The sequence below is a fragment of the Myotis nattereri genome, assembly GCF_964212035.1.
Source record: "Myotis nattereri genome assembly, chromosome: 4".
In the NCBI taxonomy this organism is placed as follows: Eukaryota; Metazoa; Chordata; class Mammalia; order Chiroptera; family Vespertilionidae; genus Myotis; species Myotis nattereri.
This window is the reverse complement of record NC_138079.1, coordinates 17,135,255-17,279,433: the sequence shown is the minus strand read 5'-3', so window position 1 is coordinate 17,279,433 and position 144,179 is coordinate 17,135,255. Positions and strand designations below refer to the sequence as shown.

At 41.5% G+C, this 144,179-nt stretch overlaps 1 protein-coding gene and 1 long non-coding RNA gene across 4 annotated transcripts; one reads left to right on the top strand and one right to left on the bottom strand.

The window, feature by feature from the left end:
• Window positions 1–38,106: 38,106 nt before the first annotated feature.
• Window positions 38,107–83,268, bottom strand: BASP1 (brain abundant membrane attached signal protein 1). The gene is made up of 2 exons (XM_081089815.1): window positions 82,984–83,268; window positions 38,107–39,693 (listed from the first exon to the last, which is right to left on the bottom strand). The coding sequence occupies exon 2, from the start codon at window positions 39,682–39,684 to the stop codon at window positions 38,986–38,988; it is 699 nt and encodes a 232-aa protein (XP_080945941.1). The 5' UTR covers window positions 39,685–39,693; window positions 82,984–83,268; the 3' UTR covers window positions 38,107–38,985.
• Window positions 83,269–83,916: 648 nt separating this feature from the next.
• LOC308518207 lies at window positions 83,917–130,922 on the top strand. 3 transcript variants are annotated; one of them, XR_013995930.1, is made up of 4 exons: window positions 83,917–84,618; window positions 121,015–121,153; window positions 129,711–129,842; window positions 130,749–130,922. It is a non-coding gene; the product is annotated as an uncharacterized lncRNA (long non-coding RNA). The 3 variants fall into 3 exon arrangements; XR_013995932.1 differs by lacking the exon at window positions 130,749–130,922 and adding an exon at window positions 119,299–119,442 and having other exon boundaries at window positions 84,061–84,618; window positions 121,021–121,153; XR_013995931.1 differs by having other exon boundaries at window positions 84,289–84,618; window positions 121,021–121,153; window positions 129,711–129,777; window positions 130,749–130,918.
• Window positions 130,923–144,179: the final 13,257 nt, after the last annotated feature.

Below are 144,179 nucleotides of genomic sequence, written 5' to 3'. Positions count from 1 at the left end.
CAAGGAGTATAGTGAGACCATGGAGGACATGAAAAAGGACCAACTAGAAATTAAGCATACACTGACTGAAATAAAGAATATTTTACAGAGATCCAACAGCAGACAAGAGGATCCCAAGAATCAAGTCAAAGATTTGAAATACAAAGAAACAAAAAATAGCCAACCGAAAAAGAAAAAAGAAAAGAGATTCAAAAAGTATGAAGATAGTGTAAGGAACCTCTGGGACAACTTCAAGCGTACCAACATCAGAATTATAGGGGTACCAGAAGGAGAGAGAGGGCAAGATATTGAAAACCTTTTTGAAGAAATAATGACAGAAAACTTCCCCCACCTGGTGAAAGAAATGGACCTACAAGTCCAAGAAGCGCAGAGAACCCCAAACAAAAGGAATCCAAAGAGGACCACACCAAGACACATCATAATTAAAATGCCAAGAGCAAAAGATAAGGAGAGAATCTTAAAAGCAGCAAGAGAAAGACAGTCAGTTACCTACAAGGGAGTACCCATCCGACTGTCAGCTGATTTCTCAACAGAAACCATGCAGGCCAGAAGAGAGTGGCAAGAAATATTCAAAGTGATGAATACCAAGAACCTACAACCAAGATTACTTTATCCAGCAAAGTTATCATTCAGAATTGAAGGTCAGATAAAGAGCTTCACAGATAAGGAAAAGCTAAAGGAGTTCATCACCACCAAACCAGCATTATATGAAATGCTGAAAGGTATTCTTTAAGAAGAGGAAGAAGAAAAAGGAACTCTTACCATTTGCCACAGCATGGATGGAACTGGAGAGCGGATAAATACCACAAGATCTCACTTATTTGTGGAATATAATGAACAACATAAACTGATGAACAAGGACTGATCCAGAGATGGAGAGGCTTTGATTGGACTGGCGGGCCTTGGAGGGAAGGTAGGGGAGGGTGGGGGCAAGGGGGAAGGATCAACCAAAGGACTTATATGCAAGCATATAGGACTAACCAATGGACACGGACAACGGGGGGGGGTGAGGGGATGAGCGGGGGGGTGGGGGGGGTAGAGGGTACACATATGTAATATCTTAATCAATAAAAAAAAAAAAAAATGGTTCTGCCCTGCTCTAATATAAGTCTCCTATTGGAATAATAACAATAAAACCTACTCTAACTGCTTGCCTTGTGCTTTGTTTTCCATGAAAAACTAAAGTATTGTAACATTATACAAGATAATTTCCCTGTTTCTTAGAAAACAATATGTGTTCTTCACCCCGGGATAAAGAAGAATCCACTGTGCTTTCAGCAATTAACTGAAGGTCATGTTGTGCCTGTAAGAGATAACTACGCTATCTAAGGATACCAGACTCTGCTCCAAAATTTGTTTGCGGGTCAGTCACTTGGAATTCATTTTGTCATGGCAACAGTATGATTGTTAACATGTAACAACCATTGTCGTCTCATTATAACAACACAGAGCAAGTTTTGTCTTTGTAGAAGTTGGTACATGAGATGAGTTCCCTCTCACTGAGGGCTGCCCTTTGTTCAGAAGGTCATTTGAAGAGCGCATGCCATGATGTGCTCTAAAGAAATAAACAGAATTGTATGACCAAGTGGGCTGAGCGAGGTGAATCCAGGATCAGGGCTATGGGAGGAAGTTTCTCTTAATGTCTAATGAGAGAGGATAGGAAAGGACAAATATCTTCTGGGGACAAATTTTCTATAAGTTTAATATCGTTTACCAATGCTTTTGGCATGGGTGAGTTACTGGGGCGGGAAGGGGGACCAGGATAGCAGGTATTATGTGCCCTTTGAAGCCTGGCCAAGGGCAGCAGCAGATCACGTGGCCATCACCACACTGCAGGGTGGCATTCTTTCATAGCCACGTTCAGTCAGGACAGAGGAGAGCCTCAGTTCTGGGCTCCGCATCCCACCTGAAATCTGCTTCTCATAGTTGAGACCTGAGCCCCAACCTCTTCCTTTGTTTTTATCATCTCAAGTAAAGGCGCTCATTGGGGGCTGGGGTAGTGGGTGGGGAGGAATAAACCTCAAACCTAGTGGTTTTACGAGAAAGACTGGTGAAGGTACACACACAGCACCTCCTCCCGACGTAACTCTGCACTGTCAGTGCTGGAGCACAGCTTCATAGAACACTACTCCAGGGGACAGAATGCTAATGGTGGCCCAGAGTTGTGCAAAGAAGAATGAAAAGAAATGAACATTGGAGGTGGATGGGAGGATGGGAAGAGATCAACCAAAGAATTTATATGCATATATGCATAACCCATGCATACAATAGGGTGGTGAAGGCCTGGGGCAGGTTATAAGGGATCAATGGGAGAAAAAAAGGGGACATATGTAATACTTTCAACAATAAAGATTTTTTTTAAAAATAAAAATTCTGAAAGTAAAAAAAAGAAATGAACATTTTATTTTCTCTTGAGGAAATGTGAGCATACTGTGTGTGAAAAGGACAAGTAAACAAAAACTTGAAAATTGTCCCATCCTCAGTCCCCAGTCAAGAAAATACTACAGGGCTGCAAGGCTCCCTGGGAGCTGGGCCGTCCCAGTCTCAGCCACCTGTGTTCTCATGGCCCCACACTGAGTCTAGAACAGCCCAACATGTCAGCAGTTCTTGTTAATACTACCTTTGAACCTTATCCTAAATGCATCCCCTGCTCTCCATCTCCACTATTACCACCAAATCCAAGTCACCATCCCCTGACACCTAGACCAGTGACTTCCAAACTTTTGGGTCACACATTCAATAAAATAGTTTGAGCGCACATCCTCCTATTACACATGTTGGCTTATTTATGAATAATATGTGGATTATGTTGTCCATATATTATGCGCGTTATAATATAGAAATAACGTTTTAAAGAAGATTTTAAATATATGTGAACATGAGCACATACACATGTGTACATATATGTGTATACAGTATATACATATATACATGCACACACACATCCCTAATGTCTTTTTCTCCATGCTAAGAGGTTACCCTGCATATTCTCTGGGCTGTGTGTACTCGTATTGGGGCCATTGGCCTCGCCTACCATAATTCCCTCCTGACTGATCTCCCTATTTCCACTCTTGTTTCCTATAATCCATTTTCCACAGAAAAATTAAATTAGGTCATGCCATTCTTCTGCTGAAATCTCTCTAATGCCTTTTCATTGTACTTAAAATTTCGATTTCTTCCCCTGCCCTGCACAGTTGTCCTTGACCCACTTAAACCCGTCCCACTCCTCTGAATCTCTCCCTCTTGAGCTTTGTGACAAGAAATTTCTTGTTATTCCTCTAACACGCCAGGTCCATTCCTAGCTTGGGGCCTTTGAGTCAACTCCTCAATGCTCTTTCCTAGGTCTTCACAAGCCTCACTCCTTCTGCTCACACAAACCTTGGGGAAGTGGCTCCTCCCTAAAGGGGCGCGCTCTAGGCCCCTCCAGTAAGGTGTTGACCTAGTCACTACATAACCCATCACCATGGGGGGATCCTCAGCCTGGCACTTGCCTGCCATGTGGTGTTCATGAGGGCGGGCATGTCCATATGTGTTTGCCCACTTGAGTATTGTCAAATTAGAGCAGAGAACATGTCTATTGCGTTGACCGTGGCTTTTGACTCAGAGCAAGCCTCCCCTGAATATTTGCTAAAACATGGGAATTAATGAAGTAATTCATTGATAGAAATTTGATGCAATCTTGATTTGAAGTCAGTTGAATCGAGCAGAGTAGAGTTTTATGAAGCTCATTTTTACTTAATTCCTTCTTGAAAACAATCTACGAGAGGAATAATGTAGGTGGCTTTGTAAAAATAGCCTGACAGAGGCTCAGATTTCTTTGAAATACCTACAAGCAAAGGAGTGTGAGGCTAACAAGAGAATCACAGATTTCCAAAAATAAAGATCCCTTTAAAAATAGGCAACCCGCCATGCTTTGTAAGGGAGCTCTAAAACCCCATTACTGAGCCTTTCTAGGAAACCTCAGTGATGTGTGTGTGTGTGTGTGCTATTCAACAATCTCTAATTGGCGGTGCTCTTAAGGGGCCTTAAACAAATAACAGGCCTTATCTGATTTGAACTCGATCCAAAAGTTGTCATTTGAAGGGGATAATGCTCTAGTGACAGATATCACATGGGGAAAGGAATGTTGAACTTGTCTCTGCTATTTCAACAAGATATTTAAGGGGGGGGGGTGGCTGGGGGTTAACTGATGTGCTTATTGGAAAAAATTAAGTTTTGAGAGAACTAGCCTCATAGAATCCAGATAAATTGTTAAAATCAATTGTCAAAGACATAAATATTCTGAGAGAGTCTAATGTCTGACTCTATGTCATTATTTTGCAGACAGAATTCCCATTCAAAAACATAAATTGTGCTTGGCATGGAGTAGAATTAGAATTGAATGTCATAATCAGCTGTAAGCAAAATTGTGTATTAGGAAGAGTTTGAGGTTCATGTTCCTAACCTAATTATTTCTCTCTCTCTCTCTCTCTCTCTCTCTCTCTCTCTCTCTCTCTCTCTCTCTCCTCATTCAATATTTTTTTAAAAATTAGCCCTGGCCAGTGTTGTTCAGTTGGTTGAGCATCGTAACCATGTACCAAGGGGTGACCAGTTTGATTCCATTCAAGGCAATGCCAAGGTTGCCGGCTCGATCCCTGGTGGGAAGTGTGTGGGAGGCAGCAGGTCAGTATTTTGCTCATGGATGTTTCTCATTCTCCAAAAAAAAAAAAAAAAATCAATTAGAAATATTTTTTGAAAAACCAGGAAAGTGTGTGAAATGATTTATTAACATTTTAATATGAACTTACATCAGTGCCCTAACACTTGCAAAATATTTTGTCTTTCTGGCAAAGGCATTTTGATATCGAACATGGAGTTAAAGATGTTATTTTGGAGTTAGAACCCTGACTCTTTCCTGAATTCACACCATTTGAGTAACCGTGTACTGGTCCTAAGGGTGGCATTTTGGAAGAACAGCTCTCCACATCCTCAAGAGAGTTTTGCCCTTGCCATCCAGTTGGATAGAACTATTAACAGAAACACAGACTCAAGAACTTCCACCCGTTGTCTGGAAACACAAACACACCCACACCCTCATCCACCTTCTTTTGACTAACAGTTCAGATAATGGTGCTGAATTCAGTATCAATTTCTTAATTATTCCTTCTGACTGTGCTTCAGTGAAAACAAAGACATTTTTATCCCCTTTGCTTTCCACATTTCCCTTCAAAAAAAGATTCTGTCAGAAACTATTATGACTTGTTATAAGGAAACCTAGTGTTTTGCAGCAAGCTAGGTGCTACTCAGAACACAGCCTCAGAAGAGCTTCTTGTTCAAGGAACTGGCATCTTAAAGAAGCAGCTGAGACAGAACTAGGTAGACCCAACTGAACAAAAAGATAGAGGAAAAGAACAGAATTTTGAAATAGATCCACAGCCTGCCTCTCACAATCTACAAACTCACCCCCCTGTCATTGTCCTCTGCTACTGTGCAGAACTGCTTGCAGGCAGAGGGTCTTCAGATTTGGGTTGTTTCAGGCCTAAAAATGAGCTCCCTAACTCTCCTGTCCCCTGCTATACCTTTAGCCAAGACTCTGCTTTTTATTTTTGTTTTTGTAACTCCGGCACTCACCCCCAACATCTGTCACAGTGTCAATGCCTGGTGAGGGTTGGACAAAGGAATGGAAGCTGATTGGTCCAGGCTGAACCAATTAGAGCCCTTCCCTTAAATTTTAGAATTTGAAACTACACACAATTGTTACTTGTTACACAGTACAGCTACAAGATGGACACCAATAGCTGCCAGAAGGTTTAGTGGTCTCCAGGTGAAAGAAGACAGTCTCAGTGAAATAGGCCAACACAGAGAGAGTAACAGAAATGAGAAAAGAAAGGAACAATCCTGGTGAGATTTGTGCCTCCTATCCAGTTGTGTCCACACCCTTGCTCTTCCTTTAGCCTCACAGGTCTTTTAGGATATCCCCTTTTTTGCCTAAGCTGTGACTGAGTTCCATTTCTATAATTTGCCATGAACAGGATTATAAATACTCTAGTGCAGGGGTCCTCAAACTTTTTAAACAGGGGGCCAGTTCACTGTCCCTCAGACCGTTGGAGGGCCGGACTATAGTTTAAAAAAAATATGAACAAATTCCTATGCACACTGCACATATCTTATTTTGAAGTAAAAAGACAAAATGGGAACAAATACAATATTTGTATTTGCATTTAGCCCGCGGGCCGTAGTTTGAGGACCCCTGCAGTCTAGTGTGTATTCTGTCTTCTCCACCGTATCATAAAGGTCTGGAGGATAAGAGGGTTGTTTCCAAATCCTCCATGATACATACTATGGCATTTGGTACACTAAAGGCATTCAGGCAACATATTGATGCTTTCCAAAATATGTGCTCAGGGTCTCTCAGTGTTATGTTGGAGCAAGACAGATGTAAGAAGCAATTAGATAGGCTTGGAGCTGGCAGTGTTGAACAACCAAACTGGGGTAAAGATTCCTGTAGTGGCCAGTTCATGGTAGCCACTTCCTCCAATGATCTCCACTTCCAGATTTTCATATCTTTTATAGTCCCTTCCTACATTGTACCAGGGTTGGTCTATGTGACAAGTAATGTACAGCAGAAGTGATGGGTTGGCTATCACTTCTAATATTCTTTAACAAAAGACTGCAACTTCCATTTAAGTACTCTCTGGCTCACTGGTCCACTTTCTGGGATATCACTGGCTCTGTGGAAAGCCAGTGTGGGGCCTGCTGGCATCACATAGGTGAGCTTGGACATGGATCCTTTCACCCCGTCACATCCTGAGATGACTACAGCCCTGGCCAATATCATAGCTACAACCTCCTGAGCATCCCTGAGCCAGAACCCCTAAGCTAAGCCACTCCCAGGTTTTTTACCCTCAGAAACTGTGAAATCATAAATGATTTTTATTGTAAACAGCTAGGTTTAGGGGTAATTAATACCTAATACAGCTTCCATGGTTTCAACAGTCCAGAGGGGTCCAAGATGATAATTCAGTATCTAAGGATTCCAGTTGTCAGGATTGACACAGGAAGCCAGAAAGTAAAAACAAAACAAAACACAACCAAATAGAGAGTTGAGTTGATGGGAGCCAGAGGTCTTGGAGATGAGTGCAAATGGAAAGAAATCCCACTGTCATTTTTGCTATGAGCCAAACAAGTTTTTTGAAACCAATAAATCGATAATACCAAAGTGATAAAGAGAACTCATCTCTCAGTGGCTCAAAATGGCCCTAGAAGGGCATGAGCAATCAGAATATAGAAAATGCTTCCCCTCACAATGAGAATGGTTTTCTCATTAAACTTTGTATTAAAGATGTGTGACTTAGTGCCTCCCAGAAACCATAGCAGAAAGTTACAACTTATGATCAGTGTGTCATTTACTGATAGGGCAGAAGATGTGGACCCTCAAGGCTACTCTTTGACATTTTTTCAGGAATTTACATTTTCTACCTCTCTAGCATTTGTCACCCTCCAAACCTCACCAATCCCATATATCCTTAGCACAGACACTTCACTCTCATTAATATATCAACACATTCCCTCTCGTGTTTTCCAGGCCTAGACACCCATTTCCTCTTTCTTGACTTCTTCAAACTTTACTCCTGTCTTAGACTCAGTTTAAGCCTCTTTCACCCGTGAGATTTTGGCCAAGTCCACGCTGGTCTTTAAGTCTCTGGCATTTAGAATGTGAACAACAGAATTTGATGCTTGGTTACATGTTGTATTGTTGACTTTTCCCCAAATGTTTTGCCTTCTCCCAAGACTGAAAGATACAGTTCTTTGGTAGTGTCAAGGTCCATATCCAATCACATGTCAAAATCACCATTGATGCCTTTTAAAAGGCTTCTTTAAAAATGCAGATTTCAAGTCCCCATGTCAGATTTATTAACTACAAATTTGGAAGAGTGAAATCCAGGAGAATATCAAGTTAACAAGCTCCCCAGATCAGTATGTTAAGCTAAACCTGCACAGTTCCATAGAATTATTCTGGGAACATCATTAAATGGTCAAGAATAATTTTGGATAAACTGAAATGACTCTTCTAATCTTTCCCATTGGTCTTACTTAGAAGTGATAGTAGATTCTACAGAAACAGGAACATAGATCTAATCAACTGGAGCTCATTGTGAAAAAAACAATTTGGTCATTCCTTGCATAGTTAGAATTAAATTCTTTACACATTCAGGGTAGAGGGATGGGTAGGTATGTGATAAAGCAAGTATAGTGAAATGTTAATTGTACAGTCTAGCTGATAGGTATATAGATGCTTACTTGAAAGTTTTTAAAATTTTCTGTTTAAAATTTCTCATAATAAAATGTTGAAAAAGTAAAAAATAAATTCCTACACATTCAGAACATCTGGCCTACCCAAATTTAGTCACACTGGATTAGATTTTTCCTTCCTTCTTTCCTTTATTATTCTCACACTTGATTATGATCACTAAAAAATATCTTAAAAGAAGGAGCATTGGTCATCAAGAGTATATCTCCTTGATATGAACTTAGTTAAATATTTAATGAAGAAAACATTTTAATCTTGCAAACCATCAACTTTGACATGAGCTATACCTGCTGCTTTTGATGCTTTATTATAACAGCCAATCTACATAAAATAATTCCATACTAAAGGAAAAAATTGTTTTAAGTATTTTGAGTTCAATGAAAGATGTGACACAGTAAAGAATATATGAATTATTCACGTTGTCCAATGCTATTTTAGCATCAGCATCCCCCAAAATAATAAGCTAAAACAACAGTAGATATATTTTAATAGACATTATATTTAATGTAAGTTTTATATTTAGATCTAAGACTGAATATTTTCTATTTCCAGAACAATAAGTATGTCAATGGGCTTAAAATAGACAGTCCAAGAATTCAAAAACTATCAAAATATAACTACTGTATGACATCTGATTAGCTTGGAGGCCCATTCAAAAAATGAGTAAAGCCCAGCTGGTGTTGCTCAGTGGCTGAGCATTGACCTATGAACCAGGAGGTCACGGTTTGATTCCCAGTCGGGGCATATGTTGGAGTTGTGGGCTCAGTCCCCAGTAGGGGAGTGTGCAGGAGGCAGCTGATCAATGATCATTGATATTTCTATCATTCCCTCTGTCTTCCTCTCTGAAATCAATAAAAAATATATTTTTAAAAAAACTAGTGAAGATGTGAAGGGATTCTCTGGAGACTTTAGCAAATTCTGTAGCCGTATCCTCTCTTGATTATATTAATGATTCGCTCATATTAACGACCATATTACGACAATAGTAAAGAATCAAATATGTACTCCCAACTAAAATATTAGTGGTTATATTTTAACTTCACAATATGGTTTTAACAGAACGTATATATGCTAACAAGTTTCTACTCTAAAATGAGTCTAACGCTAAATATTCACCAGTTGAGTGCTTTCCTTCCAACAAGTAAATTATACACGATTCCTCTCACAGACCTCTTACTTTCTTGCCTCCATATTTCTAGCCTTATTGTTTCCCCTCCCTAATACCTAGAAACCCTTGTTCTTCATCTCCACCAACACCTTTTGTACCCAGCCCAATGATTGCTCCCTGTGAAGCCTTCCAGACCATTCACAGCAAAGCCACTTCCACTCCTGCAGTTCATTGATACACATGCTCTACAATGCTTATTTGGCAATGAATGAGAATTTCTTTCTCTTGTATATTTTCTAATTCATCACTTAGTTAGTATTTGTCTTGTCGATTGTTTGGGAATCCTTTGAGAGAAGACTATCTTACATTTCTTTGTGAGCCCAACAAGGTCTTACAACTGGGAGAAAAATAATTTGCTGCTTGATCATTTGTTTATTTATGGGAAAAAGGATAGAAGAGAAAGAGACATAAAAATACAAGGTAATATGTATGGCTTACTGTCTGCCAGGTACTTAACTCTTCATGCTATGGTTTGTATATCATTTCATCTTCTCAGTATCCTATGAAATAGATTCCCTTATCATTCTCTTCCTTTTACAAAAGGAAACATGTTCTCTAAGGAAAATGTGCTTCCCAAGCATCACTAAACTCTCCCCCCTCCCACTCATCCCCAGGGTTGAGTTCAGCATTGCCCTGGGCTTCTGATGAATTCCCTGAGGTGCTGTCCTACCTGAAAATCTGGTTGAACTGAAAATGGTCTTATCAGCCTTGTTTCTGAGCCATGGGGCAAACACAAGCAGCTGGGGCCTACTTGTTCCCATTTAAAGATTTATGGTCAGAGGCAATAAAAATATCAGTGTTAACAATAGGTAGGCAAACAAAGTCAACTTGTAAGAGAATGAAATATAATATATATAATATTTCTGTATGAGACAAAACACGTCAAATTACTGAATCCAATTTCCAGAATAACCTCAGCTTTTTTAAAAAAGCAAACATTTATTTGATTGACAAATAATGTGTATTTTCTGTAGTAACTGATTTACAAATGAGAAACTCCAAAGCAATCACATCTTTTGTTCATCTGGTTTTGGGCCACAGCCTAAAAATTCACCCAAGGAGCTTAGACTATTCTAAAAAGCATAATAATGACCATTAACCATTTCCATCTTAAAAGCAGAGCTATTCAAGGCTTTAGAAGGCTGCATAAGAAAGTGAAGCTCAATTGTCGCCACAAACAAATGGTTACAAGAAGGGCCTCTAAAAAATAAACTGCTTTAAATGGACTGATCTCTCCAGTCCTCCTTTAGGGAATAACTAGGACATTCATAACTTATACAGAAATTAATTGTGAAACAATGCATCCAGGAATTTTCCTAGATTCACATAAAAAACTAACGTTAATAACAATAGCGTTCCCTTGTACAGCACCTGCCTCTGATCAGCCCAGTTAATTAAAGCTTACACAGTGGCTTTAGCCGGAGGCAACCCTTTGAATCATACTCCCTACCCTTGCCCTCTGTGCTCAAAGATGTTATGCTCCAGTTTTGTTTCCCTGATGAACTGAAGTGGTTGAACTGAAGAATACAAAGCACGCTCCTCACCCTGGCTTTTTCCCTTACAGCCGTCCTCCGATGATGAAAATGTAAGCACTCTCTCAGACTGGCTTAAAAGAAATTAAGAACCAATAAAAGCGCAGATTAACAGGAATATTTGTTGAAGTGACAATTTAGAGAGGGATCTTGGGAAATACTTTTAGAGCCAAAATTTTAGCTTATGCTTAAATAATACATTATGTTGTTGCAGTTTCATAATGGTTAAGTGGAGGGAGGGAGGGAGGGAGGGAAGGAGGGAGGGAGGAACAGTAAGGATTTCTGTTGACCTGAATTCTCAAACTTTGTTCTCATATGATTGTAGTCAACACTTCAGGGCAGCAGGCAACTGAAGCCAATTCTGTCTCTAATATTTAAGGAGAAAGTAAAAAAGATCATGTCTACAACAGAACCTAAGAACTTTAAAAAGAGGGTAGAAAGGGAGAGATAGATCAACCATATACCAAAGAGGAACCAAGTTAGAGATACTTGTATGGCAACAATGAGATTGGTATAATTTCCAGTCTTCCAGTTGAGAAGGCTAAACAATAACCATGGTAAATTGACCCCTGAAGGCATCACTATATCATCCCCCAGTACTGTGAACTGACTTAAATCAATTCAATTGCTCAGCTGCTACCAGGTTCTTTCAGCTAAAGTTAGGCAGTACTGAGGTAATCATTAGTGTTATTTTACAAACACTCAGATACCCTCGTCTGGGACACAAGGTAGTATTATGCTTCCTGGAACACACGTGGTGGGGTGAGTCATGTGATCAGTTCTAGCTGATGAATTGTGAGTTGATTAATCAGCAGGGTGCTACCTGCCAGGGCTCTTTCACGTATATGCCCGAAGCAGTGATGCTTCATCAACCTGGGTCATGACCATTCTCACAGCTTGAAAAAAATAACAAGTAGGGACTGACTCTAGATTTATATTCTTTATTCTGAGCATTCAGATAAAACAAAATAACACACAACACTTCTATAAAGTTTACCTAGCAAATATTTTCAATTACCTATAACAGAAATAAAGCCCAGAACGTTAAAAACTAGCCAAATCAGATGTAACACATTTCATTTGCTAAATGTCCTCTATTTAACCTCTAGGAGATGATCTCTGTGACTAACCACTCTGTACTATTTAACAAGCTTAGTGATCTATTTGTCTAGCCCACATAAGATCTGAAACTGCAGATTTGAAAGCGGGTATGGAGGGGGGATGGCTAAAAGAGGTCTAATTTTAGCAGAAAGAAGTGAGAGATCACACTGTGCTAGCATGAATGAGACAGAAAAACTCTCCTTAAAAACAGACCCCAGAATTTAGGAACAAAAAACCAGTAGCAGCCCGGGGCCATTTAGTGAAGGATCCACTGGACCTAGAAAGAGCGTCAGCAGAGGCTCTTGGCACAGAAATGCATTAGATCTCTTGGGTTTCTCAGAACAAGCCTGAGTTATCAGCATGGCATTCCATCTTACAAAATGCTCAATAAGCGGGAGAAGTGCGTTCCGGAGTTGTAAAGATAATTAAATGTGTGTTTTAACGCTTACCAGGGTAAGGTCCCTCAAGACTTCACTTAATGGGAAGCCCCTCATTCCCCAACTATGCCAAATAAATGATTAGAATATTATTAAATTAATTTTATGCTAATCAGTATACTAAGAAATCAGAACTCCTTTTACTCTTTTTTGTTTTTTTCCCTCAAGGGTTACAAAGATTGAGAAAACCTTAACACCAAAGGCAAGAACCTGCTCAATTCACCACGCCCTTGGTGGTACTGCCAACAGCCCACAGGAGATGATTTGAAAGAGTAGCATCACAGGCAGGATTTTCCTCATCCTAGAATTTGGAAAATTTACCTGGCAAGCTCTGTAAAAGAGGTCTGATCCTGCCTAAGGAATAGGAGAGAAACGTGTAATGATAAAGCATTTCACTCATCAGTTCGCATTATGAGGTCATTCAGAGAGTATTCAGGCCCTGGCTGGTATTCCTCAATGGTTAGAGCATCAGCCCAAGGACCAAAGGGTCGTGAGTTCAATTCCTGGGCAAGGGCGTGTACCTCAGCTGTAGTTCAATCCCTGGCCACGATCCCTGGCCCCAGTTGGGGCACGAGCAGGAGGCAATTAGTCCATCTTTCTCTCTCTCTCTCTCTCTCTCTCTCTCTCTCTCTCTCTCTCTCTCTCTTTTTCTCCCTCCCTTTCACTCTCTCTAAAAAAAATAATCAATGGAAAAAAATATCTTCTGGTGAGACTTTTTAAAAAAAAGATAGTATTCAGATATCAGAGTCAAGTTTTAAAAAGTCATTTTAAAAACTTCAGCCCTAGGAACAGCTTCCTTTTCTAAGTGAAAGTTAAGCCAATTTATGTGACCCTACAAGTTTGCAGATGACCTACGCCCTTTCAAAGGAGAATATGAAGTCATTTTTTTGGCACATACACATCTCCACCACCCCCAGCCCTGAGTGTCCTCAGCCAAGAATTAGATCCAGGAACTGATTTGATAACCATCTCTTTGCGTATCATAGACACTGGTGTCTTAGGTAAGTACTTAATATTCCCCCGGGGACTCTATTGGAATGAAGAAACTGGGTAACTACAGGGCACAGCAATAAAACAGAATGTTTCTCATCTCCAGGCTCCTGATATTTCTCCAGTAAACCCAGATGCTAGAAAAACACTGCTCCATGTTTCCAAACTTCAAACTCAGAGGAGAATAGGAGTGAAAATCAGATACGAACCTTGTGTGCAGAGGGGGATTTTCCTACAGTGCTTCTACTCGAGCTTGGACTCTTCACCATACTGTCATTCCCCGACATGCTGCTGTCAAGTCCCTTCTACAGCAATGGGTTTGACATGGCATGCAATATTGGGGATTCTTCTATGCAACCAAAAGCTCTGGTCACCAGGAATATGCCAGTGGATAAGCTCCACATCATCTTTGCCCTCAGAGAGCAGAGAAATTGAGCAAGGAAAGAGCAAATCACAATAAAATGTGAAATGTGCTCTGACAAGAGTAGTATGGGGTCCTGTGGGAGTTTATAGGAGGAGCTGTCCAGAAGGGTAAGTGGGAGATGGCCGCTGAAGGAGGCAGCTGGGCAGGACTTACAGGAAGGTGAAACTGCAGAGAACTAGTGATGAAAAAGTGGCTGGGTGTTGGCAGCAATGAAAGAGGTGAGTTCCCTTCAAGTTGATCCAAAGAGAAGGAGGAACTTTGAAGGGTTATCGGTGTGCAGTGTCATCAGCAGGGCTGCGTTGGGGAAGCTACCTCTGTCTGCAGCTTTTAATGGGTCTGGAAAGCCTTAAAAGAGGAGACTTATTAGAAGGTAGTGGACTCTCTCATAGAAGATCCTCATAGCATCAGAGTGATGGGGAAACACACCCTGGGTAATATGCTGACTTCTCCTGAATTCGGCTCCATGGTGAAGGGTCTGGTGTATATCTATTAGCCAGGAGTGTCAACCTGACATTCCTGCAGGTCAAACCTAGTGGTAACTGAATTTCCTTGGCCTGAGCAGTGATTATTTTAATAAACTTTGATGTATTTTTTAAAGTAAGACTTGTCTTCTCTACCACTCTCTATGGTAACTGTGGACATTTGAGTTTGTGAACCTCTGCGATAAAACAGGAAACTCTTTTTATATTTCATCCTTGAAATCATCATCCATTTGGGCATTTGATCCGTCATTTTATGAATGACCTTAGTGAGAGCCAGGCAGATATTTGGGGTTCAAAAAGTATTAGATATTATTGCTATCCCCATAGAGGGTTTACCTTTTGTGGAAAAAGAATAAAAAGATAACCAGCAACAGATTTGGATATACATTTTGCCAATAAAGTTATACATTGAAAAGAGGCTCAACATCTTATTCATTAGGGAAAAGCAAATGACAACCACAATGAAACACCACTTCACTCTGGCTAGAATGGCTGTCCGCAGAAAGGGGATAACAAGCATTGAGGAGGAAAATGTGCAAATGCTGGCACCCTCACACATTGCTGTGGGATGCAGCAAAGTGCAGCCCCTTTGCAAAACAATTTGGCTGCTGCTTGCAAAGTTGCACTTGAGATTACCATATGACTCAACGATTCCCTCTTAGGAAATTATCCAAGAGAAATAAAAACCTATGTCCATGTGATTGTTCATAGCAGTTTATCCGTAATAGCCAAAAGAGTGGAGCCAATCCAAATAGCCACTCACTGGTAAATGGACAAGCAATCCGTGAAATATGCATGCAGTGGAATACTGTTCTGCAAGTGACATATCAGTACATACCACAACATGGACAACCTTCAAAATACATGGTAAGGGAAAGGAGCAGTCAGGAAAGACCACATATGATATGATTCCATTTATATGCAAAGTCTAGAAAACGCACACCTGTAGCATAGAAAGATCATTGATTAGTTGCCTGGGGCCGGGGATAGGAACAGGGAGGGACTACAAATGGACACAGAACATGTTATGGAGATAACAGAAATGTTCTAAAATTGGATTGTGTTGATGGTCACAAAATTCTGCAAACTCACTAAAAATGATTTAATTATATACTTAAAATGAGTGAATTTCATAGAATATAAGTTATACCTCAATAAAGCTATATAAAATGATAATCACATATTATCAAACATGGTAAATGTCAAATCAATGGTTTAAAAATGGCCTTTAAACTCTTTTTTTGTTGTTGTTAATCCCCACCCAAGAATATTTTTCCATTGATTTTTAGAAAGTGGAAGGGAGGGGGAGAGACAGAGAGAGAAAGAAACATCCATGTGAGAGACACATCCATTGGTTGCCTCCCGTGCATGCCTGGAACGGGACCAGGGACCAAGCCTGCAACTGAGGTATGTGTCCTTGCCCAGAATCGAACCTGGGACCCATCAGTCCACAGGCTGACACTCTGTCCACTGAATTAAACCAGGGCTGGTCTTCAGACTTTTAATATCATATTATCATGCACCCCTCTCATTAAAAATACAAATGTTCATTTTTAATATACAAAGGATTTAGTTCTTTACAAATAATAAAATAAACTAATGTGTTAGTATGTTATATAAAGCATAAGATATACCCGAAAACAAAAAATATGCATAAATAGATATTTTAATATAAAACTATTGATTTGGTCACACAGTTTTTAAAATAAAGGAATCTAGGGGTTAGAATTAGTGAACAAAATGAATCCCAGAGTAATAAACATGTAATGTGGGGAGCTGCCAAAATAGACTGAGGGTTCTGTTATGGACAAGACCACCCATGCATAATAAACCCTTGGAATATTCATCAATTTGAAAATCATGTCCAAAGAGATGCTGTGTTTGCCTCTTGAACAATGGAACATCCATCAAAATAAGCCCAGCTGTTCGGAGGATGGCAAATACTCAGAACCATAGGGCTGCACACGTCATTAATAATGAATATCTAAGAGGAGAGTTTAAAAGAAGGGGACAGACGGAGAAACTGGAAGAAGGATTAATATGAAGAGGAAGCTTTCTACACAGTGTGAACTTTTTAAAAAATATATTTTTATTGATTTCAAAGAGGAAGGGAGAGGAAGAGAGAGAGATAGAAACATCAGTGATGAGAGAGAATCATTGATTGGCTGCTTCCTGCATGCCCCACATGGGGGATCAAGCCTGAAACCCCCAGCATGTGCCCTGACAGGGAATCGAACCGTGACCTCCTGGTTCATAGGTGGACGCTCAACCACTGAGCCATGCCAGCTGGGCTACACAATGTGAACTTTTGCTTCCAGGTGGGATGGATTTAGTCACATCACTCTGTCTAACAATCTCTTATGACCTAAGAGTTAATTCTAGGAAAGACTGTGCCAGGTTTATGGAGAGTTATGACAGCTATTCAATCTTTAAGTAAGTTCGCTACATCCATTGTGTTTATCCTTAAACTTTTTCCTTAGTGTTTAACATTGCAAAAATAATGATTTCTGTTGGCTTTGATGTTTACAATGTGATACTTGCTGCAAGTTACAAATAATAAATGAATATAACCAAGGCAGAGCTCTTACTAGTGAGTTGTGAGGAACCGATAAAGTTGGATAAGGAATTAAGGAGCCGATCCCAAAGAGCATTCATACAAAATTACGGAGTTTGGGCTTTTCCTAAGTAGCCATCATGGAGGCCACTAGATGTTTTTGAGCACAGAACAGTCTGAAGTGTGTGGCTTTTGGAGAAATTAAACAAGTGCCACACAGGATGGACAGCTGTGTGGAGAGATGAGAGGCAGTATTCTAAGTGATTAGAATTCTAACAATACACAGCCCAGCATAGGCTGGAGCTGAGAGCATAGACTAAGATGATGGCAATGAGAACAGCAGGAAGAGAACACCACAAGTGAGAATTTCTAGGTAGTGATGGTGATGTAGAGTTTATAAATCTTGGTGCCTAAAACTCTCCAACACCAGGCCAGAGGGCAAGTTCAACTGAAGTACACAAAGGTCATCTACAAGCTAATGCTCCCCCGGGTTTCTCTGGGCTAGATGTGTGGCTGGGACACTTTGGAGCAGGCCCGAGACCAGGACCTGCTCTATCTTTTTAAGTTTAAAATGTATCTACATTTCCTGTTCTGCTTCATTGCTTCTCAACAGCACTCTTAAAGAGGCAGAAGAAAGTATGGAAAGACCTGTCATCAATAATTTTTAAGTAGTAAATAAGAAAGGAGGACTTCCTCTCCATCCTCAAATATGAGTAATTTGATAATGAGGATTCAAGAAAAAATTAAAAGATCCATAGACCCTTTATCCAGTGACTTGGACATAAGTGTGTTGTGATTTACAATGATCTTCAGCCACTCTGGGAAAAACAAGATTATGTTATTTTGGGGATCCTGTTATCAACATATCTGTATGTGCATGGAGGCTATAGCCAAGGGACCAAAAGAGATACAATAATCCCTACATCTTGTAGAAAATTTTAAAAAGCTAATTGTCTTCCCATGTATTCCTATTTTCACTATAGAATCATTCTTGGGGAAATTTACTTGGAAGTCTGTCCTAATATTCCTTTTTTTTTTTTTTTTGCATACATAAAAACTCAAAGATTTGGATTTTGTTAGGTAACATAAAGTTAATGTTTCTATATTATCTGGTAATATAATTCAAATGTTTAAGATAAAATTATCTACCAGATTGATTCTTCCACCTTCCAACATCATTGTATTTTCAGGTTGGTTAATGATGGTCACTCAGTCAAATTTTAGAGCTTGGCCTCCTTGATCTGAGTAGGCATCGTTACCAAACTTTTAGCTTCCTATAGAGTCTATCCTAAAGATAACAATCATAAAAGTCACCTTCATCATTCACTTCTCTTAATGAAGTGTCTCTTTGTTGGTCTAAGAAACATTTTCCCACTTGGAAGGTCAACAGAAAAAACCACATCTTCTGGTTATTAATCAGATCATTATTTGGTCTCCCTAGTTTGGAATGGGTAAAGCAACCCTTTTTGATCAATGTAGAACCTTTATTGCTGCAAAAAGTTTTGAGCATTTGATACATGGCCAGATGAAGTCAATGCTTGTTTAACATTTTTTTATCTTAAAAAAATTCTTGGCATGCAAGCTTGTATATCATCATTATATAGAGGACTGTCCTGTTTTTTAAAAGATGCACCCTAAAGTACTTATGAGTCAAGGTTTATGATGTCTGCAATTTATTTTCAAAAGGCTTAAGAAGAGAGACAAATGGAAAGATCAATGGATGGATGCATGCATGAACAGATGGATGGATAGAATGAAATGGGTAAAGAGATGGAGAGATAGAGGGACAAGAGATGTTTAGAAAGATGGATAAATGGATGGAAAGATAGATGAAATTAGGGAAATGTTAACTATTTGTTGAATTTATCTGGATGATAGATAGGTGTTCATTGAACTATTCTTCCAACTCTTCTGTATCTTGCAACTTTTCATTACAAAAGTTGCAAGAAAAGTAATCTATTTAATCAAACAAAGACCTGCTTCTCAGTCCTGGAGTCTTTTCTTCCAAAAATCCCTATGCTTTCCCTCCTTTTCACCTACTGCTGCCCTATTCTTCTCTTCCCAGACAGCAGGGAAGAAAAAGCAGTTTCCAACCTTCTCAGTGGGAACTTTTGGAAAGCTTCTCTTTAAGGGGAAACAGAACTGGGCTATCTAAGATGAAACTTCTACTAATAATTAACCATGATTTTTATTAAAATGTAGACCCCCCTTTTGTATGTTACCATTTGGAATGTCCGTGATGCTCCTCCCTTACTCTTTAGTGCTGAGTCTAGGACTCAGCCAGCCTCTTTATAAGAAGGCACATGGGCACGTACACACACACACACACACACACACACACACACACACACACACATTCCCTTTCTCCCTCAACACTGAATCAAAGCCCAGCTGGCCCTATTAAAATTGGTGGGTGATGAAGCAAACCATGCAGGTACAATAACAGTGGACCTTTGGAAGGAATTGAGAATTCATTGATATCTCCCCAGGAAAAAGATAAAGTAAAATTGTGTCATTTTCACACACTCACATAATTAAATTCATATAAAATTAAAACCAAAATGAAATATTCCTCTTCCTGTTCAAAGTAGTTCCCTTAAGTAGTCCATGTACAACTGGCTGCTTCTTCAGCACATTAAGTGATTTAAAAGATTCATTTTAACACAAATCACAGTTTTGGTGATTATTATGTCAGCATTAAACATCTAACACACTGCCTCAGAAGGAAGCTGATGGTTGCTGGGCAGAGGGAAAGAACAGAATCATCTTGTTTGCAAAAGGCAGTACAATGGGACCATTCCTTGAGTCAGCTTGCAGCATGCATGTGTGTCTTTAACTCATGAAATATTGAGAGCACCCTTTTCAGGAAGTGAGAGTCTGAATTTGAGAGACATATAATCTCATTGAGAATGACAACTGCCACGTTCCTAAACCACAGGTATGCATTTTCATAATTTGCAATAATCAGCCACATGCATGCCAAAGCAGTCTCCACCAAACTAACAGCAGCAGACCCGTCTTCTGTCCCACAGCCTTTCCTACTAAACCCAGATCCATAATCAAATGCTAAGAAAATAGATGCCCTAAACCCTGTAACAACAATATGAATGCAAAGGATAAGGAAGTAAAGTTCACCCCCAGCAGATATGTGTAAATCAAGTTTGCATATGGAAATTGAGGTGGCTTTGCTTCCTTGCACAACAATATGGTCAAACAAAAGTTAACAGCCCAGGCCCTGTGGCTCACTCAGTTGGTTGGGCATCATCCCTGCAGGGAAGTGTTGCTGCTTTGATGGCCAATGTTTCTCTCTCTCCCCCTCTCACCTTCTTCTCTCTCTAAAAATCAGTAATATATACTAGTATATAAATTTTTTTTAAGTTAACAAGCTCTTTGACCCTGAGTTCCACTAGCAGATAGGAGACCATCAATGGCATGCTAGTCTCAGACCTGGCCCAAAGAGGAGGTGGAGATGAAGTAAGAGGATAAAGGAACCAAGGGTTTAGAGCAGGAGTGAGCAAAGTCTTGCTGGAAAGGGTCAGATAGTATATTTTTAGGCTTGATGGGCCATTTGGTTGCAGTTGCAACTACCCAGCTCTGCCTTTGCAATATAAAAGCAGCCACAGGCGATCTGTAAGTAAAGGGGCATGACCATGTCAGGATAAAACTGTATTTATAGACAGGCAATGAAACTTAAATGCTAGGTAATTTTTTACATGTCACAAAATAGTATTCACTTTTAACCATTTATAAATATGTAAACCATTGTCTGCTCATCAGCTGTGCAATATCAGGCAACAGGCCAGACCTGGCCCCAGGAACATAGTTTGCAGACTTCTGATGCACACAGCATTAAATTTCAAACTCAAGCAGCATCAAAATCACCTGGAGGATTAAAAAAAAACACTGATCCTGAGCCCCACCCCAGAGTTCCTGATTCCTAAAACAAAAACTACTCAAAGTTCTAATATGCATTTAAAACCAATTTATTTTAAAGGGATTTGTGGCTATTGTCTGCCTTTCATATGGTGGTGGCCCTGTATTGGAGTGCTTGGATATTGAGAAAAAAGTAAATATGCTTTCCAGTACCTCATATTGTTTGGTCCAGGTTAGAGCTGTTTCCTTAGTCCAAGGAAAGATTTCATTAAAAACAGATTGCACTGTGTAAACATAAATGCACAGCGTTTCCTTCAGAATGTATTCACTCTGACACAGAAGCATGAAATAGCATATTCATAGTGCTCTGCACAAACACACATGAGCGTTCAGTCAAACACACCAGCGGATGAGGCACCCGTTATCAATCGTAAGAGTGGTAAAATTCCAGGTTGAGGATATTAACTCTTTCCCTCCATCTGAGTAGCACTTTCTTAGCTGGGAGTAAATCATAAAGGAGTGAATTAGAAAGAGGTTAACCTGAAAGAGTTCATTTCCCTCCAGGCCCTGTCAGTCCTTAAAACTGCAGAACTCTTTGGAATTAAAAATACTTCATCTAATAGGAGACCAGACACCACAATGGACTACACAAGCAGCCAGGCTTTCCGCATGAGCTAATGTAATGTTCTCGGGGACTTGATTTCACGAGGAGGGTGTGTAACATTTCTAAGGAACCACCCCAGTTCTGATTGTGTCACACCAGTATGTGTACTGTTCTCCTGTGGCAATGGCAAGCTCAAGTGTTGCTTGTCACCACTCAGCTCCTAATCCTTCACTTCTATTCCAGAGCTGTTTAGTAGAAACTCTCTTATCTTTCCACTTACAAGCTTCTCAAAGAAACATGATCAGAGCAAACATGACTTCAATGAAGGTGGTTATGTTTTGGGGTTTTGAGGGTTGTCGGAGGTTTTCTGGCAGTTTCTTATGTCTAAACTGTCTTGCTCTCTGTTGGGTGTCACTCAAGATCTTCCAGGGATGTGGTCGTTTTGTTTCAGAAGTCACATAGATGATGGGTGTAGCTTGGTCTCTAATTCAATCTCCAGTGGAAATTATCCCCTCTGTGGATCTCCAAAGAGATGGGCTGAAGTCTCTGCATTAGTCCAATTCATCAGTTTATTCTTAGGAAATATTCAACCTAGCAAGCAGGCGTCTTTAACGCCTTTATTACTGAATAATATGCAAAACACTGCCCTGTTAAACATTTTATCTTAGGCTACCTCAGACCTGTAATTAATCTATGACCTCTATTACAATCCTTTAGATACATTTTGCACGTTCATGCAACTGAATAAACATTCAGTGTATGCTAATATAGGGTCAACTTAATAGACTGCCGCCCATCAGCCATCTGTGCCGTATTGCCATCATTCTTCCTGACATGTAGGAATTACAACTCAACCAGGGGTTCCAGAAATGAATCTAAGAGGTTAATTTTTCATATGTTACTGCCTATAAATTTTATAGAAAAGGAAATTGTGGCCTAGAAAATTTAACTAACTTTCACAATTGAACAATAGTTGCAAGAATTATAACCCAGTTCACACTCTCACTCTGCTTATTTGATCAAATTGAAGAACCATATTGAATATTCAGCCAGATTTCATGTAGGTAGGGGATGTGAGAGAGTGGGGAGTAAATTCTAGTCCTGGGGAGAGAGGGAATATAGATAGATATAGATAGATAGAGATAGAGATAGAGATAGAGATAGAGATAGAGATAGGGATAGAGATAGAGATAGAGATAGAGGTAGAGGTAGAGGTAGAGATAGAGATAGAGATAGGTAGATATAGATAGATATAGATAGATATTATTATAAATAGTATAAAAAAAATTATAAAAGTTAAAGGATGGTAAAAATTATGCCTATCTCAAAGAATGCAGAAAGATGAAACAAAATTACATTCTATATGAAAATAAGGCCAAAGTGTTTTCCAAAGGGAGAAAAAAGAACTAAGAACAAGAAATTAGTCATATGCTGGTTATATTTATACAACGATATTTAGACTTTTAAAAAAATCCAACCCCATTTTTGTTTTTATTGCAAAACAATATGTGTCCCAGAGTATGTACTCAATAAATTTTTGTTGAATTGAATTTAAGTTACTTTAGTTTGGCAAGATTATTTTTCACAGTGCTCTGAGGAGAAAAAATCATTAAATGGATTTTTAGCCAGCCTTTCATAAATGTCTTCACAGTGCGGCCCCAGTTGATGTTTTTCTTTTGCAAGATTATGTTTTGCTTTTTATCTGTTGTAACTCCCTTCTCTGCTCTTGTACTAAAACTGAAAGTAAGAGAGATCTGCTTGGTTCCTATTGTCAAATTTCAAAGATTTCAGCAAACACGTTAACTGTCTTGAAGCCAAACAGTGTCTTCAAGGAGCCAGCAGAACCCTGACTTTTATTTGCATAATATTTCTGTTGCTGTTCCATTTAAGCACTTGACACAGAGAAGAACAGAACTTTTGCTTGGACTTCAATTCCATGTTTGCATTTATTTGGAGTTTACAAATGCTTTGTACATTGTTATAAACAAGAGAAATCTTTGGAGAACTTTAGTACTTTAATTGAACAAATCATTGCAATAACATCTTTCACTGCTGAGTAGATATAAAGATCCATTTAAGATCCTAACAACCTTGAAATTTTTTTAAATGCGGTGTTAAATGCCCTTGAAAAGTTTACGTCAGTAAGTCAAACTTCATGAACTCACCACTTTTCCAAATAAAGGACTGTTGTCTCCAAAGGCTTAGACTATGTCTCTGAACTCCTTCTCACCCACCTTTCACAAAATTATAACTAACCTACACTATTTCACCTTTGGAAGAGCTTTTCTTCAGCTTTCTTCTTTAGACCTGTCATGTGATCAGTGTGGGGGGAGAGTAGCTGAAGTGATAACTGTCCCTTTTAGGGCAATTTTCCATTTAGTTAAATGCATAGCACTTGTTACCTCTGCCACACACACAATGTGCATAATAATTAAAGTTTAAAATGGGTAGGAGAGGCCATCTGATCCCACCTTCTAAATTTACTGACAAGAAAATTGTGGCCCAGAGAGATTAAAATTCTCTCCTGAGAGGAAGGAAAGAGCCAGAATTAGAAATGAAATTTAATGACTCCCAGATGATTCTTTCCTCCACTATAGCATCATATTGTGCTTCTGCATTGTCATTTAACTTTTTGTTCACCTATGTCTCATTTTGCCTACAAGGTTGTCTTTAGTTCCAAAACTATCCAATGAGCATCATCTCTGTTCTAGGTGTCATCCTAGATGTTGCAAGTAAAAGATAAGTGACACCTACCCTTCCCCCATGAATCTGATGCTTTTGTGGAGACCCAAAATGTTGAAGAAAATCAAGAATCAATACTGATGTTAGTTCATGTGTTTATTTGCCAAATACGTATAATCTCCTTTTCAAATATGTGTTATTTTTACTTCTTTTTCCTGTCGCAGGCATTGTTCTAGGTACAACAGTGAATAAAAATAATAAAATTCTTGCTCTGTAGAGATAACATTCAATTGAGAGGAGAAGCAAAAAAATTAACAAGCATATGCCAGTTGATGAAAAGTGCTATATAGACAAACAAAGGGTAAGGGGGACAAAAATGATGAGGGCACTGTTACAGCTGGGCCAGAAAAGCCTTTCTGATAAGGTGACCTTGACCTTTGAACCAAGACTCGAAGTAAATGAAACCAACCCAACTATTCAGCTCATTTCCAGTGGGCCTGTCAGAAGTGCTGAGAATTGGGAATGAAAAGATGTGAGAATAAGTGCTCTAGGAAATTAGATTCCTTTGGCTTTATTCTAGGTTTAGTCTTTTGAAATTATTACTGAGATGAAATTCACATAACATAGAATTAACTATGTTAATGTGTACAATTGAGTGGTATTTGTACATTCACAATGTTGTGCAACCACCACTTATACCTAGTTCTAAAAAATCATCACCATCCCAAAAGAAACCCCACACCCAGTAGCAGTCACCCCATTCCCACCTCCCACAACATCACCACTGGTAACCACTGACTTGCCTTTTGTTTCAATGGATTTATCTACTCTGAATATTTCATATAAATGAAATCAAACAATATGTGAAATCTTTTGTGTTGGATTTCTTTCACTTTCAAAGTTCATTAACATTGTGGCAAATAGCAGTACTTCATTCTTTTCATGGTTGAATAATATTCTATTGTTTGTAAAAACCTCAGTTTATTGATTCATTCATTGATCAACATTGACCCATTTCCACCTTTTGTGAATAAATGTTCCTATGGATATTTATACAATTGCTTGAGGACCTGTTTCAAACTTAATTTTTCTTAATCCCCTTCTAAATCTGTTCACAAGTCATATTTGAAACTTTGAAAAATGTTTCAAATGACCCCACAGTGATAAAGAGTCAAACTTATTTAAGCCCTTAAATGATGCCTGGCACATCAAAAGCCCTCAACAAATGGTAGTTGTTATTATCAATAATAATTAAAAGAACACTATAATAGCACACAGCTAAATGCAAACTTCATCGAGCATTGGTCCAATCCGGAGGGCAGGACTGAGCAGAGGACCAGATCCTTACGAGGAACCAAGCATTTCACAGCCTGCCCTAAACTCTTCATCTCAGAACACTTCCCAGTGGCTGGAGAAAATGGCTGGAATTGTTCCCAGCATTCATGTCTTTTATCTGCCATGCTATAAAATATTCACTAGTCCTCAGATTTGACAGTGGACTTGCTCTGGGTTTTGCCCTGAAGTTACACAAACCTTGTTGTGAAAAGCAAATGGAAAGAGATTGTTGGTTTCTGATTATGCACTTGGCATTAAACGAATCTCTAATTTATTTATTTAACATACAACTGCTGACATCACTGCCTGAAGCAATGTCAAGCAGGTCTGATCCCAGCTTGTTTGCCACCCAAAGTCAACACTATTTCAATGAATTGTGACAATAAAAATTTCATTTTTATCTGGAGCCAAATATTTGATCCTTGGTGATCATTCACAGTGTTAGGGTTTTAGAGATACACTGACCTAGAGCTTAGGAGAAATTGAGATATTCCTCTTCTTTCTGTGACTTGTTCTGTGACTTCTGAGAGCACACTCCCTGCATCATTCTACTTCCCCATTACATTAAGGTTATTTTATCTGACCCTATGTACCTCACCAAAGGTTGTAAGACTTATCCTATATTTATGTTTACTTAATCTGATCAATTCCATCCAAGTGGCTATGAGTTGTACAAGAAACTGCTTAATGAAGGCCATATGTAGATTTCTAATGTCAATATGTCTTTTTTTTATTTCAGCTAAAGCTTTCCTCGTGTATTATAATATTAATCATGTAGGCGAGAGAGAATTGTGACAACTGGACTAACTCTGCAATTTGCCGAGCCAATGCCAGTTCAATATTAAGGGCCAGTTGTAAGAAATACATGTCTTCCTCAAGTAAATAAAACCATTCTTTTCACAATCACCCAGAACTTTGTTCATATACTTTCACTTAGGGCTCCTCAACTTACAGAAACAAATTCTAGCCATTTGTAGTCGCTGTATGGCTGTCCACCTTCTCAATACCTCAGTCTGCAGACAAAGGAAGGTTTCATAGAACTCACCCCAAACATTAAAACAGAAAGATAGCCACAAGGGTCCTTCACTATCTCAGAGCTCAGTGACCCAACTGAGGGATCATCACAGTTTAGGCCAAAGTCCAAACCAAACAAATACCATTATAAGCAAAATTTCTCTATAAGAAAAATATTTCCAAACCTTGACACCTCGTTGCCATTGACTCAGTAAACTATGCCATGCAGACAACCAGGAGGCCTCTGAGACACTGAGTCTGTGAAGCCCCAACCTCCCCCTTCCAACCAGAGGTCTTTCAGAGCAAAGATGTGTACCTCTGGTGCCTGTTAATTAATGTTATAATGCTGAATGCATATGGAAATGAGTAGGTGACATGTTAGTTGCTGAGAAAATATGTGCAATAACACCCGCCCCCCTTCCTAGAACTTGAAAATTCAAGGAACAGGCAGCCGTCAGCATTGCCAAGAGACTATCAGAAATATTTCAACCCTTTATTTGAAAATATTGAATAGATTGTTCTAAGGGAAAAGACCAATCATTTTGTAAGAAGTAGCCATTTTCGTTTATTTCAAACCTATCCCACTGTCCGTGTGATTGTCCAAACTATAAATTGTTTCAGGGAAAATACTGTCTTAGTCATTTATATAACTGCACCAGCTAGCACAGCATCTTGTTCTATATTCATTTCTAAAACTGTTCTGTTATTGTTAAACTAAATCTTTAAGGGGCTAATCTTGAAATAAGTAAGTTAAAGTAATTACCTCCTGCCCTAGCCAGTTTGGCTCAGTGGATAGAGAGTTGACCTGTGGACTGAGGGGTCCTGGTTTCGATTCTGGTCAAGGGCATGTACCTTGGTTGTGGGCACATCCCCAGTGAAGGGTGTGCAGGAGGCAGCTGATCGATGTTTCTCTCTCACTGATGTTTCTAACTCTCTATCCCTCTCCCTTCCTCTCTGTAAAAGAAAATCAATAAAAATTTTTTAAAAAGTAATTACCTCCTGACTAAGAATTTTGCACAGAAGCAACCACAGTCCCACTGAATCTTGTTGAAGGCACTCTTTCCCATCTGGAGTAAGTGGAATGGAGAGGGCCTGGGAGATTTGGGCCACTTTCATTTAGAAAGGCCAAAAGTTGTTTTTCAAGTTCAGTTTCCATGTTGTGCAAATTCAGAGACATGATGTCCTGTATTTGGCTTCTCAATGGAATTGAGGTTTCTCAATGTAATTGCAGTGCTCTCCCTTGAAATAAATATAATCACATTTCCCTAACTGCAAGAGATCTGCTTGGAATCTTTCTAGGCTAGGATTTGTGAAGCAGAGGATGTTGCCTACAGACATACTTTCAGATACCAACTCACCGTTTCAGCCACTCTCAGGTTAGTATATCTGACTGACCTAAGGTAGCCCAGTCCCTCTGGACCTACTGAGAATGGGTAAGGCCTACAGAGAAAAAGCATAGGCTGGACCCACACCAGCAATCCCAAGAAGGGAAGGAGAAATGGGGGAGTGCCTTTGAAAGTGTGCTGCTGAAGGAAGGAAGGAAGGAAGGAAGGAAGGAAGGAAGGAAGGAAGGAAGGAAGGGAGGGAGGAAGAGAGGGAGGGAGGGAGGGAGGGAGGAAGGAAGGGAGGAAGAGAGGGAGGGAGGGAGGGAGGGAGGGAGGAAGAGGACTGTTAATAGATCTGGTGCTCATTGAACTGTCATAAATAAGGCAAGGTGGGCTATACTTACTTAAAATTTCTGAGAAGGGTTTATTGACACATGGATGACATGGCATGGGTATAGGGACATTTGCTTTAACAATGTTTGACCTGCTCGGCTGGTGGGGCTCAGTGGTTGAGCATCAACCTATGAACCAGGTCATGATTCTATTCCCAGTCTGGGCACATGCCCAGGTTGTGGGCTCAATCCCCAGTGGCAGGCGTGCAGGAGGCAGTCAATCAATGATTCTCTCTCATCATTGATGTTTCTATCTCTCTCTCTCTCTCTCCTTCCCTTCCTCTCTGAAATCAATAAAAAATATATTTTTCTTTAAAAAACAACATCTGACCAAAATTGACAGTTCCCAAAGAGGTCAATGATTAAATAAATTATACCAGGTGTTCCTTAAAAGCATGAGACAACTCAACCTGCCTTCGGTATGGTGTGATCCCTAAGTTATTTTGTTAAGTGAAGAAAACTGTGATGCATTTCAACCTGCACAGTATCAACCCAAGGTTCCGAGGGTGCGCGCATCTCAGTCAAGAAAGAAAAGATTATATTGTCTCTTCTATGACTCCCTACAATCCCATGGCTCTTCTGCCCCACTCTCCAGTCCAGCAAGGACAGAGGGCTGTGACAATCATTCTGTAGTGCTCTCAGACCAGCTCTCTGCATGAGTCTGGGCTACTTCTCCAGTGTGGGAAGCCCTCTACATAGAATTTCTACATGGGAGGAGCCCACAAAGAGTATGTTTCTCCAGGGAACAGTTTACTCCAGGTAAATACCCTAGAGCAGTAATAAGAAAAGAGGACTCCTCAGCAAGAAGAGCTGGCTGCAACAATCCAGTGTTGTAAGACTCAACAGAGAAAAAGTAGGTTTCATAATAGGAATTTTCTTGGGTTTCTGCTCATGAGTTTTCATTAGCCTGACCTTCACCCCCAGATAAGAGGGGTGTACTAATGCATTCACAGATTGTACTGTTTGATCTTCACAAAATATACTTACGATATTTTACTGGTTTAAAAAAAAGAAAGCATTTCTTTAGAAGAAAAAGCTAATTTTTACTGTTGGAAATGTGCATGGGTATGGCTACCAGAGTGCTTCAGTTCTTAAGTGTTTATGATTTTAACTTGGAATGTCTACTTATGAAGGATTTTTCCTCCAGTTATGAGTGATCCAAGATAACAAATATATTTTTCTCAATAGCTAGAAAATGTATACTAAAAACAACTTTGGAAGGTCTAATCTTGCTTCCATTCTTAGTGCTCTTCTAGTTTTATGGAAAATATGCAAACTCTTTCTTTCAGAAATTACCATGAGTATAGCAATAATTCTTATTCTCCGCCCTTTCAGGAAATGTCACTCTTGGGCTGCACTGAATGTCATTCAACCCTTCACAGGACCACTGACACTTGGTGGTTATTGTCCATTCCTTCAACCTGTTTGTTTTCCACTCCCTATATGCACCTACATTCACATGCAAATGTACTTACAGAGACATGCTCTCCACCAGCTGCCACCTGTTTTTCCACTTATATACTTAAAATAACCTAAAGGTTGAGTCTAAATCTGCAATACCTCAGTGCAATTTTTCTTTGCTCTTCCTATCTTTAATAAATATGGTGCATTAACCATGCCCTTATCTGAATCCATTATCTATAAATAATAGCCCCTCCCAAACCATATTAGTACGTCTCCAGTAATGTTACCCTTTTAGAGGTCTGATTAACTAGACAAACAACACCTGGAACTCCAGCCATATGTCCAGCACACACATACAAATAACCTTTTGTTTTAAGTTATGATTTTTTTTTCAGTTAAAACAGTGAATATATCAACCTTTCATGACCAAAGCATAATTCCTCAAGGCAATAATTGAGTAGCATCTCTCTTGTTCTGTAAGTCAGACTTTTGAAAAACCTAGCCTCTTAAACACAGATATGAAAGTAGAAATAAATTAGGCAATAGTGTGGAAAAATCCAGACTAGCAAATCAGAAAGTATGCCGAACATTGTATTCACTTACCAGCTGCTTGCTGAGCGAGCACCAAACATGTTCATGCCCAGTACTCATTGCTTTCCCCTTGCACTAAGTCAGACAAGAGGAAAAATTACTTTTAAATAAAATGGCAGTGTAACCAAAAACAAGTACGATTTTAGGGCAGATTTAAAACTAAAATGCTATCCATAAATCCATGGATAATTAGGATATTAGAAAATAGCATTATAAAAACATATGGATGCTGTAAAGCATCCATTTAAATTGAGATTTCTATAAAGTAAAAAAAAAAAAGAAAGAAAGAAAAAGAAAAAACGTGAACAACTCTTAGCAAAGGCCTGGCACTATAAACCCACTCATCCCCACAAGAACCCCCATTTTACAGATGAGGCTGAGGGTAAGTCAGGATTATCAACAATTAGAGTCAGAATTCAAACCCAGCGAGTGAAACCCCAGGATCTATTATTAATCACAACATACAACATCTGCTTTCAGAGCAGGGGAAATGTCTTTTCTTTTCACCTGACAGTGTGTTTTTTTGTAAGGACTTTGAAATGTTAAAATAAGGCATGTGGTGCCTTCCTAAAAACACATCTGGCCTCCTGTCCAAGACTTTATATTTTACATGCAGGCCAGCTTCCCTCCTCTGGTGCATAAGCACACGAGCTGACTAATTATCATCAGGCAAAGACGTCAGCCATCCCTGCAATGGGACTGTAGCATCTCCACTTCCCAAAGTATCTCTCCCATTCACCAATGACACTGCCTAACATGGCACTCCCAGAACACTTGTGGAAATAGCCACATGTTCACAGTGTAAGGTAAATGTGTCTTCAAACTGATTTCTCCCATCCCAATTATTCCACAGCAAAGGGCACCAGAATGATGGGATGTTGTGGTGGTGGTGGTGAATCCTAGGTGGTCGTTTGATCACCCCCTCTTTATCCCACTGCTAAGGGAGGGATTCCCACCCCAGTGTTATGGGAATGGCACCCAGCACTGGACAGATGAGATCAACAACAGTATCTTAGTCACACATACCCACAGCCGAAGGGAGGACACTGCTCCTTGCAGGGCCACACGGGAGTTGAACTTGAAAGCAGAGGGCACAGCAGAGGCTGTGGGAGGTAAGCTTTGTAGCAGCAGGAGGAGGAGGTGGTCCCCATGGGAGGATGTGATGGGCTTGTTTGAACAGATCCGTGGGCTGGCAGGGAACTGAAGCTGCTACTCAGAGATGAGCAGGACCAATGCCTGGTCCTCATGAGAAGATGGTAGAGCAGAGAGGGAGGGAAGCATGCTGTTAGGCCATTCAAGACTCCCCTCCCATTTTCCCCTAGATGTTGAGGCAGCACAGAGTATTGGGCCCAGTTTACTTCATTGTCCCAGATTCAGCTGAGCTCCCCTCCCCCCTCCCAGATGTTGCCATCTGTGCTCTGGAACCAGTGTCACCTTCTACCTGTGCTTTGCATCCTATCTGCCTGTCCAAATGCCCAAATAATCAATTCTCTTTTATCTCCTTGGTATTCACCTAATCCTTCCCAATTGATTCCTTTACATTAATGTACAGGCTTGGTCAAATCTTTCCCATCTAAACAAACAAACAAACAAACCAAAAATTTCCTTTTCTATCTTGACTCTCAGTCCTATTGCTCTTCTCCACTCAAACCCAGACTTTCAGAAGAGTTTCTAGAAAACGAGGCTCAATCTCCTCACATCCAACTCCTTCCTTGGGTTCCTATAATCTGGTTCCAGCCTCTATCCCTCTAATCTGACAACCCCTATTAAAGTTCCCAGTGCCCCAAGGTTGCATTTTTTGTTATTTTATTTGACATCTTAGCAACTTTTGTTATACTTTCCATTCTCTTTTCCTGAAAATCTGTTCCTAGTACTCTGTTGTCCAATGTTCTCCCAGCTTCCCTCCTTCACTTGTGTACAACTTCCCAATCTTTGCAGGCTCAGGATCCTTCCTCTAATCATCAAATAAAAGGCTCAGTGCAGGGTGCACTTCTCATTTCATTATCTCCTTGGTCCCCGCATAGGTGATATCAATCAGCTCATGGTGTCAATTACCTTCTAAAGGATTTAGACTTACATTTCTGGTCCAGCTCTATCCTCTGAGATCCATGTGGCTACTCAGTCTATTAACTTCTATGTCTATAGAACACCTCAGATGGAATATATCAACATATAAAGTCTTGACCTTCCCTCTCAATCCTGATTATTTTTCTCACTCCCAGGGAGAGGGGTAGTGACAAGAAAGGTTGGGAAACATTAGGGTATGATGTTTGATGGAGGGTTGAGAGAGAGAAAGTTTCTCTCAGTTTCTGACTCATAAAAATGAATGGGTAACCTTACCATTCACTTGCTATTCTTACAGACAATGGGGCACGGTGGTGGGGAGGGAGATAAGCAAAGTATGGGTACGTTTCAGGTAGATTATATTTGTTCTTCCTGAACAAATATATAATAAGAGTTCTGCAAAGTCAGAAAGAACAGTACACTTAAAGGGTATTTATGAACTGCACATTAAAGTTGCTTGTAGTTTTCATAGTTCTGGTTCAGTATAAGCAGTTTTGCCTCAGTGTGAAGGTGATGGAAGGGAGAAAAGAAGGCAAAAGGAAGGAAGGGAGATTATCACTTTAAAATGTAATTAACTGACAAAAAAAAAAAATAGAAGACTTGATGGGAAAGACAAAATGTCCAGGAAACAGAATAAGGAAGGAAGGAAATAAAAGACAAAAACATTGCAATAAAGCTCCACTAACATCAGAAATGTATGCAGCTATTTTCTGAGGGACTCCAGTTAGTTTGTCTCCTAGTTATATTATTTGGGGTTTTGTACTTTCACTATTTTGTGTGTGTGTGTGTTTTATTCTGAAAAGGTAGAATCTGCTCTGAATATCAGAGCAAGTTCAGCTCCTGCACACACACACACACACACACACACACACACACACACACCACCCCCTGGGGAATTTGCATACTAGTCAGACTTGGTGTGCTGCCGGGGGTGGTTCCGGCCCAGAGGCAGCTCTATTCTTAGCCCTGCGCCAGGCAGAGTAGCTGAAAGCTGTTCACTGCTGCTCCAGGACCTTCTCCTCGGCAATTTTAATGGGGTTCACCTGTCAGATCATATCACCCAACCCTGCGTAACAGGCTCTTCTGATCAGACATGCCATCCCCTTCTCTTCACGGCAAATCTCAAAACAGAGCTTCCTGTCAGGAACGTGCCGACACGTAGTCTTTCCCTTCCATGAAGAGGATTGCTGTCCTTTTAAGGGTGGAGGGTTTGGGTTTCCATTTTCCTTCCCCATTCTTTTGATTATCAAAAGTGTATTAGAAGTCGATATATTTCCCCCAAGCTTACTCTCTTAAATCCTGGCCGATACAAGCAAAGGCATATGTGAAGAAAGCAAATATGTTTATCTCTAATTCTAAATTTGTGCAGGTAGCTCCATCATTTTGTCCTTTGACCATTTACCTCAGTTAAAACAAAGGAAATGATACATTATATCAGGCCAATTAATTTATAAGTGAATGCTATTAAAGGTGAAATTCCCTGGTCTCAGGAGGAAACTCGGGGGAAACAAACACACAAACAAAAAAAACACCTTTAACGAAAAATGAGGAACAAAGGTGACATTTGGATCTTGGGAAAATCTGAAGATCAAGTGCAGAGGAGATGGAGGTATATGATATTGTTATTTAATTTTTTTCTATTTCAATGTGTACAGTTAAACGCAGTATTCTTTTTCAAGATCATAGGTCTTTTTCAAAAAGATATTCGCTCTAGGAGTTGGCTGAAATATGTATGTGAATGGAAGTGTACAGCTTCAGAATGCAAATGGCTCTTAAAATGAAGACTGAGAAAACCTGGAGAAATGTATGGGACCAATGGTTCCTGGACTTGGAGATTTCATACACTAATAAAATTTCTATCATTAAAAAGACATGAAGCATATAAGCTCATGATAAGGAATAGCTTTTTAAAAAATCAAATGTATACCTTAATCAAAAGCTTCCTATATTGCCCTTTTTACATTCCCATTAGCAGAAGGTAAAAAAAAAAAAAAAAAAGACATCCTGTCCAAACAGCAATCTCTGGCCTAAATATTTAAAATATTAAGTACTTAAGTACTTGTCAGACCAAAATTCAAGCAAATTTTGCCTCCTTTTACAAGGATGCATATAAAAGTTCATCTGACTAATCCCACAACTATTATTTGATATATATTCTTTTATATTTTTTTTTTATTGATTTCAGAGAGGAAGGGAGAGGGAGAGAGAAATAGAAACATCAATGAAGAGAGCGAATCATTGCCCTGACCAGTTTGGCTCAGTGGATAGAGCGTCGGCCTGTGGACTGAAGGGTCCCAGGTTCAATTCCGGTCAAGGGCATGTACCTTGGTTGTGTGCACATCCCCAGTAGGGAGTGTGCAGGAGGCAGCTGATCAATGTTTCTCTCTCATCAATATTTCTAACTCTCTATCCCTCTCCTTCTCCCTTCCTCTCTGTAAAAAATCAATAAATTTTAAAAGAGAGAATCATTGATTTACTGCCTCCTGCACGCCCCCCTCGAGCCCACATCCCAGGCATGTCCCTTGACTGGAATCACACCCGGACTCTTTAGTCTGCAGGCCAACACTCTATCCATTAAGCCAAACTGGCTAGGGCTGATATATTCTTAAAATGACCTTCCAAGCATCTAGTTTTCAATATTGTGCCAATTAGTTTAAAATAAAGCTCAAAATAACTGCACTGTTACACTCAAAAAGCAAAATTGAAATCAAAAGAATGAAGATTAACCCCATCAATACTGAGACAGGATATTGGATAACACCAAAATAGTAAATTGTACAAATAGATTTTCCCCCTCATAAATGAAATGAAATTGCTGTGCCCTGTAGGTATAAGGAACAACAAAAAATAGGTGTACCAGAACCATATCTGACAGTGGACCTGTTTTGATGAAGACGTTGTTTCAATATTCCTCGATATTTCATTTAATGAAAATTAAGGCTCAGGATGCTTTGTGAAAACAAACTTTGTGTAGTTGCTGGCACCTAATAATTTACCCAACTTAGGCAGCTGACGAATGTCTAGCCCCTGTTGTCCACTAGACCTGGGTCTGGAGACTCTCCAAGAATGGTGAATGGCACGCCTGCATCGTGACCATGTATGACCTCTACCTTACTGGCTAGGGACAACCGAAGATGTCTTCTCTTAGGGCTGACCCCAGGTAGGGCTATCCTGGGATTCATGGTGCGTCCCAATCCTTAGAGATCTGGGTCCATCCCCATCATGCAGAGCCAGTGTCAGCTACTGGACAGCACCTTCAAGGTGGAAAGACAAAGCTAGCAATGAACAAGCTCATTCCGATTCCTGTTAATTCCCCCTCGTGGTATGCTCACAAGCACTTCACAGGTGTTAGACCCTGAGACCCCTTTATTCTTCATAGAGATGTATACCTGTGAGTTAGTAGGTCAAATGTGGTGGGTTCCCAAATGATGCTGACTTGCCTGTTAAACACAGCCTATGTATTGCCTTCCCTTCATTTTAAATCATTCATGAGGAGGGCACAATCTAGGTTAAACCAAAATTAACTTGAATGCCCAACACTGTTTGAACCTATCACCCACGCATATGACATTCTCTGTTGAATATACAATTTCAAATTACATCCGTTTTTCTCAGGTGTGGTAAAATTAAATGTCATGAGCCATGGTTAGGTTAAAATTCTGATTTAAGTATTTTGGTGACCACATTTATGTACTCTTGTTTGAACACAATTCTAATAGTTATAAAAGAAAAAGTATATATAGCTCAGATTTTAATTCTCCTATACCCAACTCAATAATTCTAAGTGTAAGTAAACTGAGAAAAATGTCTTAGTTTCATTCATCCTTAAACAGTAATTTACAGTAATAAATGTTAATCCAGGAGGCTGATTTGATTGTTGTAATCACCAAAATGTCTAGTGAATTTTTTTAATTAAAAGAAGTGAATGAAAAGACAGTAGATATATCACACTTTACTTACACCAAGCACATTTACTTGCAAAAAGTGCATGCTATTCAATGTTAGTAACTGTATAAATGTCCTCCATGGTTCACTGAATCTGTTGTCTTCCCACCACCAACCCACCAACACACCCCCAAGCTATTTTATATATGCTGGGACACACTGGTAATAATCTGGACAGTCCTCTGCTGTTTTTCATATCTAAAACAGTTGCTTGGTGGTTTTGTGTTTACATATTTTTTATATGCTGTGCTTTCAAGCATTAAGAGGTCAAATTTATTTCACTATAGAAACAAGAACCAAAAGTTTCAAAAGGTGATCATTGTCATGAATTGAACCCCACAGGTATATCTGCCTAATAATGTTTCACTTCTTCTTTCCCCAGTATTACCCCCTGGCAACATCTTAGGTATGGTAAGACTGCAGGTCACTCCAAAATTGGAATTTTTGTTCCCCTTTATTTAACCATGTGTAACGTAATGCATAAGAACAATTTCAGATTCATCCTCATCTACTGTATTGCTGAGGTCCCTTTGGGAATAAGTTTCTGTATAGTGGCCCTTCTCAAATTCTATAGAAAATTCCCTATGTTCAAGTATGAAAACTTCCCATGTTAGACTATAAATTGTTTGAATTTATCACTGGGCAATTATTGCCTAGTCCTACTCTCCCCCCAAAACCTGACATTTAACTGATTCAAGCATGAGCAACCTTTACAGTGGCTAGGTGTAAGTTCATTTTTAAATGCTTTATATTCAAGATTTGGTTTCTAAATTCCAATTAGAAAAAAAAAATTACTACCAAGATCTAAGTGACAATTCCTTCTTTTCTTACATTAAAGAATCGATGTGGCTGAGACCGGTTTGGCTCAGTGGATAGAGCGTCGGCCTGCGGACTGAAGGGTCCCAGGTTCGGTTCCGGTCGGGGTCATGTGCCTGGGTTGCGGCATGTCCCCAGTGGGAGATGTGCGGGAGGCGGCTGATCGATGTTTCTCTCTCATCGATGTTTCTGACTCTGTCTCTCTCCCTTCCTCTCTGTAAAAAATCAATAAAATATATTTAAAAAAAAAAAAAAAGAATCGATGTGCCAGCCTGGCCCCTCCATCAGCCACTGCTTATGCCGATTCTCCTACCCTTTCCCCATCTACAGAACCTATGAAACCTGAGCAAACTGAGCAGTTTGGGGGATAAATCAGGGTTCAGAGGTGATTATCTGTTAGAACATACGTATCCGTCATAATATAAAATTGCTACCAGATATACACACAAACAACTCAATATTTCAAAAGTTGAAAGGAGTCTTTCCTAAGAGGTCATAGAGCCTTTGCCCTCTTGTAGATAAAGCAGGGAAGTCTGGAGGTTAGAAGTGGCTTAAACACCATACAGGAGTGGCAAAGCCTGGACAGGAACCTGGTCACCATAAAGGCCAGCTCTGTGCTTGCTCCCACACTGCTGCTTCTCACTGCCTGCTCACCACTCGGGGCCCCTTTCCAGGCTCTATCATGAATGAATATGATGAATAAAGGGATACAACACCACTTACATACATACGATGTTTCTGTAAGGTCTTAGGACTCTTTTCTTCCCAACCTTCAAGATCAAATCTATTGTCACTTGCTTATTTTATTCAAAATATTGCTTTTGAAGTAAATTAATCACATCCATACTTCTATAGGGTGCCTACCACTAGACATAGAATCTTTTCAGTTTATCCTCTTCCAAGATAACATACTGATACTGATGCAACTAATTTTTTAAACAAGTAATGTTCACAAAAATCTGAGGAGACCATCTTATACTTCTATGCAAATATATTCCAGAAAATGCCGGATACATTGCTCTGTGCTCCCCTGAGGTTACCGAGGAGGAAGGGGTGGCAAAGAAAACAAATTGTCATCATTACTTCTTTTTAATTGTTTAACTTTATTACTGTTGCACCATTTATACAATTACATATAATTTCAATGCATCCATTGTACATTTTTTTGTTATTTTTTTTTAAATTTTTTCCCATTTTTCCAATGAGTGGTGTATTGGTGTCTGTGACACAGGATGGAGGAGAAACTGGAACTGCAATGAACGCAGACGTTTTTATTTTATTTTATTTTTTTCATTTCCACTGACCAATAAACAGAACTACAGGTGCACCCAACCACGGACATGCATTAACTCGTCATGAGAAATCTAGGGAGGCTAAGTTGGATGAGAGAATGTGTGTTACTCCCAAAAATACCTGGGGAGGAGGCATGGAGTCTTGGCATGGAGATACATGTGGACAGGCTCAGTGGGCTGTCTGAAAGGTGGCATTCATCCACAGACATTTAAAAAATATCAAAAGAAGAAAGGCAGCAAATTAAAAAAAAAAAAAAAAGGAAACACAGAAAATACTGCTTTCATAAAGATCTGATTGCCTTTGGAAGGGCCCTGCGGGCAGAATCAAACGCACGCTCCCTACTCCCCTTGAGAATTCGGTACCCATCTGAGTTAGCGGCGGACTGCTTTCAGACACTGACCTCGAAACGCCAGGACTGGTTGGTAGAGTTGACTGAAGGTATATTAGATATTTCCCCACAAAAATACTATTTGGATTCTCCCCATCCCCCCTCCCTCCTTTGATGGGACATCTTTTTCTTTTCATTTCTTTTTTTTTTTTTTCCTTGGGCAATACATATCATGACTTCCAATTTGAAACAAGTTAGTATAGGAGAGAGACAGAGAGACAGACAGAGAGAGAGAAACAGGTTGTCTAAGCTGTGATCTCTTTTCCCATAGGCTGTCCTTGTTACTCCTTCGCCGCCACGGTTTGATCGGAATTCATGGCCGGGGCCTCGGCAGGTTTGACCTCGTCTGCGGGGGCTGCTGCGGGGGCTGCGGGGGCCTGGGCCTTGGGCGTGGAGCTGGGTGCTTCCGTGGCTGCTGGGGTCTCCTTGGACGATGGGGCAGCCTCAGTGCTGCTGGGTTTTGAGTCTGAAGCTGGGGCCCCGTCACTTTTCGTTTCCTGCGAGGCAGGAGCCGCGGGAGCCTCAGTCTTTGCGGGGTCCCCTCCCTCCTTGCTCTTGTCATCCACCTTGGTGGCGGTCGCGGGCTCCGCAGGGGCCTCGGCCTCGGGGGCCTTGGGGGCATCGCCTGCGGCGGGGCCCGAGGTGGCCGCCTGCTCCGCCTCCTTCGGGGGCTCCGGCTTCCCCTCGGCTGCTCCCTCCGTCTGCTCAGGCTCTGCCTTCGGAGCATCCGCCTTGGCCGCGTCTGTGTCTTTCTCGGCTTCCTTGTCTTCGGGCTTGTTGGCAGCCTCCTGGGCATCCTTCTCCGCCTTCTCCTCCTTGCCCTCCTTCACCCCGGCGGTCTCCGCCGCCGCCTGGGTCTCATTCTCCTTCGGGGTCCCCTCCTCTTCCGTCCCCGCTCCTTCGGCCTTCTTGTCTTTGTCCTTGGCCTTCTCATCATTCACGTTGTACCCCTTCTTCTTCTTGCTCAGCTTGCCTCCCATCTTGGAGTTCTGGAACACAACACAAAACAGAACAGAAGGGTGTTACTTGTGGCTCTAGTCTGTGTATCAGGCTGAGTATCTGTGCCCCGACCTGCCCCCCTCCCCCTTCAGAGGTCGAAACCCTAACCCTCAATGTGACGGCATTCGGAGCTGGGGCCTTTGGTAGGTGACTAGGCCAGGGAGGTGGGGCCCTCATGAAGGGGAGGAGTGTTGGCACAGAAGACACCCCCAGGGCTCCATGCCCATCCCCACGTGAGGACGCGGAGGAGCCAGCCATCTACAATCAGGAAGCAGAGTCTGCCCACACCTTGATCTTGGGACTTCCCAGCCTCCAGAACTGTGAGAAATAAATTCCTATTGTTCAAAAGCCACTCGGTATATGGTGATTTGTTACAGCAGCCAGAACGGACAAAGAAGCTTTTCAAGTATGAAAACTAAAGGCTTCACTTTACAAAGAGTCCAGAACACTACAGAACAGTACACTTTCAAATGATTGGCATGGTGGAGTTTTTACATGTATTTTGCTAAAATTATAAATAAAACAGTGAATGGTAAAAAATAAATAAATAATAAAAAATAATAATAATAAAGAGCTCAGTTACAGAGTGTCTAGTCACAGCAAGTTGAGGAAATAAGCTGGTGTCAAAGATTCAGTGATTAAAGACGAAGCCTGTCAGTGATAAAGACGTGGAGCAGTATTTGTTTCTTATCTGTCCCCCATGGCCAACTCAAATACCCAATACTGGACATATGTACAAAATAGCATTAGCAGCCACTTCAGACCATAGCATAGCCAGTAAAAGACTTAGTAGTTTTAAAATGCTTTCCAGAGAAAGGGTACATTTCAACAAAGCAAAGTTCAAAAATTTCAAGAAAATAATCTCAAACTACAAACTTCTTTCGAACGCCATTATTCACGTATATCTATCTATATATATAAAAGCCTAAGCAACCGAATGATCAGTCAACATGACCACCAGGGAGCAGGTGCTCAAAGCAGGAGCTGCCCACTGGTGGTCAGTGCACTCCCTTAGCTAACCTCCCGTGGTCCCTCCCCCTGGCCAGCCACCACCACCTACCCCCGCATTGGCCCAGATCGCTGGCCAGGCCGAGAAGGACCCCACCCATGCACAAATTCATGCACTGGGCCTCTAGTGTTCATATAAGCACACACATCTTCAAAGAACAAAGTCAAGCAGGATTTGGTCTAGCTCATTAACTAGGACCAGCTAAAGGAAAACTATCCCTCAAGAAACAAAAAGTATAGTGTTCCCAGTTACATTTAGGTTGTTAGTTGTGTCCGATTTGTATTCATTGTTTTTCAAAGTGTTTTTTGGATTAAAAGAAATAGTCCCATAGCAATATAAAAGCGTCCTTCATTACCAATGTTCTGATTAGGGTTCAAACTAGATACAGAAGTTGAATGCTCATTAACAGCCTTGTTCACTCAAAGGTAAGTCTCCAACTTCTTAGATATATAGTGCAATATCCTCTTTCATCCCCACAAATAAGTGAGAGAGAGAGAGAGAGAGAGAGAGAGAGAGAGAGAGAGCGCTTTGACCTGGGCCCTGTCTGATTTGGTTCCAGGTCAGGGTCTCCTCCTGACAAAATTATAAAGTACTCTTTGACCAGTCGTTTTTAAAAAACCATCATTCATTTAAAAGAGGAAATTTGCTGTTTATTCATTATACTCCTTGAAATGATAATTCATGACAGTTAAATGACCTACATTTATTCTAAGGGTCAGGTGTTGGGTAGGAGAGTGCTAACTGAAGAATTCTGACTTCAGTCAAGATTTGTCTCCCCAGTCTATATGCTAATTTCCTGTCTGGAGAGACTTCAATAGTTGGGGGAGGGGGAAAAAACAATAAACCAAAAGATGTCTAAAATACTAGTTTCTATTCCCAAGAAAGACCTTTATTATGGTATCAAAGAATTTCTCTTACATATCTTTTTTTAAAAAAAGGAGTGATTTTTGGTTATAACTGAGATATGCAGTGTGCTCTATTTGACTTAATCTTTAGCTATTTCTCCCTCAGAAGTGGGAAAATCAGATGTAAAAACAATACAATTAAATCTACCTTTATCGTATATGCAATCACAAAAGCAATAAATCAAAATATAAAGAGATAAAATAAACTAGATCAGTATTTTAAATTAGTTAGAACTCTTTTATTGAATTCTTAGTTAGCCCATATGCACAAATGGTGTTACGTCAAAATAATTTCAGCTCTTATATGTCACAATACCTAAGAAATAGAAACCCTGGAAGGCCTGCCTTTAGGATGGCCTACCAATTCCATAATAGAAACCCATGCACCAACTTGGAGATCAGAGAATAGCAGACAAAGTGTACATTGTGAATGTAACAGGATCACGGCGTTATGACACACACAGCATGAAATTCTATATAGCTATCCCAGAGGCTGAAAGTCATGCTGGTTTACAAACCTAAAATCTGTGTTACTAAAATTGGTTTTCTGAAACACGGTTAGGGCCATTTTCTATTCTTTGTTTTAAGCCCATCTGTGATTCCTTTCTGGGTAGGAAATGATTGTATATAATCCAGTTGTAAGTAAGAAAGTGTGTTTCCATTCCTGTTTGCTTTTCAAACACAAAGTTAACCAACACTTCTACCTTTTGCTAGTTTGTGTGTGTGTGTGTGTGTGTGTGTGTGTGTGTGTGTGTGTGTGTGTGTGTATGTTAGTTATAGTGAGGTATTGGGAGGTGGGGTGGGGTGGGGCTTATAGAATTTCACCAGAACCCTGGAAAGGCAAGATAGCTGGTTATTTCTCAAGACATTATGGGTGAAAACCTTGCCTACACCCAAAGGTAAATTAAAATTGTAATTTCAAATTTATTAACTGCGTCATGGATTTAGGCACAATCCTAATCCTAAACACAATCATTTTATTTAATCTTCTCAACAGTACCATAAGATAGTAAATATCCCATCAGCATCCTCCTTTTACCCAAATGGAAATTCTAGCTAATTTCATGGAGCAGTTCAAGCAAAAGGCTGAGTCCAACAAAATTAGGTGAGGCAGAAAGGCACCGTCTTGGAGGTCAAAGGGAACTCCACTAAGAAGCTTGCAAATGGGCAGAGTTCTCATCTCAGGAATGTTACCCACTCTGGGTCACAGGATTGGTACCGACCTGGGGTGACTCAGAACTCAAGATATTGACAAGATAATGATAAAATTCAGAACTTCAGGTACTCTCTATCCCTAAACATTTCATCACCCATTTGCCAGTGCAGCTTTGTATCATGATCCTTGAACAATTACAGAGCATGATGGGCACATTTTAATTATTGTTCTCTTTTTATGACTTCTCATTTTGAAAGAAATCAGTTGGTGTAGAAAGTTGGAACTTCTACATTAAAAAAAAAAGTAGCTGGGGGGAAAAAAAAGACACAGCAACTAGTAATCCACCCTGGAAATCTTTTAAACCTAAATCTGAGCGACAGGGAAACAACAATCTTTCGTTTCTCCACATTTTGGTCATTCTCTAGCCACTGAGTGGTCCAGCACAAACACCCAGACCCATGTTGATGCACTGAGTTCTGTGTTGATACAATAACTAAAGTAGGACATATCCTCATTTCTACAGAGCTATTGGGATGTGACATTTTAGAAGATTTTTCGAGGAGTTTATAAGTTGGAAGAGAGCTTCAGGCCAGTGATAGGTTTTAAATGCCAACAGCTTAGCTTTGGGAATATCAACACAAGGTCATGGTGACTTTCAAGCACAGTAAGAACAAAGATTCATTACCCTCATATAAAGGGGAGAGAGAGAGCTTCTCATTTTGAATAAAGTCTCCCCGCCTATTGCTTCTTCTGAAAATCTACTTCTCCTCTAGATACAATCTTTTATTTTATTTTATTTGCTTATAGAAACTGAAGCCATAGTCTATCCCACAAGCTTATTTTACACTCACAGAGGCACACAAGAGTGACATTATCCAGCAGTGTAGGACTGACACTTTGACCCCATCCTGCACCAAAGCTCAAGCAACTGTATTATGAATGAGGAAGCCCACCCGAATAATCTCCCTTTCTCCGGTGCTAAGAAGGAGCCCAATTTGGCAGACGCCAGTTGCTCTGGTGAGTGGAGCCACTGAGCTGAATTGGTCCTAAGCAGTCTCTTTAAAGGACAGACAGTTCTGCCCCTCCCAGGGACGGAGGTTCTCAAATCCTATGACTGCTACCAAGTGAAAACACATGGCTCACTCAGCCCCGCTGCCTTTGGTTTCAGTCAAGAAAACTGCCAGTATTTTAAGTTATAGGAAGGCACAGCCCTACATACCCAGATAGTGTCTAATCAATATAGAAGTTCTTTTTATGGCTTTTGAATGAAGTGTGAGGTTTCTGGAAGCTATCATTTACTGTTTCCTTTCTTTAGCCCCTGACATATAACTTACTAAATAGTCTAGTTGAGTGTAGGTGAGAGAGAAGAGCGGGACACATTGGATCAAAAGGAGTTTGAGTAGGAGAAACAATGAAAGCACTGTCATCACCAATTTTAAGATTTCAGTCCTTTGAGGCAGGGCTAAGTAGTAGCATGCCATCAGGCATCCCAGAGATCTGGGTCATCAGGATGGCTTTAAAGAGCCACTCTGCCTCTTGGTAGCAAGCAAAACTATTGGTAACTAACAGCTCACATACAGAATTTTAAATGTTTTGATATGTAAGCAATCACCACTTGTAATGTTAAATCTTCATTTTGATAGCACTTTGTTGGTTATATCCGTTAGTGTTACCCAAGTCTTTGGATGGAAAACGCAAACCCCAGCTATAGCATTTTCCCCCTTCAGAAAAATGCAGCATTACATAATGACAGTTTGCAGGCATTAACTATTCCAAAACCACGAGGGCTTATACTCACTGTATTCTGCCTACAATTATTATGTACTCCACGACACCTCTCCATTCTACTACAGTCAGTAAGCAACAACAAGATTTTGTGACAACGAAAATTATTGGTGTGCATTAACTGGTGTATAAAACAAAACAAGAAAATGACTGATACAGAATTTCTCCTATGATCCCATAATTACCATGTGTATGGCTTCACGTGCTATTTTTATGTGTTCTGCCTCTCACTAATAATTTCTAGGTACTTACTATGCAGGACAGTTTGAATTACACCAAGATCCCATCCATTGCCAAATTTCCACTTAGGAAATACAAACCCGGATTTATTAACTATTTCAACTAGAAACAAGAGAATAGAGTTCTTAAGGATGATATCAAACAGATGATAATAAAGATCACTGCAAGTTTATAGAAAAACCCAACATGAATATGCAACAGTGTGCGTGTCAGAGACTAGAGTGTTATTTCTGGGTTGACTGTTGCTTCATGATGCGATCAAGACAAGAAATAGTGTCCTTTTGCTTCTGTTTCCATATTACAATCAGAAGAAAACATACCTCCTCACAAGGATGCTGAGAATGAATCAATGTTTCTTGAAAGTTAAATATGTGGTTGCACCATATTAACTGTACCTTGAAAAAGCAATTGTTACTGCCAATTCAGGGCTGCAAAGCTTCATGGATTTATATACAAGGCCATCTATATTGACCTTTTAAGGATAACATACAGAGTTAAAACTGACTCCTGAGTTACATCTACAGGCAAACTCAACACAAACAAAGTGGGTTTATTAATTACTCAGGCCAAAAGAACCCAAGTTATTGATCAAACCTAGTAAAAGCACATGTTGCGATAAGACAAAGAGAAAGGATCTTTTTCTTTTTCTTTTTTTACCTTAAGGAAAGAATTTACGCAGACTCTTTTCACAAAGAAAAAATAAACAAATTCAAGAAATATTTTCAATAAGAATGGAGGAAAAATTAAAACATTTGGTTATGTCCAACAGTTTCTATTTTCAACAAATGGCTGGCTTTTCTTCTTTTAAATGGTCAAGACTTTTATTCTAAAGGAGGAAAATGAAATAAAGATAATGTAGCCTGTCTGTATTTTTGGTATTCCTACAGGGATGTGTTCAGTCACAATGATTTGCTGTCAAGTTTCATCAATGCCTGGTGATCATTTTCATTGTTCTCAGCATCTGATTCCATCAAAGCTTCTATTCAGCAATTGTAACATCACCAACATTTAGATGAGAATGTCCTTTGGGGAGAGAATTGTCAATCCTGAGTTTCTGAGGCACACCTATTAAATACCATGAGTAAAATTGTAGAGAAAACATTCTCAAGCTAATTTATTCCCTTGTCACAATAAAAATGTTCACTCAGCACTGAAAAAAAAAGTACTTTAAAAATGTGTAAGCTATATTTTAAAAAGAGGGCACATACTCTCACACTTCTATAACCCAATTTTCCCAAAAAAGTTTCAGTAAGTTGACTTGGATATTCAAGGTCAGAAAGCCCTCTAATTCAATAGAAGATTAATCACAAGTGACCCCTCCATTTCTCTCCTTCAGGAAAGCCCAGGATAGCACTATAGAAACACTGTCAGAGTGTCTTTGGGGATCTCTCATCAAAATCTAACATGCAGAGTAGCCCCAAGAACTTCAGATGTTCACAAATTATTCTAGAAAAATAGACTTGATCTTAGTGGGAAAAGAACCTTTTTGAAGTGGGTACTAAATGTAAGCAATGACAGAGGATATAAGTAAGCAAAAAAACTTACTCCCGTTTAGCAGGAGGGATAAGACGTACAGAGACCATTAAAATGAGTTAGTTAAGTGTCATAATAGAGTGAAAAACAAAAGTTTTCCCAGAAGAGATGGTCTTTTGTTGGATTCCTGGGATGTGGAAAAAGTTTTATAGAGAAGGTGGACTTTGAGATGGTCAGAATATCAACAGTGCTTATACCCGCAGTACTTATTCGGCCTAGGACTGTCTTACTATTTAGTCTTTATATTTTTGACCCATTAACAGTCTCATCAATCCTACAAGGAAGGGATTATCACTATCTCCACTTTAACATGAGGAAACTAAGGCATGTTGGAGATACATAATTTACCCAAGACCATGCAACTAGTTGCCTGGAGATGTGGGGTGAACCAGGGCACTCTGGCTCTTGAGTGAGGTCTGTTAACCATCATGGCAAAGTGCCTTAACAATGGCTAAGCTATCTACAGATGAAGATGGGGAAGTGGAAAGTGTTTATGTCAGAGTGAACCAACAGGAAGGGTCTAATCAGGATTATAAGAACATCCTGTTTACATTTAGGAGACAGGTGAGGGCACACTGACCTGGAGGAAGAAATGATGGAGGATCCATCTATAAAGTTTGCCTCGTAGAATGCATTAAGGTGGTAGAAAGCAGAAAAACAGCTCTTAAAGGAGTTAAAGGGAAAAAAGATGTCTCAGAAATCAAGAGAGAATTTTAGAAGCATCTTGAAGAAGTTATATGCTGCTGCCATAAGGTTAAGAAAGATGAAAACAGAAATTGTGCAATTTGATCTTGTGATGAGTTGTCCACTACGGACCCTCTAGTGACGCAGGTGGAGGGGTGAAGACATATGCCTCCCTTTGAGAAGGCTCAAAGAGCATACAAAGAGCCAGAAAAGAGATCCACATAAAAGATTGACATAAATGATTGTAGGCAAAGTGAAGGCAAGAGTCGAGGTTCTGGAAGGCTCAGAAAGTACACCAAAATTAAGCTTGGTAAAGAAGGACATACATTTACTATACAGATGGTGGGAGGAGGAGAAAGGAGCAATGTAAATTCCAAATCTACCCGTTATCCCCAGACTCCATGTCGGCATCACTCTCTTTCAAGTGAATGTGCTCATATCTGAATTATTCCAAACCAAAGCCTCGCTATAGTAAATGTTAGATCATGTGTCTTTGAAATAGTCCTTTATCTTTTAGTACTTTATGTCTTTATTTGTCCAGTTGTTTATCGTCTCAGTTTCTTTCATATTACACTTAGGATCTCTCAAAGTACTGGGAGGAAAAATACAGACATTTCATAAACTGAAATGTTTGAGGATTACCATAGTGACCCAGAGTGAACCTGGAGAGGTCTTCTTGTGAAACAATTTGATGTGCAAAAGTAAAGCAAATAGGCTCATCACATTACAAAGGATTTAAGAGACAAGGGAATGCACAGGTACTAGCCATGGCAGCTAAGTCTAAATAGAAAAGGAGCCATACTTCTTAAGAACTCCTTTACTCTCCTTGTTCCTTTCCTTATTATGCAATCTCGGGTAGTCTTAGACAAGCCATCCAGCTCGGGTTGTTTATCTATATCTTCATTGCTTAACCCTCGTATATTCTGTTGTATTGTACTGGGAGTTTTAGCAGTAAAATAAACCTAGCCTCACTTGAACATTGACCAAAAGCCTTTCTTCAGATTTATTCAACAAACATCTGATGACCTCAGAACAAGGATTTTGTTTTATGGTTATTAATGAACAATGGGCTCTTGATAAACACTGCAGACTCTGGAACATGCAATTTCCAAATTATAAACTTGTAAGAGTCAATACAACCAGGACTGTAAACTAAGTTATGTAAACTCAGCTTTCAGTTAGCAGTAGAAATAAGCAGGCTAAATTATAACTGAAATTTCCATTCCATTGCATGAGACATGGCCGAGTTCCAGGGATCATCATGACGGCCAAGTCTATGGCATGGGACCCATCACATAAAGATGAGACGGCAGACATTGCTATAGTCATATTGACAAGATATTTTCCCTTAAAGTTATTATGTGCATATTGTAGACATCAATTTTTCAAAGTCTGTCTCCTGATTGGTTCTTCAGGCTTTAACCATAAAACTCTGAACTGATGCTGCTGCTTTAAATCCGGCATGTAACAGTTAAGCTTGTCTTTGAATATAAAAGGAGACTGAATGCAGACCTGATGTAGAGGGGAGGTTTACCCCATTTAAAACATCCTGCCACATGAATCAAACACTATCAGAAACATGTACTAACATGTATTATTCATTCTCATCAATACTCTAATATGCTTTTAGAGTCTTCCGTGCATTCACATCATTATTTATTTGTACTTAACGGGTAGTCCTTTCAAAAGCCCTAGCTGCAGCATTCTAACATATGACTTTGTGTGAATCATCTGCTCTTTTAGTCAATAAAGTGAGCAGGTGAACCACAACCAGCCCAGGAAATGCAAGTTGCCAAGATCACCTCCTAACCTTCCTCTCTTCCACAGACCCAGGAAACTAATGTCTTATCACCACAACTAATTTAGAACTCTTAAGACAGAATTAAAATAAAGTACAGGGGAAAAACTTCTAGCAATTGAGATACTTTTGCTGCTTATACTAATGGACTAGACAGACCATCATGGGACTGGAGCCATAACAGACCTGCACAGTGTAGCCCATCCAACAAAAAACTGGCCAAGGAGAAGGGAGGGGCCACCTAAACCCAGAATAACTGCCCCTTACTCATGATGTGACCTGGAGGGGTCAGTCATATTCTCTCATTTGTCAATATTTTGATGCTTCTGAGGAGCTGGTTAATAGTGCAGATCAGGGGTCTCCTTCTAGAGATGAGTGAGTCTAGAGCAGGTCCCCAAGAATCTATTTCTTAACAAGTTGACCAGGTAAAGCTGAGGGCTGTGGCCCAGGAGCCACTCTGAGAAATGCAGACACATGGAGTTTTCAGTGACACTGAGTCAGTTGATGCTTTCGTATTATCTGTAACAACTGCAGCATGAAAAACACTTCAAAACCAATTTGTTACTGGTGGTGCCAACCCTGAAAACAAGCATGGGAGCCGCTGGCTGTGTGGGGCCTGGAGGAAACAGTGAGCAGAACCCCAATGGAACCTTACCAACTAATGCACCATTTAGTCTGAGTTCTCGGCTACCAGAATCACAAACACGTTAGAATTACCTGGACTTATTCTTCCTCCCAGACTCCCCAAAAGCAACTGCCCCCACTACCTCTCTCCCACCCTCCTCACCTCTCCCCCCACCCAGCCCTCTCACTAGTGCCATTATTTAGCCAAGGAATGGGAATCATACAAGCAGCCTGCATAGAAGAGCAAGTCTCCTGACCAAAGAGCAATTCCACCAGCTGCCGAGAAGCCCCCATGCCTGCATCAGCTCTCAGGCGACCTCCTTACTCCAGCAACTTCGGCCACTGGTGGGGAAACACAGTATAGTGGCTATTCACCTCTATAAACTCCCTTTTTACATAATGAGGGGCTTCAATTGTTCAAGATTTACAGCCGGCCCTGTGAGACAATACTGTTTTCAAAAGCATCCATTTTATGTAATTAGAGTTCACATTTCAGAAAACAGGTTTTTCTCTTTCAATTCAAATGGAACTTTGATGGCTTGCCAATGAGTTTTGAGCCCTGATCTCATATACTCTGTGGGAGAAGGCATATGGGCAGTGGGGCCAGCAGGCCAAGTTCAGCTATGTGAACTTGGTCAGGGAAGTGAGCCTCGGCAATTCACCTTCACTTATAAAAGAAAAAGGAGTGGAAAGAGTTTAATAGCATTAAGTGGAGTATTTTCAGGAAAGGAGTTCAGCTCATGACATAGTATTCGGTAAATTTTCATTGACCTTTCTTTACCTAAAATCATTTTTTCTCAGTCCTATTAATATGTAATAGAGAGTAAATCTGAATTTTAAGATTAAGTAAACATATGGGTGGAACAAATTACTGTATTCAAACGGGCAAACAAATGGAAATTGATTCAATTATATTCAAAATAATACTTACCCTATATATCAAAATCCTAGATTAGGTTAAAAATTATAATACCCAGCTCTAGGCAGTTTTGCTCAGTGGATAGAGCATCAGCCTTGCGAACTGAAGGGTCCTGGGTTCAATTCTAGTCAAGGGCACATGCTCAGGTTATGGGCTCAATCCCCAGTAGCGGGCATAGAGGAGGCAGCCGATAAATGATTCTCTCTCATCATTTATGATTCTTTCTCTCTCTCCCTCTCCCTTCCTCTCTGAAATCAATAAAAATATATTTTAAAAAAAATTAAAAAATAAAAAAGTATAATATCCATTATATAATCTGTAGATTTTAAAGGGAAGTAAATGTTACTAAATGAGCAAGCTCTTATAATAGTATGAACAGAGGGCGAAGATGAATGATAATCAGAAACACCAAATGCTGAGTGACGTCAGCATACATGAAAAAACATTACATAAAAAAATCAAAAGGGAGAACATGCCTTTAAAGCAACCTTTTGGGAAAGAGACTCTTTTCCAAACTCTATTTCCATCTTATTTGCTTAGGTAAATTGCGAGGTTGTGGTGAAAGACCGTGCACAATAATACTCTGTTTTGCCCACTCCATCTGTTTGAAGCTCAATCATAGTTTTAAAATTAAAAGACCAATAGACCTTTTCCCTAAGAATATTTTATTTTTTATCTATAGCTATTTAAACAGTGTGTTCAGACATGAAGTAAAGAATTACCAGCCAGCCTTCCTCAGTTTTAGCATAAAATTCAGGTGAGAAGTCAGTCACATCTCTATTTTTCCCATAGGCTTAGAAAAAGCAAGTCAAGAAAACCACAATCCATGAGCACTTTTCTTGGAATCAGGGAACCAGCCACTAGGGAGTGTGGCATTGCATTCCAAGCCACACCAATATCACCTTGGTACTACAGTCTGGTGACAAAGTGCTAAATGCCATCCCTACATGTGGAACTTAAAACAGGGTACCCATTTAAGGCCCCAACAGCATCCCTCTCAGGGTACTCAGCCACTCAATGCCTCACCTGAATTACTCTCCTTAGAAAAAGAACTAATACCATTCATTGGCCATGCTTTTGTGAATTTGAATCTTTAAATAATATCTGTTAAACTTGGACTTGAATCCCACCATAGCCATTACTAGGTGCTTATGTTAATCAAACCACTTTGAACTCCCCGGTGGTTCCTTATTTCATTTGTATATAAATGGCTATAATTGTATTGCTTTGGTCTATAATTTTTAGTCTTCATACAAATCTGCAGTAATAATGTATATATTTAACTAGATTGTATTGAGCACTCAAATTCACTCATGCATTTATTTCAGAAAGGCCACAAATGTCCAGGCACTGTGTTAGACCCAGGGCGCCCAATGTAAAACAAGGTTGACTCTGACTTACCCACAGACCGTTCAGGTTTAAAGTGCAGGAAAACAATACCTCTTAATCATGTCAAAAATAACAGCAAATACTGGCCAGTAGGCTAAATTCTGATAAAGTGGCTTAAACTATTTTAACAAGTACACTACAACAGAAACTCAATTTATTTTGTAAGAGTTAGAGCAGAAAACACATAGGTAGGGGCCCAAATCTTTCCTAATGAGGCCTTTTGGGTTCTCCTTGTTGTCCTCAAATGCTTTATACACCTTCTGAGATGAGGACCAAGAGTGGAGCTGCTAAGAGCGGGGTGCTGAATGGCAAGGGTAGAAAGTCATGCTAATACCAGATAAATAAGGAAGAAATGGAACCTCACATGTCAATAATAGACACCTCAAGATTCGCTCAATCAGGTACAAGTTCCCTCTGCTTAGTAGATCAAGGATCCTATCCTATGCACTCAAACATGTGGGTGCCTGCAGCTCACTGTATATAAATGTACTCTGATATGTAGGACATTGCCAAATGGAATGTACCAGTGACAGCGTGAGTTTTGCATAATCCTGGAGTTGTGACAGACACATGAGAAGAGGTGCATTGTCTTAATAAGAAAGGCGAAGGCAAATACATCGCCCATGTAAAACATAAGGTGGAAGTGAAAGATGTGTTTAATATGACAAACTTCACCTGACTTATCCAACCTCAGGAGAGCTTCTGAGGGTTCCACTCATTCCCGCCACCAACCTTGCCCTCCCACAACTTCCTGTTACAAATTACACTTCCTGGTTGACACTAGGCATCAGTGTGGGGCAAGAGATTTCAAAACACACAGCAGCCTCAGACTGGCCAAGATACCACAGGTTCCATATGACTCTTAGATGTAAGGCGAGAATAGAATACAAGCGTGGAAGGCTATGACTCATGAGTCTCTTTTACTGGTAATGGGAAAAAAACCCTAGTGAACTTATTTTAGTATTGAGTGAGTAAATTGATTTACTATGTCGTTCCCACCAGTCCTAATACAGATTAAGTGGACGCAAAGGGAAAAAGCATCTTTGTTAGAACAGCATCCCCTAGCTTTTATGACTGTACACCTGTCCCTCACATCTCTGGACCTACAAGGATTTTCTACAAAACAAAGGAATTGAGCTATTTCATCTCGAAAATCCCATGAGTCTAAAACACTAATACACACCAACATAGAAAATTGCATGTCCCAAACTATTTACATATGTGCAACAATAGGTTCAAATAAATAGATGTCACTAGTCAGAACAAACCAAAGCTGTCCCTTAAGTCAGTTGGAAGGTTAAAAAGCAGCAGTGGGTAGCTTAAAATTACAGAAAACCACCCATGAAAGAGGGCGCATTTATTAAGATAAAGATTAGTGTCAGAACATGTTACTTCCTTTGATGTCAAGGTGTTATCTAATGAAATGAGGGAATCCAACATAGTGCCTTAAGTTGTATTCTTTCCATTTTTATGTTGGGTCTCTTACTAATTTAAGCCTAAAATGTCTTAGGGAGCACTGCCAAGCACAGTGGATAGTAAATATTCTTTATTCTAAATCACATGATTCAGTTTGTGGTAACTTGAACATGGGATCTGCAATTCATATTGAATTAAAATCTGAGAAATAAATATAGTTACCTAAAACTCTCATTGAGTTTATTACATCCTGAAGATCCATGGCAAATGGAACGTTTTATCAACTGATCTCGCTTTCCTTATGCACACAATTTATTCCGTTTATAACGTAGCTTTGAAAGGAGACCATCTTAAAATCCGAACCATCCCCTCAGTCAGGCAAAAGTGACTCTTTTTACTTGGGAATTGGTGAAACTTGACTGTCGTAGATGGCTATCATAGATTCACAGGGTTCCCCAAACCCAGCCAGATCTTCTCAGCTCCCCCAGTCAATCTAACTTCAAAAGACCTTTTGCAGAAGCAGAAGTATTTTATTTCCTGTAAGTCATGAGGAGAGCTAAAGGTCAAACAGATAAACGCCACTCAGCAGCAGGGAGAGGTCCATTCGCTAAAGGTGCATCCTGTGCTATGGCAGCCTCCCCGGGAGGGAAAGGGCGCTTCTAAATGAACACAAAGGGGGAATTACAATTAGTTTAGCAAAAAGTTTGCTTTTTCCATGCAAATGAGAGCTGCCAAAATGAAGACAGAACCTGCTTATGATTCTTCCACAAATTAATTATGCTCATTTATCATCGCCTGCACTTATTTGCACACAAGGTGCTGAAGTCCTCCTAGTTTGTTCTTTTATGAGAAAAAAGCTTTTGCCCCCAAAACTCCAATCTAGTCCCTATTCCCCAAAACTCAACTACAGTACAAATGCAGATTTGCAATTTGAACATATTAGGAAACCTGAAACATGCAAATTCTACTTAGCATGCTTCTCTAAGTTTGCTATATGTATCTACATACCACAAATAATAAACACCAGATAGTCACTAATGTTGAAGGGTTTTTCTGTTCCATAAAGCCTCCTGAATGTGCTATGTCTTATCACTGGTGAGTAAGATGCATGAAAATTCTCTGATAATTCGAGCAGCCAAGCTTTCTCTGAGCCACAGGCTCCAGTCTGTAAACCCGACAGATGTGGGTATTCATAGTGATCAAAGCAAACCTCACAGCTCAGCTTGGAAATCAAGGCTCGCTGTGATTTCGGGCTGGTGTGAAAGATATGGATTATGTTGAGACATTTGGGAGAATCTTGGTAACTCAGAATTCCATCCAGACTACACAGGAGAAAATAAAATAGAAATGGGGAATCAACGTTCATACTTTGCCACTGTTCTCCAGGAAGTGTCCTTACACTCATAAAAAAATTATTATACAAATAAGTCAATGTTAAAAACAATATTAGCCTGAAAAAGAAAAATGGACTGTTTTCACCATTTTGTCAGATGATTTTCTTGCAGGATTAAAAGCAGAAATTCGAGAATTTAGCTTTCTTTTGGGCCAGGGGGTCAGCAAACTGGGCCACCAGTTTTTGAAAACAAAGCCTAATTGGGACCCAGCCAGGCCCATCATTTACATAATGCAGCTGCTTTCATGCCAGAGTTGAGCAGTTGTGACAGAAATTGTCTGGCTGGCAAAGCCTACCGTCGTTTCCACCTGGCCCTTCAAGGAAGGTTGCTGACCCCGTCTAGAACCTTAGATGAACATACTTAGCCAGCGACTCATTTCCTACTGTCGGATGACTGTCTGATTCAAATATAAACGATGCTGAAAAGATTAGTCAGGCTCTTTTTGGTTTGCAGCAATATCATCAGTAAAAAAGAACGTCACATGGGGATGTTTTAAGATTAGGAACAAGATAGTTTTTTTTTTAAATTCTTATCACCTACTCTGTGTATTCTGACTGCCTGAGAGCAAAGAGACTTGGGCTGTTGTAGCATCAACACAGCACTTACCACGACAAAAACTCTAATCTCTCAGGAGACATGATGCCGTAGCACAAAGTCCAGACCAGACCCAAAAAATGTTGCTCGGGTTCCAAGCCAGCGTTCCATCCCTTTCTGCTGCATGGCAAAGAGTGAGTTACCTACCCGTGGAGTGTGGTGTTTTTTTTTCATAAGCATAAAATGGGGATGATAATAACTTTACATGAGACAGAATTTATAGCAACTGAATAAGATAATGAAGACTACTTCAATGCTCCTCTTGAGCCAAGGGTGTGCTCTTGTGGCGCCCTTCAGATTAGATGGCGTCTGACCTTCTCTGAAGTTAAAATGCTCATCTTTGTGACACTTTCATAATATCAACAACAGGCCAATGGTGAAAGGGAAGCGAAAGAAAACACAGCTGCTCCTTCCCTGTAACTATCCCCAGACCTGTCTTTCTCATTTTCAAGCCCAATCTCAGCTCACTCTTCTGCCCATGGCTTCCTCCAAAGGTTCCTGGGGCATCACCCTCAGGTCCACAACAATTCAGTCACCTTGTTTTTCCTAAGAGATACACCCACTTGCACAGTTTTAAGAGCCTTGTAAGATGCTGAACATCCCTTTGTCTGATGTCAGCAGCTTACTTATAGTCATGTCCTAAGCTTCAGACTTCTACAGCGTGAAATACCACTGCCCCAACATGGACATCCCTTGGGTACTTCAAATTCATGATTTTCCCACGTGGGCTCACTGCTGCCTTTCCCACCTACCTAAATCTATTTTTTTCCTGTATTACCATCCAAGAGACAAGAATCACCAACCCCCCACCCGCACCCCGATTGCCTAGGCAGGAATATGAGGGTCTTTTGCGGACCAACCTGCACAACAACCACCACCACCACCACCACCACCACCACCACCACCACCATTTTCTCATCCAATTGCTTATGTCCTTTTCCCACTTAAAATCTGTTCAAAACTCCACTGCTAGGTGCTGGCAAATATGATCTAATGTGTTGTATGTGCTTCTAAAGCAGCTATTCTCAACCTGTGGGTTGCGACCCCTTTGGCGGTCGAACGACCCTTCACAGGGGTCGCCTAAGACCACCCTGCATATCAGATATTTACATTACGATTCATAACAGTAGCAACATTACAGTTATGAAGTAGCAACGAAAATAATTTTATGGTTGGGTCACAACATGAGGAACTGTATTTAAAGGGCCAGAAGGTTGAGAACCACTGTTCTAAAGGAAGACAGCTTGGAGCTCCAGCAGCCATTTGAACCAGAAGGACAGACATCAATACTGAGAATGGAAAGATAGGAGCCTGGTTCCTTGACAACACCACAGAACTGCCACATCAGCCCTGGAGCCCATTCCTGGGATGCTATGTAAAAGAGAATTACACTTCTCTCTCATGTAAGCCTTTACATTTTGGATGTTTTGTTCTATCTACACAGCAACAATACTATCAGAGAGTAAATTTCTCAAAACCACTCCTCAAGCACCAAAAATTTCAAATATCTCAACACATCTGTCAATAAGCCATTCTTATGAATTCCCCCAGCTCCATGACCATCTCTCAAACACATACATTTCTCAATTATTAGTGTTCAGACTATGAGAGTACTTAAAAATACCAAGTCTGTTCAGTGATTTTTCCACATAAGATATTATTGATGCTGTAAAAAATAAATAGTAACAAAGATTTAAGTTGATTTTTAATACTGACTGTAAAGTCAATGCAGCTAATCTCACAAAACAATAAACAAGTTAATCAAAGAACGCACTTTCTATAAAGCCCAACAGTTTTATAAAGAACAAAGTGACTTTTTATAGTCAAGGAGAACACAGTCAAATTAAAATAGGTATATTTTAGTATAGGTGGGCAAAACAGCTCTAGCAAGAGCCATAGCAATTAAAAACAAAACAGACCCTAAAAACACGTTTGAATGAGAAGCCTTAGGGATGGCCAAGAAAAAAGACTTGGATTAAGCTGTGGGCTGAAGAAAAATGAATGAGGTAGGAAGCACAAAGCAAGCAAAGATATAGAAATGTTAGTATATGAAAAGGAGCCATTCATAGAGAACATGACAGGGTCTAAATCTGGGGTGGGGAACATCTGGCCCCCGGGCCCTATAAGGCCCTCGATATCATTTGGCCTGGCCCTGCCAAGGATTAGGGGTGAGTTAATTGCCTATTTGACCAAATATAGTAGGCTAATTTTTAAGTTGATAATTTTGTATGGACCGTGAATGATGCTCCAAATGGCCCTTGGCAGAAAAATGGTTCCCCACCCCGGGTCTAAACTGTAGTTTAAAGAGGGAGGGAGACTGTGTATAACAAGTGATTTTATGCCGGGTTAAAAAAATGTCTGATGCGAAAGTGCCTCAACACTGATAGAATGAGAAGAAAGGTCTGTGGAAGTAGTAACTTAATCTGGCTATTCAAATTCTGAGTCAGATAATCACATCCTCCAGACTGTTGCTAGTCCCAGCGGAAGGTCCTGAACAAGGCGATAGCTAGGGCTGGCTGCTGCAGGGATGCACAAGAGGAGCATGTGGCTTCTCACCTTGGACCAAATTTTTTTCTGAGTTAAGAACGAGGCTTGGGGAAGGCTGACATGTACTGCACCCCATCCAGGCCTGCCCTGCCCATTCAGAGGTGAAGGACTGCAAGGCCAGCAACAGGAGTGGTTCCTGGCACAGGCCCAACAGGCCTGGGGCAATGGTCTCTGCACTCACAAGGACCTTGGAAAGTCTAAAAGTTTGGGATCTTCTAAATAAAACAGTGCTTCCAAAATACAAAAAGAAAACCTCCAGATTTTAATTAGCAGTGTTGCAATAGACTGCATGTTTGCAAACCACCCCCTTCCCAATTTATATGTTGAAACCTAATCCCCAATGTGATGGTATTTGGAAACAGTGCCTTTGCAAGGTGTTAGGTCATGAGGGCAGAGCCTTGGTGAATGGGATTAGTGCTCAAATAAAATAAAACAGGCCCCAGAGAACTCCCTGCCCTTTTCACCACCACTGACATTACAGCCATACTCAGTCCTCCAGGAACCAGAGAGGCCTCACCAGACACCCGAGCTGCTGATGTCTTGATCCTGGACTTCTCAGCCTCCGAAGCTCAGTAACATTAATATTTATTGTGTAAGCCACCCACTGTATGGTATTTTGTTAAAACAGCATGAACGGACTAAGGCAGTGATGGCGAACCTTTTGAACTCAGCATGTCAGCATTTTGAAAAACCCTAACTTAACTCTGGTGCCATGTCACATATAGAAATTTTTTGATATTTGCAACCAGAGTATAACAAAGACTTATATTTTTGATATTTATTTTATATATTTAAATGCCATTTAACAAAGAAAAATCAACCAAAAAAAAATGAGTTCGCATGTCACCTCTGACACGCGTGTCATAGGTTCGCCATCACTGGACTAAGGTATGTGTCTATAGTAGTAGTTATGCCAATGAGCTTCTACAGCTCAACACCTACAGATTTGTAGTTATGCAAGTTATCTTTAACTTGTGATTTCAGTGTTTTAATGTTTAACATGATGACAAGTAAGGCCTCCATAATTGAGAGACGCCAGAGTCATGGAATGGTGGTATGTGAATAGGAAAAAGTAACCAAGGAGATAGAACAAGAGCAACATATAAAAGTGCTTTAAAACCTATAACAAAGCGCAATTGCAATGTGACATGTACTTTTATTAATGTTTTTATCAACATCATGGTGTTAAGAGCTATCCAGCCCCCATAAACATGCTTGGCTTAGAATGCCGTGCTATACTACGGACTGAAAACTAGTCACACCCTACAGTGGACACATTGCCTCCTTCTTCGCAGTCTGAAAGAACACTGCTCTGTCTGAACTTGGTCAGCAGCTGAACTTGGTTTTATTAGTCCTCAAGTTTATGCAATGAGAATGTTCAGTTGTAGAATAAACATCGAACTGCCCTTATGGTGATGATTACCAAACACCACCATACCCCCAGAGTCATGCCAACTCGAGCTGAAGCAGATCTTTTTTATTGGTTTTGCTGAAGTGTCCTCCCATTTAAATTTACACATCAGAGTCAATCACAGAATTAATGCCACATATGCACCAACATTCAGAAATAATTTTTAGTTGCAAAATCCTCAACCAGCACACACAGCAACACTTTATGAAGAGAAAAAAAAAACACACAATCTTTTATTTTAAAGTATGACACAATTGTTTTCACATCAAATCAGCATATTCAGTTCACAATGGAGGCTGCCCTAACACGTACACTTATTGGTCACTTTCTCCAGGTAATAGACACCGGACGTGAACTTGGTCCTTTCATTGCAACAGTTTACAAACAGCAGCTCAATGTAAGTTTGTGCCAGAGAGATGGCTGCAGTTAGAGCTGAGGCGAGAATTCAGAGAATATGACTACAAGCAACCATATAAACTATATTTACTAGAATAGTATGAAACTATCTGTTCATGATCCCACAGCTGGAGTATTTGAGTGTTTAGACTGAAATCATCATAAGCAACAAAGACAGAGGAAGCCTCATGACCCTGGGGCAGCTGACCAGTAAATGCCTAAGAGCTCATGGTGGCCCAGATGCGGAGATTTCTCTGCTCACTGGTTCCCCTTTTCCAGGAAACAGTGGGGCGCCCCTAAAAGACTATGCTTGACATTTTCCAAATCCTCTGCAATACATTTATCCCCCAATTCCCATAGTACAAAGCCCACCAAGTCTTTTGAGTTAAATCTGAAACATCTGAATTACCAAATTCATCTACTTCACTCCTGCCACTGTCTTATACTAAAAGGGATCCAATTTCTTAAGTTTGGGGGTTGGTCCATCAAAGGCAGACTTCGTGCTGGCCCAGGAACTTTATATGGGCCACATCAAAGTAGATTCCCAACCACTGGTGCTGTTTGAAACAGCATTCGTGTTAAGAATTACAGCTTCGGATCCATTTCAAAAGCCTGAAAGTATATGGCACACACATCCATTGGGCAGTCTGGTATTCAACTGATTTCTACTGTAGTTGAAAGAACACATGGGAACATTTATGCTTTCCTATCCCCTAACCTAAATGAAAACATCACAGTAACATAACATAGCTGTACATGTGAAGTCAGGAGCTATATCCTTTACCACCTATCTCATGGAAGGGTGGAGGCAGTATGCTACAGGTGTTCCAGAATGTTCTTTCTCCCTTTACACACATGATCCACTTTCTCATACTTCCATATTAAAAAAGGTGCAAATTTATGGGGATGGGAAGGTTTATAAAAACATCACTTATTTAAAGATACAGCCTCCTCTCCCAGCCACCCGCTCCCCCACCCCCACATTATTTCTTTCTGAAGGAAAAATGTGCTTGCCTTTCGTTTAAGTAAGTTGTTTTTCCTAAAGTTCCAGTCCACAGGATATTAATAAGCTGAGCAAATATGTACTATTACAAATAATGTTAGTCATTTTTTGCTATTTATAGATTTATAGGTTTTTAAACATCTTACTGATAGTCATAGAGACATAATAAATACTTATAATCTCTAAATTGCCCTTAAATTAAATTAGAAGTCCTGACTTGAGCATCTATTAAGAGACAAAGTTATCGCACTATAATTGTCAATGTCATAAAATTGTCCAAACCCATAGGATGTACAAGACCAAGCGTGAGTCCCAATGTAAACTATGGACTTGGGCGATTATGTGTCAATGTGGGTTCCCACTCTGGTGGGGGATGTTTGGGGCGGGGGGCGGGGGGCAGGGAAGCTGTGCACCTGTGGGGCAGACAGAGGGTGTATGGGAAATCACTATCTTCTGGTCAGTTTTGCTGTGCACCCAAAACTACTTTTTGAAATCTATTAAAGAAAGAGAGAGAACACCACAGAATCATTTTCACCCCCATACATTGTAGATGGGTGTATACTCAAGTTTCTCCTCTCTTGCTTTTCTGTTAGCTGAGTAATCAATCACATTTAAAAGAAAAGAAAGAAGCTACAATTACACTGTGGCTGGTAGTAATCACTGAAACGATGAATGGCGCCTCAAAGGATGCCTCCTTACTCTTCGGGAGCAGCATAGTGAGGTAGCGCCTTACTGCGATGTCAGTCCTTTCTGTCACTCCAGAAACCATGGAGTGTGAGCGATGAGGGAGGCCTTTTCGTCCAAGTAACCAACCACTTAAAAAGCAGCACACCTCAAATTTTGTGAGGAAATCACAGTATGGTTCAATATCTCTGTCAAGAGTCCCCTGATTTAATATTTTTAAAAAGCTTAAGTTTGAATCTCAGAAAACCCCACCTTTGCATGCTGTCTCCATGTAGTAGTTTTGCAGCCTTGCCTGTCCCCAAATCCATCAGCTCCTGGTGGGTCAGTGGGTTAGAAGCCTTTGTTTTGTTTTGGTGAATGACCCACAGCCTGACACCCACCCAGTGGGGTCCAAGGGACAGGAGAAGAAGGCGTCTGGGAGCCCGTGGCCCTCGGGAGCTCACAGGAAGAGTGATCGCTGTGCACGCTGGCTCTGCTCCAGTTCGGGAACTGATCCTATGAAAGCTTCAGAGTCTCCTTCATTTCCAACAAACGCAGCTAATGCATGGCACTTATTTTTAAAAAGTCAAGGAAAAGTTACCTTAATTGGAAGCAATAAAGTAAGCTTTTTTATTAACTGGGAACAATTCAAACAAGTTAAGAGCATGGACTGTGGACCAAGAAGGGCTGTGTCACACTGGTTACGTGACCTGTTACTTATTTCTCTGTGCCAAAGCTTCCTCATTTGCACGATGGGGTAACAACTGTACCTACCGCATCAGCTTGCTGCATCTCAGAATGTTAATCTTTGTAAAGCTCAAGAACCCTGCTTAGTACAGGGTAAGCCTGTGTTCAGTAAACTAAATGGTGGGGTTTTTATAATTTATAATTAAAAGAGATTACAAAATGCTGTGAAATGTCATTTTAAAAATAAATCTTTGCATAGTTTCACCTTCCCTGTAATGATGGTTTTATGTTTTCAACTTAGTTCAAAATAACAACCACCCAGGCTTTTTATTTAGTAGAGTCTTTGAAAACACATGTCTCTTTCCCCCCACCCCCCACCCCCATGCTTGTGTCCAAGACCTGACACTGAGAGCCACCATCAGGCGGTCAGTGTGTTGGCAGTGGGACTGCTGTAGCACTGGAATGGAAAACATGTCTCTTAACAGTTCCAACTACAGGACTATAGATTGAAAAAGAAAAGGCAAAGACCACCACCCTACAGGGGTGGCATTTCCAAAGACCTGACAACTGGCGGTGGTTACCAGTAAAGAGGACTTTGAATAAGAACAAATTCACTGATTGGGGAGAAATCCGGGCTAGAAGAGTTTTGCTGGACTATTTGAAGCTTGTGTTTTCAACCACAAGAGGACATTATCAGATGCAGATATGCCACACATGTAAATTCCTAACTGGGTACCACTAGGATCAGCCTGATGTTGCAAGGCCCTGGGGAGATCATGGAAGCTGTAACTAAGATCAATAACTTGGGCTGTCTCAACACATCTTGCAAGAAGGACACTGCAGCCCAGACCCCAGGGGGAGTTCAGGGTCAATATTATCATCAAATATACAGCCTTCTGTTACCAGTACAGTAGTCCCCACTTATCCACGGTTTCACTTACCCACAGGCAATAGTGGTCTGAAAGTATTAAATGGAAAACTTCAGAAATAAACAATTCATAAGCTAGAAACTGTGGGCCATTCTGAGTAGCATAATAAAATCTCACTGTCCAGCTCAGCCCTACCCAAGACGTGAATCATCCCTTTGACCAGCATCTCCCCCACCCATTAGTCACTCAGTAGCCCTCAGGTTATCAGGTCAACCATCTGAGTATCGCAGTGCTTGCGTTCACGTAACCTTTACTTTACTTAATAATAGCCCGAAGCACAGTGTAGTGATGCTGGCTGGCACTTCGGATCTGCCAAAGAGAAGCCATAAAGTACTTCCTTAATGTGAAAAGGTATAGGTACTCTCTGAAGTTTCAGGCATCTTTTAGGGGTCTTGGAACATATCCCCTGAGAATGGGGAAGAAGGTGGGGATGACTACTGCACTAATGTTGACCTATTTTACTTGGGCCCTGACTTTGGTGACTTCAAAAAATAGCTGACAAAGAAAAAACAAAGTGAATGAGGGGACTTTTCATATATACCATGCCTTCTTTCAGAAAGAGCTAAATACGGTGTGTGCTATTTAATCAAGTTTGATTGATTATTCAGGGAGGGATAAAGATTTATGTAGCTTTACTCCCCAACTCATTTATGTGTTATATTGAATGAGCCAGCTAAAGTGGTTTCTTAGAGGGCTAAAAGGAGCAAACATTAAATCAATACTCATTTTCTAGGCACTTACTAGGAGCTGGGCAGTCTTCAATTGAGTGGAAAGATACTTAAAAGCTTACAAAAGATAATCACATTTGAATAGGAAGCAGGAGATTAATAGCTTACCCTCAAAAAGAAATTTACACATATTCTTTGAAAGTCATTGCCATATTTATATTTAAATACAATCCATAATGAGTCCTATTTAAATAGTCATAGCATTCTACACTTCAGATATTGACCAGGAATTATGAACAGTTCATGGTGCTGGGCAGTAGGATGACAAATTGAAGATGGTATAATGCAGGAAGAACAGGTGGCAGCAGATGAAGAAGAAAAGATGGGTCAAGTTCAGGCACTACAATGGCGGTGGCTACACTTTGGTACATTTAGGTGAGACTATTTGGGGGCCAGGCAAGCATTTTTACTCCAGGCTTCAGCGGTTTCTATAGAAACCCTGACCTTAGAGTATCAAATGCTCAACACAGACTATTAAAGGTTTCTGCACACGGTTCTAAGGCTTGACATTAGTCTCCATTAACACTTAACTACATGTTTCATCAAATAAACATCAAATTAGTTCCAAGATAAACATCGGTAGGTGTGAGTTGAAAGGGAGAGCAGGGAGGCTCCAGCTTCTTCGGTTTCTTTGAAGTTTTATTTTGGTTTCAATAAAAACTCAGCTAGCCAGCTATGGAAAGTGAGTGGGTTGAAAATAGTGACCACTTTTACTGGACAAGGGACTGAGATGCTGGGGAGATCCGAACGAGCCTGGAATGACTACGGGGAGAAAGTCCAGTGCTGTTCTGAAAAAAGAGGGCAATTTAAATGGAGAAGAAATAGAAAGGCACCTGGGCAATAGGATAGGTATAGCTCACAAAAACATTTCAAGTTCCAAACCAAAGAAAGTGTCTGTGGAAGTGTCAACACCCCAAGGAAAATGTGACAGTTAAAGACAAGAATCCCCAAATAAGCGCCTACATAATTAAATAGCCCCCCGGACACATCATGGTCTGTACCACTTTGGTGACACTATACTAGTAAGTAGCCTGACTTTAGAAAGCAGCACCAGGGAACATGTAAGGTCCAGGGAACAGGATCCTCATGTACACCCCTCACTTCCAGAGCTCCACGCCTGGAATGCCTGTAAGTCCATTCAACCACAGGCTGAGGCAGTCTTCCTTCTTCAAAATAAAAACCATACAAGTCACTAGTGTTAAGAACAGATGTTTTGTCTGTGTTCTCATGCCAACAGCAGTCAGGATGAGCTCGAGGAGGGTTCTTGATGTCTCTGTCAGACAGCCTGACATCTGTCTTCCTTACACCTCCATGAAGAATTCTTGGTTGTTTACCACAGCCTGGGCTGGAAGATTCCACTAACAAACTTTCAAGATATACAGAAAAATTCCAGCTTTTGAAAATTTCAGGGGAATTACACAGCAACACAAGCAGCTCCTTTGATACACAGAATTGCGCTGTATTACCATCAAGACTGCCTACTGAGAATTTTTTCGTAAGATATGGATCAAATTAAAAGTGTGTATTACTCACCACGCTTGAACTGCTCAACTTCTAGATATTGGGATCTATGAGAATTTGATAGAAATATTTAATGCCTATTATTAAAAATTTCTGTTTTTATAAACATTGAATGAAAACTAAACTCTGAGGACATGCTCTCAATCATGAATTCCATATTCTCAACAGTGTCATGTACATAAAACTAAATAATAGCCCATTGAACTTCGAATATCTCACATTGCTTAGTCAAGTCAAAGAGGTGGCTCTGACAGCAAAATAGAGAAAGAACGGGGGTAATGACCGATCCAAGTAGTTAATTTAATGACTATCTGCTGGCTAATACCTCTATCCCACGTTATCTACAGACTAACACTTGTCTCACTGTAATTACGGGTGTACTTGTTCGCTTTCACTGACCATAAGCTCCTTAAAAGGAAAGAAAACAGGTCTTGACATCCATCTCCCAGCTCATTCAATAAACAAACATTAATTGTGTAATATCCTAATGTGGCTTGTATTTCCCCACATTGCATTTCACAGGGAAGAAAACCCCCACATTGTTTGCTCACTTGAACTGCTTTTAAAAAGCTGAGTCCTAGAAATATGCCTGCAAAAGCCACTGATCTTTAAATAAAGAATGAATTCATCGCAAAAGCAATACTTGTACCTTTTAACTATATAAAGTAATTATTTAGCTATGACTTCAAATGAATAAGTGTACATCACGAGTGTCCAACCCAATGATGAATTTATAGAGCAGACGTAATGCCAGAATCTAAATATCTACACCAATCATGCCTTGGGCTTCCTTATTGCTGCCACAACAACTTTTCTGATTATATCTTCCAATTTCGAAACCAAAATAATACCTTCGCCCTAGCAAGTCACACCAGAGGGTTTAAAAATAATAATAAAGGAAACTATCCTCTAGTAAATTGCTTGGAAATACACATCAAAAAGCATATCAGTCATCCAGTTATTCATTTGTGTCATAAATGGCTGCTCAACCATCGATACCATGTCATTCCGGCTAATTACATATTCCAAGGACACAATCTACCACCTGAGCCAAGGCTTCAAAACAAAACATGAAGTTTGGTATGTGAGAGATCAGCGGTCAGTATGACAAGTTAGGGAGGCTGAATAGTACATAAAATAAATTGCCAAGAGCTATCCATCACTGTCCTTTCTATTCTACTTAAATCACACTGACTGGACCCCACGGAGTAGATGACCCACCCCTGTTCTGATGGCCAGCTCCTTTAGATCCTATGGAAGTGTCATTTTATATGTTGGGGGAGGGGCATCAGGGGAAGGAGGAGGAGCTAAAGGAGTCACAGCTGCAGACAATGCCATCCATAAACTGATTTCATTTTAAAATGAGATCACTTTAGGTACTGATTTAACAATAAAAATAGCAAGTGTTTATGGTACATATGATATGAGATTGTCTTATACCCCAACACAGCTCACAGATGTAGACAATAAAGACCCTGCAACCACCTCAACTATAACTAGTTTTTTTTTTGTTTTGTTTTGTTTTTTAAATATATTTTATTGATTTTTCACAGAGAGGAAGGGAGAGAGATAGAGAGCTAGAAACATCGATGAGAGAGAAACATCGATCAGCTGCCTCCTGCACATCCCCCACTGGGGATATGCCCGCAACCCACGTACATGCCCTTGACCGGAATCGAACCCGGGACCTTTCAGTCCGCAGGCCGACGCTCTATCCACTGAGCCAAACCGGTTTTGGCTATAACTAGTTTTAATATGTAAAAAAATGCCTACTAAAATAAAACTTTTACAAATAAAGCATCAATATCTAGAAATGTTTTAGAATGAATCAATTATATTGTCAAATTAGATTTGCTTACTGAAACTTTGTGTTATTATTTAACTACAGGTTATTTTATTTTATTTTTTTAAAAATACTTTTTATTGATTTCTTACAGAGAGGAAGGGAGAGAGATAGAGAGTTAGAAACATCAATGAGATAGAAACATCAATCAGCTGCCTCCTACACACCCCCCACTGGGGATGTGCCTGCAACCAAGGTACATGCCCTTGACTGGAATCGAACCCGGGACCCTTCAGTCCGCAGGCCGATGCTCTATCCACTGAGCCAAACCGGTTAGGGCAACTACAGGTTATTTTAGAAGCCAATTTCACATTATAGTAAAAAAACTACATTTTTAAAAATTTAATAAGAATTCCGTCAATAAGAACTGGCTTTAGAAAACTAGACACTGATCTGTGAAGGCCAGTAATGTCAACGGTGAGACAATGAAAGTTGAATACTGACCATCAAGAAGTACATGAGCCCTAGCCTGCTTGGCTCAGTGGGTAGAGCATCGGCCTGCGGACCAAAGGGTCCCAGGTTCAATTCCGGTCAAGGGCACGTACCTTGGTTGCAGGCTCCTCTCCAGCCTGGGCCCTGGTCAGGGCTCATGCAGGAGGCAACCAATCAACATGTCTCTCTCACATCAACGTTTCTATCTGTCTTTCCCTCTCTCTTCCACACTCCCTAAAAATCCATGGAAAAATATCCTCAGGTGAGGATTAACAACAACAAATAAAAGTACATGAAAACATGGGGACAAGATGGGGGAGGGGGCGTGGATCACAAATGTTGTTTTAGTTGTGTTCCTCCCCACCCAAAAACACTGCAATGTTTGTAAAAGGTTTATTACAAGCTGGTTCCTGGATATGAAAATAAAGGACAGCACTCGGTCACATGCATTATTTGTAGAGCAAGATGCCAAGGGTCACTATGGAAAACATGTCGTTCTGTACCTTCTTCCCAATACCGGACCACAGGTTCTGTCTGGGAAACTAACATCCAAAGATGAACAAAGCCAGGTCCTGGCCTGCAGGAACTCACAATTTAGAGTAAGTGCCACAGCACAGAACCAGGACTGGATCCCTATTTATTTGGTTAGGTTTGTAACTGACTAATGCATACATTAGATTTCAAACCACATGCTCATCTGGGGGCGGAACACTCCTGACTTCACAAATGCTGTCATAAAACGCACTGGTCTGCAGAGGACCCATGGTGTTCAATGACTTGGAAGAGGGCTGAGGAATGTTAGGACAATGCACCCAGCTTTCATTCCTTGTGGCTTACTTCTGAAAAGATTCCACAGTGCAATACTATTTGTTTCCCACAAATAATATACAATTCATTCTTCCTTTGAGACTCTACCTTGGGAGGAAGCTTAGATGCATGAACCATTAGTACTAATTACTCATAATGTCTCCGGGATTTAGAACAATTACTACTAAGGTTATGGCCTGGAAACAGAATAATTACACTAATTGGAATTCATCAGCTATCCATCTTCATAGTAAGCACAACTGATGAGGTGAAATTTACTATCCATAAATGGAAAGCATCTAAACTTCCAAAGGTGATTTTCAAAAGACATGAGCCCTCCATGAATATAATGTACTGTAGGCAACCTTTGACACTGAACAAATGTGGAGAGCTTCGTATGTATCAGAACTGTTACAAAGCACTGTCATGGTCAACAAAACTAACAAATCTCTGCCTCCTGAGTCTTTTTATCTAGAGACGTTAAATAATCACATCAGTTTTGATAAATGCAAGGACAAAAAAAAAATGGCAAGTGCTATGAGAGGTGTGGGGACAGTCAGGAAAGGGATCTCTGAGAAAGTGACATTTAAGCTGTGGAGTACTTGGACAGTGGAAAAAAGAATATTCCAGGCAGAACGAATAGTAGGAAAGACCTTAGAGCATTGTGCAGGTGGAGAAGAGAAGGTGGGTGAGAATGAAAGGGGGTGCAAGAGGGAAACAGGAGGTGAACATGCAGATCAGTGAAGGATTTTATTATTTTATTCTAAGGGTAACAGAACGTCATTATATAAAGCAGTGGTTCTCAACTTTCCTAATGCCGCGACCCTTTAATACAGTTCCTCATGTTGTGGTGACCCCCAATTTCATTGTTACAAATTGAACATAATTAAAGCATAGTGATTAATCACAAAAACAATATGTAATTATATATGTGTTTTCCAATGGTCTTAGGCGACCCCTGTGAAAGGGTCATTTGACCCCCAAAGGGGTCATGACCCACAGGTTGAGAACCGCTGAAATAAAGTCTTAGGCACAGGAATGTCAGGCTTAGATTTAGGTGAGTATTGGGCAGTAATCAAGGACAGGAATAGAGGCTTTGGCAAGATTCATGGCTTAAAGTAGTGGATGAAGGGGAGCAAAGTCCACCACCCCAAAGTGCCTCTTTAGGGTACTGGTTATTTTATGCTGGTTAATTTTAAGAAACAGTAGGTCTGGGAGAAGCTCTAAAAGTCAAGTAAAAGTTATCCTTTATAAAAGGGCCTTTTTGCAGAAATCTCCATTTGTAAGGGTGTTTCCCTCATTGTATCAGGAAGGTATCTAAATCCCTAGAAACTGTTATCAATCAAAAAGGCATAGACTTAAATCTGAATAACAATTTTGCCCTTGTAACTGGTACTTTTTCTGGTAACTTCCCATAACTCATCTCTGTACCCAGCATCTTCTTTTGACTTAGTTGAAGGTAGTATACCTTTTATTAAAATTGAATTTTAATCTGTCTCAACTTGATTAGACGAGCCAGAAGAACGTTGAAAGGTGTAGGAAAAATTTTCCTCCCCAACAAGGGAAATGGACATATGTGTGAAATAATTATAAAGTAGATTTGATATACCTTTGTTACCAGGAAGAACCCTTCTTTCTGGAATAAATGGAAGAAAGTGCTAGTAACCAAGACAGTGAGCACTGAAAGTAGAACGTGGGCATTGGCTTGAAAATAAAGGCCATATAAATTAAAGAGCAAAAATAAGATATTCTACAGTAACTCACATGTTTCATGCAGAAAATTTGACGGTGAAAATTTTTATGAAAGATATTGAACAGTATCAACTTGCCATTATTTTTAGGGCCAGTGGTTTATCTGGTCTAGTAAAATTGAATTGTTACATTTAATTAGACTGTGGAATAATGAAGCAATATTTTTATTGTCATAGTTAACACAATGTAACACAATCTGAAATTTGAAACAGAAAGCAGTAATTGCATCATTTGAGAGGGCACCCTTGAAAGTTGTAAATTGCTTTTTTTTAAAGGGCCTCTCAAAAGAGTTTAGTGTGGACATACCCACATCCACATTTGTTGAGAATGCCCCTCAAAGAATCCCTTAAGTATCACTATTTGTTTTATTGCCTGGAAAGACCCCAAAATTTATTAGCCTTGACTTTTATGTCATCCAAGACTCCTGGCACATGTGATTCCTGAAACACCTTCCTTCCCAATAGTGTCCCGCTGTATAGAAACCTAGACCTCCACCCATTCCTCCCACATGTGCTTCTGTGAAAGCGTCAGTCTTCTAATGTCTTCAAGTCTCCATCCAGTAATACTTGCCCCCTAGTAACATTCTGTATGGCGAATCCCTACCAATAAGCATGGATGCTAGAATAGAATTTTAAACAGGCCTGCACATGTGGTCAATTCTTCCATTATTGGATGGGACATTTTAAAGTGGGCTTTCTCAGAATAACTCTGTTTACTCAACACTAGCTGGTTTTTTACTCTGGATGTACTAAGTCAATCCCTCTCTCTTCCTTTATGCACTCTCTTCTAAAATTCAGCCATATAAAAAAAACCTAATGAAAAAGCTTTTAGGCAGAGGAAAAGCATAATATACTACATAGCACTAGAGTGAAAAACAGGCTTCACTATGTTAGTGCCTATTGATTGGCGGTGGCTGCCTAAAGCACTGTATTGAGAAGGACCCTCAGGCTTCCTCCATGTACCCAAGTCCATCATGAGTACAACAGAGGGCATGATGCCTGCACACACGCTTTACACCTCTGGGGGACACTGGAGCCACAGAAACATGGCTTTGAATCCCACGCCAGGCTCTAGCTCTTCTAGCAATGTGAACCTTAGCGAAATTAACCTCTCCGCCTCTAATGTGTCAGATGGGGTCACCTATGCTTGCCCCACCTGGATTCATGAGCATTAACCCAGGGACTCAAGGTTTGGGATTTCCCCCACTTCCTTCATGAAGCAGCACTTTGCCCAGAAGCTTGAAATTGTTCTTCTGTGTAAAATACCTTCCGTGGCATAAAACATAAATTGTGATGAGCTGAGTGGTATCTCCCCAAAATTCCTTTGTGGAAGCCCTAAATTCCAGCATCTCAACATGTGCCTGTATTTGGAGAGATGGCCTCAGAAGAGATGATTAAGTTAAAATGAGGCCATGAGGGGAAACCTTTCATCCAAGAGCATGGTGTCCTTATAAAAAAGAGATTAGGACACACTGGAAGAGACACCAGGGATGTGAGTGCACAGATGAAAGATCGTGAGAACAGAGCAAGTCGTAGGCCATCTGCAAGCCAATGAAATCACACTGTCAACACGTTGATTTGGGGTTTCTAGCCTCCATAACGGTGAGAAGATCACTTTCTGTCAAGTAGGCCACCCTGGCGGGGGTATCTGTAATGGCAGCACCGACAGACTGCCAGGGGAGCAAAGCACCAGTGTCTTCCACCAACTCTACTACTGCATATGCATCCGGACCCTCTCCTGTCCATTCGCTTCCTCCTCTTGCCCGGCTACATTCTTTTCACCCTGGGAACACAGGAAGGGAGCCCTGGGGCTCAGAAACAAGAGGTAACGTGGACTGCTGACCTAGAATAATGTAGTTTTGCTTCCTGTATTGTACTTACCAGAAACCCTGCCCACACAAGGGGAATACAGACACTCCTGGGAACAGAAAGGAATGGTGTTCCCCTCTCTCCATCCAAACACAGGGCTGCAAAATTACCATGCTGAACTTCCCTCAAGCATGGCCATTTCCTCCTTTTCAGGGTTTTTTTTAAAAAACCTCAGTATTGAATAAGAAATTCTGTTGCTCACAGGTGCCCCTCCCTCTCTCAAGGCTGAACTGTTTAATTAGGTAGGGAGGTAGTTAAATGTGTTATCAGAATCCCATTTAAATGGAAATATGTCCTGGCCAATTAAACCTCACACTAACCAGTGCATGCATATTAGTGCTCTAAAACATTTGTTCTAGCAGTTAGATATTTTCTCTACCAGGTAAACTATGCAAACAATTGCCAACGTGTCAGGGCCTGCTGGTTTGCCACGCGGCGTGCTGCTCATGTTAAACACCCTAAGAGTTTGGGTGTCATCTTGCCTTTTAGATAAATCTCCTCCAGTTCACACCCTCTTCCAACAGGATCATGCCCAGCTCAAATTTAGTTTGAGTTTTTTCACTCCCCTGGGAAACAGCAGTAACATTTCTTGCAGTCTGACATCATCCTGGACTTCTTTGCCCTTTAGCTGAAATTCTTGGCTCCCACTACAGAAGTGATAAAGGATCCTCCTTTGGTCATCCGCCCAGCCAAGGGGGATCAATACAAGAATGAGACCCGCAAGTAGTGTCTCTTGGTCTAAAGAAGGCAAGTGAAAGGGGTAAGTAAGCATGAGTGCATTTGTCCTGATTTGCCAACTGTTCCCTCTAACCACCATTTCTCCCCTGAATGTTCTAATGTTTGTTGCTGGGAGCAAGGATACAGTAATTTAAAAAAAAAAAAGTGTTAGTATTGACAACATTAAAATTTAAAGTACAAAAAAAGTGATATTTTTTAAGTAGGAAGGGCTAATTAACATTGTTATTTGGATGAGAGGAAGAGATGTGAAGACTGCTGAAAATTCATTTTTTTTGTTGAATTCATTTTTTATTACATTCTCTACATTCAGAGTTAGTAGCCAATTAAACATAGTATCTTAGAAATATTACAATGCTTTTCCCACTTAGAGTGCATTGCATTGAAAACTACAACTCTTACCTTAGTGAAATCTTGTGCTGTAATTCCATTGTATAGTTAACTCCTCTCTGCATTGTGGCCAGTTGCAGTCTCCTAAGACAACCACCTACCCAGGAAACCTTAGTACAGCTGAAATCAACGCTAAACTCTCTGGATGGTGGAAACAAAACCAGTTTGAATAGAAAGGGTAGAGGTGAAGAAGGTGAAGACGGTGAGCTACTAATGTTTGTCTCTTACACCAATGAAACCTTCAGTGAGACTTCATTAGTCAACCAGAGGACTGGATTTGGGAGAAGAGTAACATTCAGATGTGAGTCACATGAAGAAACACACACCTGGGAAACCATTATCCATCTTGTCTTGACAACCTTTTCGAGAACATTGGGACAAACACTTGTTGCTATTTGTCTGAAAATCAACACTGAAATTTCTGGAACCTGGTTTCTGAAGTCCAGTTGGGTGAGGTCTCAACAAAAGATCTCCAGGACTACTGAGGAAATGCTCTTGCCACAATAAACCTCCTGTCAACAGGGTGGTATCCACCAAGGTTGGGTTACCACAAGACGACCCAGGAGCTACTTGTAACTTCCAATTGTTAACTAAGATCCTTGCTTTTTTTCTCCAGAAAATGAGTCATTCAGAAAAGATTCCAGAACACCTTGTTTAACCAAAACAATGTATCTGGTAAATAAATACCCTAGCAGTCACATAACCTTACTCTACCTTCTTACCTTCTTGATGAAATGCAGAAAAAAGGGAGAAAATCACTTCAAATCTCCCCACCTGGAAATCACTGATTTCTCCAGATTTTCCTTTTCCCGATCATCTTAAATATGCCCAAGGCTAATATAGGAGCTCTTTATCCTCTGTTGAAACAGCTGAGAACATTTTGTAAAGGTCAAAGACAGCAAATATTCCTACAGCCCCTACTGTTTCCAAGATAAGCTCAGAAAAGCTTAAGACAGTGTTCTGTGAAGACCCAACAATTCTAAGGAGAACTTTTTCTATATATCCTGAAGAAATAGGAGTGTTCTGACAGTTACTAAATGGTTGCTATTGTTTTCCCTTTTAATATACTACTTCCACAATTAGATTTTGTTACTATTTGATTTGGCTATTACATTAACCTAGGTAGTAATGGTGTTTTGAATGGCTGTCAATGGGTAAATGATGTGAGTCTTTTCAAAATCACTTTGCAAGCAATTCAGGAAACTTGTAATGTAGAAAGCTCAACCAGGAAAAACTATTCTCTAGCATCTATTCTTCAGAGACTTAAAAAAGAGGTTTTAGCCAAAACCGGTTTGGCTCAGTGGATAGAGCATCGGCCTGCGGACTGAAGGGTCCCAGGTTCGATTCTGGTCAAGGGCATGTACCTGGGTTGCAGGCACATCCCCAGTAGGAGATGTGCAGGAGGCAGCTGATCGATGCTTCTCTCTCATAGATGTTTCTAACTCTCTATCTCTCTCCCTTCCTCTCTGTAAAAAATCAATAAAATATATTAAAAAAAAAAAGAGGTTTTAATTTGAACTTATTTTAGGAATACATCTTTTTCTGAACCTGCAAAATTATAACTTAAAACATTATAAAAACTGTGAGGTTATCAAATTCATCAAATCTTATTCTCTTTTGAGTCGTCTAATGATGATATTTAAAAATATGAATTAAACTTGTGTCGTATCTAAACTTCACTATCAGTTTCACCAAATACAAATGTAAACACTTAACACTGCTAACATCAGTTTCAAACATCTAAACAATAATTTGCAAAATGTTTTAACATGTACCTCAGTTCCATGTTTTAATGACTACTTCAGAAACTTAGAGCCCTTTAAATCCTCTAAATCAGCCCAAATACTATAAATGATCATTCCAAAGAAAAAAAGATTAAATCTCCTGTATTATGCAGCTTTCAAACCAAGAAGCCAGATAACACTGGTAATCAGCATAAAAGCTCGTGTCCACCCATCACCTCCCACAGCGCAGCATGCTGGATTTCCCAAGAGTTCCCCGGAGCATTTCTAGGGCCCAAAGTTTGATGATCCCACTTGCTCTGTAGTCCCCTAGTTAGTCTAAAACCAACTGGCTTATTTTCAAACATGTAACCTCCATCCACAGCTCCCAACCTTGGACCACTATTACCTTTAAGTGGAAAACAAGAGATACGGCACGAAGATTTCATTGTATGAGCCAAGTTATTTAATACATGCCATGAATTCTTTGGCATATGAAGGAAGTCATGGGCCTATTCTGTAAGCAGCAAAGGTCAGTTGAGAAGAAAGATGGTGCATAGATAAAGCGCAGGTGGGCACTGGAGACAAGGGGCACAGCGATGTATCAAAAAGTAGTTCTTTCTGCGGGGGAGGGGGCTGCAGCAGAGAGAGACACATAGGCTTAAATTTGGACTTTCAAAAAAGTGGGAGGAATGCTTTTTTTATGTTGCAGACAGTGAGTAAGAGGTTGACTCAAATTGAAAGGGAGGGACAGTAGGAGCGAGGCTTTATTGGGAAATAACCTGGGGGTCCACTCAGCCACTAAGCAGCTCACGGGACCTTGAGTAAGCCACTAACTCTCCTAAGGGCCTTTTAAGTTCCAAAATAAGTGTTTTAGTCATGAGTTTTCAAACCTTTTGTTATGATGACATGAATATTTACAAAGGACTTCTGTTGCAGTTAGGATCGTATTGAAAACAGCCACCGAGTTTCTGCAAATGAATCCTGCACGCACGGAGGCAGAATGAAAACCAGTGAACCAACTTAGGGCTTGGTTTATTTCTAATCAGGCAACTCGACTACATAGCTGGGAGAGGGTTGACTGGTATCCGATTGGTATCTCAAAGTTAGAATTACAGGTATTTGAGTGGTTGCCTCCACCTATGAGGTGTGATGGGAAAAGTGAAGGGAGTCAGGCAAATGCACGACATTCACCCACAGTCTTTATTAGGAGCAGTCATCATCATCAGACTCAAAAAGGTCTGACTTAAGGATATTAGCCCGTGTTCACTGTGACAAGAGCACATCTAATCTATAAGTGACTTAATGTATCTACTGATCAAATATTTACTCCGCCCTGCATCTTTTCTATAATACATAATTATTCATTGAAGAACTTAGCACAACTCTCTGTAAATAACATTGAAGATGTTAATACATTAGCACGCTGTCCATATTACATAAGGTAAAATGGCCAAGGCTTATGGGAGCCCAATATAGCATTGTGGAGAGGAATGGGGCCATCAGACAAAGATTTGAATTCTATCTCTTTCTATTAGCTCTAGAATATTATGAACATTATTTAACCCTTATGGATGAAAAAAAAGGGGCCACATACTAATCCTGGTAAGCTCAGGGGTGGCCTGCATGGGATAAAATTCAATGAGAGCATATGACACACAATAAACAGCCAACAAATGTTCAATTTCATCCCTTAACTTCTCCAGATTTAAAAACAAACAAAAAAAAAAACCCCTCATCGATAGAGGAAGTTTTAAAAAAGATACAACCACCATGTCCAAAACCGATTTCTACAGTGAACACCTGACAGATAAGTAAAATGTCATTTCCCGCCCAAATCCATAAGATTCAAAACATGTTTAAACAAACTATTAAAAATGATTTAATCAAAATAAGAATGACTTCACCTTCCCTCAACAGCATAAGCCAGTGTCCAGAAGGCCAAAAACAAGCCTCGTGGACAGGATCCCTGAGTTAAATGCCTGGAAGGCTGGAACTTACTGGAGGAGGATGGATCAGCCCCAAATATCTGAAATTCCAAAGAAACAGGTTTGTTTGTCTTTAAGAGGCCATAGTGACCAAAGTCTCCATGCAGATATTTACGTGCAAAGATTTTGTCAACAGGTGACAACATCATTACATGCCGACCTAATACAGTTTCGCTCCTAGAATGGAGATAGTGGGGATGTGGGAAAGTGGAAGGGTATATACCATGTGCATCCTTAGAATTTTAAATATATAAATTGGTTTATATCAATCTTAATACTAATGACTACGACACTCCTTTCAAATGCCAATTAATGCACCTTGAATCAAGACACAACAAAAACCAGTACTTTGAGGAATTCCCTAACATCATCCAGTGAGCCTTTCTCTGAGCTCTCTCAACTTCCAAGGACTTTCACTTCTTTTCTTTCTTCATTTTAATGCCAATTCAGTGTGGAGGCTAGGGTTGTATTAACCTACCCACTTTGAAACTAGGACAAGTGTCCTGGCCATATATTCAAGGTATCATAGGACTTGACTATGCGGCCAGGATTATCCTCAACCTCAGACTTTAATGTCCTACCATCTACTCTTTTCAAGGCATCACCATGGCCTGTCTGGCAACAGGACCTCAGAAACAACCCTATGAACAGCTACAGAGGTGGAGGATGAAGCAAAGTAAGCTGGGCTTCTCCCCACTTTGTGGTGAATGTGCTAAATAAGATGCACTGAATAGGTGTGAGGCACTGAACTAAAGTGTTTGAGGATTTCACTTAATCCTTAACAACAGCTCCATATTGTAAACCTTGTTTTACAGGTGGGGATTGAGGCACAGAGAAGCTAAGCAATTGGCCAAAATTCACACAAACAGAAAATGGCTGAGACAAGATACTTAACCCAATGAATCTGGCTCCAGAGTACAACTCCACACACTTCACTCTCCAGCCCATGCTTTCTAGATATCATACTCCCTTCAGGGGAAATACACCTTTCAGAGAGACATCCAAAAAACAAACAAATGAATCCTTCCTCATCCAAAATGAACAATCACCACAACAAAATCAATTCAACAAAGTTCAAACAATGTTTAAGTGTTAATGTGGAAACACTGTGTAAACGCTTTGCTTCCCCACTGAACACCATTTTCCTATATTATCTAGAAGTGTTTCCTTATGCCCTGTGTCCCTGTGGTGCTAGCAGATGGTTTCTATTTCTCAATATCTAAAGCTTTCAGGAATTTATTCCTAGACTACGAAGCCTGCTCAATCACAACCTCCCCTCACTGATGGACTTGACTTGGCAAGAAATCTCTGCTTTCCCTGTGTTTGTTCAAAAAAAAAAAAAAAAATCGAATGCCTTTGGAAAGCCTGGTTTTTTAATGTCATTTAAATCCTTAGGGTTCAGAAGAAAAACACCCTATGAGACTCTCTCAGCATCCTACTTCACCCCATTTCTGATCCCCAGAGGAAAAAAAGAATGCTGTTTAATCAGTCATTTTTGGGCTTGTGTCTCCTGAAAATTACAACTTAACCATATCCTGGTAAGAATTTGGCTCTATGGTTGTATTTTACTCTTGATAAAGTTCACTGGACAAGTTTTCTCACGTGACACTTACCTAGGTCTGGCTTATCAGCTGTGGAGGAAATGGCATTTAACAGAATGGCATTTCCTTTGGCAGGCAGGGAATTTCCGTGGTTTTAAGACTATCTCTATATTTTCTCAAAAGAACTCAAATGCCATCTCTTGAGTTAATAAGCAGCCATGGGGAATTCAATGGGAGTGGTCATCCTGTCTCCATTCAACCCACTTTCAGCAAACTCCCATGCATTGTCTCAGAATTTCAAATATGTACATCCATAAGGCCAGAAATTCTGGATTAGGAAATATTAGCAATCTATGAGAATGAGATATCCTATTTCTGACTGAATGCACCCATAGCCCTCAGGTCTTGATTAATCAGCATGAAACAGAAACACAGCTCACTATACAGAAATTAGTGAGCGATGTCAATCACACGAAGTATATTGAAATGTAGACTGAGAAGTCCAGGGGCACCTAAGAGCCAGCTATTGTATTTATGCACTTTTCACACATATATGTGTGGTCCTTAGTACAGCCTGAAAATAGGGATTATTATCCTAGTTTTAAAACAGAAGAAAGTAAAATCCAGAGAGGCTTGAAGTATTTTGCCCAAAGTGGCCCAGCCAGTACTTAGAGATTTTTTTAAAACCAAGTTGCTTTCCACTATTCCCTAGGAAAACTAACTAAGTAAATACATGAATAAATAACTATTTCCCCAAACACATCAAGAGTGTACTCTTTTTTAACATCCTGACTATTCGCAACTTCAAAGTCATTTATTGATATTGATCCACAATCATTAAGCCAGGGAGTAAAGTTCATGTTGCATTAGGTTACCTCAAGTCTTAAGAGACAATAAATTATAAAGATTCAGTAAGTTGAGAAAACATGATAAAATGAAGAAGACTCCACATCATCTCCCTGTGTCTATACGTGTAAGTTGTTTTACCTGGTTTCCAGGTTACCAGCTAAGACTATCATTAAGAAGATGCTAATCTTCTGGTAAAGGAGGTGCAACAATGAGAAGATAAAAACTACACATAAGAAAAACAAAAGCCTAAGCAAACCAAAGCACGTCTTGCAACGAAATCTGACACCAAAGGCAAATGCTTTTTAGCAAATAATAACTGACAGGCCTTTTGGGGACATTTTCCAAACAAAAATGTACAAGAGATCACAAAAATAAGACAAAACAATTTTTATAAATCCTTTATTTAGAAGGCATTGTTTATTACAGTTTTTAAAATTCAGTAGGGTTTAATATGAGTTTTTAAGCCTCTAAATGAACATCTTCATTTTAAATGTTCAATGAAACCCATTTGTCTTAGGGGTACGCTGGTAGAAATTGGAAATGAGCGTGTTAGTAGACGAGCTAGTCTTGCTCCCTTTTACATACATATTTAAAAAGAAAATTATTTTCCAAAGATATATATGAAGCACTATAAAATAATATTCTAAACCAACTGTTTTAATTTTATATCATTAATAAGATTTTTTTATTATATATATATATATATATATATATATATATATATATATATATATCTGGCACCTTAATTGCTTTAAAAATGGTTTTGGGGTTTGCAATTTTTATAAAACTACAATGAAAATCAAAGACATCTATTTTACAGGGATCAAGTCTCACCTAAATGTAAGTTTTTCATACTCCACTTATTTTGACCACAGAAGGAAAATAGTTTTAAATTGTTCTTAATGTGAATTAAACACACACACACACACACACACACACACACACACACACACACACGAAACAGGGAGCTGAATCCCCTTGAGCTGAGCTCGTCCATTGGACCGTTTCATTTGAGTGATCTGGGGAGAGAACGGGCTCTCTTCCACGGGCCACAATGAAAGCATGAGCACTAGTTAAAGAGAAAAATGCCACTGTTCACATAGTCACTATTGGTGAATTTTTGTCAAAAGGCCCAATTAGCTCCTTTCTCCACCTGCCAAGGCTTGGCAAAAATCAAGCTAGCTACAAAGTAAGACAACTGATCTTTTTAAAAAATTCTATTTTAAAATTATTTTGCTCAAAAAACTAAGACTCATTGAACTTGGGTTTTATTGGTATATACTTGCTATTGAATTTGGTCTATATTTCAACTCACCTCTCCCTTAAAAACACAACCAACAGGAAAGAATAAAATAAGAGAGAAAATGTACAGATGGCCATCTAAATCATAATCAATCATTCAATACTAAGGAATAGAGCGGGTACCAGGTAGCTAAACTACCAAATATAGGCTCTTTTACATAAGGTCCAAGTTTTTATTAGAAGGAACAAAAGAGGTGATTTCCATTTTCCTGCCACGTGTTGTCTCATCAGGGTGTGCTGAAGTATGAAATTCCTATAAGTATATTTATCTGCAAAAATATGCTTAGCACTATTTTATTATACACAATGTCTCCTTTTGGATGGTAAACAAAGTAGCCCAAAGAGAAATCTAAAATGTCATAACCTGGATAATTCATATTGGAGAGAAAATCAGCCAAAGGTATATGTATTATGGCTTCTGTTAAATATTGCCAGAGGAGGAGGAGGAGGAGGAGGAGGAGGAGGAGGAGGAGGAGGAGAGGAAGGAAGGAAGGAAGGAAGGAAGGAAGGAAGGAAGGAAGGAAGGAAGGGAGGAAGGAAAAGAAAGAAAGAAAGAAAGAAAGAAAGAAAGAAAGAAAGAAAGAAAGAAAGAAAGAAAGAAGAAAGAACTCCCTTCTTCCTCCCCAAGAGTGGATTTCCATCTCTGAGGGGTTTGCCTTTGGGGATTCCTACGGAAACAATGAGGTAGGAAGCAAGAGAAAAATAAAAGGGTTAGGATCCTGACAACCATCTTCTCTGCTCTGGGTTTTGTAGGCCATCTTGTGCCTATAAAAGCCAGGATGTCTCAGTTTTTCCCAACTAGGAAGACCAATGTCCCTTAATCAAACGACCAGCAGCAAAAAAAAAAAAAAAAAAAAATATGTCAGACAATTAACTGATGCAAATTCAGAGTGACCATTGCTGCAGTGCTATGTTATAGGGAAAGAACAATGGTCGGTACTAGAAAGTAAAATAATAGCGTTCTATTTTTAAAAACTTTAATCCACACATTTGCTCTCATTATAAAAGCTAATCTTATTTTTGGTCATTTTAAATCACTAAGAAAGAAGAGAGATAGCCTGATAAAGAAACCTACACACGGAGGTAGGGGTGGAGGGGAGACTGTCATTTTTACCCAAGGGTTTCATGCAACATTTAGGGCAAACGCCTTTGTTCCTCCACCTCGTAAGGGAGTGGGTGGGTGGGTGATGGAGAGATCAGACGCGGCTGCCCGGGCCCTCCACACCCAGCTCTCCCGCGCATGCGCGAGGCCAAGACAAAGGAATAGGTAATTACAGTCCGGATTCATTCATTTTGCCCGCAGCACTGGGGATCTGTTGGCCCCGGCTGTAATCCCGAGGGAAAGGGGCTGAGGGTGTTGGTCCACACCCCTGTGGTAGGAAGACCACCTCCACCCTGCCAGTGTTTGATTGTAACCTGCCGCGTACGTGCTACTGGCCTCGCGGGAGACCGAGGTGTGTCAACCCCGTTCAAGACACTAAAAATGCGCCCATGTGCGCTGTGCTCATTTCAGCAGGATGGAAAGTACACACGCAAGGGCTGTCCACGGAGTCCGTCTCAAGGCGGAAACCTCTCTGGGGAAGCAGCTCAGGAGCCGAGCCAAGCATTCGATGAATATTCATGAAAAGAATGCGGTTGGTTGGTAGCCGCACGTAGTGGGTGCCCGATCCAGGGATCCAGGGATTCTGCAATTTACATTTTTCGCGGGTGGGGGGTGGGGGTGGGGATGGAACAGGAACCGGGCGTCGGGTTTCAGGGTTCGTGCTTGAGGCAAAACCTGCTAAACCCCAAATCTGTGCTCACAGAGGGGCTGGGCCCCTTAGGGGCCAAGCTCGGTCAGGTTCAAGCTCACACCCTCCGGGCCGGGCCGCGAGTGAAGGCACCCGGTGCTTTCTCTGAACCGAAGACTCCAAAAAATTAAATGCTCAGAGGGGCCCACGGGTTAGCGGGAAAGCCATTCAGCCCCGTCCGAGCCTGGGGCTTTGATCCACTCAGATGTACTTCTGGAGGCACGTTGTCCTGTGACCCTCGCATTTCTTGGCCGCTCGGAGCCAAGACTCAGGAGTCCCACTGGCCAAGGAAACCCATTTGATAAAACCCAAAGCCACCTCCTTCCTCCGATCAGACCAGATTCCCCATGTTCGCTCCCCGCTCTCTCCCGCCCAACCCCACCCCCACCCTCCATCTTTCACTGCTGCGCCCCTCGCACCAGGCGCTTTCTTCCCGCGGTGGAAGGTTCCGATGACAGAGACGCTCCCTTCAGCCCCACAAAACCGGCTCTTTGGGACTCCGTGCGCTCAAAGGGTTTCGTTCATCCGGCATTTTTTTCAATTAGCAGCTTCTCTCCCGCTACCCACCATCCCCAGCCCCAACTCCATTTATCAGGCTCGCCATCTCCCTCCCACCCCCCACCCCCCATCCCCTCCACCAAGCGAGTGGCTGAAGCCTCACCTGGGAGGGGGGCGGCGGGGGTGCACCCCAGATCCCCGAAGTGCGATGGAGCCCTCGTGGAGGGACCCCGTGCCCGTGGAGGGATCCCGAACCCGGCCCTGCCCGTCCACCACCCACCCACCCACCCCAGCTGCAGCGCGGAGCGGGGAGGACGGCCCGGGGAGCCGGGCGTGGTGCCATAGGGGAAACGGAGACCCCGGGGTTGCCGGCACCTTGGGTCTTCGGTGGCGGTGGCGACGGGGCCAGGGCCACCCGGACGCGCCTCCTTACCGGCTCTGGGTGCCTGTGCCGCCCCTGGGTGAACGCGGTGCCGCCGAGGGGCCCGGGTTGCTGGCGTCGTCCGGCCGGGTGGCTGGCCGCTGGCGGAGGCTCTCTCTCCCGCTGGACGGCGGAGTCCGAAGCGAGGAGCCAGTTGGAGCGCTGCCGCCGCCGCCGTCGCCGCTGCCGCTACTGCCGCCGCCGCTGCAGCCACTGCATTTCTTGCGCTCGCGCTCCCCCTCCCCTTCCTGCCCAGCGCCCTCCCCCGCCTGTCCGCCAGCCCAGCCTCCCTCTCCGGCTACCCCGCCCGCCTCCCTCCCCCTTCCCCTCCGGCTCCGTGCCCCGCCCGCCTCCCCTCAACTCCCCTCCACTTCTGTGCGCTCCCGAAGTCCCCTCCCCTCACCCTAGCCCCTAATCCATCCCATCCCGGTGGTCCCCCCTTTCCCCCCCTCTCCATCCCTGTACCCCTCCTGCTTCTCTGGATCTGCCTTCTATCCGGGTCTCCCACTCCCTCCCCACCACTCTCCATTCTGGGGCCCACCGCCCGGTGCCTCCCCTCCCCCGCTGCGCTGGGCTGCCCGTGGGTGGGTCTCGGTCTCTCTCTCTCTCTCTCTCTCTCTCTCTCTCTCTCTCTCTCTCTCTCTCTCTCCTCTCTCGGCTGGCTAGAAGTGCTCCGGCTATCGCTCAGACTTAAGGGGCTGCCTGGAGGTGATGAATAATGCCCCTGCCACCTGCTACCCAGCTCAGCACCCCATTCCCGCCAGCTGGCCACATCGGGCTGAGATTCTGACAGCCTGGCAGACAGTGAGGTTGGGGGTGACCTGGAGGCTTCCCCTCAGCCCTTAAGGACAGATGTCCGCGAGGTGGAGGGTGGCCCCCATCGCTGGCACTTCTGGGAGGCGCCCAGCAGACCGGGCGCCCTGGGTGGGCGGCTCCCGCGCGCGCACTTGGTTGAGCCAGGACGGCTGCCGCCTCAGACCAGCGCCGCGGCCAAGGTCCAGCTGGCGGGGCGGGCTTCGTCGCCCTGCGAGGATGCTCTCTAGACTTGAGAGAGAAGGGAAAGAAAAGGCCCCGAGGAAAGGAACCTTCGGGATTTTGTGTGTCTGTGCGTCTGTGATTTAATGGAGGCAACCAGTTCTCGGGAAGACTGGGTGAGCCCAGGCAACGCGCGCAGGAGCGCACAAGTCAAAGCCGGGCCAACTAAGGCGTGTCCGGGAGTCCTGGGGACTGCCACCTGGTTAACACCAACCAGGGCACAAAACAGCCCCCCGGGTGGGGAGAGATGCTCACCTTGCTTATCTGTTGGCAAGAAGCAAATACAAAAGATAACATAACGTGATACGGCTTACAACGGTGGCTCTTTCATTAGCCAATTTCACCTTCCCGCAACACGCGTGCGAACCTTTGGAACTTTCATTTGCGGCATTTTGGCGCCCCCTGGCCGTGTTTGGATTGCCCTCGTGCTCGCCTGTATCCCAGCAAAGAAAAGGACTGAGTTGCAGGTTTCCCTCCCAGGTGGATCTGCCCTCCTGACCTGGGCCTCCATTCCATCAGGGGAAAGGTTGTCCTCCAAAATCGGGACGACAAAACGCATATTGAGGGGGACCGACGCCAAAGGCAAGTGCATCCGCATTCAACCTGGAAGAGGTAAGCCTATTTTTGATTAACCCGAAAAAACCTTACCTGAACTTAACTGCATTTCAGTGGGGTGGCCATGTCAACCCAGTTCTATGCCAGAGGTTTTGTGGTGGAAATACCCAACGGAGCAGGTATTTACAGCTTACATGAGGCTGCACCAAATGAGACAAACGCATGCGAGCTGGAAATGTTCACATTTTAACCAAAGGGCGATATGGGCAAAGTAGGGATTTTGTTGGTTTGTTTTTTTATTCTTTCTTCTTTTTGCCATTTAAATGAATAGCAAATAAATATCATACAAGAACAGGAAAGCAACTCGCAACTAGGGTTGCCTCCAAGCTATTTACTTGAATATAAATACTTATTCAATAATTTAATATGTTCAATATGTGTCCCTCATTCCAACACACCATCTATGAAGCTAGATGCAGGGTTTCTCAACTTCTTGCTTTGGGCTGATCATTTTCTGTTGTTGGGTGCACTGTAAGGTGTGTAACATCATTGCTGTCCTACCCACTAGTTACCAGTAACACACACCACCACCACCACATACGTTCCACAGTTATGACAATCAGAAATGTCTCCTGACATTGCTACATGTCCCCTGGGAGGCAAAAATCACCCCAAGTCGAAAAATACTGGGCTATAAAATTTTAAACCATTGTGAGCAAGTCTCTAGGTTTTCACCCTGTCCAATTAGGTGAGCATTTGCAATTTTATACTCAAGGCATTTATTGAGTATATTTGTTAGGGTATCAGAGTAGTTAGTTATTTCATTTAGCATTCCATTTTTAGCCCTGTGATCTTACAGGCATGAAAATCTTCTTAAAATTAGTAAATATATATATAGTCTTATTGTGTTTGTATTATAAGCCGCCAGATGTCATGTTCTGTTTTCTCTTTTACCAATTTTTCAAAGAAAAAAAGACAACATAAAAATTAATGTTTGGTGTACCTTCAGTGCTTCTGGCTAAATTTTCATGACAGGGAAAACAAGCCTTTCAAGGGTGTGATTGGAATACAGATCATGGGTTTCCATTGAAATGAGAGGCAAAAGCTTACACCAGTGAGACTGGGGTCTCCTCAATTTTGTCTTCCATCAGATTTAGCTGTTCTCTTAAAATATTTTAAGGCATTCTGCTTTAATTAAATAATGATGAAACTGGCTGACAATACTATTAGCTTAAAGAATGGAACCTTTTCCAGAACTCATAAACATGTATCAAATGGTAGCCAAAATGTTTCATTGCAGTACAGTACTATATAAAGTCCAATTTGGTGATATTTTTAGTTGTTCATCTAAGATCTTTTGAAACACACACCTAAGGAATTAATGACTAAGCATTTGAAGCTCTGCAGTCTAGAAAATTGTTAATATTAACTATTGTGGATGTCACTGGCTACTGAGATTATGAACCTGGGAGCATATATTAAAGATGCAAATTCTAATAAATTAAATTACCTTTCAACATTACATCATGAAAATAAAAATTGTTTTACTCTCCAAATGAAATAAATATATTTTAATAAACAAAGCTGGACTTTCTGGGTTGTGAAGTGAATTCCATTGTCATTTTCAATTACCTACATAATTGGTTTCGGTGAATCCTAACCTGCACTATGAAAATATTTATCAAAAGGATACATTACTCAGTGACTACTGATTTTCGCTAAAGTATTCGCCATAGAATTACTTGCAATATAATGGACTTATCATCACCTAAGCTACTAGTCAGTTTAGCAAAACTTTGGTGTGTGTTCGCCTTTTCAAATAGTCCCTGTTATGTGTCAATGGAGAGTCCACAATAATCCTTTAGAGCTCATCTCACCTCCAAAACTCACCCACAACTCCCCTTTCCTATCTTCCATATCACCCACCGACGCCTGGCATCCTCCTCAGTTCCCCATACTTTCCTCCTAAATAGTAAAAAGAGGATTAATGACCCAATAAAAGATGCAGAGCAACATGAATGAAGCAAAAGCCTCGTGACAGCATCGTCACCCCAGTGTTACCACCGCCGCCTTTGCTGGGCATCGTCCTGGCTGGCTCCTGTTTAAGGCCACAGAATTAGCTGGAACACCCTGAGACCCATGCAGAGAATTTAATAAATGTAGCTCTACTGGTAAGTGTTGGCTAGAGGACTGAATTGTCTTGAGTTTGCTCACAAGATCTCATCTACAAATTGAAACCTCAATCAAGGCCAGATAGCCGGCATTATAGTATGAAAATGTACAGCTTTTCCCCACTAAATATATTTATAATTTTTAACCAAAGACAAATATTGAAATCTGTATAGTCTTTATTTCATCTTTCTCCCTTCTTACAACCACCTCCCCCTGCTCCCTCCATTATTACAGCCTCACCATTCACATAGCCCGGAGAAAAGACTTTCTCAGGTTCAGTCAGCAGTCCCCAAGCAGGGCAGTGGTAATATCTGGAGGCATTTGGAAGGAAGGGAGCATAAGAGAGCAAAGTAACACTGGCCTCTGATGGATAAAGATCAGGATTGCTACGCAACATCCTACAGTGCACACAGAGCAGCCCCTCATCAGGCAATTATCCAGTCCAAAATGTCAAAAGGAGTGTGAGAAACCTTCGTTTCAAAGCCCATGCTGTGGGGAAACGCCTGGTTTTTGTGCAGTGCTGCCAGGGGAATTGCCTCTCGCTGTGGTTCTTCAGCAGGCAGCTGGTTGGGAGGCACAGAGATGAGCAGAGTTCTCCTCTGGGCAGGGGCCTGCTCCGTGCCCTGAGCCCTGTACTGACCACCTTCCTGGACTGGAGCCCAAATCCAGGCAGTCACTGCAGAGCAGTGCCAAAGATTAACACCGGGGATTGTGGATTCCACTCTCTGTTACTACCCGCTGAGCCACTGGAGGAAACAGATGAACTTGGGTTCCCTGGTTCACGTCCCTCTTTATGTTCTGTGAAAGGATAGCAGGGAACCTGAGAAGACGTGTGTTTACTGTGAAGCGTTGGCCTTGAAATGGCAGGAGCAACCCGGCCTTGGCACGAACACTCGGAACATTTTTGCCCAGGATACAAGGCGGCTGAAAAGCAACCTTCGACTCTGCCTGAAGAGTTCGCATTCCCAACTCCATTCTCCCTGTCATCGACCTCCATTTCCAAAGCGCTCTCTCTACTCTCCAGCGCCTTCTATTCAGAAAACGCACAAAACCGGTGACAGACGGATGTTTCCTCACCAGCCAGCAGGGCTCTTTCCAGGCAGTGCCTACCTGTTCCTACAGACACAGGGCCTGGGATTAGAGTGAGGGAGCTCAGTGTTGGGAAAACAGTGCTTAATACTTTGGCTGCCCTCCCCCCGTCATCACCCACTAAACCCTTCAAAGAACAAGTTACTTTACAGTGGCTAAAGAATTTTGTAGAGCAATTGTTCACGTGGCTCTCGTCCTGAATACATGAGATTGTAGAGGCTCCGGTGCTCGATGGCACTATCTCGTCCCATTCCTTGTTACTACCCTATTCTTCTCTCAGATCAGCCCCTGCTGGTAATGAAAATGGTTTAAACTTAACTCCAATGCAGGGAATGGTGCCCAAAATAAATTGGTAAATGCACGAGCAAGTTGCCAAACAGAATGCAGAGGATGCATAATTTTTGCTGTGAATTAGTGAGGGGTGCTGTTTTCCCGATGACTCCAAGTGCAAATGCTGTCCAACATCTGCTTAGCTCTGCTCTGTGGATAGACTCCCAAAGACTCGCAGATGCCAGAACCCAACTGCACCAGGAGCCTCCTCAGGTAAGCTCAGCTCAATGTCAGAAAGAAGGACTTCTCTACAAACCAAAAAAAAGTAAGACAATGAGAAAGGAGAGAGCCAGGCTTAAAGTGTACTAAGGGAAAAGCTGGCATAAACAGTTGAGGATATCTAAACAAACAAAACCAAAAGAGAAAAGCAGCTACTGTGTCAGCAGTTTGTGGGGTAACCCAATGCCATCTATGAAAATGAGGCAGCCTGTCACCGTGATGGACCATGGTATTTGACACAACAAGAAAATCACAGTTCTTGTTCCTGTTCCTGAAGGACTTGGAACAAAATAAAAAATAATAATAAAGCAATTTCATTGCAATTAAAATATTTGATCAAAATCAAACAACAAAGAAAGATGTCAGAAACAACTTTTTAGGTGCCTAAAGCAAGTTGGTGAACAGGTGGTATGAAGTTGTTTCATTGTGCTCTACACCAACACACAGGGGAATGTTTGCAGGATTTTAGCCCCATCTGTCGCTCTCACTGAGAACTGGAGTCATGTCAGAGGTGGGGTGGAGGCTGCTCAGCTCTCCAGCATCATGAACGAGTGCTTTTGCAATGACCATTCGTTACTCTGAGAAGAATGTATAATTTTATGCGTTGTTCAGGAGACCTGTTCCGGGCTGAGAAATCACTGTTTAGGGATTGCCTCCTCATCAGCTTTCTCTGCACTCAGTATTTGAACTCTACACTTCTGTTTCTTGCATTTTTCTGCTTCTTCGCCTTTAAATGAGTGGATGGAGAATGTGGCCCTAGCCCTGGCACCCTTTTGGCTGTTGGCCCAGATCGCTGAGGCATCCCACTCTCATCCATTTCTAATGCAAAAGTCCTCCCCACTCTTGATGGCAACAGCAGGGAGATGTTAGCCTATGATTAGCACCTACGGTACCAGCCATACGTTAACTTACTCTTTGCACTGATGGGCCAGTGGTCAACACAAAGTTCTGGTCTCTATACAACATTAGTTTTTGTCTTTCTCGGTCTATCTGAATGATCTAATACACAGCATTGCTGCTGAATCAAAGTCACTTAAGCATTTTATCTTCTACTGAAGGCCAATTAACTTCCTTTCTGTTTTTTTGACTTCCAATCACGCTGCTGTGACAGCTTTAAACACATAGTTCTCATCTTTTAAAATATTTCCTCAGTTGAAGTTTCTAGCAATGGGACCCATCAATCATTGCTATGCTGATTTTTATGGTTTCTGTCCTCCACTGAGATTTTAAAATTCTGTATAACCAAAAAAATTTAACGAAACCTGTTTCCCCAGCAACACCACCCGTACATGTCACATAAATGTTTAGGTGCAAAATGGCTTTAAGCTGCGTATATTTAATTACCGACAAGAATTGACTTTGTTTCTCCAATCTTGCTTCACTGTTTGGGTTCCGCCTGGGAAAACTGATTCCATTCTTACAGATTAGTTCTCTTTGACATCTGTTGAACTCCACTGGACTATGACCAGGGGAGATAGAACATCTTAGTGGCTGAGTTGACAAGCTTGGTTTTTAGGTAGTAATGGTTTCAAATCCTAATTATGCTTCCACTTTCTAGCTTTTTTTATTTTGAACATAATCCTTCCTGATTTTTAGCCTTAGTCTTTTTCATGTGGAAAATGGGGAAATTCCAACCTCACTGCATTGCTCTGAAGATTCTGTAAGAAAATGTATTTAAAGCTCTTAGCCAATTCATAAAACACATTCAGCAAATGTGTCCTATGAACCTGATTGTCGGGCGCCACCAGTAGGACCACTAAGGAAGAGATAAAATAAGAATTGAGTACTGTATCAGGGATTGCAGGAGGGCACAGCTCGTTATAATCAAACACCTGAATAATACAGCTACGTTTGCCCAAGGAATTTAGCTCCAAGCTTCCTGGCAGCCAAAACAAAAGATGAAAATATTGTGGACTATTAATTTATCTAATAAAAGCAAACATTTTTGTGTGTCAGGAGGGAGAAATCTTCCTACCAGTCAGCTTTAAGAGGAATGTGTTGCTAGATTCCTTTATGTAAAGGGTACTGAATTTCATAAAGGACAATTTTCAATGATTATTTTTACTGCAACTGACTTCAAGTACTGTGTTGACAGAAAAATAATAAGAAATATTTGTATTTTAAGGTCTTCTTCTTCTCCCTCTCTTCCTCCTCCTCCCCTTCCTCCTCCTCATCCTCCTAAACTTAACTTGTGTTTTGGCCCAAGTAAAGGGTTCCCCCATTTGTGTCTAAAGGGGTGCCATGGGAGTCTGGCAGTGGACACCCCACATCTTGTTGGCAGCTGCTTAAAATCAGCTGGAGGGCCTGCAGAAGGGAAGCCCCTGGGGCGGGAATCAAAGGAGCCATAAGTGGTTCCTGGGGAACAAACGGGGAGGGGGAGGGAGGTGAAAGGCATGAGGTCCTGCTGTGCACAGCTCCCTCTAGGGAGGAGTGAGGGGCTTGCTGTAGCGCCAGGTCTGGGAGAGAAGCAGACACAAACCTTTCGCCAAAAGCTGAGAGAAATAGGCTTGAACTCAAGGATAAATGTAACAAGCAGAACGTTTAAAAATACTACCCACTGCATAAATCTATTTTCATACTATATTTTTAAAGCTGTTATCTGATCATCTCAAAGGTAGTGATACTTTTTTTAAAAAAAGAAATTTAAAACTAAGGTTAAACATAGAGCCCCTGCCTTCAAAACTATGCAATCTAATGAGACACTTACAACTTAGAAAGGGCCAAGTAGTGACTAGTTCAGGTTTTGCAAGCCATGTGACTTCTGTAGGGCACTAGGCAACTCTGCCATTATCTGAAGAAAGCGGCCATAGATCATGTGAAAACCAATGGACATGGCTGTGTTCCAATAAAGCTTTATTTACAAAAAAAACAAACAAACACGTGGCAGGTCAGCTTTGACACAGAGCTACTGTTTGCCCACTGCTGGTCTAGATTAATAACAATTTCCTCCTGCTAAAATCACCAATCCCTATCTTTTCTTCTCACTAAGCTAAACTCTATACCTTCTTTCAAATCTTCAAATCCATTCAGATTTATTTATCCCTTCAAAACATTTATGACTGACACAAAAGGTGATGAAAATTTTGTATTTAATCCCGATTTCCTTTAAAAGAAGCTTATGCTTTCTTCTGAGCTTTATTTTATTTAAATCTCGTAATTTCACACTTTTTATCCCATAATTGAAAGCTAGCTTGAAATATTTGTCAGTCTGGTCTGGAATTACCTTTTTGTAAAGAAGCAAAATAGGGGCGGGGGGGTGGGGTGTGCAAGTGAAGTCAGCCAACCAGAAGAGAATAAGCCACAACACATCTTAGAGGGAAATAAAATATTACTCATAATAAATAGCAGACTTGGTGCGGACATTTTTCTGAAAGGAGTAGTTTTAAATATTATACACTAAAAAGCTTTTCCTTCATGATACAGGATATCGGGTGAACTCTGGGTAAATACATAGACACAGCTCTGTTTCCATTTATCTTAGACTCTTTCCTGGAGATTGTGGTTTATAATTTTGAATCTGAGCTTAATTCCTCCTCTATTATTCAATGTTGAGGACTGTTCAGAGGTTAAGTCTACTTCAAATCTAAAATGCAGTTGAAACAATAGTTTGAGACTCTAGTTTAATCACTGACATTTAGAGCAGGAAGAAACCACATGACCCAGGAATGCACAGCCAACACCACCTCCTGCGTCCAGGGTGGACATCACTAATCAATCAATATCATTCAATCACAGCATTTTTTGTAGCCAACAAATTCTTTGTAATATTATATACCCAAGATACCTCTGCCAATTAGATATCCCCCAGGATATCTTATGTGATATGGAATTGTCATTTCCAGTGCAGTCCAATCCTCCTTTTACAAACTCGGAAATCATAGGCTAAAGAATCTTCCCAAGTGCTAAGCACAATTCTCATCAATTTAATGCCCTTTCTACCTCTATTTTCCGAATACCAGATTACCCATAGACCATCATGGGGTGGGTGTCACCATTATTGCAAAATGAATTCATATGCAAACTAAACATGCATATGGAGCACCATATAAATGCCAGAAACTATTTCTGAGTGCCAGGGACTCAGCAATCAACGAAGCAGATGAGGTGCTTGTGGGCACGGGGGATAAAAATAAAACTTTTGAGAAGTTTTATTGTGACGGGAAGCAAAGAAAGAATTTGGGAATAATGAAAATTTTTGTTGTTGTTTTTTAAATAAAAGCCGTTGGTACAAGTATCTATGTCTAATGGAATGGGCAAGGGCGAGGAAGTCTTTGGGAATGTAGGAGAAAGAGGGGGGATCATTACAGATGCAAAGTCCTTGAGCCCTTGAAATGGCAAGAGGTGTTTCCGTCCACTCAACAGGAGAGAGAGGGGCTGACCTCTATAGGAGCAGGGATAGTTCACTCACATGTAGCCCACAGGGAAGATGGGCACACAGGTAGGGAGGATATTAGGTTAACAGGTTATGAAGGTGAACCACATTTCCAAATTTTAACTTACATACACGGTCCTTCTGTTATAAAGCATAAGCTCCAGGAGGCTTGGGATTCTTGTCCACTTTGTTCACTATTATAAGCTAGAACAGTGTTTGGTACATATTAGGCCAGTGATGGCGAACCTTTTGAGCTCGGCGTGTCAGCATTTTGAAAAACCCTAACTTAGCTCTGGTGCCGTGTCACATATAGAAATTTTTTGATATTTGCAACCATAGTAAAACAAAGACTTATATTTTTGATATTTATTTTATATATTTAAATGCCATTTAACAAAGAAAAATCAACCAAAAAAATGAGTTCACGTGTCACCTCTGACACACGTGTCATAGGTTCGTCATCACTGTATTAGGCACTCAAAAAGTATTTATTGAAAAAAAAGCATTGTAGAGCAGTGGTTCTCAACCTTTGGGTCGCGACCCCTTTGGGGGTCAAATGACCCTTTCACAGGGGTCACCTAAGACCATCGGAAAACACATATATAATTACATATTGTTTTTGTGATTAATCACTATGCTTTAATTATGTTCAATTTGTAACAATGAAAATACATCCTGCATATCAGATATTTCCATGACTATTCATAACAGTAGCAAAATTACAGTTATGAAGTAGCAACGAAAATAATTTTATGGTTGGGGGTCACCACAACATGAGGAACTGTATTAAAGGGTCGCAGCATTAGGAAGGTTGAGAACCACTGCTGTAGAGCAACTAGTTTTGCCAAGTCTGATTTTCCAAATAACCACTAGGTGGCAGGCTCGTTCAAGAAAAGTGTCACCTAGCTAGTAGTGAGATAAACGAGAAATCCTGAGAAGGGACTTTTTAGTAAAGAGCCTTATAAACTAGAAACAAATGAATTAAAGCGTTGGGATATGTATGTATTTACTTGTCTTGTGACAGACAAGACTTTATGCAACCATGAGAAAGAAAAAAAAATGCAAAGACTGGCTAGGTATCCATGCTTCTTATGATGTGAAATTATTTCCTCTTAAAATTATGTCCCCTTGCCGAAACTGGTTTGGCTCAGTGGATAGAGCGTCGGCCTGCGGACTGAAAGGTCCCAGGTTCGATTCCGGTCAAGGGCATGTACCTGGGTTGCGGGCACATCCCCAGTGGGAGATGTGCAGGAGGCAGCTGATCGATGTATCTCTCTCATCGATGTTTCTAACTCTCTATCTCTCTCCCTTCCTCTCTGTAAAAAATCAATAAAATATATTTTAAAAAAAAATTATGTCCCCTTAAAACAATAACTTTTACTGCTTCAAGCTATTTCTCACATGTGGTGAGTTTCAGAGTCACAAGAGGAATGTAAAATGCTAAAGAAGCCCCAACGTGAAATGGGATCCCCTTTGAGGCCACCTGAACTTGGACTTCCTTTGTATAAGTAACATTAGAGTGGCCCTTTCGTAAGGCAATCTCTCTCGGTGCTATTTCTCATCAGATAATATATTTTTCGTTTGTTCCTTCGTTAATCCTCATCCAAGGATATTTTTCCCAATGATTTTTAGAGAGACTTGAAGAAAGCGGGCTGGGGGGGGGGGGTCACACCAATGAGAGACACATCAACTGGTTGCCCTTCTGGGGCTGGGGATCAAACCTGCAACCAGGTACATGCCCTTGACTGGGAATCAAACTCTGGACCCTTTGGTGTGTGGGCAGACACTCTAACCACTGAGTACACAGGCCAGGGCAAGATAATATCTTAATGTTTTCTTTTTCCTTTTTCAATTACACCCTGGGATTTAAAAAAAAAAATGCTGTGAAGGTTAAATCTTTCTCTCTTTTTTTTTTAAAGTGGCATACAAAGTTTGAATTTAACATTTCTGCATAATTAAACCCTTGACACCTTGCTTTGTTTTGTTTTGCTGGTTTTGCTTTGTTTATGGTAGATTGCATTTTCCAAAACTTTGCTGCCCTCCCTGGTGGAGGACTGTACTTCCCCACCCACTGATACCAAGCTGGCTGCCCAATTTGAGATGATGCTCCCTGGCTCATTGAGGTCAGAAGTGACCATGTGACTTGCTTTGCCCATGAACTGAAGGGAGACATGACATGCATCCCTTATGAACAGAAGTTTTAAGAACCAGCTCATGGTTCGCCATCTCTCCTATTCCTTCACCTGAGACTACCAATTTCCACCCAAGGGCTGCTCTCTCTTCTAGGTACTCGGTTGTGCAGCCCATGATGGGCAGGTCATGTGGGTGAGAAATAAGTGTGTTGCCATTAGTCTCTGATATCTGGGGGCTCTTTTTTATTGCAGCATAACTTACTTAGTCTAGGGTGACTGACATATCTTATGTGGTGGTTGTAAAAATAAGTGAACTAAAGCCTATAAAATACTTAGCCCTATGGGTGGCATAGATTACACAACAATTTATTAATGTCCTTGATCATTATTGCATCACTCATTTTATCTCCCATATTCATGATGAAACATATTTAGTCTTTATCTAATTTGTATTACAAGGTGTTGACATCATTAAAAGGTTCAAAATGAGATTTAGAGTCCAATAAAGAGGCTGCAGTAGCTTCTACATGGAAAGCTCTGGAAAGTGCAGGTGGTCAAGTGCCATCATTGGAACACATACTCATGAATATTTATTGAACAATTAGTGTTAATTTCCCTAGTGCCAGTACTCAGCTTTTGCAGCCTCTGTTATTCTGAAGGTACGACTTTCTTTAACTGTTAAATACAACCAATAAAAAGAAATGACTTAACCTAAACTTTTCTAACTTTTCTATGCCAATTCCATGAAATAATCTACCACTTCTAATAGTGAGTTCTTGGCGTCAAGGAAAAGAAAGTACGCTCCCCTCTCGTCCTGGGGCAGATTAACAAAGCCAAGCTTCTTTGATACCAAAATAGCATTATTTTTACATCCCTTGATGTTTCTGCAGGAATGCATTAGAATGTCCCAAAGAATACAAATTTCCTTTCAAACTGATGACAACTCAGTGTTCTTTATACAGTTTTGAATATTTGCCAGTTACCAACTAACTTCCTGAGTGACATCGATTCTGACCCACAGTTCCTGCCGATTCTTTCAACCCAGATCAGTTGTCACCAATTCCACCCCATCAGACAATTCACAACACTATTCCTTCGATTGGCCCCTTTAATGAAAAAAAAAAAAATAGTTTTAAACTGTAATTCTTCCCCAGGAAGGTTTGAAAGCATTTTCCCTGCAAAACCTTCAGAGGTCTAGGACTTAAAGGTAGGAGATACTCAAAGGCAGAGGGCAGTGCAAGGGATTGGTAGAAGATTTCTATATTTAGAATGAATGTACCTCCAGATTTACCCCCCACCATTCAATAGAGGCCACCACTTCCATGCTCTCGGGCCCCACCCTTGGCTGGAAATGTGCCTTAGAGAAACTGACTCCAGGCAGCACCAGTCTAATTGTTCCTGATGAGCACCGAGAGGAGACACAGGCCTGAAGATAAGGGAACTCACTGGAAGTCGGCCTGAAGATGGTAGATTCCCAGCCCATTTCTATGAACCTGATGCCAGATGGCCTTGGCCAGGAAGAGAGCCCCCAGCAAGAGTGGAGGCTTCTCTGGAGAAATGGGTCCCTAATGAAAAGGCCAGTTGGCCCCCCAGTCAACATTTTAATTGGGCACTTACTGTGAAGCCCACTTGTCCCCAGCTCCACCCTCACACAGAGAGCTTGTAAATTGCTTTCAAGTGGTTAAGTCTTAATTATAAAAGGACAACCAGGGATTGTCAGGTATTTAAGAAAACTTACAACATGAATTAAAGGAGATTAGTAGGAAGGACTCCAGAGCAAACAGAAGTGGTGCAGGACCAGGTTTTGTTTGGGGTTTTTTTAGTGTGTGTGTGTGGGGGGGGGGGGGCGGGGGGGGGTTGGGGGTGGGGGGAGTGGTAGGGAATGTAGTCAATTGCCGGGAGCTGGTCCATGCTTGCGGTTTCAAGGGACCTGGCATATATGGCATACTGTTCTTAATATGTTTGCTCACCTTCTTGGCACTATGTGTTTTAACCAAGGTCTCTGAGAAAGGTTGTTTCCCCAGGTAGGGATTTTCCCCTGAAGTTAGGGAGGGAATAAAACCTCTTAACTAAGTGCCAGGTTGCCGGGAGCCGGTCCATGCTTGCTGTTTCAAGGGACCTGGCATATATGGCATACTGTTCTTAATATGTTTGCTCACCTTCTTGGCACTATGTGTTTTAACCAAGGTCTCTGAGAAAGGTTGTTTCCCCAGGTAGGGATTTTCCCCTGAAGTTAGGGAGGGAATAAAACCTCTTAACTAAGTGCCAGGCGGGTAATTAATCGCTTTAACTATGAACAATCATGCTTAAGCTACATAATCTTTACTCCCTGGAATGGAGATAAGAAACGCCCTAACCTTTGAAATAGAGATTGATAGGATTGAATCAACTGGTATAAATACAGATGTAACAAGACAGCAAGACGAGAGAGAGACAGAACCTAGGCACAGAACCTACACAGAACGTTCTCTAGAGACAGAAGAACTTTGCTGGAGAGAACATGGCAAAAGATCCTAGACAGAAACTGGCCTCAGAACCTAGAGAGAGAACCTAGCGAGAGAACATGGCAAAAGATCCTGGACTGAACCTGACTACAGAAATTGGCAAGAGAACCTGACTAGAACCTGGTGACTGAACCTGGCTGGAGAACCTGGACAGAACCTGGCTGGAGAACCTAGCGAGGGAACATGGCTACAGAACCTGGCTGGAGAACCTGGAGAACCTAGCAAGAGAACATGGACACAGAACCTGGCTGGAGATCCTAAGCAGAACCTCTCTGGAGATTGAGACCAGAACTTGGCTGGAGATCCTGGCTAGGCTGCTGATCAACTGAACGCTGTCTCCGTGTCACTCCTGGACCCGCTGGGGTTGGACCCCGGCATCTGGCGCCCAAACAGGGACCCCTAGGTAAGCGCCCCGCACTCGGGACGGATAGGACTCCACCGTAGGAAGAGGGTGGATAGTCTTTGCCCCACAATCGGGACGGATCGAACTCCACCGTAGGAAGAGGGTGGATAGTCTTCGCCAACTCCGTCCACACCTTTGGGAACCCCTGGAACAGGATTCCCATAGGTAAGCCCCCCCCTCCATTGAGAACCCCCATATTCAGGACGGATAGGACTCCACCAGGGTGCTACAGACCCCCCTATAAAGAATAAGTAGGGTAAGAAGGTGGATAGTACAGAACTTAGATTGAGAAGATGTGCCATACTGAGTCCAAAGAAAGAAGACTCTGTATTGATCTTTAGATTAAGAAGATGTGCCATACTGAGTCTAAAGAAATAAGACTCTGTATTGATCTTTTAACACATATGCTTGCTAGCAGAGGAATTAAGGTTACTCCCAGTCAGACAGAACGTTTTATACAAGAAATATGTCCATGCTTTTCTGAGGAAGGAAAGGTAAATGTAATGGCATGGGAGAAGGTAGGCCCAAGGAGCCTTATCCTTAACCCCACTGCAGCCTTTCCACCCTGGGAAAGTGCAGGATTGGCAAGCTCTCCCTGGGGTGATAGATCAGGACTCAGGTAATAGCGGAAAGCGTCAATCCTATTCTTAAAATGGATACAAGAGAGCATTTCAGGTTTTTCTTTATAATGCCTGCTTTTAAAAAATAAAAAAGGGGGAATTTTCATCCCGAATGTGGAAACCCTGGACCTGCTGGGGTTGGACCCCGGCACCAGGTGGGTAATTAATCACTTTAACTACGAACAATCATGCTTAAGCTACATAATCCTTACTCCCTGGAATGGAGATAAGAAACACCCTAACCTTTGAAATAGAGATTGATAGGATTGGAATCAACTGGTATAAATACAGATGTAAGAAGACAGAACAGAGAAAGACAGAAATTGGCACAGAACCTACACAGAACGTTCTCTAGAGACAGAAGAACTTTGCTGGAGAGAACATGACAAAAGATCCTGGACAGAAACTGGCCTCAGAACCTAGAGACAGAACCTAGTGAGAGAACATGGCAAAAGATCCTGGACTGAACCTGACTACAGAAATTGGCAAGAGAACCTGACTAGAACCTGGTGACTGAACCTGGCTGGAGAACCTGGACAGAAATTGGCTGGAGAACCTAAGCAGAACTTCGCTGGAGATCCAGACCAGAACTTGGCTGGAGATCCTGGCTAGAGATCCTGGCTAGGCTGCTGATCAACTGAACGCTGTCTCCGTGTCATTCCTTCTTCGCCGACTCCGTCTACGCCTTTGGGGACCCCTGGACCTGCTGGGGCTGGACCCCGGCAGTCAATTATATTGCAATAACTATATATGGTGTCAGATGGGTACTAGACTTACAAGGTTGATCACTTTGTAATTATATAAATGTCTAATCATTATGTTCTACATCTGAAATTAATATAATATTGTAAATTGAAAAATAAATTTTGTAAAAAGACACAACCATATAAAAATAGAATAATAATAAATATGAAAGTTTCATCTATGGCTGGTTTGGCTCAGTGGATGGGGCATCAGCCTGTGGACTAAGGGGTCCTGGTTTGATTCTGGCCAAGGGCACATGCCTGGGTTGTGGACTCGGTCCCCAGTGGGGGGCATGCAAGAGGCAGCCAGTTGATTCTCTCTCATCATTGATATTTCTGTTTCTCCCTCTCCCTTCCTCTCTGGAATCAATAAAAAGATATTTTAAAAAAAAGTTTCAATAGTAGTTAAAGGCAGTAATTGACAATAGCTCACCAGGCAATTTGACTAATTGCCAAAAGACTATTTCCAGAGTCAGAGCAGATTGCTCACTGCAGCCCCAAGATTATAAGGGTGAGGTGAGATCTGCCTGAGTTTCCTTGGAAGAATAGATTTGTCAATTTGAATGAGGGGAGGGCAGTCCAAAGACTCTTTAGAGCAGCGGTTCTCAACCTGTGGGTTGCGACCCCTTTGGGGGTCGAACGACCCTTTCACAGGGGTCACCAAAGACCATCGGAAAACACATATATAATTACATATTGTTTTTGTGATTAATCACTATGCTTTAATTATGTTCAATTTGTAACAATGAAGTTGGGGGTCACCACAACATGAAGAACTGTATTAAAGGGTCACGGCATTAGGAAGGTTGAGAACCACTGCTTTAAAGGCATAAAGAAGGTGTGCTGGGGGGGAGGGGACAGTGACCAACTGTTTAGACTAAAGTCTAACTGTACACGTCCAGTTGGGGTCCTGCAGGAGACATGCAACCATCAGACCAGGAGAGTCCAGTGAACACCAGGCTGCAAAGGGCGAGGAAGCCTGGATAAAAAGCCTGGACTTTTTTATTTGCTATAGACAGTGGTCCCCAAGAGATGCATGTGCATCACCAAGGGGCACTAGATGGGAGGCAACAAGAACGAATGGAGTCTTCTCTTTGTCAGCATTAAATACAGAAACTGACACCTATGTTCTCACTCAGCCTGCCTGTCAGAAGGCCAATGAGTGGTGTGGGTCTTCACTGCCCATTTATTGTCATGTTTTGCAGCACAGAGGGCTCGTGTTTTAACTTGATTAACCCTCCAAAAATGGACACATGGCTAAAAAAGATTCCTGGAACGAAATGGCATATTGAATATACTACAAATAAAACAAGCACCAACAAGCAACAAGAAAATCAGAGCACCCACACTGACACTTCACCCAGAGGTCAAAGCAACAGTAATTGAGTCACCACTGACAATAAGCTGGCCAAAACGTTTTAAATGACCAGGAAGATGCATTGTCCTAAGGGTTTGCACCCACCATTATTAAAGAGCAACCACTCCCTAAATCAGTGGTTCTCAACCTTGGGTGCACATTAGAATCACCTGGGAATCTTTTTAAAGTCCTGATTTCTGGGCCTCATCCTCCGGAAATTCTGTTTCTTTGTTATGGGGTGGGGCCACAACATTAGTCACAAAGAAACAGAATTTCCGGAGGATAAGGCCCAGAAATCAGGATTTTTAAAAAGATTACCAGGTGATTCTAATGTGCAGCCAAGGTTGAGAACCACTGCCCTAAATGCAAAACATGCCTTTAAATGGCAGCTAATGGCGGGATTGGGCATCATGACTAATTAGACATCTCACAATAATTTCTCTTTCAGTTCAAACTCATCTTTTAAATTTTTCCGTAGTCATGTCTCTTATCATGTACATACGTTGAGTATGTTGGTATTTGTGTATTATTTATATAACATGTTAATTTTTTCCCCTTTCATTGTGTGTAGGACAAAAAGAGCTTTGAGGCCACTGCTGTAGACAATGGGAATTTCATAAGGTTTGGGAACTGTGGAACGTGTACTCAAAATTCTTCTGGAGGGAAAAGGCATAATTAATCATATGGGGCTGGACTCCATGAATATTTACAGCAACACAGGCATGAAGCAATAATGAGCTAGATGAGATTAGTCTATGAGCCCTTGAATTGAAAGGATGGGATGAATTTGAGAAATACTACAAAGGATCAAGAAAAGAGGCTGAGTGGCTGGTGTAATAGAGGGCATTTGTCCTTACACTTTCTGCTAAATAGGAATATCAACAGCATGAAGCAGAATAGTTAGCACAAGCTTGTGAGTATGTTGTTCCTTGTTCGCCCCTGGGTGGGATATATAATTCTGCTCAGAACCCTATTTTCAGGGTCACACAGGGTTATGTACCCAGGAGCACTTTCTTGATGCTCTTATTAAATTATTAATAACCTCCCTATTTAATCCCTCCCTATTTTTAAGGTGCTTTCGCACTAATTGGATGTTTAAGGTATTCTATCTATATAAAAGCCTAAGTGACTGTTCGACTGACCAGTAGCTATGATGTGCACTGACCACCAGGGGGCAGACGCTCAATGCACAGGCATGGAAACATGGAACAGACTGATGAATCTCAGAGGGAAGTGGAGATGGGGGAGGGCAGGAAGAGATTAACCAAAGGTTTTATATGCATACTAGAGGCCCGGTGCACGGATTCATGCACTGGTGGGGTCCTCTGGCCTGGCCTGTGAAGGTTGGGTTGAAACTGGCAGTCTGACATCCCCCAAGGGGTCCCGGATTGTGAGAGGGCGCAGGCCAGGCCGAGGGACCCCCCACTGGTGCACAAATCTGTGCACCGGGCCTCTAGTAAAGCGTAAACAATAGTTAACACTTTTGTGGCTCTTAACATGCTCCTGGTGCCATGCTAAGAACTTTACACACATTACCTCCTTAATCCTCACTGAAAAATCCTATGAGTTGGTATCATTATTAGACCTATTACACAGATGAGAAAATTGAGGCCCAGAGAGGATAAATAACTTGCCCAAAAGTAATTGGCAAAGATGGGTTCCAACCCAGGGAGGCTAGCTCTAAACCACACACTAACTACTATGATAGTATAATTAGTGTAATTGCTCTAAACACCTTCACATGACTCACATTACCTTTTGAGTTATCAAACCATTCAATTCTATAAATTTCCCAGGCTTCTGCTCCCAAATTTGTGAATTAGAAAAAAAAAAAAAGCCAATTTATTTTTGGTTGATTAGTAGAGAAAGAGAAGCCTTCCAATCCAGACACAGCCCATAAATTGACATGGCAAAATGAAAAGAAAGGACAAGTGTGTGTGTGTGTGTGTGTGTGTGTGTGTGTAAAACACATTTATTCCTGGGAAGAAATGTGTTTTAATTATCTTTTGTATTAAATTGTTCTTTCTTTTATGAACTGAGGGTGATAGGTGGTGGCAGTTTTATTATTAATGAACTTAAGTTCAGTGTCATTACATGAACTTCATTTATTATCAATTTTTAATTCCCCATTAAAAACTTTATTAGAGGCTTGTTTGTAAGATCTAAAAATCTGGGAGTTGCAAATCGACCGAACGGCAAAATGACTGGTTGCTATGACGTGTACTGACCACCAGAGGGCAGATGCTCAATGCAGGAGCTGCCCCCAGCCCACAGGCCCCAGGCCAGCCAAGACGGGTGCCAGCAGGGGGTGTCCCTGATCACCCCACTGATCACAGATCAGCCCTGATTGCCAGCCAGGCCTAGGGGCCCTACCCATGCATGAATTTTGTGCACCGGGCCTCTAGTAGTTTTATAATTACTTTAGAGAAATCTTGAGCACACCCCCTAATCTGGGCCCCAAACAAGACAATCCTTACTGGGATCCCTGGAGCTGGCCACCCTGCCATCTCCTGGAAGCCACGAAGTGAGGAAGTGAGGCCAGGACCTTCACCTCTACCCCAGTTATGGACCAGGATGAGAGAGAGCATGCAGGGCAGTTGGAGGTCCTGGTCTTCGCTGAATCAGTTGGGGATAAAGTCACTGGCAGGACATCCTTATGCAAAGAAGTAAGGAAGTGGCCTTTAACTGGGAACCTGCTGTTTCCTCCCCACCCACTTGTCACAAGCCCTCTGGCACCCAATGGATATCAGACTCTCACCAACAGAATTCATATCCCTGTCCTGCTTTAAAAGGTTCTAGATCATAATAAGCTCAGTTTTAGAGCTTGGCTATAGTCATGGGTTCAGCACTTTAGTTTTCTAGATACATGTAGCAAGTTACCAATCGCAGTTCAATAGCCCTTGTGGTAACTTTCTCCTGTGCCCCTTTTATTACATCTGCTTTCTCTCTCCCGTTTCCTAAAACAAGGAGAGGGGATGTGTAGAAAATTTCATGAGAACAGTCGGAGGATTATATATATATACACACAATTTGGTCATGTGTTGAAATGAACGATAGTTGGAAGCATAATACAGACCCACTTTAGAAAACAATGAGTTTGTTAAAATGCTTTCTTAAGATGTCTGTGAAAACGGTACAACACATCAAATTTTCCACTAGGGGGCACTGCGGTCAAAGCACAAAGAATGGATGCAAAACCTTTACTCAACCGTGGGTAAACTCGGGTTGTTTGTTTCATTAATATTGTCAAAAATGAATTGTTTTCACAAAATGAAAGGCCACTATTTTCACTTTTGGCTGAAGGGGAAAAAAATCAATTTTCTGGCAGCAGAAGCTAAAAAGTAGCTGACTCTTGGCATCCAGAATTGGCCCTACTCTAAGGTCAATATACATGTGTTCAGGAAACCTGAACCAGCTGGAGATCGTGAACCAAGCAGGTCAGGCCAGAGATAACGCCTGGGTCTTGTAAATGTCACACTGATGAAAATGTCCTCCCTCCCACCTAACTCCTCCCCACCCTCCTCCCAACCCCTGCTGGTAGTCATAGACAAGAAAATTTAGGTGACTCACAGAAGCTTTAGAATAAAATTTAGGAGGGGAGGGCCTTGAATTTGATAATGCATCTGATATCACCCGCTGACTCCGGCTCGGTGAGGGCCTAATCTCCGGAGAGCCGAGGTCCTGTGCCGCAGAGGGTGGAGAGGAGCCTCATTGCCACAGCAGCAAACACAGAGGCATCAAAATGGGGGAGAGTGTGAGCAGCTAGAAACATATGTTCTATGCATTTTTTAAAACCATTTGATTTTGTATTAAAGTAAGTCCATTTCTTAAGAGCACTTATTTGTTAAACTGAAAATAAATGTCTTGGGCTGAGAGTCGAAGAACAACTGAGGGTTAGGAGAGGGTATGGTGAGGACCCAGGAAAGAAGCTAAGGCGCACACAGCACCGTTCAGGTCCCTAGAACTCCTGCCTGCCCTGTGAGACCTCCACCAAGTAGCCTTACCACACAGAGAAGTTGCCAGAGCCTGGGTCTCCCTGGCAAAGTGAAGATTGTTTTTTTAGTTGGTCAGCATTGTGGGTTGCATCCCCCACAAAACATAATGAAGTCCCAACCCCCTTATATGTGAAATGTGACCTTATTTGGAAAGGTCTTCCCAGATGAATCAAGGTGAGGTCATTAGGGTGGGCCCTAATCCAATAGGACTACATAAAAAATAGGAAGTCTTGACATCAAGATGGAGACAATGAGGTGTGACCACAAAGGCAGAAATTGGGGTCATGCATCTACAAGCCAAGGGACACCAAGGATTGTGGACAGCCAAATGGCTGGGGAGAGAGGGGACTGGATCCTCCCTCAGAGCCTGCAGAAGAAGCCAGCCCTGCTCACACCTGGATTCCAGACTTCCAGCCTCCAGAACTGTGAGAAAAATCAATCATTTTCTGTTGTTTTAAGCCACCAAGTGTGTGGTACTTTGTTATTGCATCCCTAGGAAACTCATTGTTATGACCAAATTCAGAAACAGTAAGATGGAATTCTGGGAATGGCGATGAAGAAATACTTAACTAAGCACAAGGTTTTAAAGAATTTTTTGTTGTTGTTGTTGTTTTCCCTTCTCTCCCTTGCTTTCTGTCTACCCAATACCAATATTCCAATATTTTAAATATGAAATATTATTTTGATTTATCTTTAAAATGCACAGCTCTTAATGATTTCTAGAAATATGGTCATTGTTTTCCCAAGTCCCCTCAAATACCCAAAAACTTTACAGTCCAATTGGCATTTTTTTTCCTAATTGGAAATTTTAAAGCTCTTTGCTCCCTTGAGTTGCTCAAAGTATTAAATATAAATGTTCCTTATTCTTCATGACATCTGAAAGAAATTTTTTTAAATAGAACAGTTTTTTTAAACCTCAGAAAATATAGAGCCAAGTTAATCATATTGCCCGAGACACACAGCCTTTCAGTGGATGAATAGGTTCTGGAAGACAGATCTCCCAATTTCTCCTATAGTGTGTCTTTTAAACATCACCCAACTGTATTTCATTCTTAATTATCCACCTATAAGAGAAGAGTGAATAAATCCTCCAAAATTATGGTCCATTAACAGTTGCCTATTGAATATCTTTTCTATATTTTGAATAGAAATGCCTCTGACACTCTTGGAATTAATAAACCTCAAAGTAAATGGTACAAATTGTCATGTTCTAATTTCCCAATCTCCACAGGAATTTGTCTTCCCTTCCTTCCCATTCCATTCTGAGAAAGTCCCTCCACCCCTTGGGGTGATAGGAAAGATCAGGCCCAAGCCGAGCTAAATCTTCTCCCACCTTTCCTGGCTCCAAATGTCCTGGGACAAGAAGATCAGGAGTTTTCTGACTCCAAGTGCCAAGGTCATTCAGGAGGCCTCAGAGAGCCCTCAGTCTGATTCCCTCTGCCATCACCATTGTGCCTTTCAAAGAGGAGTGTCATCTGAAAGGTCTCCCATGGTTAGACAAAATCCCTGCTCTTTCTGTGACTCAGGAGAATTGACATAGCCTGAAATTTCCAAAAGAAACAACAATTTTTTTCCCCAAAGAAAATCATGGAAGCACAGAAACACAGCTGAGTTTGTCCCACAGCTCACAGGGTTTGTCCCATTCCTCATCAGAGCATAGACACCAAGTTCAGATGATAAAGACCACCTGAGGCCTCCTGGTGTCCCAGCTCTGAGTCGCTGCCATGTGAAAGTCCTCCCACCCCCATACCAAGCCAGTTTCCTAGACCATTCTCCCCCTGGGATCAAATTCGTTATTGGCCTAAGCCCCGTTCTTCAGTTGAGTGGTCCATGATGAGATCCTTCACCTATAGCTTGTGGTGGGCAATAGGGGGTGTTTAGCCTCACGGTGATCTTTATAATGCAAGAATTATTCAAATATACCTATAGAATAAATATGACATTCATACAAGATGAATGACATGGTCATCATAGCCTAAGTAGACGGCAGTGAAAAGAAGCCATCTGACCAAGAATGAGGGGTCCCAGGCTAGTGCTACAAAAGGACAAAGATATGGTGTTGAAGGAGAAAGGGACATGGCAGGGTGGAGGCTGGGGGGTGGGGTATGGAGACAGGGAGGTTGTCATTAGAAAGTGGGACAGGCATGCAGTGGAGATGCACGTCCGAGTTAAAGAAGGCAGGGATCTCTGGTGGGGACCAGGTTGCGAAGTTCCAAAGATCATTGACATTTCCCCAAGTGATAGTGGGATTTGGGAATGAAAGCAAGTCAGCCAAACACTCCAGCATTAGCAACTATGGAGTTGTGCCAGAAATGTGCCAATCACTTTATATGGATCTTCTCATAACATCCTCACAGCAGCCGTACCCTATAGGAAGTACTATATTTGCATTTTATAGAAGAGCTAACAACACTAAAAACGTTCAGTAACTTGGCCAAAGTCACACAAACTAGTAAGTACAAAGCAGGAATTAGTATCCAAGCCATCAGATATTGTAGCCAGGGTCTTAACACTATATATGCACATATGCACACACACACACACACTTACACACACACACACACACACTTACACACATACACTCCTGTATTAATTGCATCGGAGAGGTGAGAGGAAGCAGCCACCAGCAGATCCCGTGGAGGTCAGCAAGGAGGAAAGGATGAGGAGAGGAATCACAAAATGTCAAGGACTCAACAGAGAGGGGATATTTTCCAAAAGGAAGAGTAGTAGATTGCAAGCAATCATGGGACATTGGTCAAATGCTGAATCCCCAGGTGATGAAACACAGAAAAGGGGGAAACCAGGATACTCTGGAGAGAGCCAGACTTCAGGAGAGGGAGGTCCTTCGAAGACTCTGAGGACACAGAGGGATTACCCACCATGGAACAAGGACCCCAGGCAGCCCAGTGAAAAGGGTTGCCATGGGGGCAGAAGAGAGAGGCCAGGAGTCCTCAGAAAAGACCCATGGAGCAGCAGGTGCATGAGTACAGGGGGAGCCATTACCGGAGGGGCCAGGACTGAGTGATCCCTGGAGATGACAGAACGCCAGGCAGGATGAGACTCGCCAGCCTCTGGGAGCCCCACAAGTCCCGGCTTGTCCCCTGTCCTCTGAGCCTCCGGGACACCAGGGCCTGTGGTCATCTGGTGGCCGCCCGGGTGGGGTGAGAGGAGGAAGGAGCCACAGATAGGGTGAGAGGAGGAAGGAGCTGGGTTTCACCCAGCTGGCAGCTGGGAGCTGCCAATCCTCGCAGGAGAATTAGCTGGGCTAGGAGGCTTACCCTGACGTGACAGCGGGAAGGTAAGTAATCTGCCCAACAGACATTCCTTTTTCCACTGGGAACCTGAAACAGAACGGTTTACTCTAAGCATGTACTTCTGCTTGCCTGGAAGGGGTGGTGATTATCACGATTAAGAGCCTACAACTGCAGCCCCATATATCAGCCCCAGATACAATGAAAATACGTGGCAGATGGGTGGCTGATCTCAGGTCACTGGTTTCAGTCTATTTTTCTAATCTTCCAGTCAGATTTCTATTTGGAAACTATCTCAACCAGCTACTAACTGTATATGAGGCTTCCCCTATTGTCTCATACTCTTGCCATTTCTGACCCCTGGCAGCCTGGAACATGTTGAAATGATGTATGTTCTTAAGGTTCTAGGAAAACACTAAAAAAAAGTCTCCTTAGAAAATGAGTTTGAACTAAATGTCATTCCTGCTTCCGTTTAGCTCAATGGCTCTGCAAGCAGAGAACAGCCTGACACAAGAGCCAGGATCATTTGTCTTGGCCTCTGCTTCCTTTTCCCTTTTTTATTATGGAAAGTTTCAAACATACACACCCAGCTTCCACGAGTATCAACTCATTTTGGCCACTATGTTCAATAGAAAATGTTCCTTAAAAAAATAAGTAAAAATTCATTAAAATGCTGCGCCAAATTTGGAGCACATTCCCCACTCCCTCCATATTTCCTCTTGCATTAGAATCCTGAGTGACATAGCTCTCCATACAAATTTTAAACAATCTGTTTTTGCAAACTCTTCCCAGAGCCCAAATTTCAATTCAATTTCAGGTTATAAGAATTAGGCACCTCCTTAAAAAGGAATTTACCTCATCATAACTTCTTATTCTGAATGTGACTCTAAAACAAAACTGGTTATTCTTACCGAGCTCACATTTTACTTGTTGGGGATTTTAACCACATTCAGTAAATTCCAGTAAGAAGCTTAAGAAATTTCCCAGCTAAAGAAACACTGGTGGTGGCAGGATTGGGGGTGGGGATCAGGCATGTTTCAGACTATTTAAAGAAAAAGAATCTGTGGGAAGTTTGCCATTTTGAGGTGAGTCAATGGTGACTGTTATAGGACTGAGAACTGTCCACTATTTTCCAATCAGGAGGAGGCGACCGACCTATCAGTTGGGAGTTTCTCAAAGGTGGCTGGGATTCCCTTCCTTTATCCCCGTCTTCCTTTTTGTGGTGTTTGTTTGCTTGGTTTTTTGTTTGTTTGTTTGTTTGTTTTTAGAGAGCATGACCTTGTTAAGAAAAAGAGAATTTGTATCATCAGTAATAGCCATCACACAGTCACTCTCCAATAGCTTCTGTTTTCGGTCAGCAGGTGAAAGTGAGAAGAACACATATGAACACTAGATACCAATTCTAGCTCGAGATCCAGCCATGTTATTTATTCCCAGAGTCATTTGAAACCTCTCATTGTGGGATTTGGTGGACTCAAAGGACTGCCCCAAAATACTGACCACATATATCATAGCAAGGAAGAGGTTTGGCATGAAATAGAGCGGGGCTTAAAATCTTGGCTGAAACATCTCCCCTTCCATGTGGGTTTCTCCCTGGGACAAAATGCTCAAGGCAGATATGTCTCTAAATGCAGTCCCATGGAGGTGATGGGGGATCCATAGCTTACACACACACAGAGGCACATGCACACGCACCATACACAAATAGAAATGAGGAGACCCATCCCTTGGAACATGAGCACTCTGGCAAGTCCCTCTCCATTAACTAAACATCCTAGAATGGAAGATTTTTCCTCAAGGACTCCAGAGGTGACTTGCATCCACCTGGGACAACTTTTCTTGTTCTTGGCCATCTGCTCACGTGCAAGGGACAAGAACACCCTTGGGAGAGTTAGTGGCCTGGTTTTGTCTGCACTCCATCCGGGATGGACAAGTACTTGGATTTGGTGAACTCACAGGACTGCCCCAAAATGCTGGCCACATACGTCACAGCAAACAAGAGGCCTGACATGAAACAGATCAGGACCTGAGAAAAAGGAGATTTACATCATCAGGATTAGCCAATACCAAGGTTGGAGTTTGGGGGCCTTGTTTCTTCAGCTCTGATGTAAGAGGAGGAGGCGAGCCAGCTGATGGCTGAAAGTCTGAAGGCAGCTCTAACCCTATGGTAAACCATGAACGCATGCAGGGGCTTGGCCTCTGCCGTGTCAAACCTGAGCTCCACGCTTCTCAGCTGTGTGGCTGTGGGAACACCACTTCATTCCTTCTATCAACTAGACAGAGGAATACCTGTGTCACAGGTTAGGATTGGATCCCTTAAATATGTATAAAGCGCTTGACTATGGAATATGTCATAGTGCTAGAACCTCCCTTTCTAAAATACTATGATTTCAAACATGAAGGAATCTGGGAAGTTTGCCTTTCTGGAACACAACTAGGTCATTCAGTCCAAAATACTTCCCAGTCTAACTTATTACTCATCGGAGGGCAAAAATTACACAAATCTGGGTCAGTCCTACTGGAAAATACCCATGAGATAAAAGTGTTGCATAGCCCCTGTCTTACGTGAGATAGTTTACTTTTTTTTCCCCTTAGTTGTTCCAAATCACTTGGAAATCAAAGAAACGGTATACATTAAACCAAGCTGGAAAAGTGAAGCCTCCACAGAGTTTATATTGTTAATTAAATTAAGGTTTCTAGCAGATCAAGGACAAATTACTGAGTTCAGAAAAATATTTCCTTTGATCTCAAGATTTTTTACTTCAAAGACTAGTCAGCGGGACCTTGCAGACGGCTGTCAGGGGGCCCACCCCTCCCTACAATGAGGGGCTCATGGTGAAAGAACTTTCCAGGGTCTGCTTCAGAGCTGTGTGAACACCCGCAGTGGTTGGCCCTGCCCAGGCCAGACTGGGCATGAGGTGTCTTAGGAGAAAATACATGGCTCAGGAGATGTGGGTTTGAGGCTTGGGGGCAGCCACGTACCCACATGCCATGACCTCCGGACTTGACTTCAGCCTTCATGTCTTTCCATGTGAAATGGAGGCACAATACCTCACCTACTTCTCTCATGGGTTTGACATACTAATAATGTTGGGTCTTTGGTATGCCAAATACTGGGGAGAAAAATAAGGAATAAAACCCCTGTAGGATCCTATGGCAGGTTCTTTTTTCTCCCAGGAATGGTTTTTCCTCCATTGTGTCTCTAGTGCTTTTAGTAACCAGCGCTCAGTAATTCTTTGCTGAATGAGTGAAGGGATAAATGAAGAGTGTGGTGAGGAATGGACTTCCCTCTTGATTCACCCCATTCATTCAGTCATTGCAACCCTGCCTCTACTTAGACTTAGGATGTAGTAAAAAAGAAGTACCAGGGGTGGGGGTAGCAGAAGACAATGAAGAGGGTCAGGGACAGTAGCTAGGAAGGAAGGAGGGTGGCTCTGGGGATGGAAGGGGATTTCCTGCAACACCTGAAAACAGGAGCCTGTGCTGCCCCAGCTTGCGTACCTTCATGGGACAAGACATTTTCAGTATTATCCCCTTAAGTTCATGTTTGCTTCTGACTGAATGGATCAAACATTCATGTATCATCAACTATGCATACACCTGGAAAGTCAAATACTGTACTCATCAGTGAAGTACAATGTCAAGTTGGCCTTAATTCCTAGTCCCAAAGAGAGCTGGGGAGACTTGAGAAACCCAGACATTGGCTCCATGATGACATCATAATGAGTAAACTTTAAGAATACGCACTGCAGCCTTTCACAGATGTTTTCCAAGTCTCCCTATCTCTCTGAGCTTCTCATTTCCATAAAACCTCTGGACACACTTTATCAGAATCAGAGAAAATGGGCAGATACTGGAAGGCTAGGCTTTGCTGTAAGCTCTGGTCTGGGCCTGGGTGGACTCCCCCATGGGTGTCTCCATAGGTATTTCAACATCAGCATTCCCAGGACTTAGATTGTTCTTCCTCTGATGATGGGACTGTTTCCAAATCCATAAGTGCTGTGAATCAGCCCTTGAGGGAGGAGTGATTCAATTGACTAGCATGGCTGGGGCTTCAGACGAAACACCCAGTCAAAGATACGGCAGCTGTTTAGATGTTTGAGGTTGTAAGTCACACGAAACTCAACCTAAAATGGCCTTAAACATAAGCATGTGTATTCATTTCACATAAGAAGTCTAGAGACAGGTGGTTCCGGGGCTATGCAATTCTCTTGGTTCTAGAATGACAGTATGGTGCAGTGATGAGGGGCCCAGCCTCTGCCATTGGTTCCCCGGGTTCAGCTCCCAGCTTTGGTGCTTTTCGGCTGTGTGACTCACATTACTTAACTTCCCTGAGCCTCAGTTCACTCCTCTGTGAAACTGGAGATAACAATAGCACTTTCCTCCCTGGGGCCTTGTGAGCATTAAATTAATTAGCATAATGTAGACTGCTTAGCCTATATATGCGTTAGTTCTTATCTTTGTTTATTAATATCACCCTCTCATTGTCATGAGAGTTCCCAAGGCAACAAGTTTCACACTGCACATGACAGTATGAGGGCAGGAAGGAAAGTACGGGAGGGGGACAGGACAGAGGGTGAGAATGACACAAACTCCTCTCGAGCATCTCCCTTCTTTTGCAAGGAGAAAAATCTTCCCAGATGCCTCTGCCTCTTTACACTGGAGCCTGCGGATCAGGATGGGGCCACATTAGACAATACTTGGCAAAGAGGACTGGAAGTATCATGGTTTAGAGTCTTTGTGCTATCTAACATGGTAGCCACTGGCCACAGGAAGAGATTTAGAGTTCAATTAAAATTAGCCCTGGCTGGGTGCTCAGTTGGCTGCAGATTCAATTCCTGGTCAGGGCACATACCTACGTTGTGGATTCAATCCCCAGTCAGAACATGTACAGGAGGCAACAGATCAATGTTTCTTTCTCACATCAATGTTCCTCTTTCTTTCTCTCTCTCAAATCAATGAACATATCCTTGGGGTGGATCAATAAAGAAGTAAGATTAATTAAAATTCAGTTACTCAGTCACACAAGCCACATTTCGAGGGCTCCATAGCCACATGGAGCTGGTGGTCTCCATAACAGACAGTGCAGTTATAGACCTTTGCCATCCTCACAGAAAGTTCAGTGAACAGCACTGCCATCAGAGTTCATGCATGAGGGACCCACCTTCCCTGAGCACGTTTCCTCCAGGTGCCTGAACAAAATTAGGGCTCTGTTCCCAAGGAAGAGGTGGCAGTTGGGCTGGTAATCAGCAAGGAAGGAGGAGCAGGAAGAAGGACCATCATAGATGCTAGTGAGACCAGCGTAGTGGGTGTGAATGTGGTACTCAGGGAGAGACTCGGAGAAGTTAAAGAGATCACATTAGACTTCAAGTTCACCATGCTGGCTTCTCTGCCCACTAGGCCCCCTTACACACAGGACTCTGGGTATCTGACTGTGGTGGAAATTGGAATTATCAGGAAGGATGTTTTTAAGACCCCCATCTGAATAACTTCAGTGCCTACATCCTGGACACCAACCTAACGTTACAGCAAGGCTCTGCAAACCACCACACAGATGTTGGCTATTTTTATGACTGTCATGTAGTAAAGAGCATTTTCCACTTCGCATAGTCACCATGAGGCATAACATGATAGAGCAGAGCCCTCCTGAAAGTCCTGCCAATCTACCGCAGAGCCCTGCACCGAGGTTGTCGCAGGCTTACCCAGGGGCCTTAGGGACCAGTCAAAGTCCTCTGAACTCCTCTCAGTGTTAGAGAAGGTGTCGGTTGACTGCGGCAAGAATGCAGCTGGAGTCATACTAATAACGATTGTGCATTTATGCTGAACTATATGCCAGGTACTTGCCTAAGGTCAGGAAATGGCAGTGTGGGATTCACGCCCAGATATTTCACTGCCAGTGCCAGGCACCCTGCCATATTTTCTCCCCAGAACTCTAGAGGACAGAGCTCTTTGGGAATCAGTCAGAGCAGTGGTTCTCAAATTCCAGAGAGCATCAGAATCATCCCGGAAGCCGCTTAAAACCCAGATCTCTGGGCCAGCAATGTGCTCAGCAGATTCTGCCTCTCAGCAAGGGAGAGCTGAGTGTGTGCATCTCGTCACAACTCCATGTTCAAGAACATCCCGTTGGTAACTTGAAATCAGTCCCGGTGGGAGAATTTAAACCTCAGGAACCAGCAAACTCTGGAGACTCGGCAGTTCAACCTTCACCAGCACACCACTGACTAGGCCCCATCCACAAATTCTCTGATTTGGAAAACTGGGATGGGGCCTGAGAATTTCCATTTTTAATATGTCCCCAGGTGTTGCTGAGTCTGCTGGTCCAGGGGCCACACTGGAGAACCACTTAGAAAATCATTTCAGAGAGCCCCGAAATGGATAACAGATTCTTGTCCAGGCATAAGCCATCATTGGCAAGAATGGCGGTGGTCTCATTGAGGAATGTTGCCTGTAGATGACTCTATATCAAATCGATACTAATAAGGGCTAATATTTATAGTGTAGACTATAGCCGGCTGCTGTCCTAGTCACCTCATGCATTAGCTCATCCAATCCTCCCAATAACCCTAGCCATCAGGTTTTATTATTATAGCTGAGACAGAAGCACGGAGCAGTCACATGCCTCGTCCAAGGTTGTTCAGGGAACAGGTGGTGTCACTGAGATGTGAACCCGGGCAGTCTGGCTCCAGAGCCCAGGAGTTTAACTGCCACACCGCAAATCACAGATGAAACCTGACTGTAGTTCTGCCAAATATAAATCTAGTAACAGTTCCCTCAAAAAAAGAAAACTTCAAAGAACATACTCAGAAAAGGGAATTCGAATTTGTTCCTCCCAACTAGACTTTCCTGACTTAAAAGAAAATGAAGAAGTTTTCATTCTTCCCCTTATCCTCCCTCCAACATCCTGAATGTGCTGGACCACACTACCAGCTGATGAGAAAGTCATTCTCCTGGGTCAGGGGTCAGTGCACTTTTTCTGTACCGGACCAGACAGTAAGCAAATGCTTTAGGCTTTGCAGGTCATACAGTCTCTGTTGCAACTACTCAACTCTGCAGTTGTTTGAAAGCAGCTGTACAGGGTATGTAAGAATGAGTGTAGCTATGACCCAGGAAAGCTTTGTTTACAAAAACAGGCAATGGGCCCTATTCGGCTGTGATGACCTCTCCTAGATTCATCTTGTTTCAAATTAACAAGCAGGAACTCTGCCTTCATTAAGTTCCGGCAGAATTTTAGCAAAAACAAACACACACAACTATAAAAACACCATGTACAAACATAGAGCATTGGTTACAGACAGAAACCTGCAGATAATAGCATTCTCTGTGTCCAGTCTCTCACCAAGCCTTCTTCCAAGGATGAGAGGAGGGTGGTGTTGATGTGTGGGTGCTGATGGTCATGGATGTGGAGGTTCGTGGGATTAAACATGAGTGTCCAGGAGAGAGAGTTAACAGCTACAGATGTCCAAGAGCAGACAAGAGGGCAGAGGTGGGAGTAATTAAACTTCCCTCCTTGTAACCCAGAAGTGGCCCGAGGTGCCAGTGAAGGTACCACCCTCCTCCCTAGGAGAAGATGCCAACAAGATGAGAAGGGAGCTCTGGTTTCTAGAAGCCTGACTCCATCCTCATCCATGTCTGAAAGAGGCATAAAGATTAATACCACCTGGAAGAGAATGGGAGACCTGTAGTTCATGTCCAGCTCTTAGGCACTCCGATTTTGTTAGGGCTCAGGAAAGAACATTAGGCATGAATCACAGCACCAAGGAGATCAGAGTGGTGCCAAACCTTCCTCCCGGGGCACCTTCCTAAACCCGCACTTCAATTTGCACCCTAGTGCAAAATGCTACTTTTATCAGAAGGGGGGGTGGGGGAGGGGACGTTGGGGAACAACTGAAAATGCCTTTCAAAAATCTGTTGTCTTCAGCTCCAGGAAGTTTCTAAGGACATGAAATTTCCACTTCAGATCTGAACCCTGGGTATCCAGGTGAGGTTTCTTTCTACCACTGAGCCTTCCACTCTACTAGTATGCTTCTGAAAAAATCAATGTCTTGCCCTAGCCAGTTTGGCTCAGTGGATAGAGTGTCAGGCTGCAGACCAAAGGGTCGTGGGTTTGATTCCCATCAAGGGCACATACCTCAGTTGGATGTGTTTCTCTCACATCACTATTTCTCTCTGTCTTTCCCTCTCTCTTCCACTCTCTCTAAAAATCAATGGGTGAGGATTTTTTTTAAAAGTTGATGTGTTTGTGGTTGCTGCCAAGAAATTTGAGTTCATTTGTAGCATTTTTATCCTAAGAAAATTTATTTCCATATGTAGTTGAGATGAAAACTATATGGCATCCATTAAAAAATAGTGCTTTATAATAACGCTATTTGAAGTTACAGTTGTGTTTCTGCCCTTAGCGTGTCTTATCTTAAGCCATGTGCTGTTGTGAATTAAAAGGAAGGGATTTCAAACCAAATGGTTCCTCTGAATAGCATTAACCCTGTCAAGAATACTTTGTGACAAAAGCTAAAGGTTGTGCTGTTGCCTTTTAAGCACAACCAAGTTAAACATCCGAACTATTCCTGCTGTCTCTTAAATATTAGGATGTAACACATTTGGGATATTTGTTGACATTTGTTATACTTTTGATGAACAATTAGCCTGCAAGACTATTAACAGGAAATTCCATTCATGAGATAAGCAGCTGTTCGTGCAAACCTTCAGCCAGATCATGGGACCAAAAATCTTCTTTATGCAACTAATGTTTGTTGAATAGTCAGCATTCCTTAGGTATCCAAAAGGAAATGCTTTGAAAATAACTTTTATGGCTAATTTTGACTCCTGTGCTCATAAGGAAAAAATAAGTCTTAAGACTCATTTGGACTCTTGTAGTTTGTGATTATTTAATAGTGTCCCTAATCACCGTATACATTTCAAATAGCAGGTACCAAGAAATGACTGACCCTAGTAATTTCCAACCTGTAATACAGAATCATACAGCCAGTCTTAGCAACCCTAACACCACAGCATATCATGGTGTGTTCTTACTTCATTCTTGAAGCAAAGGCTTAGAGTGCCTACCATTATATGGAACATTCTCTTATTCAAAAATATACAACTCTTCCATTTTTTTTTTACTACAGTTATTAAAACAATGTAATATTCCCATTGCAACATTTATTTAGGATCTACTAAATAAATGCTAGGAATGCAGCTTCAAAATAATGAGAGGCAAATGACTGGTAAGTAACTAGTTAGATTCCAATGCCATAAGAGAAATGATGGCCATTCTGTGAAAGTACTAGAAAGGCAATACATTCTCCACTGGGAGAAGGGTTTGATCAAAGATTCACTCCCTAGCCATCAGTCACCAAATTCTAAATACCATTGTCACCCCCCTCTTCCTCTTTCTCTCCAACTGTCTCATCTCCCCCTCCTCTCTACCCGACACGGACAAAAAAGGAAATCTAAAAGGGCCTGGCATTTATTTTAAAGTCAAAGCAAAAGACTATAATTGTGTCCCCATCAGTAAAATATTTCTGAGCAGGCGTTCCCAGTGTGTGTGCATTTATTTAAAAATTATACACATGTCCTACTCTGGACTAGCATGTTAATTATCAGTAAAGTTTTTCAGATTAAAGACCACATCTGCCTCAAATTTTCTTCTAATATTTTCTTGCATTTTTTGGGGGGGGGAGGGGTACAAGTCTCCCCTGCAACTTGTGAGAACAGTACTCAAAACAGCCACCAGAACAAACTTTCTGAAAAGATATCACATCATAATTATGATCCAGTCTAAAGTTCTGCAATTTATGGTCTGTAGCTTTTACTTAAGTGTGTATGTGCGTGCGCGTGCGCGTGCGTGTGTGTGTGTGTGTGTGTGTGTGTGTGTGTGTGTGTGTGTTAAATAAACAAAGGTCCCTTCTGGATTTCTTTTCTTGCCCATTAGAGCCTCAGATATGGCTGTAAGGATAAACAGGTACCTGCTCAGATAAACAAACCCCACACTCTCCCATCGTCACCCTCAGCTTCATCCCCTCCTAGCCAGCTCCCTGCTCCAATCCTGCTGAACTTTTGGCAGCAAAGGAGTTAAGATAGACAAGAGGCTGCCTGCTCCTGGGGGTTCATGACCACCAGATGCCAACTGATTTTCTAGTTGAGAACACCCCTGAGGTTTAGTTGGCCAGAAGTCCAAACTACAACTTTTCAGGAGGGTTATGGAGTGTCCCTTTTAGTAAAGGTGGCCGAAAAGTACAAACTTCCAATTATAAGTAAGTCCTAGAGACGTATGGACAGCATGGTAATACAGTTAATAATACTGTATTGTACATTTGAAAGTTGTTAAGACAGTTGATCTTAAAAATCCTCATCATAAGAAAAAAATTGTAATTATGTGGTGATGGATGTTAACTAAATTTATTGTGGTGATCATTTTGCAATATATATGTATATCAAGTGGTTCACCTAAAAACAATACAATGTTGTATATCAATTATATCTCCATTTGAAAAATAAATATTGGAAACAGCCTAAATGCCCATCAACAGATGAGTGGATTAGAAAACTGTGGTACATCTACACAATGGAATACTACGCTGCTATAAAAAAGAAGAAATTCTTACCATTTGCAGCAGCATGGATGGAACTAGAGAGCATTATGCTAAGTGAAATAAGCCAGGAAGTGAAAGAAAAACACCACATGATCTCACTCATTTATGGATAATAAAGAATATTATAACCTGATGAACAAAAAGATAGATACAGAGGCAGAGAGCATCGAACAGACTGTCAAATTACAATGGGAAGGCTGGGAGTGTTGGGGCGGGGGGGAGGTAAGAGATCAACCGAAGGACTTGTATGCATGCATATAAGCATAACCAATGGACACAACACACTCGGGGGTGGGGTGAGGGCATGTGCCGAGGGTAGGGGAGGCCGAGGGAAGGTCAATGGGGGGAAAAAAAGGAGACATATGTACTACTATCTGTAATACTTTAAACAATAAAATAAAATAAAATAAAATAAAATAAAATAAAATAAAATAAAAAGAAACGGCAAAAAAAAAAAAAAAAAAGAAGAAGAAATAAGAAATAGCCCGAGATGGTTAGGCTCAGTGGATAGAGTGTAGGCCTGTGGACTGAAGGGTCCCAGGTTCAATTCTTGTCAAAGGCACATTCTCCATTCCCAGTAGGGGGAGTGCAGGCTCCATCCCCAGTAGGGGCAGTGCAGGAAGCAGCCGATCAATGATTCTCTCTCATCATTGATGTTTCTATCTCCCTCTCCCTCTCCCTTCCTCTCTGAAATCAATAAAAATATTTTTTAAACATATGAAAAATAAAAATTAATAATTTTAATATTAATAAAAATAAGAGTCCCTTTTAAAGCATTTTAAAATCTTAACAGGTGAGGTGAGTCCCATTACATGACAGAAAATGAGCCCATGTATGTTTTGGCTCCAACTGCTGTAACGATTAACTATATAAATCTAAAATGTATCCCACTATGCACCCAAGACCTTCCCCATTCCACATTATTCATGTCATTTCCATCAGTTTCTCTCTCCCTGTATAGGCTAGCCCTTCATTCAGCAACAGATAGTGTCACCCTGAGGCTACTCATTCTGGAAAGGGGGAAGAGGGGAATTCCCTTTCATCCCCTGAGACCCTCCCCAAAGTCACCTCCTCCTGTGACAAGGTTCAAACACTTGTAGACAAGGTAAGTTACATCTTTTCCTAAATTTTCACAGAATGTGTACAAATCTGTATTACTTAAATGCCAACATTCAATCTGTTTTCATGAGTATCAGGGTGAGAAAACTCATCATTGCCCTGACCAGGTGGCTCAGTTGGTTGGAGCATCATCCCATACACCAAAGGACTGTGGGTTTGGTTCCCAGTCCAGGCACATACCTAGGTTTTGGATTCCATCCCTGGTCAGAGCATATATGGAGGCGGCCTCTCTCGTATTGATATTAGGGTCAAAGGTGAAGCCCTGAGGGTGTAATTTTGAAGCAAACTACAGAAAGAGAGTTCAACTGCTCTGCTCATTTAATGAAAGAGAATTGGGTGGATGAAGTGAGTGAGGTAGGGGAGAGCAGAAAAATGAGGCAGATAAGGAGAGAAGGAAAGGAAAAGAAGAAAGAATAGAAAGGAGTTCAGCAAAGGAGTAGAGGGATGGAATTAGAGTTGGCGGAAATGCCCAAGAAACATTTGAAGAACAGGGGGTCTAGTATTCAATTTTAAAGTGATCACTCTATGGCTGTACAATATAACCGTCCTTGTCATCAAATCGCCAACAGAAATCTACTGCATACAGCTGCATCATGTGTGCTGTATTTTAATGCAAGGAGCAAATTTTCTGAAAATGGAAGGCTTATGTCCTATGTTTGAGTTGACGCCAAGGAAAAGATAAAGAAAAGTTGAAAGACCTAGTGAAGGATAAGAAGGCAGTAGAAGCTGAAAGCTGAAAGCAGATGTGACTGGGAGGGTGCCATAGGAATGTACAGGAGTTTGGACAACAGCATTGAACTTCCAACTGTCTGGTGGACAAGGGATTTGAGCAGATCTGACCTAGATCTAAGAAGTGCATGGCGGGTAGCCCAGCTGATACGTGGCTTACTCAAATACGTGACTCTGTTGTATCTGAAATCTTTGAGATCCTAAACTATGAACTCTTCCAGGACAGTAAAGTATTTGTTTTCTCCTAGCAGAGCCACGTGCCTGCTTAAGTAATAGCTGATGAAAGATTAGTGCATCACTTTATAAACTTTAACTAATTGATAAGTACTGAGATGTCATTTATCATAGTTGGTGGTCTAAGATTCTGGGATTGCTAGCTTAAGCTATTTTTTATTTAAAGGCTCTCTGGGGTTTATTTATGTATTATTTGTAATAATAAAAGCATAATATGCTAATTAGATCAGACATCCTTCCAGACCAAGCTGCAGTGGCTGGGGGCTGCTGCGGTGGTGGGAGTCAAGCCCCTTGCATGAATTTCGTGCATCAGGCCTCTAATATAATAATAATATACTTATATTATTATACTTTGGAGGTGATTTTAAAATTCTGTATTGTTTGATGGTATCAAGCAGTGTGTCAACCTCTTGAAGTCAACATCTTTCTTCAGTGTTGTAATGAATACCATGAAGAGGTTCCGGTCACAAGAACCTACCAGGGGCCAGAAGATGACTAGTCCTAGAGGGACTGCTGTGGGTTGAATTGTGCCCTCCCCGCAATTTGTATTTTGAAGTCCTAATACTGAGTACTTCAAAATATGTTTGTTTTGGAGATACAGATGTGTTCGCACCCAGAGGAAAGACCAGGTGAAGAGACAGTGAAAAGGTGGCCTTCTACTAGCCAAGGAGAGACACTTCAGAAGAAAGCAAACCTGCCAACCTCTTGATCTTGGAGTTCCAGCCTCTAGAACTGTGAGAAAATTAATATTCTGTTGTTTAACACCCAGCCTGTGGTCATTTGTTTTGGCAGTTCTAGAAAGTAAAGATAGGGACCATATTTTCCAAACTAAATATTAGGACACATGACCTTACAAGTGATTTATAGAAGCAATCGACTGAAATACCTTATATTTGAAACCCAGCCATATGTAACCCATAGTTTTACTTCCAAATAGGACTTGACTTAATCCTAGAAAAATACTTTTATTCAATTCTTTTAAAAAAAAAAATCTTAGAAAGGGGGTTCTATTACCACCACGGGAAATGTACCAAATCTCAATTTTGAAAGTGAGGTTTTGCTATCATGCATTATTTTGGCACCATTTAAAAACCAAATCAAATGTAATTTAGAGAGAGTTAAGGGCAGAAATCCATGGACATTTTTCCCTTAACGTGTGCTAGTAAGTGTAGTCTAAATTACTGTAAGCACACGCATTCTATTTTTAGAAGAAAGGAAATGGAAGAACCCTGAGTACCTTCAGGAGGACAAATCCTACAAGAGGAACAGCACAGGCCAGCATCGGCAGCCTCTTAGGCCAACCGGCTACATAATTAGAAAACACCCGGGGGGTTAGGGGTGGCAGAAAGTGGGAAGGAGTTTAAACTAAATATTCTTTAAGATCTAAATCAAGGAATGAATTGGACTCCCGCCATGGTTGTTGGTACAGTGCATATTAAACACAATGTCTGTTTTCTCCCTTAGAGCAAGAATAGAAAGGCAAAGCTTTTATTTATTAATATGATCTAACAAAAATGCTAACTTCTATATGTTTAAAAGCCCACTGGGGATCCCAAGAACATAACAAAGCATATGGAATCCTCATCAAATGGAAGCCAGGTGTGATTTTTTTTTTTTTTTTTGCCTTTACCAGAAAACTTCAGACTCACAGACCTCATAAGTCTGCATTTCTGTTCTTTCCACAAGTTAGAGAAATGCAGATAAGTAAAAAGGAAAAGTAAATTATGAATATTTCTGGAAGGCATACAATTATTTGACTTCTGGGGTGAGATGACAAAATGGACCCAAATTATAAAATTGATCAATTTACAAAAGCCAATGAAGAAAATGAAGATGCATAGCTAGAAAAAAAATAAATTGTATCAACTCTCCTTAAACAAATGAGGAGGAAAAACTCATATTGAAAAGTGTTACCCATTTCCTCAAAAAATTATAAAGAGAACTCCCAATTGACCCCTCTTCTAGGAATATATCCCAAGAAACCAGAAACACTAGTGAGAAAGGACCTATGCACCCCTATGTTAATAGCAGCACAATTCACCATAGCTAAGATTTGGAAACAACCTAAGTGCCCATCAGCAGATGAGTGCATTAAAAAGCTGCGATACATCTACACAATGGAATACTATGCTGCTGTAAAAAAGAAAGAACTCTTACCATTCACAGCCATATGGATGGACTTGGAGAGCATTATGCTAAGTAAAATAAGCCAGTCAGAGAAAGATAAATATCACATGATCTCACTCATATGTGGAATATAGTGAACAACATAAACTGATGAAAAACAGATCCAGAGACAGAGAAGCATTGAACAGCCTGTCGAACTTCAGTGAGAAGACAGGGTAGCACATGGGGGAGGGTAAGAGGTCAACCAAAGGACTTGTATTCACGCATACAAGCCTAACCAATGGGCACAGACACTAGGGGGGTGAGGTTATGTGCAGGAGGGGGTGGGGGTGGCTGGGGAGAGGTCAATGAGGGGAAAAGGAGATTACTATATGTAATACTATATGTAATACTTTAAACAATAAAAAGAGAAGAACACAAGCTCTTATTTCTGAAGAAAACATTGAACAATGTTGAAAGTTTGTAAATGACCAACTATGGAGAAGCGTATTTTAAAAACACAAATAAATAGTGATTTTCCCCAACAAAAATAGAAAAAGAAAAGTGTTACCCAGAGAAACTTGTGTGTTTCCAAAGATGGGAAGGTAGCTCCAAGCCTCATATGCCCAGGAGCAGTATCAAAACCAAAAAGATGAGTGGGGAAAATGTGGGGAGAAAAGTCTCCCTAATGTCTCCCAGCCCCAGGGCACAGGGAGGCAGCCCAGGAGACATGAGAAGTTTCACCCTCTCTGCTCCCCGACTCCCCTGCCAGGACTATTCAGAGAAAAGAGGATGTGCATGAGGGCCCAGAGATGATTGTCTCCATTTACAAATGGGTTTCCAAGGGTGAAAGCCAAAACAGAAAATACGTAACACAAAACTACTGAGATTTTGGGGGCCTGAGGCATGAAACTGCCTCATTTAAAATCCTCAAATTCTCTTCAAGATTAAAACTGCCATCACAATAGTGGGGTATAGAAGACCCTCCACTACTTATTAGTTGTGTGACCTTGGCCAGGTTACTAAATGTCTCTTAGCTTCCGTTTTCTTATCTGTAAAATTAAAGTTATTATAATAGCTAAATGCAGATGAGTGCATTAAGGATAAAATAAGTTAATATATATGAAGCACACAGAAAAGTGCGGGGCACATAGTAAACACTATATTAGTGTTACCCATTACTATTATTACTGTAATTGCCACAGTCCATAAGCCTTCCTTTTCTTTTCTCCCTCTGGCTAGAATGGGTGTGGGAGGTATTCATTGTGGTCCAGGTATTACCTATGTTACTGCTGATTTAAAATAAAAAGATTCAATGCCTGGCCGAATGAAGTTCTCAATCTATTGTGGGAGGGGAAGGGCAAACGTATCAACAAATGAGCCTCCCAAGCTCCCTCAGTGCTTGCCCCAGTCTGTGCATGGCAGGGTACTCAAGCCCTGGGGGAAATTTATTTGAGAGATCCCTACAATTAACACCACCAGTCATCAACTCCATGAAGATACAGGGAATCCCTACTTCACTTTCAGTGGCCAATTGTGTTTCAGTCGTTTTTAAATAGTCTATGTTCTTGCCTGGCTGGACAAAAATCAACCTATGAACCAGGAGGTCACATTTCAATTCCCGGTCAGGGCACATGCCCAGATTTCGGGCTCCATCCCCAGTTGGGGCGGGGCGGGGGGGGGGGCGCGGGGGGGGGTTGCAAGAGGCAGCAAATCAATGATTGTCTCTCATCGTTGATGTTTCTATCTCTCGCTCCCTCTCCCTTCCTCTCTGAAATCAATAAAGATATATGTATTTTTTTTTTAAAGAACATTAACTTTTAACAAAAAAAAAGTCTATATTCTTCCAACTCTTCCTGTTCTGGTGTAGTGCACAAACATCACCACCCTGAGCCAGCCCCCTCTTATCATACCTCTTGCACAATTTGCTACATAAGCATGGCACATCAAAGCACAACAAAACTTCTCTCTTAAGCCCCTGCATTACATTCTGACTTGGCATGTACCCAGGTCCTGTCCTTCATTCCTCTGGAGTTAACATAGCACCCAGTGCATGTATATTCCACGTACTACATTCTTAATCTTCTTTTTATCCCTTCTCCATTCCTTTGATCCTTAAGAACAAAGAATGGAAAAACAGCTCAAAAACAGAGCCATGGTGTATGGCTGCACTAAATGTGCACCATTTTGTGAACAAGGACCCTAGAGTTGGTCAGTCTACAAGCTGAACAACCCTATGCAGCCCCTCTGCCAGCATGCATTCTAACAGAATATGCATGTAGCACATTGGGAAGCACAGCAGATAGAGTGCTCAGCTCCCTTTCGGAAGGTCAGGGAAAGCTGTATAAAACAAGTAGCTATTAACCATTCTTCCAAAAGTCTGGGGAGGGTGATGTAGGGAGCAGAAGCAGTATATGAAAAGGCACAGATGCATAAAACAGTGCAACATTCAGGCATTACAAGTAGGGAGCAGAAGCAGTATATGAAAAGGCACAGATGCATAAAACAGTGCAACATTCAGGCATTACAAGATTAGGAAGGACTGGGGAATATCTAGAGCAGAGGGACAATGGGAGGAACAGCGGGAGATGCAGCTGAAGATACAATCGTGTGAGGACTTGCTTGTTATGCCAATGAATTGAGAGTATAGGGGTGCCTGTGTACGTAGGTAGGGGTGGTCTTAGAATTAGGGGAATGGGGTACACATGATAAAATTTGTGCTTTAGAAAGATCACTGTATCTATAGGGTCAGCTAACCTGGGAGACCACTTGGAGCCTCTCATCATTATCAGAGAACTAAAGACGAGTATCAATACTGATTAATGCAGAGATTCCAGAAGCATTTAACAAACAGATTAGATAAGACATATTGACTAATTGGGATGGAGAGCAAGTTGAAGAAGAGTGATATAACTTTCAGAACCCTCGTTCTGGTGACTGGGTAGTACTTTTGGCCAGTGCTAACCGAGTAGGGGAAGAGCAGGCTTAAAAGGGTTGATATAGGTTCAAGTAGAAGAGCCCTTAAGACATGTAGATAAATAAATATATCAAGTCCCCAGTTGGTAATTTGGGTCTGAAGTTCAAGAGAAAGATTTGAGTTTCATTTCAAAGTCACGACAGAAGCTGACAGCACATGGAAGGGAGAAGTAGAGATCGCTAGTGCAGGGTATTATATGGGGACTTTGTTAAAAAAAAAAATAGACAAAACACAAGGTTGAGGAGGGTACTCTTTTTCTAATGGGACTTGAAAATATTAATGGATGCAAGAAGGAATAAGGCAAAAGGGAGCAATAGAAACATGAGAAGACGTAATAACTGGAACTAGATCGGGAAGGGCATTGATTAAGAGCACAGTGCAGGGTGTCATTTGAACAGAGACCTTTCTGAGACTCCAGTTTCATTGAGGTGTAAGTTGGAAAATGAGCTTTCACATCTGAGAACGCTATGTTCTCTAGGAAATAGGAAAGTAGTCATTCATTAATTGTCATTCTTTTCAATAACTATTTTCTGAACACCTACCAAGTACCCTTGCACCACAGAAGGCATTCTCCCTGTCCTCTTGGAGCTTAAAATCTGGTGTCGTGGAAGGCATTATTTTAAAAATCATATAAATAAATGTAAAATGGCAACTGTGATAGATGCTATGAAGATTTACATGGTACAATAAGAGTTTATAGTGAGAGGAATTGACCTGGTAAGGTATCACTGAAGCCTTCCTTGCTGAAGTAACACAATTAGGACATGTCCCTTGAGGAAGAGACATGACTCCAAACTACAAGTTGGAGTCAACTGGAGAAGAGACAGGAGGAGGGTCAGCATGTGCAAAACTCCAAGCCAAGATGAAAAATAGTTGCTGTGGATGGAGCAGAAAGAGTGAGGTAAAGTGTGGCGAAAGATGAAGCTGGAGACATAAGTAAGACCAGACCAGGTAGGACCTTGTAAGACATTGCAGGAAGGCACTTTTAAACTGAAAAGTATTAGGAAGATATTGAGGAATTTGAAGAGGGGCTGGAGATCACATGATCACATTTGTATTTCATCAAGTTGATTTTAGCTGCAAGCTCACTGAAGGGATTAGAGGAATCAGGAGAGGACAAGATAGACCCATTTCTGTAATCCTGGGAAGAAATTCTTACAGCTCATAAAAGGTGGTGGTGGTGGTGAAAATAGAGATGATTTCAAAGATTTTTATGAAGTGAAATTCAATAAGACAAGGTGAGAAGTGCATTGAGGTTGGCTCCTAGATTTCCAGTCTGCACACATTGGGTGAGTTGCTGAAGTGAAGTACATTGGAAGTAGACTGGGTTTGAGGAAGGATCAAGAGTTTTCTTCTAAATATATCAATTTTAATGTATCCTTGAGATATTCAAGAGTCAATATCAAGCATAATGCTAGACACATGAGCCTGGATCTCAAAGGAGAAGTCTGCACTGTAGATACAGAGTAGGCATCACTAGAGCAAGATTGTTTATGAAAATAATATAGAGGAAAGGACAGGGCCCAAGACAGACCCTTGAGGAACTCAAACATTCAGTGGTTAGGTAGAAGACAGTGAGACTGAAGAGAAAGAAGAAATGGCCAGAAATGTAAGAAAGATTAAAAACAAAACAAACAAAACAAAAAAACTAAGGCAGTTTCATGGCACAGAAAATGAGATGAGAAAGTTCCAGAAAGAGGAAATATCCAAGAATGTTACTAAGAAGAAAGATGAGAGTAGAAATGTCCTTTCAGTTGACATAATCCCATGGGGGTAATAAAGCCAGAAATCACACTGGGCAGGTTGAGGAATGAGTGGGAGGAGAAAATGGAGACAGTGAATATAAACTATGCTACCAAGAAATTTATCTTGAGTCATGGACTGAGACTAAAAGGGATAAAAATTGAGAAGGTGCCTTGAGGAGAGAGGGAGGACAGTTAAGGCAAGCAGCTGTGAGTTATTAAAGAGAGAACTGACCTAGAACAAGTGAAAAACTATAATGAACTGGGAAGACAGACTTCCCTTAATTTGTAGTGGCACCAGTTTGCCTGGGTGGGCAATTCTTTCTAGCTATCAAAGTCTGAACTGAGGAAATACCAAATTGTGGTTAAAGAAGAAAAAGAAGAGAGAGAAATAAACAACCAACGAGGAGACAATGAAGTAGAGAGGCTTGAGAGAATGAAGTTCAAACTGGCCATGGGACCCAGGCTCCACATGGAAGGAATTGTGGTTCCCAGGAGCCTGATAATTTAGCGGAAAATGAATGAGTCAAGGGATTAGGGACCTCAATAAAGATGAAAGACATATTTAGGGGAAATGCAGGGTTAAGAAAGCTGAGGCGGTAGGTGAAGCAGATGCTGTTGAAGGCCCCCGAATCTCTGTGGTCATCCTTATTTCTATGCCCCTACTCTGGCCAGACAGTTGCTTACTTTTGGCTCAGGGCCTTTTCAGGGCCAGAAATCCTGGGCAGTTTATGTCCCTAAGAAGCAGCCTCAGCCAATGACTGATGGAAATAGGCAGCTAACTCCCCAGCTCCCCAGGGTGAGCACTGGGAGGGATGTTCTGTTTCCTTCTCTGCCTTGTCTCAGCCCCACTCCCCACTCCCACCGACTGAGATTAGCTCCCAATAAACTACTTGTACTGGAATCTCTCCTCAGGGTCTGCTGCTTGTGAGACTCAAACCAAAATAGTAGGCAATTGCTGTTGAAGCTTTTAGAGGTGATGCTGGGGATACAAAGGGCACAGGATGTGCTAGTGAGAGGTCTGCTCAAATGCCACGGAGGTGAATGCTGTTGGTTCTGAGATCTTAGATAACCATGTTTGGGGTTACCTAGAGGGATGTCAAATTGACCTTAGATGTTTTAGATGGTGACTTAGACAAGACCATGAACCAAGTACCAATTTTCCATACTGTTGGAGAGAGAGTAGAAGGCTAGTAGATGACAGTGACCCACAGGGGTGTAGGGTAGATTAGGTGTATGGCATGACCTCAAAAAAAGAGGATTTTTAACCAAGGGAAGTGGAGTAATGTCTAGCCCCAGGAGAAGGGAGTGAGGACACGTATACTCTAAGAGGAAGAGCAGCCCCCACTGAAGAGAGCCTAATTGAAGGAAAGCAATGTCTCTATGAGAGAACAACAGATTCATCGGCAATGGGTTAAAGATACAGAGAAAGTCTTTACAGGAGGTTCCAGATGGTTTAGGATGGCGGTCAACAGATAGGGGATAAATCAAAGAGATGAAATACAGGAGGTATGGGTTAAGAGGAGGAATAGAGGTTGTCCATTTTGATCAGTGCCTTGGAGTGAACCTTCCCAATCCCCTTCTGAGGCAGGATCCCGGGGAGCTGGTGTCCACAGTCACACAACCGTGTATGGTGGGATTGAAGAAACTGAGCCAGGCAGTTGGGCCCTAGAGACCACTAGCCACCATTCAGTGCTGCCCCTGAGGTTCAGGGCTCCAAGGCCTCTCTCAAAAGCACAGGCAGGAATCTGTACTTATATCGTGCAATGCTTACACTTTAAGAAAATGGTGGTATGCAAAACATGATTATGTGGAAATATGCAAAATAATAAAACAATCAATTAATAATAACTACGCCTGTACTCTGGCACCACTGTCTTTCTTTCTTTTAAATCCAGGCTTCTGTTTTTACCACCCGTCTCTATCACAGTAAACAGAGCTAGCATCCAGAAGACTGACATTGAAAGAATTATTATCTGTTCAGAGTTCATTCCAAAAAGGAATCTGCTATATAGCAACTCCTGAATTGGGTTCAGTCTATGCTCTTTGATGCACTACAGATGTTACTGCAGAACAGCTAATCTAATAATCTCCTGCCCAGCAGGAAGCAAGACTCCTGGAAAGCTGGGCTGAGTCACGTGGCTCAGAGCCCCCTCAAGAATGAGAGCTCTCCCCCAGCGGCTGACAATGCTGCAGGTCCAAACCCTCAGTGTATCGCCTCCTATGGAAAGTGCCATGGCTCTTTCTCCGCTCAAGGTCACTGCCCTTCCCTGGATGCTACATCTGACAGGAGTGGGGAGAGGGGAAGTGTATATAAAGGCCAAGCCCTCTATCTCAAGACAAGTCAACTCTGAAGTGCCATCTCAGTTGCAGAACTCCTAGTGGGGTCGGCTGAAGCCTTTATTGGGACTGCATCACAACTAGACTTCCCTTAATCTTGCTTCCTTCCTCTCTCTTTTTTTATAGGTGCCAATCTCAAAAACACGCCCTAATAAACATCCTTCATTTAATCTCCATCGCAGAGTCTGAAAAGGTAAAACTCCAGGAATCAGATCTGACCATGCAACATTGGTTTATAGGAAATGTGCCATTTGCCAGGTATGGAACTGGGGAGGGGAAAGAGCTTATGCTAAGTCATATGGACTGGGAATTGAATCCTCACCTTATATTTCCTCAGGGGAAGTTTATAAAACTCTTTGACTACAGAACTATTTTGTGCTTGGTATTTCTCTTAGAGCTCAAGGTAGGATAACAACTCTGATTTGCACAGGTCTGGGGCAGGGTGGGTTCTGGGAGGGATGACTTTTAGGACTATAACTGGGACAGCTCTGCTCAAACCAGGGTATTGGTCAAGGTCAGTAACTTTGGGGATGCTTGGAATTGAGAAACAAGGTTTGTTGACCCCCTGGAGAGAGAGAGAATGGCTGGAATCTGCTACTCCCATCCCTGCTACCCCATTCACTGCCAATTACTGTGTATGGGCTGGGCTTTAGTCCAGCGTCCATAGACTAGGATGTGGTGGGCCCGTACTTGCCCTGTTGTGTAATACTGATGAGTTGATATAAGAAGGAAACCCATGCTTTTCTGCCAGAGAAACTGAAGCTTAAGAAATCTCTGACCTTCCCAAAGTTCCTAAAGAGGAATGCTAGAGCCAGAATCAATATTAAATCAGAAGCATCCCTTAATTCCCCAGTTAACTTCTATTATGATGACTGAAATATGTAGAAGAAAGCAAAAGACTAACTTAGGTAACAACTCTGTCTCAAACCACTCAGACCTCCATACCCTGACTGCTATACCCTGATTAGCTTTGGAAAGTGTCTCACTGTACACTGGCATGACTTGACAGGCTGAGCCCCAAGACTGATTGCACAGCAGTCCCCCACACTCGTGTACATTCCATGTTGTCAGGTCTGGAATATCAAGTTAGAATACATGTGCAGCCAGGGTGTCCCTAAATTGTAACTTGCATCCCCAACTAAGGACTTTTTAACTCCGTTGTAGATGTTGTGACTCTCAGGCCAGTGGGCGCCTGCATCTCTGGGTGTAGACACAAGCACACACTGACTCAGAGAACTTGGGCTCCATGGATGGCACGCAAAGCCCACGCTTCACATTCAGTACCCAAGACAAAGCCTTTCATCCACTGGCCTGAATAAATAAATATTTTCTGCAATCAATGTAGCCGCCTACTTTGTTCTTGGGCTTGTCGTGATGAACTTCATAGATGTTTATAAGATCAGTGGCTAGCTACTAAGAATAGATTTAAACAGGGGGAAGTGCAGACAGCTCAGAAAAGGAATGTTGGATTGGGGGATCCTGTTTTCTGTTTATCCACCAAAACGGGAATTCTTCAGTAGCTGAGAGGTGTCCCAGGGGCCCAGAGGAAACGCTTTGTGAAAAAAATGCCCCCAGATGAGTAATTATATCAGCAGCCTTATTTGTTGCAAGTATTCCATCATCTGCTTATGTTAACTTATCTAAACTGTGAGAAATTAACATTTAGGGCAACAACGGGTGCTCATGACTTTGAATAAGTCACATCTTACATACATTGACCATAGGCTGCTGGCAAGCAGCCATTAGCCAAAAGGACATAAACACCCATAAACTGAAAATAGTTCCCATTTTATTTCCACTCAGATGTGTAATACCCACAATTTCCATTGCTGTTTGTTAAAGTAATCTTACTCCCACAAGGTGCTTGTAAAGCCATAGAATTCCCCGGGTGTCAGGGTTAGTAATAAGTCCTTCGTTATAACTCATACATTCAAAAGAATAAGCCAACTTCAAATAAGGATTAGAAGAACATTTACCCAAAGAACAAAAATAAAGACAGACAAGCACCTCATAAATTAGTTTGCTAATCCGACAGTTATGCTTAATGGTTTCATTGACTCTATTCCTAATTCGTTGTAAGGTTTTGCTTAGTTCCCTGGTGAAATGGCAGCATGAAAGCATGGTTTTACCATAGGAGCCTCTGGGATATTTATTAAAAGGTGATACACGCATACACACACACAAACACACACGGTTATTATTCCTATTTTAACATAAAATAAGTTAGCATGAGTATCTTATGTGTTTCTTGTGAAACTGTTTTTTGGTTGGTATTTCAAAATACATTTTATTTCATATTGTTTTATGATGAGAAGATTAATACTGCCGATGTGGAAACATTTTCTACACTCGCCAACTTAAATCGTTTTAAAGTTCAAAAGTAAAGGGTGACATATTTTTCACTTTGCCTCCAGGTTTGACGAAAATTAAAAGCAGACTTTATAAGCAGATACCATGATTTCATAATGGGGACAAAAGCATTTACAATGCAAAGAACCCCCCTTGGGAGCTCTTGAACTTTCTGAAACAATGGTCTGGGTGGAATTCGGTTTTCTGCATGTCTAATGTTTAAAAACAGCTGGTTTTTGTTTTGGTGGGGGTTTTTCCCTAAAAGAATTTCATTCCCCCTAAAATTTTCTGACATTCATAATGGCTTTTGCCCATGCCATTTGGGAAATGCACTTCTGATTTCCCAATTTATTCATTTATAAATATCATAAATAAATGAGGTGGTAATGCCCATCATTACTACTACCTGGTAGAAAGATGATTCTAATTCTCATATCCTGCCATAAGGAACCATACCCTAAAATATTTCTCTTTATTATTGTCCAATAGAGCACTGAAAATGTTCAGGATAATTTCTTTTCAGATTAATGAGAATCACCTGTAATTTTAAATTACTTAACCATTTCTAAGGTGACATGTTTGGACAGGTATTAGGTGAGGTCCTATGGGCTAAAATGTATTTCTTCTTTCTGGTGACTGATTTTTTTCTGCATTTGCAGTCTCTAGATTAAAAGACTTCAAGAGCCCTAACAGGTTTTACTCAGTGGATAGAGCGTCGGCCTGTGGACTCAAGGGTCCCAGGTTTGATTCTGGTCAAGGACATGTACCTTGGTTGTGGGCACATCCCCAGTAGGGAGTGTGCAGGAGGCAGCTAATCGATGTTTCTCTCTCATTGATGTTTCTAACTCTCTATCCCTCTCCCTTCCTCTCTGTAAAAAATCAATAAAATATATTTAAAAAAATAAAAGACTTCAAAAAACCAACTGTCACAATGTTAATTCAAGGGTCAAAAAATTTCAAGGGTTCACCTTTGTGGTTCCTTAGTTTTGGGCTCTTGAAAATATAAGCTTTTTTTGTAACTAGATGTAATTCATAAGAGTAATACAATAAAACAACAAAATCTGCCTCCATCTGTGAGTTTGGGGAGTTAAGATAATTAAGGCAAAAAAAACTTGAAGTTCAGATTATAAAACAAGATAGCCTACATGCACATCATCACATTGGAAAATTTTTAATCTAATTAGGCAAATTAAAGAGAAATAAATTAAAGATAGTTATCTGTTTTGTTTTGTTTTTTGCTGCCTAGCAAATTATCTCAAACATAGTGTCATCCAGCCCTAGTCAGGTGGCTCAGTTGGTTAGAGCATCGTCCTGTAAACCAAAAGGCTGAGGGTTCGATTCCCTGTCAGGGCATATACCTAGGTTTCAAGTTTGATCCCTGATGAGGCATGTATGGGAGGCAACCAATTGATCTTTCTCACCTCTCTCTCTCTCTTTCTCTCTCTCTCTCTCTCCCCCTCCCTCCCTCCCTCCCTCCCTTCCTCCCTTCCTCCTCTCTCTAAAATCAACAAACATATCCTTGGGTGAGGATTAAAATTCCTCAACAATCCCAATTCTTTATTTAGCTCATAATTGTGTGGGTCAGTGACTTGGGTTGAACTCAACCCATGATCCTCCTGTGTTCTCAGCTACAGACACTCATTAATCTGTGATCAGCTGCTGGTTCTGAGGTCAGTTGGTGGGTGCTCTAGAGGCTGGCTCATTCCTGTTGGCCTCATGTACATGTCTCTCTCTGGAGAGAGAGAGAAAGAGAGAGAGGGAGAGAGAGAGAGAGAGAGATCGAGCAGAGAGATTGATTCTGCTGCATACCATTGATCAAAGCATGTCACTTCAGCCCAGGTTCAAGGGATGGAGAAATAGACTCCATCTCTTGATAGGTGGGGGGCCAAATGCAGGGAGGGACATTACAAGGGCATAAATGCAGGGAGGGACAGAATCAGTAGCCATTTTTATAATCCACCACAGTATCAAATTGCTTGTTTGAAAGCAAGAAGAAAAGCAGGGCTTAGAATGCTTAGAAGTGATGGCTAGAACCACTAAGTTTCCCTTGACTTTTGGCAAGTTGCCTCCCATACAGACCCAGGATCGAACCTGCAACCTGGGTATGTGCCCTAACCAAGAATGGAACCCGAAACCTCTCAGTGTACCGGATGATGCTCCAACCAACTGAGCCACACTGGCCAGGGCAGGTGGCAATTTTATTTTTATGAAAAGACTGAATGTGTACATTTTTACAGATAGAAAATATACCTCGGCTATGTTTCTCGGAAAAGTAAGTCTCCGGATTACGAAGTGTAAAGGCAGGTGGCAACAGATGACCTCAGATGCTGTCACTGCATCTGATTCCCAGCCTTAGAAATAGAAATAATAGAAATAGACATGATAGAAACAAATGCATGTAACTTAGAGAATTTAGAGAATGGAGGAAGGAGGCGAGCAGCTTTGAGTGGATGTGAGCATGAGTCCCAGGAGGGCAGACAGAGGTAAAGAGAAGGGAAGTCTGTTAGATATAAGCACCCATGGGCTGTCTTCACAGGAAGTCCAGCCTCACAATGGAGCCAGAGAACAGACGCCAGAAGAAAGTGGCTCCAGGAACAGAAGACTTTGATAAACACCCTAGATATCAGTGAGAAAATACCAGTTTGTTGGAGCTAAAAATAAGAAAATTGCATGACTTTCTGCATTCTTTGCCTAGAGTGAGATCCAGAGAAAAACAGACCCATTGGCCTGGGAGAGAGTTTTAGAAAGAGCATCTTAATGACATCCTTCTGGTATTGTTTTTCTTCAGACCTCTGATGCCCACTCCCATTCTCTCTTGGCAGCTCCCTGCAACAGTTGGCCGCTGTGACTTCTGAGAACTTGCTATGGATGTGAAATCCCTCCTCTTTAATTTAAGTCCGTGTCCACTAATTTGGTCCTTCACAAAAGTGATGAAAAACTGGCCCGCATTCCCCACATTAAAACCTTTCATTTATCTAAAGATAGTCATTAAGCCTCCCTCAGCCTGCTTTTCTTTGGGCCAAACAACCCCACATGCTTGAACTTTTCCTCATAAAACTAATTGTCATCCTTTACAACATGCTTTTGTGCCTCTGGTTTCTTCACATCAGTTTTAACAGCAGACACAAACAAGCCAAAAAAACACGTTTCCTAGCAAAATCGGACTAAGGAGGAGCATAAAGGAATCGGACACAAAGGAGAGGGATTTCCTAAACCATCCCTGTCTTACTTCTGGCATCTCAGCATCATGCTGCTTTTTCCACAGATCCACTGCATCTCTGAGGAATACTCATTTAGGAAACGGAGCCCGCCCCACCCAGGTCATGTTGCCGCTAAACTTGTACCTTGTCATAATCTCCGCAACAGCAAACAGTAATAGCTGCATCTAACTTTGTTGCCCTGTGCTAACCACTCTTAAGTGGTAGGTCTGTCATTATCCACATTTTACAGCAAAGGACACAGGCCTGGGGAGGTTTGAGAACTTGCCTGAGATGATCATGTTGCTCAGTGGTGAGGCCTGCATTGCCACCCAGCCGCTGGATCGCTGGGTCCCCGAGTTTGAGACATGTCCTCATGTCTATCTGTGGATTGTAGATAATGTTATCTCTTTTTATACCGACGGGCTGGATTCCTGTTCCTCAGCAAATACTTCTCTCAACAACACTCCTGACTTATCAAGGTCATTTACAAATGTATACTGGCTCTCAGTCTAGAGAATTAGCAACTTCTACCTAAGTAACAACTGCAGTTTAGGTCAGTATCTTGTCATTAGCTTCATTCCCAATGTGGAAGCTTAGAAGTTTGACCTTTAAATTATGGATGTTAAAAGCAATAAGAGCTAGCATTAGGCACTGTTGTTGGCATGTTGCATACCTTAACTCCTTTACCCCCCTCTACAGCACCAAGAGGTGGGTACTAGTGTTTCTTCCAATGTTACCAACAGAGGTACAGAGAGGGTCAATAATTTGCCCAAGGTCACTCAGCTGGAAGTTCAGCCCCACATCTTTACAAGTAGCTTGGATTTAAAAAATAAAAATTCTATGCATATCTTGTCACCAATTCGCTTTTCAACAAACAATCTCTAAACAGGAATGTTAGGAAAAAATTGGATCATGTACCAAATGTTACTATTTCTGCTAATGGTAATTTAGTTTTGAAACCTTTTGCTATTTGGAAAAAAATGTTTCTCCAAAATTATTGGGGTTTTATTGTTGCTGTTTCAGGAGACATATATGCGTAACTGCCAAGGGCATGACAAACATCAAAATCAGGATAATGATTACCTGGGGGGTGGAGGTTGGGGAGGGGACACAGGAAGCTTCAATCATATTTGTAATTTTTCTCTTAGGCTTGGTAATAGTTCTATGCTGCTGATTTTTATATTATTTTTATGTCTTTTTAAAATTTTATAATTTTTTAAAAGGTGGGAAAGAAAATTAAATATGAATAAATATAATACAGTAGGAAAAAACGCTGGTGGTCAGGGGCTCTGATTTCCAGACTTTATTCTGCAACAAGCCCATAGTTGAAATCAAGCAAGCTGCTATGTCCCTCTGTTTTTGTAAATAATGTTTTATTGGAACACACCAGTGCCCATTTGTTCACATATTGTGTACAATTGCTTTCATTCTACAAGGGCAGAGTTGAGCAGTTGCAACAAAGACTGTATGGCCTGTGGAGTCTAAAATATCTACTACCTGGGGCTTTACAGACAATGTTTGCAGACCCCTCCAGTAGAAAATCAGTCTCTTTCAGGTCTAAGATTTGATCATCCTAGGAGATGGAAGCATATCCAAGACCTTGCACCAAAGGTAGGAGATCATGGATACCAGTCTTCCACACACACAAACTGCTTTAAGTAGGCATGTATATACTGGTAAAATTGAAGAAACTTTAGGACTTTGAAATCACACAGCAAAACCCTTCACCATTGTTCTGGGAGAGTATGGACCACAGATATCTTCCCCTGAAAACACTACATTGAATTGAAGGAGAGAAAAGTCCATAGACACCAAGAATGAATTTCTAGCACCGTTAAGGTGGTGCATTTTGTGTGATTACTGTACCATTTATAAATGGTTATAAATGGGTTTTACAGGGTTGCTTTAGAATATGAGTTCTTGATCTTTGAATAAAACTTCTCCTTTGAGTAGTGAATTCATTCCTTTATTTGGAGCAGTTCACCCACGAAGGAGCAATGCATAATAGTGACCAGGAGCAGGAATTCAAGAGCCAGATAGCAAAGACTAGAATTCCGGCATACACCCTCTCTGCCTCTGCATCTTGGGCAGTTTACGTAATCTCTCTAAGCCTCTGTTTCCTCATCTATGAAATGGAACCATGCTAGTATGTACCTCACTTGGGTTCTTGTGAGGACTAAATTATAGAACTTATGGCACAGCACTTAGCATAACATTGAGTCAATAATAGCCATTATGAACCAGACATACTTAGGACACAATACAAATTCTGAAATGGATTTAAAAGCACAGCATCTAGTATTTATTTTCAGGACTAATGAAAGTTATGGGAGAAAAGTGGAAGCTAGATGGCAGTTTAAACGTATCTGTACTGAGTAGAACATATGAAGCAAGGTTTCCTCTGGGTTCCCATATGGCAGTGGCATCCAGGAGGCACAGAAAGCCATCATCAGTGACACCTGAAAGGGAGCCCATCATCTAAAAGTGCTTGGACAGGCCCTGACCATCCCATCAGAAGAAACACGGGTTCTCTTCCCACCCTCACAGTTTATCACAATATCATGACACTGACACACAGCCCATTTAGTAGTCACTGGAATGAAAACAAGCACTAACAGCTGACGTCACATAGGGTGTTTACAGTGCAACTTCGGGCAAGTTACACAGCGGCTTTAAGACTTTCATTTCCTCACTGGACATCACTGCCCAACAGACATAACATAAGAGCTATGTTCTATATTTTCTACTAGTCACATTAAAGTGGCCAGTTTGGCTCAGTGGATGGAGCGTCGGCCTGCGGACTGAAGGGTCCCAGGTTTGATTCTGGTCAAGGGCATGTACCTTGGTTGCGGGCACATCCCCAGTCGGGGGGGGGAGGGGGTGCAGGAGGCAGGTGATCAATGTTTCTCTTTCATCGATGTTTCTAACTCTCTATCCCTCTCCCTTCCTCTCTGTAAAAAACCAATAAAATATATTAAAGAAAAATAAATAAAATTAATTTTAATAATATAGTTTATTTAATCCAATATATCCAAATATTTCAACATGCAATCAATATAAAAATACACTAATGACAAACATTCATGTAATGATATACATTCTTTTTTTCATAGTAAGACTTCAACTTGGTATGTATTATACACTTACAGCACATCTCCATTGGAACTGCTTCAGGCCCAAAGGCACATGTGGCTAGCAGCTACCACATTGGACCATGTTGGTCTAGGATACACCTAGCTCTTAGAAAACCACTGATCCTAACACCAAACTTTAGGGATGAGCACAATGGCAAGGATGAAAGTTCTATGCCATTGGCCCATATACGAAGATTTAAACCATATTAATAAATGCTATTTCACATTTTATGTTGCCATATAATAAAAGGAGACCAGCTCAGAGACCAGGAGCTCATCTGTTAGAAGAGGCTCCCATAAAAAGTCCTCAGGGAGGCTGATATTAGATGAACAAGTGTGACTTTCAGCTGGAGAAACTGAGTTGATTCTCCTTAAAAATGGGTTATTAGGTTTTCTTTCTTTTCTTTCATAAACATTTTGTAATTTAGCAAACACCTATATAAGAATGCTCACAGCAGCTCTATTCATAATAGCCCCAAACCAGAAATGACCCAAATGTTTTTCAATGGGTGGAAGGTTAAACAAACTGTGGTATAACCACACCAAGGAATGCAACTCAGCAATGAAAAGGAACTCTTGAGACATGCAAAAAATGTAGAGAGATTTCAAGGGAAATAGAGAGTAATAAAAGTCCAAAAAATTTAAAAAGTCCATCTTCAAAGGTCATATATTGTATGATTCCATTTATACAACATATTCAAAATAACAAAATTACAGAGATGGAAAACAGATTAGAGATTGCCACAGGGTAGGAGTTGGTGAAGGAGAAGCTGGGTGTGGCGACAAAGGGATGGCATGAGAGAGTGCTGTGGTAATGGCACACTTTTGTATCCTGACTCTGATTGTGCTTACACAAATATATACACGTGATAAGAACACATAGACCTTTACACAGAACACACATGCAGATGAATGTTTGTAAAGCTGGTGAAAGCTGAATGAAGTTCTATGGATTGTACAAACATAAGTTTCCTGACTTTGCTAGTACACTGTGGCTGGGTAAGGGGGGGGAGGGGGCTGAGTCAAGAGTACATGGCATCTTCCTGTTCATTTTTTAATTTTTTGCAGTTGCTTATGAATTCATAATTACTCGATTATAGTAATTATGAATTACTTGATTTGTTGGTTTGTTTAAGAAATCATAAATAGCTGTATTCTATAAAATTTTTCCCATTTGCACTGTGGAGGAAAATTGTAGGGGACCAAGAGAAAGGTCTAGGCATGAGAAAATGATGAACTGGGCAATGGCAATAGGAATGGGGAGATGTGACGCAAGAGCTATTTGAAGTTAGGAGAGATCAGACTTATTTGGGCAGAACAGCACAGTAAGTGTTCAGACTGCTTGGGTTCAAATCCTATCTCTGCCATTTTTAGAGAAAGAGACTTAATCCTTCTGTACCTAATTTCCATTTCTGTAGAGTAGGAACAATAACAGTACCTGCTCCTAGAATTACTATGAAAGATCAATAGTTAATTCACAAAGTACTTAGAACAGTTCCTGACACATGATAAGTGCTCTAAATATATTGGCTATCATTATTATTATTGTTATTATTATTATTATTATTATTGAGTGTAATTATCTCAAAACTAGAAAAAAACACCATTGTTCCTTTAAAAAAAAGCGGGGAGGTGGGGCAGAGGGAACATAGAAAAGAAAAGATCTTTAAGAAAAGCAAGAACTGCTTGACAAAGCCAGGCCTTAACAGATAGCAACTCAAGAACCAGCTTTTCAGAAATCAAGTGTCGCAAATATTTATTTCTTTATCCAAAAATCAATGCCAGGAGAGAAATGATTGGTTTGATGAAAACCAAACCAATTCTGATCCCAGCTCCAGGAGTCCACTGCCTTCCGAACCCACCGAGTGTGTTTTATGGCCTCGATGAGTCAAGTTGTATTGGGCTCTTCACATGATGATGCAACATCTAAATTTTAAAACCACACTAAAGTCCTGGCAGGGAGAGGCAGTTGTGAAACCTACACAATGTGATCGTTTTCTGCTTTCCTTAAAGCTACAACTTCTAATCTGTTTCCTTTTAGGCATTCTATTCTTTCTTACTATAGGTTAAAGCATTGCCTTTTTATTTGTGTTTTCCTTTTCCTAATGGTAAACATTGGTAGAAACCATAGCTGAGCCTCAACACTTTAGCCTATTTCAGCGGTTCTCAACCTGTGGGTCGCGACCCCTTTGGGGGTCGAATGACCCTTTCACAGGCGTCGCCTCAGACCATCGGAAAACACATATATAATTACATATTGTTTTTGTGATTAATCACTATGCTTTAATTATGTTCAATTTGTAACAATGAAATTGGGGGTCACCACAACATGAGGAACTGTATTAAAGGGTCGCCGCATTAGGAAGGTTGAGAACCACTGGTAGTTCACACTAAACCCTGAAACTTGGCCCCAAGTCAAGCAGTTTGCATTTTTTTATCTGTGCACTTTCTGACCACAAGAGGGCTCCTTTCATTCCCAGTTGTAAAACCCAGCAGAATAGTCGGCAATTTGGAATTTACAAACATTTTACAAGGGAAAAAGAATTAAAAACCGAGTGCCCCCTCCTGCTCCCCCACCAAGTACCAAGATTCGAGTTTTGTAAAATGTGGAATTCATTGAAGAAGCTCTGTGATACGTACTTCAAAGCTCAGTTTCCTATTTTTGAGTCTGGCATTCTACCTGATGGAAACTAGCCAGCCACTCATAAAGCAAGTTCATGACTTCATTTCCCAGTTGGCGAATGAAGTAGGGCCAAGTGCCGTTCTTATTTTTGTTAGTTTTATTAGTAACATATAGAGCTCGGCATAATGCTGTGGTTCAATCAGAGCTCTGCAGTCCATGGTTCCTTCTTCATTATTTAAGATCATTGTCCCTAAGTAGACCCCCCCACTCCCTTGCTAATAAATTTCAGTCCATTGGTAAAAAGCAAATGTTTGGGAAGAAAGACTCATCTTCCCCCTGAGGTGAAACCCAACATGTTAGGAGAAGGGAGTTCAGAGTCCAGATTCCTGGAATGCTGGAAGTGGAAGCTCTTGACAAGCACAGAAGACTTTACAGCATATTCTTGTCTTCAGGTTTGTCCTCAAACCTGTCTAGGGTTGCCCTCACTCCACACATGCCACTCCTAAAATGAAGATCCCATTCCTCTAATATTTGACTACTGATGACAGCTACCAGAGCTAAAACACCATACCCCGCTATGCCAGCAGTTGCCATGGTTTATTGACTCATTGCCCAATTTGTGGAACTCTCTACATTCTATTAAAGTTTTGCAAAGTGCATGCAAATGAAACAAAGAATACCTATTTTTTTGCTAGGCATCAGTTCCCAAATTTGAAAGAGGTTTCCACTGAATTCCTAAAAATAACAACAACTAGAAAATACAATTCAGAACCAAATCAATGAATATCCTGCACTATTCTCCTTTTTAGCAGAGACCTAGGATTAACTATCCCTGTCCACACATCCACCTTCGCTGTGAGAAAGGTGCATCAACTGGCACCTTCTCTGCCTCTGGCCTAGCTCTGCCTCCTGAGTCCAAGAGACAGGATGAACCGTGGCTGGAGGTGCCCCCACCCTATGGGATATGCATTAAGGCAGTCAGATGAGCTTCTGGGAAACATGACCAAGATGTGCTTTGTGGAAGATGGTCTGATTAAAATGCATAGTTGCTACAAATAAAATCTGTGGCCGGTGCAAAGGACATCCAACAGGGAGTCCTGAGCTGCAGGTTTGGGCCCTCACTTGGCTGTGAGGCCTGACCTCCCTGCCATATACAAGTTCTTTGCTGTGAGAAACAAAGCAAATATATAAAATCGCTGTGGCCAGATACTTTCCAAAGCTTGTCTCAGCACTAACTTCAACCTAAGACTCAGTTTGTGATCTTCACAGCCCAGCAATTACTGGGGCATTTCTGGAAAAACAGCACCCTTAAGCCAAATCCTCTCCCCATGTGATTAAAAGGACTAGTTTGTGTGAAAGACTAATCTGAGAACCTCTGCTAGAATCGACAGGATGTCATTTTTTAAAGCATAAGCATATGACGAGCATAAATCCACCAGCTTTCCACCACCTCCGACCCTTGAGAGATGGGCCCGGAAATAACTGAATGCTGGTATTTGATATTTCCAAGGGAACGTTCAAATTCCCTGGTCAAGGTCAGTCCCACATAAATGAGAAAGGTTGGAGTTTGTTTCTCAGCTTGGCCTGACTTTCACGGGGATTCATAAGTATGTGTGTTCCTGGGTATGATGTGGACCTTCTTGAGCCTACTGTCTCCACCTTGAAATAAAAATCAGCAGCCCGTGGCAGGAATGCTGAACACTCTGGGAGCCACATCTTTATGTACAAAATTGAATCCCTGTGGGCCAGTTCTACAGCTGCAGGGAGTGCAGTGAGGATGCTGGGGACAGTCTGTCGCGTGTGGCTTTCACCACGGATGAGGCTTCTCCCCTCCCTGGCCTTGTCTGATGACAGAACCCTTCTTGGCGAGGCCTAGAACTTGTGTGGTGGGAAGCGAGTGCAGTTTGCACATCATTCACTTGATTCTGGATGGCTTTTCTCCCTTAAAGTCTACATCACTATTTTTTAAAAAAACAAAAACAAAACACTTTAGTGTGTGTGTGTGTGTGTGTGTGTGTGTGAAGTCTAAATCAGTTCCTTCACTTCTATATTGAACTTTCCTTGGCTTCCCAGGACCAAGGAGAAAAGGGTTGGATTTTTTTTGTTGTTGTTGTTTTAATTAGATCTGTATTGTTGAAAGTACAGTGGGGCCTTGACTTACGAGTGTCCTTACGAGTGTTGAGCCGTCTCTCGGCCGATTTTTTGCTTTGAGTTGCGAGCTAAAATTCGGGTTATGAGCCAGCTTCAGATACCCCACCACTAGTTGGCACAGCGAACGTCACAGTGAACGCCACAACATCAGCCCAGCATCACGTGTCTCACTCATTCACTTTTGATTTGACATACGAGTAATTTGAGTTATGAGCTCCGTCACGGAACGAATTAAACTCATAAGTCAAGGCCCCACTGTGTTACATGTCCCCTTTTTTCCTTCATTGACCCCTTCTAGCCCCCCCGCGCCCCCTTCCTTAGGCCTTCACCCACTCTGTCTGTGCCCATGGGTTATGCATATATGCATACACATTCTTTGGTTGATCACTTCCCACCTACCCATTCTCCTCCACCTTCCCTGAGGTTCTGCAAGCTGTTCTATGCTTCTCTGTCTCTAGATCTATTATGCTAACTGAAATAAGCCAGTCAAAGGAAGCCAAGTATCACATGATCTCACTCATATGTGGAATCTAATGAACAAAATAAGTTGATGAACAAAATTGATCCAAAACACCTTTCTTTTTTTCTTTTTGTCTGGTCCACCTCTGAGGAGCTGACCCAGGTTGGACTCAAAGGGAGAAGCAGGGACAGAGTGACACAGAGCAAAAGGGAAGGGCTGCTGGTGGGACCAGGCACAAGATGATGCATCCCTGTCCCAGCAACAGGGGCCCCATTGGACCCTTCAAATAACAGACTCTCAGCACTGGAATGTCCTCAAGGTCATCCAAGGGACCACATGACCTTTCTGAAGCAAGACCTCAACATTTTCTGAAAGGTATTTACATAAAGAAAGGAATAATTATTTCTTCCTGGGGTTCTCAACTTTGCAAAAGAAAGCCATTTTTGAGGGGTTCTGAAACAGGCACAGAAGGGTAAATGATTTGCCCAAGATGACAGAACGTCTGCTAGAAACTCAAGTGTTTTTAACTTTTCACATATTTTCTTTAATAAAAAAAAATATCTGCTTTCTTTGTAGTACTGTAGTTTGTCATGTTTATGAGATTTATTTTCTTATTGGATCAGAGTTCACTGGGGATGGGATAAAAGAGGCTTAGGGAATTTTAAAATCTCCACTTAA

Coding starts and splice junctions, on each gene's coding strand:
- BASP1 (XM_081089815.1), bottom strand. CDS start 39,684: ATGGGAGGCAAGCTGAGCAAGAAGAAGAAGGGGTACAACGTGAATGAT.